This window comes from Castor canadensis, chromosome 7 (assembly GCF_047511655.1).
Source record: "Castor canadensis chromosome 7, mCasCan1.hap1v2, whole genome shotgun sequence".
Classification (NCBI taxonomy): Eukaryota; Metazoa; Chordata; class Mammalia; order Rodentia; family Castoridae; genus Castor; species Castor canadensis.
In genome coordinates this window covers 61200474-61344652 of record NC_133392.1, presented here as the reverse complement: position 1 = coordinate 61344652, position 144179 = coordinate 61200474, and the positions used below count along the sequence as shown (strand labels likewise).

The 144179-nt window shown below is 45.5% G+C and overlaps 2 protein-coding genes and 1 pseudogene across 4 annotated transcripts; 1 reads left to right on the top strand and 2 right to left on the bottom strand.

Moving 5' to 3' along the window:
- Window positions 1–30011: 30011 nt before the first annotated feature.
- On the bottom strand, window positions 30012–32093 carry LOC141424864 (small nuclear ribonucleoprotein F pseudogene; annotated as a pseudogene).
- A 35487-nt stretch (window positions 32094–67580) lies between these two features.
- Window positions 67581–72426, top strand: Pcbd1 (pterin-4 alpha-carbinolamine dehydratase 1). The gene is made up of 4 exons (XM_020161730.2): window positions 67581–67783; window positions 70175–70306; window positions 70823–70903; window positions 71892–72426. The coding sequence occupies exons 1-4, from the start codon at window positions 67589–67591 to the stop codon at window positions 71988–71990; spliced, it is 507 nt and encodes a 168-aa protein (XP_020017319.2). The 5' UTR covers window positions 67581–67588; the 3' UTR covers window positions 71991–72426.
- A 3154-nt stretch (window positions 72427–75580) lies between these two features.
- Window positions 75581–136762, bottom strand: Sgpl1 (sphingosine-1-phosphate lyase 1). Of its 3 annotated transcripts, none has more exons than XM_074079076.1 (15): window positions 136636–136762; window positions 133142–133200; window positions 106852–107017; window positions 101466–101533; window positions 98633–98780; window positions 95555–95631; window positions 94116–94244; window positions 85125–85213; window positions 83667–83772; window positions 82721–82819; window positions 81809–81958; window positions 80326–80564; window positions 79808–79954; window positions 78765–78885; window positions 75581–78284 (listed from the first exon to the last, which is right to left on the bottom strand). In XM_074079076.1, exons 2-15 carry the CDS (start codon window positions 133166–133168, stop codon window positions 78144–78146), a joined length of 1707 nt encoding a protein of 568 aa, XP_073935177.1. In that variant the 5' UTR covers window positions 133169–133200; window positions 136636–136762; the 3' UTR covers window positions 75581–78143. The 3 variants fall into 3 exon arrangements, with proteins under 3 accessions (XP_073935177.1, XP_020017740.1, XP_073935178.1); XM_020162151.2 differs by lacking the exon at window positions 136636–136762 and adding an exon at window positions 133785–133886; XM_074079077.1 differs by lacking the exon at window positions 136636–136762 and adding an exon at window positions 133682–133732.
- Window positions 136763–144179: the final 7417 nt, after the last annotated feature.

Sequence of the window (144179 nt, the reverse complement as noted above, 5' to 3'; positions counted from 1 at the left end):
ACCCTGTAGGAACCGAGGATCCTACAAGGGCATAAGAACCCCCAAATGTGTGTGGTGAGTGCCTCCTGCCTTTGGTGTCTGGTCACACAATTTTATTTTGGAGATGCTGACTGACCTTCATCCATTAATTTTCATTAGTTCCCAGCCTCATTCTGGAGACCACTGGGGACCCCAGAGAAATCTAAGGCCTATCTCTACCCTGAGTCCCTTTAAGAAGACAAAAACCACAAATGTCACAAACCCGGTGGCTGTCTTTGGGCTTGGCTTGAACTTTTGAGTTTGCATAAAGTACCCAGGAGTACACCAGTCTTATGGAGTCAGGGTGGGGCTGAGAGGGAAAACTCTCTTTCCATTTTGAGGTGGGTGGGAGGGATGTTCCTGGGAGAGATGAGAACAGAGGGGAGAGGGAGCATTCCCATGTGTTTACAAAGATGTGGATAAGCAGCCCTTGGGCAGGCCCAGAGCAATAAGTGCCTTTTCTCTAACTAAACTGCTGCCACTAGGGTCAGCTTTCCTTCTGGTAGTACCAGGGACCTGGAGAGAGATCTGCCAGTGTGTTCCAGGTCAGCAGCACATTACAAAGAAGGCATCATTGGCGTAACAGATGCTGACTGCAGGTATAGACTCTGGGGTGCTGAGTTAGCATTGCAGCATCTCCAGGTGTGCAGTGTAACCCGCTGACCAGGGAAAATATGCCAACCCAGCACTGACCTTCATGCTGTAGACTATTTCCATCCATTTCTGGAATCAAGCACATGCAGCACTATGAGTGAGTTCCAGGTATTGAAAGAACAGAGGAATCCCTGGGAGTTGGAACCAATATTATGGTGGTTGAGTTATTTACCTCTGTGTAATAAACTACCTCAACTCTTAATGAGTTTAGATGGTGTAGTTGTCATTATTCTTACATCTCACTGTACTGTGGGTCAGTGATTCAGACAAGGAGTGGTAAGAATGGCTTGTATTTGCTCTATGTTTGTGACCTTAGTTGGCATGACTCAAAGGTTGGGAGCTGGCACCTTCTCTCCATGTGACTAACTTGGGCTTCCTCACTGCATGGCAGTCTCAGCATAGCTGAAGTCCTTCCATGGTAGTCCATAGCATCAAGAAACCAAGGTGGGAGCTGCCAGTACCAGTGATACCATCATACTGGGGCCATTTTCCATTGTTATCGGAACAAATTACTATGGATTTAGCAGCTTAAAGCTGCGGTCCTTTACTACCTCATGATTCTCTAGGTCAATATAGGCGTGCATGGCTCACCTGCTCCTCTGCTCTGGGGTTCGCAAAGCCAAGTCAAGGTGCCATCCATCAGGGCTGTTTTCCTTTCTTGAGGCTCTGAGAAGAATCTGCTCCTAGGTTCACTCGTGTTGTGGGCAGAATTCATTTCTGTGCAGTTGTGGGATCGAGGTCACTGTTTTCTTACTGGCTGTACCCTGTTTTTAAAGGATGCACATTCCTTCACTTGTGGCCTGTGGCCCTGTTCCTCCATCTTGAAAGCCAATAATGAGGGTTAGATCCTGCTCACACTCTGACCCACCCTGACCTCGCCTTTTGCCCCATCTCAACACTGTCTTCCTTTTCTTCTGTGTCTCTGTGGCAGACTCTTGTGCCTCCCTCCTCTGCCCATCTTGATTTGTTTTGTTTGTGGTACTGGGAATTGAATTCAGAGCCTTGTGCTTGCTAAGCAAGTGCTCTAGCACTTAAGCCACACCCCTAATCCTTTGGTTTTTTAGTTTGTTTTTCAGATAGGGTCTTGCACTTTTGCTGGGGTGGCCTCAAACTGAAATCCTCCTATTTTCACCTCCCAAGTAGCTGGGATCACAGGCCTACACCACCATGCCTGGTTTCTCCTCTGCTTTCAAAGCTCATGTGATTGCATTGGGCCTACCAGGTAATCCAGGATAATCTCCCTATTTGAAGGAGGGTGGATTAGTGGCATTCATTCCATTTACAAAGTGCCTTCACTGCATATGTGGATTCACATTCAATTGAGTAGCTAGGGACAAGAATCTGGGAGTCACCTCCTTAGAATTCTGTCTACCATGGGCAGCTTCCTAAAAAGAGGCAGTGCGTTGGGCGCTGCACAACAGGGAGACCTGGAGGGATACAGAGAAAAGGGTAGCTCTGGTAGAAAATGCAATAGAGGGAAAGGGGTGGGGATGGATTGTCATGGTGCAGTGGAAAAGAGCTGGCTCGTTGTCTGGGAGGCTGTGGAGAGAGTGTGAGCAGGAGGCAGGGCTGAGGGCAGGATCCCAAAAAGGGTCCTTGCTGAAGATTTCAGTATTCAGAGGGGGCAATGCTTTGGCTTAGAAATAATGAACTGTGAGATTATGAGCACCCTGGGAGACCCAGGGTTTAGGGATTTGGAATGCCCGACATACCATGGGAAATACTGTCTGTACATGGATACATGAAATTTTTTCTAAGGAATTTTTATCACATGCTCCATAGAGTCCCTGATTTATAAAAGTTATAGACCATTGCTTTAATTGTTCTCATCCCAACCTCTCCACTTAGCTAACCCCCAAGTTACTAAATCCTAGAATCCTTTTGTAGTCCAAAATACTTCCCTCGACTTGGGTGTTGTGAATCTGTTGTTATCAGAATTCTGAGCCCTGTTTTCTTTTTAGGTTTCTTTCCTCCCTCTTCTGGGGCCCTAGACAGGGACAATCATTTTTGGACTCGTAATCTATGGGCCTTTCAGGTTCCCACATGAACGTGGGTCACACTATATAAAGCAGTGTATAGGGCCCTGGCACTCCTAGCACTTGCTGCAGGAAGAATTCTGGAACTCCCATGGACATGAACCACATACCAATGTGCAGGGAAAGGGGAATGGGCGAGTATAACAGGAGGTCATCCTGAGCTGTGTTCTGCATGACCACACCAGATATTGTGCTGCATTTTGGACCACCTGGAACCTCTAAAGGACCCACAAAAGTTTCACCAAAAACATCAGCCTCTGAACCTGACACCCAGGACATCAGTGACGGGAACAACGGTGCCAGGGACTTAAGACTTTTGGTTCCTTTTTCTGTAATTCTTCTGTCTCTGCTGCCCTGACCTAAGAGGATGCAGAAGCAGGAAAGCAAGGAAATAGAAGGAAAGTAAAACAGTCACTCTCCATTCATGGCCAAACCCAAGTTGGGGGAAGGGAGAAAACTTGAATTGGATGTGAGATTGAAGCTTTGGCTGAAACTGGATGGGCCTGAAAGGGAGTTCTACTTGCTAAAATGAGGCTCTTCTCACAACCAACAGTGACCAAAAACAGTGGAATCTGTCCAAGATGTTGTCCACAGGGAAAAGAGATTTGATAGGGGCCAGATTAAAGGCAGTGATTAGAAGATCTATTCATTCCCTCAGACATGATGGCTCAAGCCTATAATCCCAGCTACTTGGGAGGCAGAAATAGGGAGAATAGGGGATCAAGGCCAGCCCAGGCCAAAATGAAAAAAAGTTCAAGAGATTCCATCTCAACTAATAAAAGCTGGGCATGGTGGTAAGCACCTATCGTTCCATCTCTGAGGGAAGTGTAAGTAGGAGAACCAGTGTCTGGGCCAACCTGGGCATAAATGAGAGGCCCTATTTCAAAAGTAACTAAAGCATAAAGGGCTGGGGGCATGGGTCAAGTGGTAAAGCACCTATCTATCAAGCAGGAGGCTGTGAGTTCAAAACCCAGTACCACCAAAAAAAAAAAAAAAGAATAGTCATTCCCTATTTTAGTCATAATAATTCTCACTGGTTGCTCTAATAAGCAGCCCCATGGCTTTGCACAATTAGGTGGTAGAGTCAGGCATGGTGGCACATGCCTGCTATGCCAACACTAGAGTGGCTGAGGCAGGAGGATCTTGAGTTTGAGGCTAGTCTTAGCTACATAGCAAGACCCTGTCTCAAAAAATAACAAAAGTTTCTCATTTGTGCAAAACCTGACCTATGCCAGGCAGCCTTCTTGGATGTTTCTCCTCCATGCAGTAATTCAGGGATTCAAGTTCCTGCCGTCTTGTGGCTCCAGCATCTTGCAGGGTCAAGATCATCCTGGCATCACCCAGGCAACAGACAGGGGAAGAGGGTTTTGGGAAAACACCCAGAAGACGTATTAACTTTATTCCAGAAGTAACACATGCATCTTTTGCTTACATTCTATTGGCTGGAATGAATCATATGATCAACTTAAGACAAAGACTTGCTGAGAAACAGGAACTCCCAAGTCTGGGTGATCACTAACAGTCTTTGACATAGCAATAAATTTGCTGGTCAAGCAGTCCTCAGTCAGTAAACCCTCATTGTACTGATGCCTATGATAGACCGCCTATGAGCTAGGTGCTATGCTGGCTCCGGGGAGACCATAGCAATAGGGAGGACTAGTGCATGCCCCTGGTAGAGTTACAGCCCTGTCAGATGTTAGGCATTGGCAACTCAGCATGATGCCTACCAATATGGGAAGTACAGAGGAGCATGGGAACATGAGTGAGAAGCACTAGTTCAGATTTGGAGTGAAGGAAGGTTTCCCAGAGAAGGGCGGCAGGAGCCAATCAGGAGCAAGGTGGCAGGGGAGGGTAGCAGGAGAACAGCATTCCAGACAAGACTCTAAAAGGCCTAGAAATGAGGAAAAATGTGGTGCCCTTGGCGCAATGCACCATCCAGTTTTCCAGAGCACTCAAGAATCCTTTTTTCCATGGGACCCAGAAAGGCTGTGCTTAATTCTACTTAGTCTATCCCCACTCTTGAAGCTTGGCAGGTAAAGAAAGATGGCACATTTCACTTGTGCTGGGTGACTTTGGGCAAGTCAGTAAGCTGCTCTGGGTCTTGGCTATTTCCACTAATTAAAGCACTCAGAATGTTCTAGAAGGGCCTGTCGCTGAGTCCATGACTTTGATTAATCAGATGTGCTGTCTTTGGGGAATGCCCTTGCCTTCTTATACTAATAACACCTACACAGCAGAGCAAGACAAGCAGGACCACAGAGGGAAAGAGGAGGCCAGGCTGTGACCAGGTGGGCTGGGGGAGGCAGGGAAGCAGTCTGCTCCCCACCTTCCAGCCCCAATCCACCCCTAACAAGGCCTGTCTGTGGAGTAATTAGCTGCAATCACAGTGTGGCACATTAGGCAGACATGGCCTCAGTGCAGCAGTGGCGGCTCCCTGGACGCGGGAGCTGAGGGCTTTGAACACTGCATTATGGCAGGGAATGCGTCCTAATGTCACTTAATTACCCCAGACAGCTTCAGATGTAATGAAGCCTGAATGGGCTGGCGGGAGAGGAGGCTGATGCGTTTGTAATGATGGCACTTTGCAAGACAAAGCTTGCATGATGGGCTAAAGATGAAGAAGATGAGATGGGAGCTGGACATGTGGTGACATCCAGACAAACCTAGGAGACCTCAACCCTAGGATGACCAGATGTCTCTATGTAGCTACATGAGACAGCTAGAAATTGGGTTTGGTTCTTTATTTTCTGTCCTCTCATGCAACAGGCTATACAATTGATCAGGATTTTCCCCACTTTCCGGGACCAGGGCATAACAGGAACGGAGCATGACTGGTAGAGGACGAAGTGTTGTCTGGTGGAAGTTGAGGATGGGGCACTGTGAGGATATTCACTTCAAAGGGAGTGGAGGGTGAGGGTACTCTGGAGGATGCAGTTGACTAGATTCAGAAAAAGCCACATGGGAAGGAAGAAGAGTGCTGAGGTGTGAATATGGACCCAGAGCTGGACTCTCAAACCAGTGCTCCTGCAGTACATCTCCCTCTGGAGGCCAGAGACCCAGCAATGCAGAAGCCTAGATCCTCCAGAAGGCCTCTAAGGCAGGGAGCACGTCAGCCATGCTCACCTGAATTCTTCCAGTTTCTAGCACAGGCCCCAAGAGTACTCTGAGTGGCTAGAGCCCCTGACAGAGGGAAAGGGAGCAACTACATCTGGGGTCTGATCTGTCCTGCCTTAGTCAAATCCCAGGGGCCCACTTCAGGCCAGATTCACCACCTGGACCATGGGAATCGAAGGTCTCAGTGGCAGGAAGTTGGTGTGAAACTTCTATAGGCTTGGCACGAAGGCCAAGGACACACTTGCCCTTTTCTCCTTATTCCATAGTCCCTCTTAGGACTGTCATGTCCCCTATATACCAGGAAAGCAGGCTCTGGCATCACTAGCTGTAGTACTTCTGATGATGTCAGGAATGGCTGCCAGGGGCAGGGTTGAGTAATCATGGGGTGGTGGTGAGGAGGTATTGATTGTGTGGTGTGATGATGGAACACTTAGGTGGGACCTCATGCAAGGGGTGAGCTCAGAAGCCAAGAAGCATGCACTACTATAAAAGGCCTGTGGACACTTACCACACACAGATGATCAGACCAGGGAATAGAAGGGCCTCAGAGGACAAACTGCCCTGGGGGACATGAGCTAAGGCTCAGAAGTTGGGTGAGGTGTGCAGATGGCTCTGGCTGCAGGGCAGGAAAAAGAGAAGGCATGGACAAGAAGTGCATTCAGGTCTCTGATAGCAGGCCAGAAGTTGGGACTATACACTCTGTTCCACCATAGGTAAGGAGAGCATTGCAGTGATACATCCTGAGGTCTCTCTCTTGTCCCTCTCCTGGACCACCTAGAATCTTTGCCAGAATCTCTGCCCTCAGCTTACTGTATGACCTTAGCTAATTCACTGTTCCTCTCTGGGCCTGTATGGCTCCATTGGGACAATGAAGAAAATTGAACTAGACAGTTGTTATAATGCTTCTAACTTTGACGTTGTGTCTGTCTGTTATACAAATGGAGTTATGGAAGACACTGGCTCTCCCAGGATCCTTGTCACTGTGTCCTAGAGCCCACATGCTCTCCCCTTAAGGGCTCAGCAGTCACTGTGACCCACATTGACTTTGAGGGACATGCAGTTCACTGTCCTGCCCAATGGGCCATGTGCCAAATACCTGCCTTCTTCTCAAGAGTCATCTGTCACTGTCTTGGTGTGTCGGTGGGAAGACAGCTTCATTAGCTCCTCCAGAGCCATCTGTCCCCTGGTGTGGAGACAAATGAAGCCCTCCCACCCCATCAACCTGGGGGAGCTCAAAACCCTCAGGGAAGTTTGTAGTAGGCCACCCCGACACCTCTCCTCTCTGCCCAGTCCTTCTACCTGGGGTCATAGGCATTCTACATAGGAAGAATCTCCATAGCTCCCTCACCACCTGTCACCATGACTGATGTGCCCACCATTGGAGAGGGTCACTGAGGCACTTCTGCCTCCGTGTGTCTGCTAAGATGCACACTCCTCTGGCAGGAGGAGTGTATAAGACAGGGAACCAGGAGCCCTAGGTGACCCCGTCTCTGCTGTGTGAAATCAGGCAGCTGCTTTCCCCTGCTTAGGGGAGCTCAGTTCTCCATCTTTAAATGAAGGTGGTCATCTAGAATCTACATTATCTCCAAGTTCCATGATCTCTGATCTGAGGTTCCCCAGAGGTAACTCTGGGATTCTGATAATATGACACTATATCCTTCATGGGCAGTCTTGAAAGAGCAATCAATCAGGCTTTACTAAAAGAATTTGATGGGTCAAAATATGAGTACTTACTCTTACTCTCTTCTCCCAACATGGTCATAAGAAACTCTGGTGAGCTCCTATTCACATCCTGCAGCACAACACTGGCCCCAGGGAAGCACTTCAAAGGGATCCATAGAAGACATAGGCCTGGAGTGACGACCCTGGCCTTAGAATCTGGAAACACACAGCAAAGCCATTGCTGTTCAATGAAGGGCCCAGATGGTAGGTTCTCTCAAATATTAGGAATGGAGGGTCAGAAGAGGAAGTAGGGCAGTTGGGATAGCAAAGAGTCATGGACCAAAAAGAAGAGTATACCTGGAACTTCAGAGAAGGCTGATCTAGCTGGAATGAAGGCAGCTAAAGAACTGGGAGTGATCAGAGAGGAGCATCAGGACCTGGTTTAGGAGTTTATAACTTGATCCTACAGGCAGAGGGACTCTATTAAAAGCTTCTGGGAACAGAAAAGGTGTAGAGGGTCCTAAGAGAATATCCAATCCAAACTTTCTGAGGCCCAGAAGGAGGAAGGGACATGCTTAAAGTCATCCAGATTTTAAGAACCACCAGCAGACATGATAAACCTGTCACTGTCTACTTCAGAAGTACTTGTGTTCTATGAGAAGACATGCACACTGCCACTCCAGCCCTGGGGACAATAGATGCTTTCAGAAGTACACAGGTTGTGGACAGCTCTCAGCCATCCTACGTCTCTCTTGTAGCTACAGGGGGGTTGGAGTTGGGCTTTTAGCCCCAAAGATCGCCATGGTTCCTTCCACAGGATTCCCGCTGAGAGGAGAGTTGTAGCTGTTTTCAGCACCAGGCAAGCTGCGGACAGCTCCCAGCCACCCAGCTTCCCTGCAAGGGAGCCCTAAGAGAGGGTGAAGGAGCAGTGGGAGAGGGGCGGTGTGTTGATTTCTATTATCAGGGGGCCCAGATGTAAAATGAATGCCTGTAATATTTATCCCTGCCATCGCTAATAATAAGTGGCCTGATTTATCAAGCGAGGACAGATTCAAAGATGTCAATTAAGAAGAGAAAAAAGCCCAGCTGTACTTTATTTATCTGCTGTACTGATGCTTGGTGGAGAAAAGGACTCCAGACCTTGGTATCCTTAATGCCCCTGCCCCCACTCCACCATCCTTATGCCCCTGCCCCTACTCCCACCTGCTTTCCACATTTCTACCCTGCCTCTCCTTCCTCTGCCTCTCTCTTCCCTCATCTCCTTCCCCACATCTTTCTGTGCTTTCTTCTATCTTCCCCCTTTTGTCACTCCCTCCAGCCTTTTCTCTTTGTCCTTTCCCTCTCTTCTAGCCCACTGAATTTCCTACCTTTTGTTCTCACTCTTTGGTTTACCAAAACCCTCTCTTTGTCTCCCCCACTGCATTCCTATCTCTCTTCTCCCAGGTTCTCCTGCTCTCGACCTCTATGACCTTTGTTTTTCCAAAGTGATCTCCCAGAATTTCAGTTCATAAAGCATATTGTAGATTCAGAGTGTTAAATGGCTATGAACCATTGAAGGAAAACTGGAAAAGCCACAAACATCGAGTTTTTCACTTAAATCATAAGCTGAGCCAATCTTTGGGAGGATTTTGCTTTGTAAAAATAAGATCCTAAGGAGCAGTTTGACCAAGTCCCTGAATCTAGATTAAATTTGAAACTAACACCTGAATCTAAGCAAGAATTTCTCAATACTGCCTTTTTGATCCCAAACAAATCATGTCTGAGTCCTGGGGTCCCCAGCACAGGTCTTTCTCTTCTATGGAGGAATTCTAAACAGCACTAAGAATTCTCATCCTATATCTGGGGTCTCTCCACTCAAGAAGCCATAAAGAAATGCCCCCATGGTGGAAAGCAGATCTACAAGGGCCATTTATACTCTAGGTGCGATGCAGAAAGGGTGTGGGGCCTGTTCATTTGGTACTTTTTATGGGTCCAAGGGAACTCAGACAGGGTAACTATGTGTCAGCTGGTGTTCTCCAGCCACTGGCACCATGGGAAATTGTTGGCCTCTTCTACAAAATATATTCCACCCAGACATCCCAAGTTGGGAGATACAATCTTGCCTGTCTCTGCCCCACCAAGGTCCTGACTTTCCCTCTGTGGGCCATAGTGAAATGATTCACTATGAGATTCTGGATCTAGAGCTGCTTGTATGGACCTCCAGCCCTAGGCCCAGAACCTGTCCAGCCTCTCTGATTTCATACTGCAGAACTCCAAGACTGACCATTGAAATGGGTTTGGGGCTGCATCTTGTCTGTCCGGGATCAAGGGCTATAGTGTGTCAGTCCACTGTCAGAGAGAAGGGAAAGCCACAGGACCTCTTAGAGACTACTGGTCCTGCCAACCTAGCCAGAGCTGGCTTCCTTGGGCCCCACCGGCTGGATGTGGGTGGGTCGAGGTCATTTAGCCCCATCCTGAGATGTCCCTACCTCTATAATGAAACGAAGAAAGTTGTCCCCAACTGATTATAATGCTTCTCACATAAACACACCAACTCCTGGTTTAAAACTACCAATTCATCCTCCTCCATCTTCCTTCCACCCTCACAAACATCCTCCTGAGATCCCTGAGCAGGGGCTTTCTGGTGTCCCCCAAGGACCTGGGTTCCCCATACCCTCTCTTCTTCTGCTTGGCCTGAGCGGTCCTTGGTGTGACATAGGGCATGTATGGATTCCCCAGTGGCCAGGGTTACCAGGACCTTTGCAAGAGCCCCCATGGTACAAGAATCGAGCTGCTTGACTTCAGTCCCAGCTGTCTGCCATTGGTGGGGATCTGGATGGTAGTTTGCAGTTTTCAAAGCAGTTCTACCTTCTTGATCTTTTTTCTTTCCATCCATGATCTTATTTGATCCTCACAATGGAAATGGAAAGAAATGGAGACAAGGTGGTCTTATCTCCATATTCCAGATGAAGAATCTGGCATTCCCTTTCGAGCTGGAATTAGAAGCCAGACTCCTTGCCCAGTGATTCTCTGCTCCTTATCTTCAGAGCCTGTTTCAAGGATAGCCTATGGATCACACAGGATGACCTGAGGATGTCTGAAACTGATCTCTGAGCTCTTGGGGAGTGCCATGGTTTGAACATGCCTTCCAAAAGTTCATGTGCCGGAAACTTAATCCCCAAACTTGTACGCTGATGGTATTTGGAGATGCGGCATTTGGGAGGGAGTTCCAATTAAATGAAGTCAGGAGCGTGAGGCTCCTGTGGAGGAATTAGTAGTTTGATAAGGTGACTTGAGCTGCCATGCTTGCTTTGTCTCAGCATGTGTAACCTCTCCATGTTATGATGTAGCAAGAGGGCACTCATAGATGCTGGTGGTGCCCTGAGATTGGACTACCCAGTCTCCTGAACTGTGAGCCAAATAAACTTCTCTTTTCTATTAATTACCCAGTCTATGGCATTCTGTTAGAGCAGCAGAAAACAAACTAAGACAGAGAGACGGGTGTCATAGATAAAGTGATCGTCAAAATAAGTATCTGTGTACATACCACAAGTCATTTGCTGATGGCTCAATTCGAGCTCACACAGTCCAGAAATATTACATGAATCTGTTCTTTAACTTTCAAGGACAAAGCAAGCCACTGAAAATAACTCTGGGCTGGTAACTTGGCAGTGTTTTCTATAAGCCTATATCTTCCTCCTCTCTTTATAATGTATCACTAGAATAATAATAATAAAATTATAATGATAATAATAAACACTCATTGCGCATATAATGTATTCAAGGCACTAGGCTAAATACTTCATATGCATTATCTCATTTATAGATCACAACAATCCCACGGTATAGGTTTATTATCTCCCCTTTTTCAGAGGAGACCAAGTTCAAGAATGTTAAGGAACTTGCCCAAGGACACAGCTTATTAGTGTCAATCAGCACTTGAACCCAGATCTGAAAAGCTGGAGCTTAGGAGAAGCAAATTGTTTATGCCCTCTTGTCTTGAGGCCCAGTCCTAGGCCAAGGCCTTCAAGAAGGTTTAGATGGGCGGGGCTCCAGGGGCTCATGCCTATAATCCTAGCTACTTAGGAGACAGACATCAGGAGGATTGAGGTTCGAAGCCAGCTGGGGCAAATTGTTCGTGAGACCCTATCTTGAAAAAACCCTTCACGAAAAAGGGTTGGTGGAGTGGCTCAAGGTGTAGGCCCTGAGTTCAAAACCAAGCACTGCAAAAAAAAAAAAAAGGGTTAGATGGGGGAAATACAGCCACGGACCCCTTCATTTAGGTGGCTAGTGACGGAGGCTTCCCAGAAGCTGGCAATCAACACTTTGCCTTCCTCTCTCGCAGGTTCTTTCAGCTTGACTGCTGTAGCAGGCACCATTGGTGCTCCGCCTTTATCCCTCACCTTTACCCTTTCAGGGCACCCACCTCCAACTGTCCCAAACTTTGCAAAGAGGACTTTGCAAGCTCCTCTTGCTGACTGTGTAAGGAAGCCAGAAAAGCCAGAGCATTGGTGCTTCCTGGAAACAGCCTTCAACCAGGGACTGATGACAACCCCAGATCCCCACCCCTCCTGCTCCTTGGGTGGGCCATGGCCAAGCATATGCTGTGCCAGCCTCAGAGCCTTTCCAGCAGGGCCAGACTCTGCTCACCCACCAGCAGCAGCAGCTGCCACAGCAACCCTGCTGCTTTCCTTGAGCTTAAATATGCATCTGGGGTATGCTCTGGAGGAGCCCAAGCTAAGCCCCTCCCCACCCGATCAGTGTCCTCAGGACCTAGAGCAGGAGCGTGACCAGTAGTCTGCCATCAAATCTAGGGTGGCTGCCCGGCACCCTCCAGGTGATGTTGAATCTTTTAACTAGTGCATAGTACCCTGCATGCTCTGACCCCTGCACAGCCCCTCAGATACCACAGCTCGGGGACTCTGCCCATGCCCCCTTCACCTGGCAGACCACCCCTCACTCAGCCCCAGCCCCTCTACCTGGCAAACATCTCTCACCTTACAAGACTCAGCTCAACACCACCTCCTCAAGGGAGGAAGCTTCTGACTATCCCCGCAGGAAAAAGTACTCACTTCTGCCAGAGAGCCCCGTCAGACTTGAGTTTGTCTCTGTCTTTGCTCACAGGGGTGTGACCCATCATGGGGCTTACTGGGGACACCTCTCCCCCTAAATGGGGAACTCCTTGTGGACGAGATCAGTCTGATTCACTGACTGATTTGGGCCAGCTCCCTGAATGATGGTCTCTCTGAGATAAGAGGAGGAAGAGCAGGGAGGAGGCAGTGAGGCAGCAGCTAGTGGGCCTCACTGTGCAGGTTGTGCCAGCTTGTCGTGATCCCAGGACCTGGCCCCTCATGCTCCCATGGCTGGGCCCAGTGAGTCTAATGGGGTGCTCTGTCTTCCCTTCCCTCAGCCCTGCCTGCACTGACCAGGCAGTTAACATCTACACCAGATTCCTCTCTGCACCCACCCCACCCCCGGTGATCAATGGAGATGGCCCCATATTTTGGAAAGAGCACAAGACTACGTTTAAACCCAGCTGTATGTGGGCCCTTGAGCAAATTACTTAGCCTCTGTAAACCTCCATTTTCCCAACAGTGCAGGGGATTATATGAGTAGTTCTATCCCAGGGACATTCAAGATGGTAATCACAAAGGGCCCTGCACATCTGGAAGGTGGACGGCAATCTCCATAAACAGCAGATTCTGCAGGATCATCGGACATGTGGAAGACATCAGGTATTAGAGGGACTTTTGCCAATATGAGCTCAGCCACTCCATTTCACAGGTGGGTAAACTAAGGCCCAGAGAATAGTCATCCTCCTAAGTTCACAGAGCCTGTCGGGGCAGACCTACAAGTCTGAGCTCCCTGCTGTGCTCTTTCGATTGTACCAGTGGCTTCTTTGCAAACATTGTATTTAGATACAAGTAGTTGCAAGTCCCATCTTTTCCCACCATCCTCATGGTGGGACTTTGCTGACCTTGGCAAGCCTTCCCCACACCTGCATGCCTACACCTGCACACTCCCCTGTGCCTTATCAGCAAAGATCTCTGCTCTCCCCAGCATCTCCTTAAGGAGAGGGGATGAGAGATACGAGAGGGGTGAGGTCTGGCAAGACCACCTCCAGGGTCCATAATCCCTTCACCATCTCCCCCAAACTCTGAGCACCTAGATCCTCTGAAGAGTGTCTGTGATTGGACCAATCTGCAGAGAAGAACCTGGCTTGGCACGAAGGGCACCATCCTCCCCAGCTTCTCCTGTCCATCCGCCACAGCCCAGGGCCTCCCCCACCACTCTGAACTGTCCTATTAATAACTTGTGATACCATTAGCTTTTGCTGTCACCAGCACTGACAACTCAGAAGCCCCTGAGAGCTGTCTGCAAAGACACAATAAATGAGAACTCTTAATTAACACCTCCCTTAACTAAATAAATTAACTTTATGTAGTCGTGAAGTCAGCGATGTGACTTCCAGATGACTGAGGCAACTTGGACAGACCTGGCAGGGCCACCAGGCAGGCGAAGCTTGTTGTCTTTGCAGGACACCAGTGGGTACAAGGCTGTGGGTGTGAGTGCCCACACTGGCCCAGGGACCGAGCAGTCAAGCAGAGGTGGAGGACAGGAGGAGAAGTCAGGAGTCTTGAGGGCTAAGCCCAGCTTTGCCTCCAGTTCCTGAACCATGTTAGGCAACCTCCTTCTCCAGGCCTCTGTTTTCCTCAGCTATAAAATGGGTGCCATCTCTTGTCAAGTCTGTGTCTCAGGGCTGTGGAGAGGATTAAAAGATGCTGAACAGGAAAGGGTTTTATACACACACTAGAGTGTTTTGCACATGTGGGAAATGGTGAAGACTCCTCTCTCCAGATGTCAGACTTACCGCTGGGTAGGCAGTTTTCCTGTGCTTCTTATGACACTGTGTGGGATGAAATGGTCCCCAGCAGCTTTGAGCTTCCCCAGGAATACCTTGGGGACAAGGTGGACTCTCCACGATTATCATTCTCAGAAAGCCTCCAGAAAACACCCATGCAGCTTACAGCAAATAAGGCCTGGACAGCAGAGCCATTTCCAGTCACTTCTCAGAGGGAAAATCTGCCCTGGCCCCTGGCTGAGACCAGCCCTGACCTGGAGAGAGCTTCTGATCCAGCCCCAGCCCTGTCCCTGAACTACCTGAGTGCTTCATTCAGAGTCCAGAGTGAGCCCAACCCAGCCTAAGCCCGTGACGCTCAACTCCAATGCCAGCCACTGTGAAGAACTTGCTTTCCCGGAGGCTCATGCCACAGGCACTTTCCCCAAAAGAGAACACCCTCCTGCCTGCTATCCTGTCAACATTCTTCCCAGTTAGCACCATTCCCAAGGATCTGCACACAGAGACATTCAGCAACTCACTAAAGGCTACACAGAACAGTTGTGACCAAGCAAAGACTAAGATGGCCATCCAGGGATCCCTATCTCCATCTGACCAGGGGTAGTCTACTATCATTGCTTTTTTGTCTTCACTTTCTTGGGCTGGTGGAGCAACCCCTCCTTATGCATCCTCTCAGTCACTCAACAAACATTTACTGAGTACTCACTGAATGCTAGGTACACAGGGGTTACAGTCAAATTGGCAAAACAGACAGACACCTGTTCTCATGGAGCTCACAGGTGGGACAAAAATGAGACTTGTTCCCTGGAAACTACACTGTTTCACAGTGGCTGCCTCACTCCCTCTCCAACATGCATATATGCATGCACACACACACACACACACACACACACACACACACACACCCCACCCCAAGCTGGCAAAACAAGGACAGGGCCTGGAAGGAGCTGCAATGGGCCTAGCAAGTGGGGAGAGGCCCCAAGTGCTTGACTTTGGGTCCATTTTGCAGAAAGCCTCCCAGTGTCCAACTCTCCTGACTTCTCAGAAGCCTCCTCATCCTCTCAACCTGAAGTCATCCCAAGAATCCCAGAGCTGGGAGGCAGCAGATCTCAGCTGCAGCCCCGTTCTGCATGGACAACTCCGTGACCTTTCTGACACCTCATGGCCCTTAGTGTGTCTTTGAAACAAAGCTGCCTACCAGTGCTTGTTCCACAAAGTTGTGGCACACTTAGTTATCCCTAGGCAGGGCTCAGCTACTAGGAGTTCCTTCATCTTCCCTACCTGCCACAGAGCCAGCTTTCTAGCACCAGCGGAACAGGAACCTGGTTCCCAAAATTCCTTACTCAGCCTCTTCTTCCATCGGTCTTCCGGTTTCTGCTTGTATGCCTCAAAAGATGGAATCCTCTTCTACCCAAGGCAGACATGGCATGACAGCTCTGTATCTCCCTGGACCAGCCACATGCTGTGTAACCTGCACGCTGCCTGGCCCTGGTGACTCCCACACCTGTGGCCATTACCAAGGTCCAGGCCTAAGTCCTACCTTCTCTTGGCTTTCAATTGAGAAGGCCAAGTCAACACAGGGTGTTGGCCCCCTTCCCCACACCTGGCATTACCTGCTTGTTCCCACTCTTCATGAAGAGCTCTGCTAATGCCTGGAGGCCTCCTGTGGTCATCTCAGAGAACTGGAACATGACAGCCCTAACCAGCGTTCCTTCTCCTGCACCTCTTTTAGTTTGGAAACTGAGACTATTAACTTGAATTCATCCAAAGGAATGACTTCCTAATGACTTCCTAATGGTGGAATTATGGACACAGCAGCAGGGAGCTTGGGAATGAAAGCCTTCTTAATGCCCTCCAGTCATACCTCCAGGTCCCCAGGTGGCTCCACTCACCTTTGGGGTAAGATTTTTTTCCTACCCAAAGACAACAGATCTGGAGGGAGTCGCGCCAGCCCCCAGCAACCCTGGGCATGTTTTGGGATCTTCATCCTGCTCTTTGGCAGATTGCCAGGGTGGGGTAAGGTGGGGAAAGGGGTGGGGGACGTTGAGCAAAGAAGCTGGGACAGCTGCAGCTTTAAGAGTAACTCCTGAGCTGGAGAGCAAGGAGAGGAGGGGATCGATTTTTGGTCCTCCTGGAGGTTGGGATCCAAAATCAATCTGTCAATTACCAGGCAAGGTGTGAAGTGACTCCTGGGCTTCAGAAGTCACACTCCAGGGTCCTCTGCTTTCCTGGAGGGAGTTCTGCTACCTCTGTGGTACCCACCCCTCACCCCTCGGCCTGGATCTCGACAGCTCCTGATGCTCCAGGGCCTTTCACCTAGGCAGGGCCACAAGAGAAGCTGAACTCATTGGTAGCTGGCCCATTCCCTGGGTCCACAGAACAGCTGTGGTTTCTGGCCCATGGCAGGAACTTCCAGGGACTCTCAATGTCCTGAAGGCAGCACATTGGGGGCAGAGAGCCGTCCATCCACATTCTCTTTCTGCCCTGCCCAGTTGCCTGGGGGATGGGGCAACTGGAACAGTTTAGCTCAGAACCCCCTACCAAGTTCCTACCTCACTCTTCCGTACACCCAGGGAGGACAGTGGCTGAAGGGGATTACTGGGGGGTGGGGGGGTGAAGTTCAGAGAAGGAGGAGCTATTGCTGGAAAGCTGTGACACTGCCTGAGGAGGTACAGGAAAATGGGATTCTAGTTTGTTTTTTTCTGCCTCTCTCCTATGCTGTGTGCCATTGGACAATTCCTCCCCCTCTCTGTGCCTGTAAGTACTATCTGTACTAAGAGCATGGCACCAGATGATCTCATTCACCAAGTGAGGCAGGATAGGGAAACTCTCAGGTTCTGGACCGTAACACTGTTTAGAGTTTTTCAGATGGGCTATGTGCTTTGCCAAATCCAACATCCCAGAGGCACACCTAGGGACACACAGATCTGGTTGCTGAGTCAGGGCCAACTGCAACCAGGTCTCCAGTGGGTGAGGACTCATTTGGAGCTTTGCATGACAGCTCATGGTCTCTAGTATTCTCCCCTCCTGCTAGGCCTTGAGTTGCTCAACTTAACCCTAAGCTGCTGCATTCTAGGACCCACGACCACAGCAGTGAGGCCCTTTTGGGTACAGAGCAGGGTAGCTAGGCTCTGAGACTCCACTTCCCAAGGGCTTCACAGGCTGCTCCTCCTGAAGCAGATTAGAGGTCGCCAGCCCTCCCGAAGGACATGTGGTTAGGGGTCAAAGGGTTAAATACTTTGGGGAGTGTTCATTTCCCAAGTCTTTTTTTTTTTTTTTATGTTGTGTAGTGTCATTGTTTTTTTTTTTTTTTATTATTCATATGTGCATACAAGGCTTGGTTCATTTCTCTCCCCTGCCCCCACCCCCTCCCTTACCACCCACTCCACCCCCTCCTTCTCCCCCCCCAATACCCAGCAGAAACTATTTTGCCCTTATTTCTAATTTTGTTGTAGAGAGAGTATAAGCAATAATAGGAAGGAACAAGGGTTTTTGCTGGTTGAGATAAGGATAGCTATACAGGGCATTGACTCACATTGATTTCCTGTGCGTGGGTGTTACCTTCTAGGTTAATTCTTTTTGATCTAACCTTTTCTCTAGTACCTGTTCCCCTTTTCCTATTGGCCTCAGTTGCTTTAAGGTATCTGCTTTAGTTTCTCTGCGTTAAGGGCAACAAATGCTAGCTAGTTTTTTAGGTGTCTTACCTATCCTCACCCCTCCCTTGTGTGCTCTCACTTTTATCATGTGCTCATAGTCCAATCCCCTTGTTGTGTTTGCCCTTGATCTAATGTCCACATATGAGGGAGAACATACGATTTTTGGTTTTTTGAGCCAGGCTAACCTCACTCAGAATGATGTTCTCCAATTCCATCCATTTACCAGCGAATGATAACATTTCGTTCTTCTTCATGGCTGCATAAAATTCCATTGTGTATAGATACCACATTTTCTTAATCCATTCGTCAGTGCTGGGGCATCTTGGCTGTTTCCATAACTTGGCTATTGTGAATAGTGCCGCAATAAACAATTTCCCAAGTCTTTATTGCAAGCACCCTTTGATGTTGTAAATGGGCAAAAGCTGTCAGAAGTGGTCCAATTGGGTGCTCAGTTAATAACCGGCAGACCCCCTCTCTTATGCCCTGATGCCTTGAGCAGGGAGCTGTCAACCAAGAAGTCACTTCTTTGGTAACCAGTGGGACTGTCATCATGGAAGTCCAGCTGCTTTGAACATCATATTCCCTCTGAGAAAACCCCCCTCCAGCTGCAACGAACACTGCAACCACAGCTGCTGCTAAAGTCACAACTCCTCAAGCCACTTTGCAAGGCTACAGACCTCCTAGAACTCTAGATGGTCCTGCCCATCCTGCAACCATTGTCACTTGGGGCAGGAGGGGAAACGCCTCTCCTGTGACTCAGCTAAAGCTTGTGATTGCAGTTTATATGAGGATTGCTTGTGATTGGTGGAATTACGATCCAGACACAAGCATAGCACACTGCTCTTCTAGCTATATAAGCAGGCTGTTTTCCACACTTTTTGGGTTAGTCTGGGAGGCTTCTCTCCTGTGTAGTACCTCTGCTGGTGTTGGAACATTAGGCCCAATAAAGACTTCTCCCAGATGATGTCTTTGTCTACTTGTGGGCTTCGTCACAGGGACAGCCTGCTGGGCTGGTTGCATGAAGAGCAGATGAAAGCCTAGAGCCCCCAGCCTCAGCAGCAGCAGTAACAGAAGCAGAATGGAGGTGGCTGAAAGTTCCAGCAAGTGGCCAGGAGCAGAGATGATGGATAGCTGAGATTGCAGAAGGCAAGAGACTGCAAAGAGCTAAGGCTGCAAGCCCCAGTGACTGGAAGAGTTAAGAGTCAAGGGACCTTACAGGCAAAACTTGGGAGTTGAAACACTAGCGCCATTAAGAGCTGAGGCACCCAGTATGCAAAGCCCAGGGACTATGACACTAGCTGCAGCAAGAAGGGCTGCTGGCACTCAAACCAGAGCCATAAGCCTCTGACCTGAGCACCTATGGCTATGTCTCTGGCTTTAACAGTCTGCAGCCAAAAGCCTCTAGTTCTCAGGGCCTACAGCAGTAAACCTCTGACTTTGAAGGCCTGAGCTTGCTCAAACCTGAGCACCTAGGGCTCTGGCTTTTTATGTTTGGAGTCATAAGTCCCCAGTTTTAGGCCTAAAACTATAAGCCTCCATGTTTGTTAAACCCAGCCTATAAGCCACTGGCACCCAAGAGCTCAGGTCTGCTAACCCTAAGGGAACCGCTCTTTGCCTATTGTGATTTCCATCAGACTAGAGCAAAAGAACCCTCAACAAGATGATCCTAATTCTCCTGCTGGAGCACAGGCTGGTGGCCACACTTCCCAGCCAGATGAAGCCTAACAGGAGCCTGAAGTTCAAATGCAGCCCCTCCTCCACTACCTTTGACCCAGGACAGACTCTTTGAACAACTCCCTGAATATAAGATCTAGGGAACCTCTGACTAAGAGCCAAGAGCCAAGAAGCTTTGCCCTGAGAGGAGATAGGAAGAGGACCTTTCTCTTCCTCAGGGAGCTGGTAGCTCAGGTCTGAGCAAGCAGCATCTGACTCCTCTCCTCTGCCTCCAGTGTCTTCCTCTTCTGCTCCCCCCAACCTCCCCATCTACTGAAGGGCAGAATTATTCCAACACAGCTAACGTACACAGATAGAATAGATGCATTGATCCATGCACCCATCCACTCTGCATGCCCTCTGTCCATGATGTGAGACAAGGAACTAGGACAGACCAGAAAAGCATCCAATAGTGCCTTTGTCCCCAAGAAGCCCCAGGTCATGGAGAGAACTGCATGGAGACAGCCAACTGTTCTGAGGTAAAGAAGGGTGGATAGGCTAGAAGGCACCCAGGCACCTGCCTCTACTTTTCCCAAAGAGACATGGGTAAAGGCTACCAGACCTCCAGGGAGTGACCTAGGAAGCCCCTGCCCTACCACTCTAGTGGGGCTAAGAATGAGGACCCTTGGAGGTCATCTAAACTTAGCCTTCTCCTGTCCCCAGTACAGACAGACTGCTCAAGCTCCTAAGAATGCGTGTCCACTCTAGGTGACGAGTGGGGGTCATGGGACCCAAGTGCTCAGAAGAGGAGAATAGAGTGTGTACTGTTTGCCTACAGGAGAAGGCTTCTTGGAGAGGCCTTGAGTGAAGGAGAAGTGGCATGCCAGGTGAAGAAAAGAGTGTGTGCTAAGGTGAGGGTGTAGGATAAGCAAGTCAGAGTACAGTGCCTGAAACTGAGGGCCAGAATGGCCCAGCCAAAGGGCTGGAGTGCAGGGAGCCTGCGAGGCTTGGCAGGAGGTGGTTGCCTAAGCTGCTGTCACCACCAGCATTGCCTTAGCCAACTCCTGTCTGCCCTGCACCATATGCAGGGTCACCCCAGACCCTCTGATCTGCATCTCTTCCTAGTTCTCTAAGAGCCCAGTTGGCTGGCAGTTGATTGCTACTTTCATAATCCCCATTGCCCAGATTTCTTTCCCTCATTTTTCTTGCTAAGAGACAGCTTTTAAAAATGAGTCCCTGAGCTCAGCCCTTTTCCAGCCTCGTTAATTTTGTGCCCCACCTCATTTGTTCTGAGGACCTACTTTCCCCTCGCCACTGCTGCCTTCCTCCCACCAGCTATATTAGGGTTTCTGCTCTGTCCTCAGTAACCTTGTGTGCCACTTAAAGTTCTGCGGGTGTTTTTCTCTGCCAAGGATCTCTGGACGACAAGGAACCACAGAGGTCATCTGCTCACATCCAACTCTCTCCTCACACCCAAACCTGAGATCCCTTTTCTATCATCCCTGCCCAAGGTGATCTGGTCTCTATTGCGTTCCTCCAAGGACAGGCAGTTCACTGTCCACAGGCAACCTGCATCACTGTGTGGCAGCTGTCACTGAGACCAGAAAGGTGGAACCAGCCTGAGCCTCATGGTTCCTTCTGCGTGTTTTGTCTGAGTCAAGTCTCCCAGTCAACATCACCAGCCAGAAGGGCAGGGATCCATCATACACTTCTTGGGAATTCTTTAGAGCAAGTGTTTTTGGATACTTTGGGTGAGCAAGGCATGTTACAAAGCACTATCCTTTACTTGTTGAGACAGTGCAGTGCTTCCTGCAGCCAATGGAGGACAGTGCTAAGCTAGAAACATCTTCCCCCTTTGACCTGGAAGTTGCCTCTGGGCCCTCCACACCCCTGGAGCTAAGTCCTGCCTTCAGAAACCATCTAGAACAGGTGGACAGGCCTTCAGACACTTGTGGACAGCCAGCATTTTCCTCCACGTCTAATGTCCCCAACCCTCATCATCCTGCTCCTTTGGCTCTGCCTTAGGGGTGCCACCCACTGCCTCTCCAGGACACAGTTTGTCATTGCCCAAGGATAAGGTCCTGGGGCTCTGGTCTGTGCACAGCAGGACAGCTGTCATCCGTTAATGCAGCAGGAGCTTGCACCAGAGCCTTGTCAGCCATGATCCTACCACTGGCTTATGTGAAGTCAACAACAGTCCCCAGGCACATTTGCATAAATGCAAATTGACTCTGTTCTCTGGGCATGTCTTTGTTTAACCTAGGTGTCTCTGCCTGTGCAAATTCTTTAGGAACCAACTGGGGCTTCTCTTAGGAGGGCTGTCACCTCACAACCTGGTGATAGCCCCACGCCCAATCAGCGGAGGCTGCCTCCAGCAGTGTCATCATAAGGAGAGACCCTGGAAACATTGCTACCCCCACCCCACCCTACCACCTTGCTTGCCCATTTTGCAATTGAAGAAGCTGTGGTTCAGAGAGAAAGAGGAGTCCCAAACGGGGATCCATAAACCTCAGCACTGCAGAGAAGTGAACCAAGGCCTTTGAGTCTGATGCCAACCCACCCCTGCCCTCAGATGCAGCAGGTAGTTGCCAAGAGCCTAGAAAAATAGGCGAGGAGAGCTAGGGGCATAGGCAACTTTGAAATTCTGCTTTGAAATCCTGTCTCTCCTTCAAGATCAAGCCCCAAAGCCTCCTCTTCCAGAAAGCCTTGCACAAGGTCCCTAAGTTCATGTTACCCAGGATTCCCGCTAAGGGCATAGCTTTCTCTAGCTGCAGTGTCCTGCCCACACCTGCCAGCTGCTGACTGGGCAGGAGCAAACTCATGGCCCTGCATAGGCAGCCTAGGGTTCATCGCATTGCCTGGCACCAACGGCTCTGCTTCGCAGGGTGGTAGACTGTCAGACAGGGCTCTTAGGGTTTGCATTGAGGATACAGAGCAAGAGTGCAGAGCAAGGGCGGAGCAGACAAGTGAAGGAAGGTAGAGACCCTGAGGATGGAGGAGAGGTCAACTAGGGGCCACCAGAGAGAATCAGCTCTCTGCTCTTCTTCACCGTAAGGCTGCCTGAATGGTCCTCGGGCCTTCCTGAGTAAAACGTTCCTGGGCCGCAGGCAGATGAAGACCCTTCCTTCTGCAGGCTTCTCTGCAACACTGTCATGTCTGGTCCTACAACCCAGCACCCTGGGGTACCTGAGCTTTGCACAGGGTATCCTCATCTACTGCCCCAGGGCCTTCTGTGCAACTGTGCTGCTCTATGGGACAGATCCTAGGACAGTGGCTCACAAACAGGAGATCTGGGAGCTCAGGCAGCACAGGGACACTCACGGGGTTGCATCCTGGTTCTGGGGCCCATCGGATGGCTTGCTTTGACCCAGCATTCAGTTTCCTGTCCACAGGGGTTCCCACACACACACAAGGACACACAAGAGTCCTGGCCAGTTGTGCCCCCTATCAGAGCTGGAGCAAGGCTAAAAATGTCTCAGAGCTGGAGGGGGTGGGGTGGTTGAGTCAGAAAAAAGGCTGAGAAGCGTGGCCAGGCCAGACTCCATTACTGACAAAGGAGGAAACTGAGGCCTCGGCCGAGACCAAGAGTGGAGCGGGTTGGACAAAGCAGGCATACATTGCAGCTCCTTTTGGAGGCTTCTCATTGCTAGTACATCTTGCAGCCTCTCTGGGGAGATCTGGTTTCCTTCCTGGTTTCCATGCGACCTTGGGCCAGTCACCTTCACTCTATCTACCTCATTTCCTCCTGAATTTTAAAGAGGCCTGCAGCTCAGAGTCAGGGATGTGGACCTGTGAGATCCAAACCACCACCTGGAACCAGGCTGTGGGAGGAAGAGCAGGGCCAGGCGACCTTTCAGGACAGAACCCCCCGGTACAATCAAGCTAGTAAGTAGGAGACCAGAGCCCAGGGCAGAACCAAGCTGTGAGCCCAGGACTTCTCACTTACAGAGCAAGGGTCCTGCCTGCTGCTCCCCAAAGTCTCTGAATCCCACTGCTGCTCCCTAGTAAGCCTCTCTGGCAATTTTCCATCCTGATATATCACCTCTCTTTGTCACTCCATGGTCGTTTTGGGGGTGAGGACATGTGTGTGTGTGAAGGTGTATGCGTGAGGGTGTGAGATGTCTGAAGTGTGGCTGTATAAGGTGGGTGTGTCTGAAGATGGGTGGAGGTGTTTGAAGGTGTATGTGGTTGCACGGAATTGTGCGTGTGTGTGTGTGTGTGTGTGCACGAGCCACACGTGCACCTGTGCATGCATGTCTGTGTGTATGTTCTCCCGGTGGGACTCAGCCCCTGCACTCATCAAAGGGACCAGAACTTCAGACCTTACCATCCCAATCACCCAGCAATTGGCATGAAAGGAGGGCCGGCCTCCCTGTAGGGACATCACAGCTTGGGTGGTGGTCTGCCCAGGGTCAGTGGTAGGATCAGCGTGGAGGCCAAGTTCCCTGGATCCAAGGCTGAGTCTTGCCCCCTCCCATCTCAGTGGGCCACAGACAGCACCCAGGGAACAGCTGGGTGCTCAGTCATTGTAAATGTTGGGCCCCTCTGTCCAGCCACCCTCTGAGGACTGATGCTGGGAGGTGCAGCAGTGCCCTCAGAGGGCTTGTGAGCAGGGAGGGGCCCACCTCAGCCCAGCCCTCCTGCCAGCCCTCTCCTGCTCCACCTGGCTGAGACACAGTGAGCTGGAATGGAAGTGACAGAGAACACTGGGGGTTAGCTGAGAATGGTCTGACAGACACCTGGAACAAACAAACCACAGGAAACTGATGGAAGGTTGGCTCTCCCTCCACCCTCTGCACAGACACAGAGAAAGGGGAGATAGCACAGGAGCTGCTCCCACCCATCAGCCACCTCTGCCCTCATAGTCACCCCTATCCACAGCAGGAAAGAACCTAGTAGACTGGCTTCAGGCCAAGGAGGAGACAGGAGGGATCAATCACAAAGTGATGGTTCCCAATGGAAGCAATCTCTCCAGCCACCAGGCCACAGGCAACCATTTTACAGAAAAGGAAAGCATTCCAGAGAAGGAATGAAGGTGGGTAAAGGGCCAGTGAGAGAGCCTCGGGTTAGCCTGCCTATCATTACTGATTCCAGGCCTGTGCTCCATGTCTGCCCCCTCCCAACTAGGCAGTGTTTCTGGCAGGTGGGGCTGGGAAGGAGGGAGGCCCAGAGCATTTCTGCCAGCTTGAAGTTCATTGATGCCTAGAGCTGTGCTAGCTTGGAGTGGTGCATCCCCAAACGCTTTTATGCAGGGTCACCGACTTGTCCTGATTTGCCCAAGACTCTCCTGGCTTCAGCACTGAAAATCCCACATTCCTGAAGACCTTGTAGTCCCAGGCAAATCAGGACAAACCTAGTCTTTACCTTCCTGGCAGACCATCCCAATGACAACGTAGGGTCAGAATGGAACCAAAAGAGTGGGGAAGAGTCTTAGAGGTGACCTAGCCAACTGCCTGCCCCTCAGCTTGTTCTCCCTAGCCTCCTCTGGCATGCCCCCAGCTCCTGGGAGCTCACTGCAGCATCTGCTTCCTCCATGAGAAAAAGTTCTCACATCAGACTGGATAGTGGCCTTCCTGTGACCCCACCCTTTCCCCATCTCCCAGAGCACTCCGGCCTGCCTACTCCCTCTCCATCACTGCCCTGTGACCCTTGAAGGCTGTGATCATACCTGGAACAACTTGAGTACATCTTTTCCAGTGAGTGATGTCCATGTGCTGGTGACAGAGAGTGAACACCATGGGCCATGTCACAGCCCCACTCTCCACCCACCACTCTCCCTCACTGTCTGAATCCATCAGGCCCTGACTGCATCTTCCTCAGAAGAAGCCAAGTGGGAGGCTTTGGAGGGTAGGGCACTAGGGAGAGCATCTGAAGTAGAATGGAAGGCTTCAGGACACCACAAGTCTGGCCAAGGTAAGGGAAACAGATGACAGTGTTAGGGGGCAGAGATGGGAGCAGGGACAGTAGGGAGATGACTGTTATCATCCAGGAAAAGGCCAAAGCAGCTAGGAGCAGTCATGGCAGGAGTGACAGAGAAAGGCACAGACCCTAGACATATCAAGAAGGTAGATTCTGTAGGGGTTTTATTGGGATTACATGCAGAAAGAAGAAATGAAGGTACATGGACATGGGAGCGGGTCCCTGGTCCCAGTGCTGTTCCACACACTCTCAGCTGACATCATTTGATGCTGATCCCTCCATAGTGGGCAATAGGACCTCTTACTGTGCCTGGGCCTAGGTGACTCCACTCCTGGTGGTGGGCCTTCAGGCAAGGGGGTGGGACGCAGGGAGCACCACAGCCTATGAACTCACCAGCCAACTGACCCATGACCCTTAGAAGTTCTCGCTCCACAGAAGTGGCCGCCCACCAGAGTCACAGTGGACCTCTCTCCAGGTCCCACCCCAGAGCTGCTGAATCAGGTCCCAGGCCAGGGAAGAGCTCTATTCAGGGCTCCTTGTTTCACTCCAATGCTCAGGAAGGATTGAGAACCACTGCAGTAGACCCCGGGGAAACTGAAGTGCCCAAAAAGAAAATGGGTCACAGGTCACACTGAGTGCCTGGAGAAGAGTCAGGATGAAGGATCCAGGGTCCTCGCTCCACCCTGGAGATGCCCCTGGCCCTCAGAGGCCATGGGTATGGTAAGGTTGGCAGGAAGCCTCTGGAAGAGGGCAGAGGCTGTCTTCCTCCATGTTTCATGTGCTAGTCTGTCTGACCCCCTGTTTGAGCCCTAAGCAGAGGCAGCCCTCTTTGTCTCCTGGCGTCCAGGTCTCCTCAGCACTATAAACCTGTCTTGTAATAGCCGATGAAAGGCCTGGCTGTCAGCCACAAAACCTTCTCAGGCCTCTGCTCCAGCCACATGTGGCTCCTGGAGAAATCAAGGGATGCTAGTATTTGGCTGCTCTGTAAATCTATCGGAGATATTTTTTAATCACTTCCCAGCATTCCTCTGTAAAAGCCACTCAACTGCGTTTACAAATTATGGAATTCACTTGATGTTAGGGTCCTGGCTGACAGCCCAGGTAAATCCATCAGGGACAGGTGAACCCTCTAAGTTCGGCTCCCATCTTGCTGTGCAACCTTTGGCTACCAAGTCACAGTATTTCAGTCTCTGCCTCCCAGCTGTAAAATGGGGGTGCAGGAGGCTGGGAGGATTAATGAGGCCCAAGACCTGGCACAAGACCTAGTACAGAAGAGGCCCTAAATAAAGGAAGAAGCCTATCTAGAGCCAAGGGTTGGGAGGGGTAAGAGGAGTGCAGAACCCAAGGCCTGGGGTTCCCAGGCCCCATCTTGTATGTCCCTCCAGGGAGGACCTTTGTATCCCAGGGTCCCTCAGGTGAAGATGCTCTGGAAATAAGGCTAATAGACATGGGACTTCTCCCTCTTCCTGATCCTCCCCTTCTTCTCACACAGCAAGGTGTGGGTCATCTCTCCACATGGTGTACTTGCTCTTCCCACCTCCAAACTGTTTCAGCCCTCACAAGCTCAAGCCTTCCATGAAGTGGTCAGCTGAGGTTCCCTAGATCCCGGGTTAAGATTCTGAGGCTGCTCCTCGTTGATTCATGAAGTCTGACATTGGCCTTAGACAGTATTGGCCTTGGGGTGGTGGTGGTAAGAATGGCCTTGCACTTGGCTATCTTTAGGTTTCATTCTTCTTATTCCACGATGAGAAAGCAGATATTGCGGAAGGACATGGCGCTGAACTGAGGAGTAAGGAAAGGGTGGCCTGCTATTTCTTAAGCACCTATTGTGGGCTGCATGGCAGCTGCTGTGTCCACCCCTGCTGCTGGGTCCTCCCAGCAATTCCAGCTGCTTGGCAAGGGAGGCTCTGAGGTCAGTGGGCAGTGCTATGGACTTCCAGAATCCATTGCACCAAATCCTGGAGTTGCAAACAGCCACCCAAAAGCAGGTCCCACAGCAGCGTGGGCTGGAGGCCCAGGAAGAAGGGGAATGCCTGGCAGGAGGCCAAGGGGACATTAAGGAAGGGGATGCACGTGGTAACCCCGGTCTTACTCCCATCTGGGGCAAGAAAGACAGTACTATGCACTGAGGTTCTCAGATGCTCTTCTGGAGAGGAGAGTCACCGTCTTCCCCACTGTATCCTCCTCTCTTCCTCACAAGTGCCTTTTTATCCTGACTTACCATGTGCCCACTTATGCCAATTGAAGAGACCCTATCTTGAAAATACTCCACACAAAAAAGGGCTGGCAAAGTGGCTCAAGTGATAGAGTGTCTGCCTAGCAAGTGTAAGGCCCTGAGTTCAAACTCCAGTGCCACCAAAAAAAGAATGTGCCTCCAAAGCTCACTCTTCTGGCCTCCCTAGCCTCCTGTACCCAGCCAAGGATGAACCTGCTCTGACCACACATTAACATAAAGACACCAGACAATGTCTTCTGCTGAAAGTGGGGCTAACAAGAGAGAATGCAGCCCTCCTGGGAGGTGGAGTGAAATGAGATGGTTGGGCACAGAGTCTGACACAAATGCTCAGTTTTACTATGTGACTGTCCTGCCTAACACTGTCCTGCTAGGTTCATATTACCCAAGATGCTGAACGGGGTCTCCAGAGTCTCACCATGCCGTATCCAAGGCAAGGAGGGAGGGGCTGAGCTGCTGCTGTGAGGATTTGGGAGACTGAGGGTCCAGGGGAGGCAGGAAGATGAAGGACGGCTGAGGTTTTGTTTGCAGGCAGTATTTTCTGTGAGGCAGGTGGCTGAGGGTTGAGACCAGCCTGAGATGGGATTCCAAACATCCCACAGACCTGGTGCAGGTGACTCTGCCTCCAGCTGAGGTCTAACCTCCCACATGGTCAGCTCCTTGGTTTCTTTTGTTTTGCTTTGTTTTTTTGAGATAGGGTCTAGCTGTGTAACCCAGACTGACCTTGAACTCACAATCCTCAGCTTCCCGAGTGCTATAGATGGACACCACCTGCAGGAAGCCCAGCTGCCTTGGGTTCTTAACGCAGTCACTTTTGGGCTTTTGTCAAGTACAATATAGTGTGCACTCAGAGCAGCAGCCACGCAGGGTGAGGTCAGCCTGCAGTACGGCACAAAACAAGGTTAGTCCCAATTGAGCAGAACTCCAGTCTAGCTCCCTTGCCACCCGGTATGGGCCCAGCACACAGTAAGCTCACAATGAAGATTCTGAGGAATGAATGAGTGCGCGCATGAAGTGCTGTGACATCTCTATTCCCTCATCTGTCAGATGGAATGGTGGCTACACCTGGCAAGGCTGTCGTAAGGTTTGGAGGTGTCTACAGTACATCTAGCACCGACTATACAGGGTGCAGTGTGTGCTTGATAAGCAAGAGCTGTTATTATAAGCAAAGCCCTTTGCCCTCCCAGGATCACGAGCTAATTGCCTCTCCATAGTCAGTCCTCACCCCCAACTCCTGCGTGAACCACAGGTCAGCCCACAGCCTCCAGAACTCAATCATTGTCTAATAAAATCCCAGGCGTGCACACACACACACACACACACACACACACACACACTCATCCAAGTATTGGAAGCAGATATTATAGAAAATCAGGATGGCCTGGATTTGAAAGATGCTGCATATATTTTGGAATTCTGTTTCAGAAGATGAAGTCACCATAGGTGACACAAATCAATGTAATTGTAAGTGTGGACTGACATGGCCAGCGGGTGGTATAAAGGAGGTCACAGGCTGTAGTGCCCAAATTGTTTAACAGCAGCCCCCACCTCACCCCAGGAAGATCAAGGGAGCTGGGATGGGGCCATCTCTCACATGCCCATGCCTAGCCCACACACATGGCCTCAGGAGAAAGGAACTGAAGATCCCTTCCGGGCCAACCCGACCTGTCCTCACCAGTCCTGTGCATCTGGACCCTCTGTGTTTGAACAGAAGTAAGCCAGAGGATGTGTGTTTCCCAGGTCAGGCCGTTCTGGGTCACTAGGAGCCTGAAGTTGTCCTCCTTGGGAACTGCAGGTCTTCAAAATCCCTCCAGTGGGCCTGCCATCCCAACCTCAGCAAACATTCATTGAAGATCAGCTCTGCACCAAGCAGAGGGACCCAACAGCCATAGACCTTTCTGGAGGGAGCCTCATCCCACCCAGTCACTATGAAGTCAGCTCTGGAGGAGAGCGCTGAACTAGGAGGACCCCTCACAGGGATGTGACCTCACTGGGGCAGGGTAGTACATTGAGATTGATGGATGACTCTGGGTGACGTGGAGGTAGAGGGACACAGGAACAGCATGTGCAAAGGCCCAGAGGTGGGGAAGAGTAGGAACAAACGTGCTGGAGTGCAGAGGGTTCCCTGTGTTTTTTTTGTTTTTTGAAAAACAAACAAATCTTTATTGTCTAGAAATATACATTAAAGAAATCCTGCACAAAAGAAGCTATTTTTATTTTCCCAACATCATCTTCGCTGATGCCTCTTCCACAATTCAAGTTCAAAACCAAATCTTTATCGTCTAGAAATATATATATATATATAAAGACCCCTCACAGTGCTATTCTCTCATTTCCCCATCTTCTTCCTCTTCTTCAACACCTCTGATATAAAGGACGTTATTACACCTTTATTGTCTGGACGTTATTGTCCAGACAATGCCCCATCTATGTATTCTTCTGTGTTTGCGAGCTGCATGTTCAGATAGCCATCTACTGATACCAGGTAGCACTTAAGTTTCACCATCACTAGCTTTCCTGTTAATCCACTGAGGAAAGGTTTGGGATTGAGGGGGTCAACTCATCGCGAGTACAGGCGAATGCTGCAAACTACCTGCCGCCGACCCCGCTGCCCCCTGTGTTTTTGATTCTCATCCCAGGCCCTTGACTCCCTAGGTTCCTCACCCCGCCACTGCCCACCTACACCTTACACAGAATATCTTCATATCCACACTCCTTGCAGATCAGGTTATACACACAGTGCCCAGAGCTGCTCTTGGCCCTCTATACAGTGGGTGCAGGGGGGGTCTGAGTCCCCAGTCAGACTCACTGGGGACCATCTCCCAGCTCCATCCCCTGCCCGCCTCACATACACAGCAACCACAGTCAGAGGAACCCCCCAGCTGCGCCCACCCACCGGCAACTATGACTTCAAGCCACATTGCGCAAATGCAGTGACATCTCCAAAGCCATGCTCCCTTGCAGTATGGCTAGCAACAGAATGAACTTGGCAGGGGGCTCAGGGTGAAGGAGTCTGTCAAGGGCTAAGCCCTGCTTTAGGTTTTACTTCAAAAGAGGTAAGGTGGGAACTTAAGACCTAGAATTTAGGATCCACTTTTCCCCTTCTGGAGCCAGAGAAGGCAGGTTGTGCTGGAGTCCAAGCTCTCTGTGGCCTAACCTAAAGCCCCATTCCCGCCTCCTCCTGGGAGCCCTCCTTTCTCTCTCTATGCTATTGTTCCCATTAGAGCCTGAACTCAAGGATTCATTCATCCTCAAGGGCTGGAGACCCAGTCTGAGACCACCCTGCCCCATAGGAAGCTGACCCAGGAAACAGAGGCTACTACTTGCAGTGAGCAGTCCTGGCTCCCATCAAAAAGAAAGCCTTGCTCCTCTGACTTCAGGGAAAGAGACAGAAAAAGACATAATGTGCGTCACCACTCACTGTCTGTGCTCAAAAAGCCATCTCATTTGTCTTGCTGTGCCCAGCCCAGAACAGGGAACAACCTAGAAAGGGGCAATGAGTGTGTGTTAAATGAAGGAAGGAGACAGATCATAAAGCAGGGGTCTTTCTCACCTGCACCCCACCCACCCAGGCCACCCCAGAACCCATGACCTTAGCTGAACCTCTGCCCAGCTAGGAGCCTCACCAACCAGGTCCTCCCTACCCCTAGCTCACTCAACAGAGGGGCCCCCAGGACAGCACCATGGCCCAGTCCTCTGGGCTCCACACCACCCATGTGCAGAGAAAACAAAGCATGCACGTGGGCGTGTATGACTTATGGCTTTAATCTCCCTGATAGAAGGCCTTTAAAGATTATTTCAGGGATGAAAAAAATAATCCTGGGTAATGAATCACGGCCTTAAGAAGCTGATAAGCAGCCGGGAAGCTGGCGGGCCCTGAGTTCCTGATTTAATTAAAGTCTTACAGATACTCCCTGAAACAAAATCCATTGCAGCCATCAAGGTGATAAAAAGCCTGCAGGTCCCTTTAAACTAACTCACCTGCCTCGTGAATCTTCCTCCTCGTGAAGAGGGGTGACCAGGCCAAGTCTCCAGGACCCAGGCTGTGTTTCCCTGTATGAACTGGTTTAGTGCCTGCTAGGGCCCCCTGGGAGACAGAGGAACCTCATGGAGCCATGGAGCCAGTGGTAAGTGAGAGAGTAGAGGACACAAGGGAACAAGCTCAGACAGGGGACCAGATGCTGTTTGTCCATGGCTTGCTTGTTGTCCTTCTCTGGGACTCAGTTTCCTCACCTGGCATCCAGCAAGGGGTGAGGACAACTGGTCTCCAGGAGGTATCCAGTGCTGACCTTTTGGGTGCTAGGCTCCATGTACCTGAGGAGGGGAAGAGAAAGATGGATGGTGTCCTGTTTGGGTGAGGTCCTCTCCTCCCCACTGTGACGTTCTCAGCATCTCAGGACCTTGCCCACAGCACCAATCTCCACCCTATCCAAGGCTCCCCATTCCCTTCCTTACCCTTCCTGCTCGAACTCAGGCCCACACCACTTGCTTGCTGCCCACACCCTTGGGGACTTGGATCCACCATGCTCTCTGGGCACGATGGAAAGCCAAGTGTATCGTTCAGCCAGAGCGCACCACATAGGGCAAGCAAAAGGCAGTCTCCCAGAACAGGCAGGGGCTGTGGACTCAGCCAGCTCTGGCACCAGACTCTGCAAGGGTTCCAGAGAGAAGCCAGGCTGGGCCTGGAAGGGTGGAAACAGAGCCGGGAGAAGGTGGGGACAGTGGTTTCTGCATCTTCACAGTCTTTCCAGGTCTTAAGGAGGATGGATGTATGGACAGATGGTGGACAAGGATTCAGGGTAGGAGACCATGAGCTGGAGCTGGTTCCCCTCTCTGACAACTCCCAGCTCTGACAGCTGGGGTGGCACTCTGTGTTCTGTACAGGGATAAATTTGAATTTCAGATTAATGATGAATAACTTTTAGCATAATTATGTCCCAAATGTTGTGTTTATTTGTCACATCTGGTAGTCCTGTGCAGGGTGTCCAGTGTGACCCATGCAGGGCCCAGGGCCACCCCAGAGAGAAGTTCTGTACAGGCTATGTGGATGACAAGTTTCCCACTCACGGACACCCCTCGGGGTCCAGGGGCCCCTGGAGCTTCTGAGTGTACAGGAGCTGGTGGGAGAGAAGATTCCACCCAGAAACTGTAGGCTGGAAGGGGCAAGCTGTGAACCAGCTACCCACAGGAGAAAACCCTCCAGGCACAGTCCCAGGGCAACAGCTGGGGCCGTCAGGTGTCGGCTGCCACCTAGTGGCCCAAGTAACAATGGCAGACTGTGGCGTCCCTATCAGTGTCCAGTAAGTTTTGTACTTTTACCTCATTTGACAGAAAAGAAGAAGGGAAAAGGAAAGGGAAGCTCAAGCCCAAGGTCCCAAAAAATCTAGCCTGGGTGCAGTCTAGTCCCCGTCTCCAAGCCCTCTCTCTCCTAAGTGCCCAGTCAGGCATGTCCATCATACCTGTTTTCACTCACCAACCATCAATGGCTCCCTACTGCCAATAGAATGAAGTAACCTTTCTCTCCATTGACGCATAGAGCCCTCTACAAAACAGAATTGCATTTCCTAGACTTTCAATCTGCCTTCTTAAGTCTTGGTGCCCCTCTACCTCCACCTTCTGGAACCTTTCCCAGCCCTCCTCTCCCTTGACTTCCAAGTTACCTGCCACTGTGCCTTCTCATCTTGATGTGCCCTGTGGCTGCCCACCTCCCAGCCAAGTCTCCACCAGCCCTGAATCTGAGCTCCTAAATCTGAGCAGCCTCCCTGCTTCCAGTCCAGCGGACTTGAGTGTCTTTTTGAGCTCATCTGACTTCTTAGCTTTGAATTCCATCCATCTACCAATGACTCCAAGTGCTATCCCCTGGGTCATGTCTACTCCTGAAGTCCAGACTCACATGTCTAGCTGTCCACCGGATGTCTGCCTCCACTTGGAGTCTCATAGGCAGCTCAAACATAAAATGGTCAGAATGGGGCTCCTGAGCCTTCACCAAAGCCTATTTCTCCTGTCCCAGGGGCATTTCTTGCTGTTCAAGCCAGAAATCTTTCTCATGCACTCCACATCCGATCCTCCAGGAAAGCCTTTGACTTCAACATGAGCGGGAATTGGACCACTTCTCAGCACCACCGCCCTCTGGTCCAAGGAAGGCTACCATTCCCTTTGGTCACATCGGGGCACCTGGCACACAGGAACCCAGTACCCTGGACCAATACCCAGGTTTTCTGGCTGGCCTCCCTCCTTCAACCCTCTCCCTCAGTCTCTTCTCCACACTTTTATACACTCATTCATTCAAGAATGGGCAAGGCCTCCACTGTCACAGGATCCCCATGAGGCAGGCCGTGGCTACAGGAGGTAGAAGTTAAGCAGCCGGTGGCCTTGATGCCATTATTGTATAGGAATTGAGGTCGCAGCTGTGAAGGAGAAGCAGAGGAAGCCAGCAGAACAAGCAGCAGGTGGAGCCCATGAAGAATAAGGCCAGAAAAGGCCTCTCTTAGGAGGGAGCACCTCACTCAAGCCCTCCAAGATGACTGTTACCTGGATCGATGGCAGATTGGAGAGCTGGGGGTGGAAAGATTCAGAGCAGGAACCAACAGCTGGACGTCTGAGGTGGAGGGAAGTGGGCTGCAGGAGATGAGAGCAGGAGAGTTGAGGTTAGGGCAGCAAGTGTCAGACCCTCTGGCCTTGTGGGCTGCTGGCAGCAGTCAGGTCTGTCTTGAGAGCCACCAGGAACAGGTGCAAGGTGGTCCTTACTCTGGAAGGGAGCAGGAGGGGTGGGGAGAACTCTGCCATTCTTCAGGATGCCAGAGGCCTCCGGGCAGGCTTGTCCACTCATACCTAATTCCAGCCCAACAGGGGAATGAGGGGAGAGTGAAACCCACCGCAACCAGAACGAATAGCTCAGCTGGTGAGTTTAGCAGTGTTCTTAGGGCTCAGAGTGTCTTCCTCCATAGGGCCCCCAGTGTAGGGACCTCAGGCAGCCCAGATGATGCCAAAGGCCCTGTGCAGTGGCCTCAGTGGCAGAGCTGGTCTTTCCAGAGGCAGAGATGATTCGAAGGACCTCAGTTGTCCTGCTGGGCGGGACGGGGCCAGCCTCTCCCTCTGCTGGTGTGCACATGAGTGGTTGACCTGGGCTTTCCACAGGAGCTCCCAGGTATCAGATTCTAACAGGTCTGGGGAACTCCGAGGGTCTCCAGGCTGACCCACAGGTCCATGTGGGAAATTGGCACTGGTCTTCTCAGTAGGACCAGGACACCAATGCTGTTATCACTGCAGCTGCACCCATGGGCACACATATTTTGGAGGACTCTCCCCAGCTGGCCCCACAGATCCCCAGGAAACCAGGCCCAGGTGAGGGCGCAGCAGCTCTTGCCCTGGTTCCCCCGAGAAGGTAGAGGAGATAGTATAGGGCAGAGCAGGCACCTGGATGGGCACTTTGGGAGGTGACAGTCTAGACAGCTCTAGCATCAGAGCTAGCAGAGCGGGTTCTGTCCTGTCTCTTCCCGTCCCTGTGCCTTGGATGCCTCGTCTGACAGTTGGGTAAATGACCCTCCATCCCTGCAAGACACGGATGGGTGGGGTGACTTCAGCAGACACGGAGTTGTGCATGGCCACCAAGCCTCCTGGAGGAAACCTGGTGAGCTGAAGCCAGGCCTTCAGAGGAGGTCTCATTGTCCTTTGTCCTTTAGGAGGAGGAATCAGGGCAGGTGGAGGTCTCCTTTGTCCTTTCCAGCCTTGCTGACAAGGCAGGAGCTGGTGTGACTTCATTTGCCCCCAGGAACCTGGATGAAGGCTGGCTTCGAACCACCTGAGCACACAGAGCTCACTCCAGGAGCTCCCAGCTCTTTGTTCCCATTTGTCAGAAGGAAAACTGAGGGCCTCTTTCCTTCCATTCACTAACTAAGAGGGGGATTGGGGCCAAGCTCCGCTCCTCGTCTGTCCAGGAGAGGAGGAGGGAAGCCCCCACAGGTCCTGCCGACCAGCCTAGAACACATCCCCAGGGAAGCCCAGACCCAAAGGTTATCCCAGAGATAATCAACTCTCGCAGGCTGCCCTAGAACCTGAACTTCAACACAGAGTTCACCCTTAGTCCAGGTCAGCCCAGAGACATGGGCATCCCAGAATACTTGGGTTAAAGGGGATAACTGCTAGTTTGGGATAGCCCAGAGCCCAGAGGTCAGTTCAAAATACACAAGTTAGCCCAGGTTGGTCCATCACACATAGATACACCCAGGATTAAGTAAAACAATAGATTGGCCCAAAACAGTGGTTTCCAGGTGTTTTTAAAGCCGCAGACCCCTCTTCAGTGGAATCTCAGCAGGACCCCATGTACAAAGCAAAGGAGAGCTGCCCAGGCAGTTGTGTGCTGCAAGTGTCTGACCCCCAGCTTCCAGAAGAGGTTCTGTCTTGTAGCCTCCAGGGGCCAATGCTCCTTGCATGGCTGATTTCAGCTACCCGCCTCCCCATCTCTACCTAGGATGAGCCCAGGACCGCCAGGGTAAGCTGTCGTCTTCTGGGAACACCCCCAAGACCCCAAAGACCGCCAAGCTCTGGCACCCAGGTTTAAGACAAAGACAGAAGGCAGCCACATGTGGATGCTTGCTGGATAGCTCCAACCTTCAGAAAGCCCAGGGCCAGTTGGGAAATGCTTCCCAACCCACAGCCTGGCAAGGCAGGAGCAGTAGGAAATGAAGTCAGTGGGGAGGCCTGGCCAGAATTCTCTACATGATGACGCTGGCTCTTGGTCTTTCCACCTGTACAATGAGAGACCTGAGAGCTGTGACCTCCAGAGGCCCCTCTCTGGCCAGGGAGGTCAGCTATGCTTGCCTTTGTCATTTCCTTCTCTGCCACCGCCCCAGGCCTGGTCCTACCTATGACACAGCCTCAGATTGAGTCACCGTCCCTTACCCCTTCACACCTGTCCTCTGCCGCCTCCAACCCAGGAGCCAAGTCCTAAGGAGGTGACATAGGTGGCATCCTGCACGTGGCCAGCTATCCCTCCACGATCGATGCCTGACGGAAAAGGCTCCTCACAAGCTGCTGAGAGTGCCGGAATAGCCCACCCAGGCTTTCCTTAAACTAAATCGAGATGCAGCTTTACTTAGGATGAACAAGTTCCAGAAATGTATTGCACATGTACAACTAATGTACACGTACAGCTGGTAGCTTTAGTTAATAATGATGCATTGCAGACTGAACTTGAAAATTGCTAAAAGTCGATCTTAGATGTTTCACCACAAAATGAAATGATAATTATCTGAGATGATGGATGTGTTAATTAGCTTGATTGTGGGAATCACTTCACGATGTATACATACATCGAAACATCACATTGCAGCCAGGCACAGTGGGGCATGCCTGCAATCCCAGCACTCAAGAGACTGAGGCAGAGGACTGAGAGATTGACCCACCCTGGGCTATGTAGAAAGACCCTGTCTCCAAAAACAAACAACAACCCCCCCCACCACACACATCGTACACCATAAGTACATACAATTTGTATTTGTTAAGTACATTTCCATAAAGAAAAAAAAAGTTTACTGGTGGAGTATTTTGAACATTCAGAAAAGACTTTGCCACCATCTAGATTTTACAGCTGTTAATACTCAGCCAGGTTTTCCCCATCAGTGTATGACTGTCTCCCTCTGAGCGTGCTCACTGTCCCTCTCCTAGCTATGCTTTGATCTCCACATGGGCTGCACAGGGCAGGTGTGCCTGATGGTCCCCTGTGTGAATGGGGGTTACTGGGGGACAGGGGCAGCTTCTCAGTACATTGTATGTCATACTCTCTCGCATTTCATTGACCCTTACAACTTCCCAGCAAGATGGAAGTGAAGGAAGAGTCTTGTCCCCATTTCACAGAGGAGAAACTGAGGCTCAGAGGGTGGGGAGGTTATCAGACAGCACACATTCTGCCTGCAGGCCAGTCAGAATGAGACCCAGGGCTGTCCCCAAAACCAATGTTCCTTTGACTTGTCCTTTGTTCCCATCTCCAGCTTCATTTGCCCAGCCTCTAGAGGGGCTGCTGAAGACCACACTGTCAGCAGGTACAAACTGCTTCACTCCCCCTGCCTTCGAAATCCATCCTAGGAGTTGACTGTGGTCCACTGAGGTTCAGTGCCGTGTCAGGCACAAGGCAGATGTGACATGCAGGAGATGCATGCAGAAGCCACAACACTCTCGGCTGCTTTTATTGATCCCATGGGCCATGGACACTGATGCACACGGGGCTGTCAGTCACGCACCGTGACAGGGAGTTTGATTTAGGCCCTGATGAAGTGCAGAAGGGGGTGCCCACCCGGCAGGGACACCCCACATTCAGAGGCCCAGGGAGCCTTTAGGAAGGGTGGGGGCTCTGTGAGGGAGGGCGAGGAGTGAATGATGGAGCTAGGAAAGCATGTGCCCAATCCATGACTCAAAGCCAGAATATGTGAGAGAGAAGAAACTGCAAATCAAAAAAATATATACCACGTGATCTAGTTTTTACAATTACAGAAGATGATCTCCAGCTGTCTAATAAGGAGGTGAAAAGTTCTCAACATCGTCAGTCATTAGGGAAATGCAAATTAAAACCACAATGAGGAACCATTATACTCCACCGAAAGTGCTGAAATTGAAAATGCATGATAGCTCCAAGTATTGGCAAGAATGCAGAGCCAACAGAATTTTCCTACGCTGCTGGCAGGAGTGTCAATTCGTCCAACCACTTGGGAAACTGCTTGGCAATGTCTATTGAAGCTAAGCTTATGCCTGTGTATGATCCAGCAATTCCATCCATTGGTGTTTACCCAAGAGAAATGACTGCCAAAGGATTGTCCAAAAGTGGTCTTTGAAGCTTTATTCACAATAGCCAGAAGCTGAAAATAGCTCCAACACCCATTTCCTGTAGAATGGAAAAATAAATGAAGGCACATCTATTCAATGAAATAGTACACAACAGTGAAAAAGAACAGAGATAATGCAACCATATGGGCAGGTATCATAGATGATGCTGAAGGAAAGAAGGCAGGCGGGAATGAGTATTTTCTGGGTGGTTCCATGCATACAAAGTTCAAGGATAGTGTAATTAACTCTGAGGTTCAAGTCTGAGTAGTGGTGACCTGGCAGCTGGAAGAACATGAGGGAGATTCCTAGGCTGCTTGCATCTTGTGCTATGAGACATTTGCCCAGGTCATTCACGCATGAAAACCCACCGAGTAATACACTTGAGATTTGAGCACTTTCTATCAAGAAATGTATCTGATAAAAAGTATTTTTTAAATTCCCCAAATGATGGTGGAGAGGACAGGACAACAATTGGTGACTTTGGTGACCTTCCAGGAGAGGAAGCCTGAGCAAACCACCAAGAGACAGGTGCCAGCCTGAGACGGTGGGGCAGTGAGGGCAGAAAGAAGAGGGCTCCCCCTGAGCAGGCAGGGACCCTGGAGGCAATGAAGCAATGCACTAAGGAATCATCCAAAATGGGCAGCCCGCTATCCTATCCCAAAACTCTGAGCAGCCTTCTTTCCCCGGAGACTTTAGAGAGAACAAGCAACCCCTGCCCTGTGCTGAGGAGCTCTCTTCTAGATATGCAGGAGGCATTCTCCCTATTTCACAGATGGGTAAACTGAGGATCAGAGAGCTGAGAGAGCTGTGGCAGGATTCCGCCAGTCTGTTATCCTGCCCTGTGAGTGGTCACATCACAGCAGGGGTGGGGAAGCAGAAGCAAGCCAAAAGACGGGGCTTGAACACTGTGTCCTCCCGGGGCTGCCAGGAGTCAGTGTGCAGCAGGTCTGGGGATCCAAGGGTTGGAGGGTGGAAGCAGAAAGTCTGCACTGGACATGGAGCAGCACCATCCTTGGCCCTCACTTCCCCCACACACCAAGAATTGCTGCTCTCCCCACTTCACAGATGAGGAAGTGGAGACTTTGAGAGGTTGGCTAGGGAAGGGCAACCCCCTGGCTTTGCTGATCCAGAACCCAGCCCCCTGGGAAAGGGCTGGTGGGGGAGCACTGCCTAGTGGATGGGCCTGCACGATCAGACCTAAAAGACCCAGAGAAACAGCAGGTTAAGAGTGAGGAGGAGACAGAAAGAAGCAGAGATGCAGAGGGAGCAGTGGGGAGAGACGCGGCAGGGTTGGGGAGAGGAGTGACAAGGGGAGCACCCCAAAAAGAGGCAGGTGGCAGGAGCACTGGAGGCCAAGCAGGCGATGGGAGGAAGTGGGGAACGAGCAGATGTTTGGCAGCAGCTCTGAACTCATGAACTCGGGAGGCGAAGGCTTCTCGCACAGACTCATGGGACAGGTCTTGTCACCCTCAGCTCCCACTCACCCTCCTGCCCCTCCACCTCACTGTCTGCTTGGCCCCAGAAGAGGCCCAGCAAGCTGATTTTTCCCACCTTGGTTGAGGTGGCGAGGTGTGTAAAAGGAGGAGGGTCAGCAGGCGGCCATGCTGAACTCTTCCAGGGAGACCCCACAACACTGTGTGACCTTGGGCCTCAGCGTTCTCATCTGGGCAATGGGACTCCTGATCCTGTCAGAGCCTAACTATAGGCTCTGAGCTACCAAGGCATGTCCCAAGCACCCACCTCCCCTCTCCCACAAAGATGCCACTCTGCTGCACTCCAACCCCTCACCCAGCCTCCCACTCCCTGCAGGCAGTGTGGCCAGTTCCTCACCATCAACCTGGGGCCATCTCTTCCTCTCCAAAAGTTGGGTTAGGAGGTGGAGGCAGGAGGATCAAGAGTATGAAGCCAGCCTAGACTTAAAGAAATAGTATTAAAGATTGGGACCAAAACCTGCCCACAGCATCTCTGTCCCCAGGGTACTGCCTTGTCCCCAGATAGCCTTTCTTTTGAGCTTTGCTGAGAAGGGGCCTTTGGGACTGACTGAGGGGCTGATGCAGAGGTCAGTGGGAAGGATGCAAGGAAGAGCCATCAACGTCATCATCACCCCTCCATAACCAAGCTCTGCACTTCAGTATGACAGGAGGCAGGTCACGCGATCTCTCTGAGTTGTTCATCGCAATGGTGGGATGATATAGACCTCTGGCCTTATGGGTGAGAGAATGATGCTATCCCCCCCAGCCCGGGGCTGGCCCAAGAACACCGCCTGTGCATGAGAGGAGAGATGACCTGGGTCTGGAAGGGGCTTGAGACAGCTCCAACTTCAACCTCACTCTACTGACATCCAGAAAGGCAGGCCCAAAGAGCAGGCAGTGGATGGGCAAGAGCCACCAGAGGTGGACCAGTCGGAGCCTCTGCCTCCCAGGCCTGCACTCCCCAGTCTGGGACAGGATGGGAAGTGTGGAGGTCACCAACCAAGCCCCTGACTTTCCTGTTCCATCAGGGGATCTGGAGCTGCCAGGCAAGAGTGGGCATTGGAAGGCCCGCCACAGGCTCCAGAGCCAGGGCTCCACTACAGGGGACAGAAGAGTGGCCTAGCATTGCTGAGACAGGGCCCCTGCAGGAGAGGTGGGGCAGTCAGAAGGCCAGAGCTGCTGGACCCTCTCCCCCTGCCCACAAGGCCCCTTCTCTCTGACAGAGCGCCACCTGCAATGGCACTTCTGTAGAGTCCAAGAGGAATGGAGGGACAAAGGAGTCACAGGTCCCTAAACAGACTGCCCTGAAGTCAGCGGCTTCCCTGGGTCTTTAACACCAGCTAGCTACCATATGACTGTCCAGCCCAGCTCTGTCCGGCCTCGCACTGCAGCAGGGCTGCTGTTTACAGTGCCTGCTTAATGAAATCAATAAACCAACAGTGCAAATCTGGATGAGAGCCAGTGCTTTACGATGCACCAGACTGAGGGGAGGACGGAATTAACAGCCGTTGCAGGAGAACAGGGGCTGGGAGAAGGGATGGCCTGAAAGGAGGAAGGGACGAGGCCAGGCTAGGAGCAGTGCTGGGAGTAGGGCACAGAGGCAGGTTGCATGGCCAGGCCCCCAGGTCCCTGTCTAGACCGCATGATAACCCTGTGTTCCTGCAGCACCCCCTAGCATCCTGTTCCTTCTTTCAGGTCCTACCCCTGCCTAACATGCTGTAGGAATGACTCTGTTATCAGTCATTCACACCATAGTGAGAACTTAAAACTAGACAACACTGCAGAGATGCTTTGACCCACCTCGGTCTGGTGATGGCTTGGAAGGGCAAGTGCCCCAGGGTATCCATCAGCTGCCAAGCTGAGAACTTCTGAGTGCCAGCCTCTGTGTTGTGCCAGAGGCTTCCCATATACTCAAGGCATGGGTGAGATACCAAAGCAGTCCACTTGGTGAAAAAAAAAGACCTGTCCTGGTGCCAGGATGATTCAGGGAGGCTCCTGGAGGATCCTACAGGCCTCTTTTGGGTCTGGGCAGAGTGGGACTCCAGCAAGAGACTGAATGGTCAGCCTATGCTCTCTCTCTGCTGTCATCCTGGGAGGACCAGGTTGTCAGGAAGCCTGTCCATTAGCTGAGGCTCTGTGGCCTGGCACCAGCTCCTGACCTTCTCTGGCCTTTTTTGCTCCATCCAGATCACAAGGGGCTCAGAATCCAGAACTGTACGTGACTTTCTAGCTTGGCTGCTTTCTCCATGGGACCCATAAGAGGAGAGCCACCTGCTTGACAGGCCTGGGGTCCCTTGTGAGTCACTCCAGCCACCACAGACTTGTGAAATGGCCCCCACGTCCTGCCATGGCCCCTAAGTCCAGCCATGACCCTGAGTTCTCTCTGTTTCTTACCCACAATATGAGAATAGCGACAGGGTGGGTCCCACCTGTACAAAAGTGGACTAGTGATGCTCTCAGAACCTCAGATGTAAAGGGGCCTTTGTGGAGCCAGAGGACTGGCGAGTAGCCCGGGGCCACTGGTGCCAGGCTGGACACTGAGCCAGCACCACTTGGGTTGCAAGATACCCCTTCCCTGATGGGAAACCTCCCTCCCACCTCTGTCCCCACAAAGTCTTCCTAGCCCTCCCTTCCTCTGGGACAAGTCTCCCAACCCCAGGAAAGTGACAGCATTTTACTCTCTGTCCTCCACCTGACTAGGGTTATTGAGTCTTCATGTACCTAGTATGAAGGGACAGAGGGGCAACAGAGGGGACAGAGGGGGTGGAAAGCAATCCAGATACTCCATCTTCCACCCCATCCAGGAGAAACATCTCCAAGCAACCACAAAACTCTCCCCGGCTGAGCCTGGGTGCAGCCTTGTGGCTTCCCATCAGGTGCCCTAAGAGCCACAGGTGTGTGAACAGAAGTGAGCATGCAACATGGGGCTCCCCTACCCTTGCAGGGCTAGGAAAACCCCAGGAGGCTTCCTGAGGCAGAGGCTTCACCTAGGCCTTAAAGGAAGAATCTGGGTAGTTGAGGGTACATAGGTGTCAGGAGCAGCCTGAGTAGATATCCAGAGAGGAAGCTGGCATGACACCCTCAAGAACAGTGGGAGCCACGGCCTGAGGGTGACATGCTCAGAGTCAAGGGATGTAGGGAGTAGGGGGGGTCAACACTCAGAGGCAGGTCCATGCCCTTCTACAACTTCTGAACCCACACACAGCCTGGGAGGTCCCTGAGGGGCCTAGGATCCAGTGAGGTGGTACTGGCCGTGGTTGCCCACCTCCTAGGTGACAAGGAAATTTGCATCCTTGTTAAAGTGACACACTGTTTCTGCCAGTTGTGTGAGATGAAGGGCACACAATGGGGGTACATAAATCAGCTCAACCTTCTGGGAGATTTACGGCTATGTTGACTGTCCAGCGGTGGTGGAGGAGGCACCCTCCTTCACTGAACAGCAGGGACAAGTAAAAATGACCAAGTCAGACACCAAACTTTACCCAAGGTTTCTGGAGCCTGGGGGACAGGGGCTACAGGGACCAAGACCAGGTGGACAGTTCAACTCCTCTCTTATCCAACAGCTTCTAATAAAGGGGTTGGGTCCCCTCCTGGAAGAACTGCCAGTTACACCAACTCAAGATCCCACTCTCCTTCTACTCACACTCCCCTTCAGAGCTCATCTTAGCTTTCACCTCTATCAGGAGCCTACCAGGATTTACCTCCAAGAACCAGCTGCTTTCACAGAGGGGTAGGAGACCCATGGGTAATTCTGACCTCCTGCTAATATTCATTGGGCCTCTGGCAAGCCATTCTACTACCCAGGCCGAGGCTGCTGCTCTTGTCACAGAAGTGTGAGCCTCCCGTTCTAGGAATTCTCCTAGAAGAGAATTCTTCCTAGAAGAGTCTGGAAGCCTGGCCAGCCTAGGGCCACTGGGTCACTGGAGTCCAGCCACCTTGTCCTACTTCACTCAGGGCCTGGCCCAGATGCTAGAGGAAGGTCAAAGACCCAGAACTTCAGACAGATAGAGGTATCTTCAACTGCACTTTCCCAGTGGGCAGTGGAGGCCCAGGGAAGGCATGACAAGCCTAGCACTGCACAGCAAGTTACCTGCAGCTGAGACTCATACCTTAGTTCTTGTCTAGAGCCATGGCTCATGCAGGCGAAGGCTTTGCAAGCTGGTCTCCCCTACCCTCCACCCCCCACCACTTCCTCTCGCAGCAAGCACACCCATCCATCAGAAGACTCCAAAGAAATGACCCCACCTGCCAAGGCCTCAGTTGAGACGAGAGAGGAGGCTCTAGAGGGATGTGGGAGCCAGAGCGTGAGTCCTCCCTCTGACCTCCAAGCCTGTGGTCCACCATCCACCACAAGGAAAGCCATGTCCTGGGCTCCATGGCCTTCCTCACTGGGAGGCATGAAGTGATTCTCAGCCTCTCTAGAGCAATGAATTTGTTTGCCAGCAGTCCTTGTCTGCAGCAGACAAGGGACACAGAGAGAAGCACTCCTGCTTCCTTTTAGGATGCAGACAAAGTTCCTAAAATTCTCTGCCCCTAGGCATCTCAGGGACCTCACATGTATGCAGGTATGTACTCACACACATGCACACACACAACCACAACCAGGAATGACAGAATACAGAGTCAGCCTAGTTGAGACCTTGTCACCATTAGCCCAGGCTAGGGTTAGGGCTGTCTGAGCCTGGAAGCACTGGAGTAGGAGCCATGGAGAGGATTTATCTGCTCCAGAGAGACTCAAACATCTGCCTGCTCACCCCCCCTCCTCTTCCTCCAGCCCCACCCACCCCCCAAAGGGGTCTGGCACTGGTGTCTCACAAATGTCCATCAAGCACCAGCCAACTCCTCTTCTGCTGGTCCTGGACTCCAGGACTCCAGGGTGGCACTCAGCAGATGTGGTCTTTAACTAGGAAAATGATAGCCCGAAGGCCTCACCCAAAAGTCTCCCTGCTTGCCCTGTGGAGAGTGGCTCAGCCAGGGCCCAGTGACCCAGGGACTGTGCCTCTGGGACCTCTCTCTCTCTCTCTCCTTCATTTATGCCTCTCTAAACTGTCTATATTTCCCTCCATCTTTTTGTCTTCATTCATTTCGTCCTCATTCGGTCACTTGGTTGGCTCTCTCCCTGGTCTCTTCCTAGAACTCTGACCTTCTCTCTTGCAGTCTCCTGCTTTGCCCTTCTGTCTTTCCTTCCCTCATCTCCCTCCCCCATGGTCACCCCTTCCTCTCTCTCATGCTTCACACCCCAGCCCCCTGCCTGCAGTTTCTCACTGGGAAGCAAGTGCTGAACGGTATTTCTGTTTCTGAGCTCACAGCTAACAACAACTCTCACCCTGTCTGTCTCCACCTGCCCCCCGCCCCCCGCCCCCCACCTCCTGGCTGCTTCCCTGCATTTCCACATCTGGGTTTTAAATTTCTCTCAGGTGCGTAAACCTCGGCCAGATCTGAAGGCAGGGAGGATAGGGGAGAGCCACTGAGCCCACACCACCTGCTCCAGGCCTTTCCCTATATATCCCAGTCATCCTCAAATATCACCAAAATGGGGGTTCACACAAGGAATCAGAACCACAGAGGCCCAAGAGCTTCTCTGTTGAGGCTGTGGTTCAAACCCAGGTCTGTCTGACTCCAAGGCCCATTCACTCTTCCCTGCACTCATGAGCTCAGATTGCTGGCTGCAGGGCAGATTTGACCTCCTGGCTTTGGGGCACACATGGGCTGGTTGTGAGGCAGGCCATGTTCCTGAGGCAGATGCCACCACGGCAGGGCAGGCCACACTATGTCAAATTCCAGATAAGAAGTCAGGGCTGCGTGCTCAGAGAGCTCAGGGAAGGCTCGCTGGACTATCTACAAGCCTTTGCAGAGGCAGGTCCTGTGCTACCAGCAGGAGAAACAGACCCAATAGGAGGACAAGATGGCAAGTGAGGGCTGGGTGGACCTGGGAGAGCCAGGCGGGGGCGCAGAGCTAGAAGAGGTGGTGGAGCCAAGCATGGTAGGCCCCAGCAATGTCGGAGGAAGGGCTGGGTCTGCAGGCTTGGGAGGCAGATCCTGAACTCATTGCCCTCGGAGCTCTGGTCCTCACACGGCCCTTGGAGGCAAGTCCTCTGGCTTCGCTTGAGGTCACAGGGAATCAGTCAGGACAGGCCATGGACCTGGTCAGCCTGCTTCAGAAGTACTGTGTGGCTTTAGAAAAGATACTTAATCTCTCTGTGCTTCTTTGCAAGTTTCAGAGGTGGAGCCAGATAATCTCCAAAGGCCATCCTTGACATCCTGTCATCCAGCAAAGGACCAGGAGGCCCTAGGACTTGGAGCTCTGGCCAGCAGGAATCTCAGACAGAGCTCAGATGAGCACGTTTGCCACAAAGGCCAAGGCTTCCAATAAGATGGAACTGGGATCTGGGCTGAGCATGAGAACTCAGGCCTTCCTGTCACTGAGCCTAAGAACTTCCCAGAGGCTGAACTTGGATGCGCTGCCATCAGCAGCTGTCTTTCTCTGGGTAGCATCTTCCGCCAGACATACAGCACCGTGGGTGGTGAGGGAGACCCTTGGATTACCACAGTACTGTCCCTTCCTCGGGCTCAGTGGGTCGTTGGGGTCCTCCAAGATATTCCCATGAAGTATAAAGGGGAGAGGGAACAGAAGAATGGGGTAGCCTGCAGACCATACTGCTGTCTGACCCTGTGCAAGGATGGTGCAGGATGAGGGTAGGGAGGCTGAGCCTCACACTCAGCAAAGACCTGAGTACAGTTCAGCCAGGTGAAGGGGGACCTAAGCAGACTACCACTATGGGATTCCAGTGTGTCAAACATGGCCCCACTCTAGGAGTCCCCAGCTTTGCCACTGACCAAGCAATGTTGGCTGTGAGAGCCACAGTGGGTCTTGACAGGCTCAGCCAGGGTGGTCAGCCAGTTATGCCCCTGGGGCAGCTTCTCTCCAAAAGAGGTCTGAGTGGGTCACTCCATGACAGCCACGTGGTTTCTCATTTCTAGAGTCTAATTGTTGGCAGATCTGCCCTACACGCTTCACACTAGCACACGAAGGGATATGCGCCCCTTGTCCTCATTTTGGTCCCTCCTGTGGCACCCAGCCCCTGCTCAGCATCCTTGGCTCCCCACCTGGCCAAAAGGAAGTGCTGCTGACTGGGGCTGGGACTGCGAGGGGCAGAGCAGCACCAAGCTTCCAGAAGCCTGGCTGGCCTCATAAGCAGCCTCCTGCAGAGCCAGAAAGAACCCCAGTCCTGCCAAGCCCCACACTCACCACCATATACTGCAAGGTAGGTTCCAGGGCTCCACCCCTGCCATCACCCAGTCTCTGCTTCCTCTGTTGCATCTGCAGATGGCTCCCTGCTTAGGGGGCAGCCACCTGCGGTAGGGACAGCACTCTCATGGATACATGGATAGATACTCTGTGTCCATAAGTAATCACAGTAGAGTGAGGTTAGAGGAATTGAGATGTCTGGGGCTGGTGACAGAGGATACAGCTGAACAAAGGCCCTGAGACATTTGACTGTGTCTAACATGCCCCTTACCCATCAGCAAGAATGTCTGCTGAGGTCACTGCAGCTGCCCCAGAGTAGAATGGGCTCAGGGAGTGAGTGCCTTTGATTGGAAACACCCATGAACACTGGTAGATGCTCCCCCTGAAACATGAGGCCATGAGAGACTGCTTGGAACACCCAGGGTCCTAGCATGCTCAGGACCCTGGGTGTTCCAAGCAGTCTCTCTGGCCTCTCTTCACTCAACAGCATTTAGGAAGTGCCTGGTTAGAGCCAGGCATTGGGCCAAGCTCAGGTCTGAAAGACCAGAGGCAGCCTCAGCCCTGTACTTGTGGACGTGTTCTCAGCGAGGCTGGCCTGCCTGCCTGGACCACAGTGCTCAGACAAGGTTACCCGACTGAGCCAGGACAGGGGAGTGGGACATGGAGACTAGAGGCTGCTGTTGTAAGCTCAGAAGTGTCTTGAGTTAGGTCAGGGCAAGAAAAACGGGCCAATCAGAGAGCAACTTTGGAGAGAAGTCAGTCAGCTAGACATCGTGACAGGAGTCAGGAGGACAACTCCCAGGTCTCTGGCCTGAGCAGCAAGAAAGTCCGTCTCTTCACTTATTAACTGTACGTTATTTAACCACTCTGGGCCTCCACCTCTTCATCTCTAAGACAGTGATAACAATACAACTTGTTATTTGTTTGGAATGTTAAAGAGGTTATACCTGTAAAGTGATCAGAACAGTACCTGACACCAAATAAGCCCTCAGTATAACTAAGGCTACTATCAGCATTGTGGTTGTCATGAAGCAAAGGGATGGATGAGTGGATGGATGGATGGATCGATCAATGAGTGGATGGATAGATGGATAGATGGATAAGTAGATTGATAAATGAGTGGATAGATGGATGAATGGATGGATGGATGGTTGGATAGACAGATGGATGAGTGGATGGATGGATGACTTGATGGATGGATGAAGACAAATGACAGGGTGAGTTCAGCTTAAGACATGATGCATTTTTAGCACTTTCACAAAGCATGATGATGGTGTCTAGGACAGCTGATATTGTAGTTTCTGAAGTCCAGGAGTGCAGTCTGAGCTAGGAATTTGGAAATTCTCAGCCATAGAAAAAGAGAAACCATAGGAAAGGGGGCTAGGAAGTTGGGGGACAGCCTGGGAAGAGAAGCTAGACTGAACCCCAGTGGGCCAGTTAGGACACCTGCAGTTCCTAGTACCAAATGCCAAATAGCTTAAGAGGAAAGTATTGGTTTGTGAAGTGGAATCATCTGGATTGGGACCAGCTGGGGCCAGGAGCTCAGGTGAGGCCTTGGGACTCCTTCTATCACTTGGCTCTGCTGATCTCTTCTTTCTCAGGCAGGCCCTCCGTGCAGTGACCAAGAGGCCCAGGCAGTGCAGAGGATAGGCTGGTTCCATTCAACAAGAGGAATGACCCTGTTCCTGTCCAGCAGAAACCTAGTCTGGGCTCACATGGGCCAGGCCTGGTCACATGCACATCTCTGAAGCCAGGGTGTATCAGCCCTAACTGAACAAGAGCCGAGATGGGGGAGGGAAGGCTCAGGCCAGAGGAGGTAGAAGGCCATTCGGCAGGCACCATGTGACAGCCTGAGTCACTAGCCAATGCCAGCAGTTATTTCAAGGGGCCGGGGCAGGACACCCTCGTAAAGGCATGCCTAGCCTGGTGGGAGGAGATGCAGAAGAACTTAAGGCCACAGACATCAGTCTTCCAGAGGGAGGGAGAAGCCACCAGCATACCACAAACCAGTGGCTAATTTAGCAGAATTGTGGCAGAAATGGGCACCACTGGCCAACTGCTGCCCCTGGGGCGAGGCTGTCTGCACAAAGACAGTCCAGGAGGGGACCTTAGGAAGGCAGCAGAGAAGGGATGAGGAACAAGGACAGAGGAGCCCAGCGGCAGAGAGAGGATGAGGAGCAGGGGAGGAGAGGCAGGTGGAACAGAGGGCCTCAAGGAGCCTGGGGATTGTGGAAAGAGAAGAGACAAAGAAAAAAAAAGAGTGAAGAATCATCAAGCTGGCCTCCCTCCCCCCACAAATGCTGAAAGTTAAAAATAGGCCATGTGGGGAGAGGAAGGCAGAATGAGAGCAGTTGTCTAAAGAGGGGAGGCAGTGGAGCCGGGACCAGAGGAAAATCCCCACGGGCCTTGGTGAAGATGAAGAATGACAGCGCAGAGGCAGTCATTGCCAGGGGTGTGGGGCCATCCGGCAACCCAGCCCAAGCCCAGCAGAGTAACAATGTAACCCCCCGAAATGCACGTGTGGCTCCTGGAGCCCAGGCTCAGCCCAGGTGGGAACTGTAGCCCCTTCTCACAGATGAGGAGACAGACTCGGGGTCACACACACACCTACTGATGCTTGGTGCTGCGAGAGGACCTGGCCACAGAGAAGGTGCCCCGTGGGACTCCCCAGGTTTGGAAGTAAAGATCAACAGGCACATTCAGTGCCCTTCCTGTGCCAACACCACATGATGTCCAGAGGACGGAGGGGAAAGGGTGAGTGATGGGCAAGAAGACAGTGATCCAGGTCACATCCCATGAGACCTTGCCAGCTTCCTTCCAGGGGAAACTGAGGCCCCGAAAGGGAATCCTAGCTGCCCTAGCTGCCCAGGTGCTAGGACGGTAGCAGAAGGGAGTGCTGAGAACCAGGGGAATGTTCTGTTCCCAGCCCCACCCCGCCCCCTTCCTAGAGCTGCACTCTCTTTGCCCCATGGGCCTCCTGCCCATCTTCTGGGCCCACAGTGGAGGAGCTAATTAAAGGCTGGCTCACAGAGGCAAGCCCACATAAACAAACACAGAGGGTTATGAGCCTCAGAGCCGAGAGGAAGCCCAACTAGGAGCTGCATGGTGCTGACAAGGTGGCTCTCCCACCCAACTTCAAGGCGACATTACTTTTGTCAGCAGACAGGGCAATTATTGGATGCTCTTAATAAACTCCTGTGTTTATAGATGGTCTTTCTTCCAAGGTCTTAAAGCTCTTCTGCATTTAGCTTTTCTTTGTTGTCAGGAGGTGGATACCACATAGAGAAGTATTTATCTCCACATTTTCATGAAGCCCAGAGAGGTTAGGCCACTTATCCAGGGACACATAGCAAATCAGCCAACAGAGTTGAAATTAATATTCAGTCTTCTGGTAGTCAGGAAGGATCCACCTTCTGGCAACCTGACAATTCTCTCAGCCTCTCTCTGGCCATCTCAGGATAGACCTACCACTTAACACTTGTCCAGGGGTTCCCCCTCCCTCTAGATTTCACCAAACTTGATCAAGGCAGGACTGGTGGGACTATTTCCATTGTTTGGGCTCAGAGAAGTAAATGACTTACGGAAGGTCACACAGCAATAGGCAGGTTGAGGACCTGAATTCAGGCCTCTGGACTCTCCACCTCACACCCCATCCATCCCAAAGCAGAGCTGGGGTGGCTCTAGGAGGAGCATTGAAGAGTGTCTAGTACCTATAAGGAGAGAAAGACTTTGTGTGTGTGTGTGTGTGTAGTCCTGGGGTTTGAGCTCAGAGGCTACAGCTTGAGCCACTCCACCAGCCCTTTTTTGTGATGGGTTCTCTCGAGATAGGGTCTTGCACACTATTTGCCTAGACTGAGACTGACTTCAAACCAAGATTCTCCTAATCTCTGCCTCCTGAGTAGCTAGGATTACAGGCATGAGCCACTTGCACTATCTGGCAGAAAAACTTCTCTTGTTACACCTTCCTGCAGAGGGGAGGGGAGAGGCAAGACTGGGGCCACTCTGCTTGAGACCACACTTCAGTGGCCACCATCTGCCTCTGTTGGTCTGCAGGTGGCTCTGAAGGAGAAGAGTGAAAAGGGTAGTCCTCGAGGAAGGTCTTAGGAGAGACCCTTGGGACCAAAAGGTGTTTGTGGGTGTCTCTTCCCTCCCTGTGCTTCATACCTACACTGGGGAGTGAGGACAGGGTTGGACAAGATGGGCCCTGCAGTTCCCCTGGTACTAAGGTCCCTGGGTTCTCTAAGAGCTGGGGTCTGCCCACCTGTCGAGCCCATCAGAGCCCTCCAGACATCTGGGGTAAGGGAACCTCTCCCAGCCCCTCCTGTGTCTGAGAGGCCTCTGCACAAGAAAAGCCCAGCTGGGCCAGGTTGGGGGAAGGGCAGGGCTGGAGACATGGGGCCTGGCCCACTTGACTTCTGACTGGCAGGGACCTTAAGCAAATCCATCTTCCTTCAAAGCCAATGGACTCAGATCTTGGCCAAGGGTGCCCATGCCCAAATCCCAGTTTGTGGCGGCAGATGGGCCACCTGGGAGGCAAGAGAGGCAAGGTAAGTAATACAGCAGGTGGGCAGGGGCTGGAGGGGAAGGAGTGGTTCATTATCAAGAAAGACAAGGAAAAGGAGCTAACCCAAGTCCTCTCTAGAACTCTGTCCTGGGGACAGAGGGCTGCAGCCCCCAGTGGGAGGCCTCAGGTGGGATGGAGCCTTTGCCTTCAGCCCTCCAACTGTGAAGAGGGAAGGAACAGATTCAGCCTGGATCAAAAGTTGGAGAAGCGATGGGGGGAGGGGAGGTTAAAGCTAGCACTCTCCCCAACCATCAGGCACTGCACTTCAGAGTTTGCGAATGACTGTCACTGAGGGAGCCTCACCACCACTCCATGAACCCTGTATGACAGGCAGGAAACCCAGGCCTTCACACAAGGGAGCCTGAGCTTGGCTGTGGACTCTGACGCCTAGCCCAGGTTCCCAGCACACCTGGCTCCTGATCTGTAATGGAGCAAGCAGGGTGTCTGCATGCCTACTTCCCCCAGCTACAACCCCGTCCTTGCCACTGCTGTCCCATGGGGACTCTGGTGGGAAGACTTCTCCCCATCCAGAAGGCCTGAGCATCCTAAGCAGGCAAGACCTAGGAAGAGGGGTGCTCTACCCGGCTCACTGATGCCCAGAAGAGCTGACCCACCCAGCACATGCCCTGGTGACAGATGTGGGGTTTGGAGAAGTTATGGGAAGAAAGGAAAAAAAGGGAAAGTATAGCTTCTCCAAGGAAGTATTAAAATGTCCAACAAGGGGCTGAGTTGGCCCCTGCGTTGAGGGACCAGCTCACTTAAGTTAGATTCTGCACTCAGAATCCCTCTGGGTGATGCCCGAACCATGGTCTCTGCCTCCAAGGCAGGAGCCTAGGAGTGGGCAGCCACCTTGCTCGCTCCCCCACCCATAGAATGGGGAAGGGCCAGTCCACCCCCAGCCATGAGCTTTCTGTGAGTGGGGTCTGAAGTGGGACCAGGAGAAGAAAGGTAGAGAAGGGGAGGTGCCACAAAAGCCAAGAACAGGGAGTTAGCTGGTATCTCTGCTGTGTTCCTGGCTGCAAGTTAGGAAGAGAGCCCCTGTCACCACCACCTCCACTCTCCACTGGGTGCTGTGGAGTCTCCCAAACAGCATTGAGGAGGCCGGTGCCAACAACTTCCTCCCTGCCCCTGATGTCCCAGCAGACCCCAAGATCTGTGGAAACCACTGGCTCCTTAGCAGCCCTGCCCCGCCCTCCTCCCCATGCTGCCCCCACCCCCACCCCATGGATTTGGAGCCTGAGTTTGAATCCCAGCTCTGCACCTTTGCTCTGTGATGTCTGCTGCACTGCTCTAAGCAGTCAATTACTCTGAGCCGTTGTTTCCTCATCCATAACCAGGGAAATGATAAAGCCTCCTTCGTGAGACAGTGTGAGGATGAATTAAGATGGCTCTGCCATAGCCAAGTTCCAGTCCTTGTTGCTTTTCTTCCCACTCTCCTGAAATTCTCCCGGCAGACACCCCACATCTTTCCCTTCTTCTCCCTTTCCATCTCACGCTCCTCTGGGCTGACCTTCAAGCTTAAGAATCTGTTCCATTCTGGACATGGGGTGAAATGAAAGCTACACCGCCACTGTGTTCTGTGTTCAGGTGTGATCATGCTGGTGTGGCTATGAACTTTTTTCAGAGTCCCTAACTTCTAGAGATTCACACCAAAATATTTCTGCATGAAATAATACATGATTAGCGTCAAAATAATTCAACAGTGAGGAGGAGTGGAATAGAGCTGAACCAAGCTTCGAGACGCTCATTACTGACTGGGATGAGTCTGTGGGGCTCATCACACTGGTCTCCCCACTTCTGCATCTCCTGTAATACCAAAGGTGGTTTCAAATATGGAAGGTGGCTGAATGGCAAGATGGCAGGAAGTGATTGCCATTGATGCCAGCTGACACGCATGGGGGCTGGAGAACACTTTCCTCTACTTTGGTGCCTGTGGAAGTTTTCATAGTAAAAAGGGTTTCACATGTATGTTTTTTGGTTTGTTTGGTTTTGGTGGAAATGGGGTCTGAACTCAGGGCCATGTACTTGTTAGGCAGGCACTGTAACCCTGAGTCACGTGCCCCCTCCCCACCCCTGTTTGCTTAGGGTTTTTTTGGAATAGGATCTCACTTTTTGCCCAGGTCAGCTTGGACTATGATCCTCCTCTTTATGCTTCCCATGAAGCTGGGACAATGGGTTCATGCCACCACACACAGCCATTGGTTAAGATGGGTCTCTCAAACCTTTTGCTCAGACTGTCCTCAAACCACAATGATCTCTGCCTCCCGAGTAGCTAGGATTATAGGTGTGAGCCATTATGTGTGTTCTAAAAAAGAAATTCTGTCAGATTCTCCCTGTGGCACCTGGATGGACCCAGGTAGCTCCAGGCCCACCCCTCCTCACCTGCACTCCAGGATGCAGAACCAGTCAGCAAGCAGACACTCAGGCTGGGTCTTACCTCCTCACCTCTTGCTCTGCCCTTCCTCTAAGTACAGTCTTGGGACCCTGTCAGTGGAGAGGTCTAGTGTTGGTTCAGCTCAAGAATCACCTCCTCTGGGAAGCTGGTCCTGCTTCTCCTCTGGCCTCCCCACAGCCTGGGACACAACCTGCAAGGGTAGTTCTCACATCAGATCCCAGCATAGGCCTGAAGCTCAGAAAACACCACTGAGCGCTGAAAGGCCTCACCTCACTCAGGACTTCACCTGGGTTGTGAGTCCCAAAGAATAGGTATTGGTTCCTGAGGGCGCCCTGCCCCCTGTCGGTGAGAAGACACATTGCAGGTGTGGCTGGAAGCCAATCTGGACCCTTCAAGTCCACATCCACCACTCTCCCTCCCACCGTACACTGAACAGATCTGGGAACTAGGATCCATGGGGTGGGGACACCCATGACAGAAACATGCAGAATCTGTCACCATCCATCTCTTCCAACCCTTTCAGTCCTCTAAGACCTCATCTTAGAGGACCATGCCATACCCTCAAAGACCTGGTGGCCTTTGCCCAAGCTGCCTTCTCTTCCAGGGAGCACATCACACACACACGCACACACACACACACACACACGCAGAGAGAGAGAGTTCTCTGCCTGGCCAGTGACAGTACTTCACTGTCACCACATGGAGAGCTATTCTGTGTATCTCTCTGCTATAGCCTGGCCTCATGACCTTTGTCACAGCACTTGTCACCTGTAGTGTTGGTGTGATCATCTCCTTCCCTGGATCAGGAAGTCCCTGACAGAAGACACTGGCTCTCAGCAAGCTGTGCCTCTAGTTTCCGCCACGCTGGCCAAAGCTCCCTCCGTCTTTGGGAAGACAGGCAACGTGTTGGAAAGGAAGACGTGGCAGGTTTGCCAACCCAAGGAGGAAGCTGGGTCTCCATGTCCAGGCTGACGCTGTCTTCTGTAGTACCATAGTCACGTGTGACCACCAAGCACTTGAAATAGGGCCTTGTGACCCAGGAATACGATACTTTATTTCATTCTTTTCATTTTAATTCATATTTAAACATTGATATTCCAACAACTTGCATATGTGAGTCTCCTTTTCAACCACAATTTTATGAAATCTTAATACAGATCGAGTATGTCTGCTGAAAATTTTGTGTTCAGTTGAGATGTGCCCTAATTGCAAGGTACATACTGGATTTCAGTCTTAGTATTTTTTTTTAAAAAAAGGAACGTAACATGGTTAATTTTTATACCGATTATCTGTTAGAATAACATTTCGGATATATTGAGTTAAGTAAATGACACTAAATTAAAAGTAATTTCATATGTTGCCTTTTGCTCTTTTTAAATGTAGCTGTTAGAAAATTTTAAAGCCTCATCAGGTGTGATGGCACGCTCATATAATCTCAGTTACTCAGGCGGTGGAGGCAGGAGGTTCATGAGTTCAAGGCCAGCCCAGGCAAAGGTCACGGACCCTGTCTCAAAAAGAAAATGAAAACAAAAGGGCAGAATCATGACGCAAGTGGTCAAGTGGTAGAGCACTTGCCTAGCATGCACGAGGCCCTGGGTTCAGTCCCCCGTACTTCAAAACACCAAAATGGATCAAAACAAAAACGATGCAAAGTCCCCACATGGGTCACGCCTCCCGTGAATGACTGTTGGAAAGTGTCATGACAGAGCCAGCTTCTCTACCTCAGTACTGCTGGTGCGTGGGGTTGGATGGGGCTTTCCTGTGTGGGCTCCCCAGGAGCTGGAGAGTGTCTAGAAGGATCCACTAGATCACAGTAGCACCTCGATCCCCAGTGTGACAACCCCAACTGTCTCCAGTCATTGGCCCCCAGGGGCAACAGCCATGGCCACCCCAGTTGAGAACCATTGCTCTTCTGCTAGGTAATCATGAGGCGGGTGGGGGAGGAGAGCAGGAGCCCTGGAATGGCTGTGGGCCAAGGGAGGGGACCAGAGGAGGTCAGTGCAGGCCTGGACAGGGCTGGGCCTTCTGTTCTTGCCCACTGGCTCTGAGGCTGTCTGCCCTTGAGCAGCAGTGAAGAGGGGGATCCCTGGGAGCAGGCTGGGTTACAGAGGGAAGGGGCTCTCCCTGGGGCCCCTCATAGGAGACCGGTTGCTCAATGAGCTGCCACCTCCATGATCTTGTCACTGCTTGACATGTGCAAATAAAAAGCACTGGAGGAAGGAAAGCATGGTGGGGGGACTCTTGCTCTTGATCGTTGTACAGTGAGGAGACAGTGAATGGAAACAGACACAGGGACCAGAATTAGGATTGCATAGAAGTTCAAAGGCTCTGCCCCATGCACAGCCCCTATAGCAACCCTAACAACTGCCATCCTGGGATGGCAAGGCTCTTGCTCTTCGGGGAGGCCCATCCCACATGGAATAGGCATGGTTCAAAGTTCCTCTAGAACTAAATAGAAGCTTGTCAGCAGGACTGGAGACAAGATAACATATCAAAATCCACACTGCCTCACACCCAGGGAAGGCCAATTAGAACTGTAATAGGAAACACATCCCATGCACAATGGCCAACCCAGACTGTAAAAAACCTAAGAATAACTTAAGGAGAAGTGTCCGAGTCCTATATGAGGAACGCTATAAACTTTACAGAAGGATGTAAGGCAGGCCTGAATAAATGGAGTGATATATCACGCTCTGTGAAGGAAAGACTCGATAATATGAAGATGTCAATTCTTCCCAAATTAAATCTATAAATTCAATGCGTTCCCAATCAGATTCCTAAGGGGATTTTTATAGAACTTGACAAGCTGATTTTAAAGCTCATCTGAAAGAGTAAACCAACAAGATTAGGCCAGCACATTGTGAAGAAGAAAAATGAGGTGGAACTTGACCTACCAGATATCAAAACGAACTATAAAGCAAGAGAAATTAAAACAGGGTGGAGTTGATGGATCAAAGGAACAGAGCAAAGACTGCAGAAACCAGGCCACAGGGACTGTGGAAAGGTACATGTAACAGAATTAGCATTTCAGGTCAATTGGGGAAAAGGTGGCCTGTTCAATGCCTTAGCCAGATAGTGTGGGCGACTGCCACCCACTTGAAGAATAAACTAAAAGTGCTATTCTTGCATGGCTACTATTGTACTTCTGACACCCAAAAGTCAACTCCAGAGAAATAAATAAATCTTTTTACCAACTGTAAAATATTAGAAGGCACTAGGGTCAAATATTTGTTAATCTTGGAGTGAGGAAGTCCTTCCTCTGCAAGATACGGATCCAGAAATGTAAAGAAAAAGCCAGACAGATTTGGCTATCTAAGAATTTTAAACTTTTCTCTATGTCACTAAGCTAAAAAGCAAACAAGACTCTTTAAAACATAGATAATAAACAAAAGGCTATTATCCTACAAATCCATGAGGAAGGGACAGACTTGAAGTGGGGAGGTGACAGCAAGCAGGTTAGTGGGGGAGGGAGGAGAGCCACGACAGCAGGCAATCCTGCTGAGTGGGTGCTCATGGATTCTGCTGGGGACCCTGAGGGACTGTGTGCAATGCACCAGAACTGTCCACTGCAGAGCAGAAGTGGGGGTTTATCCCCGACAGGTCTGCTGGTGAGAGTGGGCCATTAACTGGCCGTTCCCTGCAGCCTGCCTAGAACATGTGCTGTGGAGAGAGGCAAAAAGTCAAGGTTGTAAAGTTGACCTTCAGCTGGGGGTGGAGAGGACATGGATGGCAATGCCAGCACTTGACATGAAACATCTTATTTAATCACTACGATAGTACTATGAGGAAGTTGTCATTATGATCCCCATTTTACAGATGAGGAAACTGAGGCTCCAAAAGGTAAATTATTCAAGATCCCACGACTAAACCAATGGAGGATGGACCTCAGGGCAGTCATTGCCTCCAGAGGCAGTGGGCACCTTGCCGAGGTGCTAGGTCGGGGAGGGAGTGTGCCATACTCCCTATAGCCAGCCGTGTGATCCTTATTCCTTTCCTTTCTTTTTTTCTTACTATGAGTACAGGTTCCTTTTAAAACGTAAAATTTTTTTAAAAAGCTTTTGAGAAATCTTTTGGATTGTTAGCCTTGGATCTGGCAAAAAATTAGTATTACGTAAATGGTGCAGTGTCAGGGTTGTTGCTAAATAGCACTGTTTTTGGGGGTGGGTGCACATGCAGAGCCAGCATCCCTGGGACATTCTTCAGAGAGCAGGTGTGTAGTGGTGCATATCACTTATAAGCAGAAAGTTTCTTTTCTTCCTTTCTTTTTTTGGTTTGTTGACACAAAAAAAAAAACCCGGGAAGGGAAGGGAAGGGAAAGGTAGAGAAGGGTAGGAAAAGGAAGGCCAGTTCTGGCTGGCCTCAAACTTGTGATCCTTCTGCCCCAACCTCCTGAGTGCTGGGATTATAGGTGTGTAACACTATACTTGGCTCATTTTTTCTTTAAGTGAACAAGTAGAATTTATCAGAATTTTGTTCTTTGTCAGGCCCAACCAGGAAGCATACTGTGTGTGAGGTCACAGTTTATGCCTTCAAACTCTTAATAATAAACAAAATGTTAATCTTTCAGCATGGTTATCCAAAGTCATCTTCTTAGTCTCTCTTTAGAAAATGCTAATGCAAAGCAATCAGCATATGAAAAAGCCATCAAAACACAGCCAGTATGGTAGAAATGAAAGTTGTTATAGATCTGCATCAGGTAGCTAATAAAAACATTATTTTTCTGAACTTCGTGATGTTTGTTGTAGCGCTTTTACATTTGTAGTTCATTAAAACTTCCTTTCTACTTCTAAATAACTGTCTACATTTATACTGAAAATCTTTCTTTTGTGGCTTGTGTTCTTTTTCTCCAAAACTGCAGAAGTATCAAGTCCCTACAAAAAGGAACAAGCTCTGTCCTTGTTCCTCAGAGAGGCGACTGGTGAGTCATTTTAATGGAGGGGTAGAGCGGGATGGCCAAGAGATGGGCCAATCCCACCATCACCAACCTCCAGACCCAACTAAGGGACCACACAGGTCCCTAGGAGCTAGTAGTCCCCTTAGACCAGACCCACCCCAGAGCCTCGTGCTGCTCTCCCTCCAGTCCCAGGCTGTGTAGCCAGCCTAGAGGATGATCTCTCTTTCCACCTGGCTGTCATTCAACTTCACCAGGTGTTTCCTCCCAGGGTAGCAGACTGGATTGAAGTCCTGTACATAGTTCATCAAATGCAGAATTCCAATACTCTGTTTTCCAGACCTACCTATGGCAGAATTGCACTGCCCTCCCCCTGCAAAGCTAGGCACAGCCATGTAGGCTAAAACTTGATTCAGTGCTGATCCACCACGCTCCCATCCCACTTGTACAGTGGCTATGGAAGCGCGCAAGATATAAAACTCCATCTGTCTCAGTTCTTGCATGACTGCAATGGATCGAGTGTCTCTGTCACCTGAATTGGACACATTGTAAGAGAAGGAAAGTTGATGGGTTGAGTTATGTAGACATGGGAATTATTTGTTACTACAGCGTAGCTCAGCCCATCCTAACGGAAAGAAGCACCAAAAGAGGACCTGGGATTGCTTCCGCCCAACAGGGCTCCAGAACACTTCTTAGTTCCCTTATCCATTGTCTACCCCCAGAGAACATGGCTCATGAGTCAAAGCATACACCATGGGAGAAAAAAGGACTCACAGAAAAAGTGAAATTTCCTAGTGGAAGATCACAAGGCATTTTCACTTTCAGCAGGGCCACTGCCATTTTTTTTAAATGTTCTGTCTTAGCCCTCCATACCCAACATACAATGATAGGGAGAGATGACTACAGTGAACGCTAGTGTTCCCAATGTCGAAATCCAGCTGGGCACAAACTGCTGGTTCCTGGAGGTTCTCTGCAGCTCTTGGCTCAGAAAACTGAGCAATTAGATCTGCAATCTGAATTATCTTTTTTTTCTTCTTTTTGATAAGAGATGTCCATGTTTGAAGTCTGATCCCTACCCTTGGGAGGCAGGAGGAGCAATTCATTTTGAATTGTCTCTGTCATTTTCAGTTCAAGTAGCAAGTCCTGCTATTACCAATAAAATTTTATTAAAATTTTTCTGAGGTTTTTATATCTTATTGCGGTTTATTCTATCAGAAATGTCTTCAAGCCAGGTACCACACCTGTAATCCTAGCTTCTCGGGAGACAGAGATCAGGAGGAGTGTGGTTCAAAGCCAGCCTGTGCAAATAGTTATCGAAACCCTATCTCATAAAAAAAAAAAAAAAAAAAAAAAGCCTAACGCAAAAAAAAGGCTGGTGGAGTAGCTCAAGTGGTAGAGCACCTGCCCAGCAAATGTGAGGCCCTGTGTTCAAGCCCCAGTCCCACCAAAAAAGAAAAAGAAAGAAATGTTTTCAAGAGAGGACTCTTTCTACCTAGGACTGAGGCAGGGGGTTCCAGGACAATAAATATCCTTAAGATGTTTAGCAGCCTTCCTGTCTGGCAAAGTTGGTCCAAGAGTACCATTGAGAAGATTCCTAGAGGCCCTGTAATCTTCTGGGAAGTGTCCGTGGTAGAGGTTTAAGTCTTTCTGAGGTCACAGCTAAGACTCACAGCTTCACCTTGATCTTTGACCCATGCTTGCTTTGAGATCCAGTTTGCCAGCTGGGAAGGCTGTCCTGCGCCCTCTGAACCACTCACTTTTTAGCATATCCTCTCACTTTTCAAGCTCATCATAGGCCTCGAGAAGGTTGATATGAATCCCTTAGGTGCCATTTCTCTCTTTCAGGCTACTGAGTGTTCCTGGTAGTTCTTGAGTCTTTGTTTTTCTTATAAGAATTTCCTGGGCTTTTAAAAATATATAGATTTAATGGAAATATAGATACAAAACAGCATACAATTCATAGGGGAACATACTGAAGAGTTTTCACACATCAACAGACCCACATACCAGCACATGGACCAAGGCACAGTGTCAGAAGCCCTAACTGTAGTCAGGCGGTGATAGTTATTCTGCAATGAACACCATAGATTGGTTTTCTTTTTATTGATTAATTCATTGGTTAATGTCATGGCAGGATCTTACTATACAGTCTAAGTTGGCCTCAAACTCAACAGCTTCCTGCGTTCTGGGATTACAGGACTGCACCACCACACCCAGCTAGTTTTCTTTCTTTTCCTAGTGCTAGGGATTGAAGCCAAGACCTGAAGCATGCTAGCCAAGGGCACTACGACTGAGAGTGTGCCTCTAGCTCTAGTTTTCCTTCTTAAATCAGGTTTATTTAGATAAAATTTACATATTCATTCTTTATAACAAAGGTATTCAGTCAGGTAATCACACCACAGTCAAGACATTGAATATTTTGATGACCTCAAAAAGTTCCCTGTGTCCCTCTCTACTTATCTACCTCCCACCAACCATGTCCACCCCCTGATATCACTGTAGTTTTGTGGTTTTCAGAACACATTACAAAGAAAATGATACAGCCTGTACTCTTTTTCTGACTGCTATCTTAGTATAATGCTTTTCGTTTTGTTTCATCTTTTGTTTGTTGAGACAGGGTCTTGCTATGTAGATCAGGCTGTTCTTGAACTTTCCATCCTACCACCTCCACCTCCCATTTACTGGGATTATAGACATGCACCACCACACCTGGAATGCATAAGCTTTTGAGATCCATCTTTGCTGGTGGTGGCAACAATCTGTCCCTTTATATTGCCGAGTCGTCTTTCAGTCTATGAATGTATCATGCGTGATTTGCTTCTTCATTTACCTGTTGAGGACTTTTGGATTGTTTCTGAGTAGAGCTTCCATGAACAGTGCATGGACCTATTTTGGTGGACCTATTTCCATTTCTGTTGGGTTGGGTTGCTGATACATAAGGTAAGTGGGTGTTTAGCTTCATAAGAAATTGCTACATTAAGCCTGGTGCCAGTTGCAGGCCAATGCCTGCAATCCTACTACTTGGAAGGCTGAGATGGGGAGGATCAAGGTTTGAGGCCAACTCTGGGCAAATAATTCATGAGCCCACTATCTCCAAAATAACCAGAGTAAAATGGACTGAAGGTATGGCTCAAGTGGTAGAGCACCTGCTTTGCAAGTGTGAAGCCCTGAGTTCAAACTCCAGTCCCATCAAAAGTAAGGAAGTAGGTGAATAAATAAGTAAATATATAAATAAATACATAGAACTTGCTACATTGTTTTCCAAAGTGGCTACAGTCTTGTGTCCACAATGATGTATGAGAGTTTCAGTGGTGCCATGTCATTGTGTACACAAAGAACTGGTTGTGGTGGAGGGGTACCGTGGTCTCCCTTGATATTAATATTTCCTCACTGATTCCTAGGGGTCCTCATTCCTCTCCCTTCTCAGAGTGCTCCCTGCGCTTGCTACCTTTTGCTGAGTTAATGGTGGGAAGTGAGTGGCAGACTGTGGGCAACAGAGCTTTCTCAGCCATTCAGCTCATCCTCCCCGTGTTGACCCTGTCTTGCATCTAGGCAGGTCCCGTGTGGACACTTCCAGCTCTTCCCCAGAGGCACTGGCCTCTCTTGGCATTGCATAGGATCCTGGGCCCAGAACAGCTTCCTGCACCTTTCCCAGGGCCACAGGCTGTCGCTCCTAGCAGAAATGAAGTCACAGGCCTCAGTGCCCTGGGAGTGACAGGATTTGTTGGCCTTTCCATGTTTAGGACTTCTGCTCTGGGCTTCCTCAGACAGCACATACAGAAATAAAAGTAAAAAAATTCTGACTCCTCTAAATAAGAGGTGAGGACAGGAGGGTGGGTTTGGATGCTTTTCCCCAGCAACAGCCTTCCCCTCCAGCCTGGCACCTCCCAGGGGATCTCCCTCCTTATCCTGCCCCATTCTTGGAAAAGAACCTGTCAGAGTGTGCAAATTCTCCCAGGTCTGGGACCTCTGCTAGCCAGGACCCATGGCCAGCCCACAGCTGGTTTCCAATAGTTCACTGACACTGAACGGATTTCTCCCTAGCCTCCCAGAGCTCCCTGAGCACTGCCCAGGTGAGCCAGTATGTACAACCTGCCTCCCCTTAGAGGGGCCTGACACTCTTGGAATTCAGGCTGCTTGGCTGCCCGTGACCTCAGCTCCCTGGTGAGCTCGTAAAAGGTGCTGATCTTATGGTACAGTCAACCTTTTACCTGAGGATTCAGCCAAGCGCAGATGGAAAGTATTCAGGGAAAAACTTGCATCTGTGCTCACGTGAACAGAGTTTTTTTTTTCTTGTCATTATTCTCTAAACAATACAATATAAGGTCTGGTAGAATGACTCAGGTAGTAGAGTACCTACCTGGCAAGCACAAAGCCCTGAATTCAATCCCCAGGACCACCAAAACAACCAACAATATAACTAGTTACATGGCATTTCCATTGTGTCAGGTGTTATAAGTAATCTAGAGATGATTGAAAGTGTGTGGAAGGATGTGCATAGGTTCTGTATAATATACACCATTTTATAGCCCAAGATTTTGATATCCAAGGGGTCCTGGAGCTAATCACCGTGGACACCAAGGGGTAATTACACATGCAGCCTTTTCTCATTATTAATGTGGGAGCAACGTACTTTACAGCTTTCTGTATCCTAACTGAAAGCAGAATCTTGCTGTCCTTAAATCTTTCCTTCCACCTTCTCCCACCACCCATTCCCAACCTGATACACCATGTTAAAACAGCATGGAGTGACATGAAGCTTGTTCTGATGGTGACAGCCTACTTCCTGGTGTCAAGTTTTGTTCCTGCTGTCTATGGCTGCAGATAAATCATCCTGACATTTGGTGACTTAAAACAATTATTATTATTATATAACATATAATATGTTAACAATTAGTATATAACAATTAGTATATAATAATAATTATTATTGTTAGAATTAGGGTCTCACTATGTAGCCCAGGCTGGCCTTGAACTCGAGGTCCTCCTGTTGGAATTGCAGGTGTGAGCCACCACAGCTGGAAACCAAAATTATGATTTCTCATGGTTCTGAAGGTTGACTGGTCTCCCTGGGGATCATCCATGGGGTTGCAGTCAGGTGCCTGCTGAGGATGAAGTCATCTGAAGGTTTGGCAGGTCTGACCATCCACGAAGGCTCTCTCATGTGGCTGGTCAATGATGAGCAGAGGCTCTAAGGCTGACTTTGACCTAGTCTTAGAAGTTAACGTGTGACATTTCTACCACATTCAATTGTTCACACATGGCCAACACAGGAGGGACCTCCACAGGGTGTGAATCCTGGGTGTCAAGGGTCACTGGGGCTATTTGAGACTAGCTAGCATTCCTGCCTCATACTCCATACAAAAATGAACTTCACATTTAGGTCATAACTCTAACTATGAAATCAAAGGAGTAAAGAGAGAATATTTTTGTGGCAGGAGTAAGACAGGATTTAATCAAATCTCCAAAATTACAAAATCGTAAAGCAGAAGAAAAGAAGATAAGTCTCATTACACCAAAATATAAAATATCTACCCATAAAGGTGAAGTTAGCGTACAGATAGCAGAATAGGAGGAGTACCTGCAATATCTAAAACTGATGAGTAATTAATGTCTGGATATAAACTCCCACTGAATCAACTAAAAAAAACCTATAAATTGTAGTTCTTACTACAATTAAAAAGCAGTTTACAAACTTTACGCCTCAGATGCTAACAAGCATACAAAAAGTACTCACAATCATTAGTAATCAGAAGAACACTTGGAGTAAAACGGTGAGCTTGCATGGTGTAGCTATTATCCTGACCAAAAAATAGAAAGATAAATAACCAAGTGTGAGCTGCATAAGGAAACAGGAACCCTTTCACAATGCAGGCACTGATGGACTGAGGTTGCTATGCCACACATCTGAACTATTTTGAGATACCAATCCAGGAAGGGAGTTGCTGGCTTTATAGGTTATGCAAATATCTAAGCTGAGAAACTTCCCATAAGCCAGAGCCAAGGAGCTCAGGGAAATGTTCTTTGAGGCATCATTCTGTGTGTTTTGCTGTGTGTGTGTGTGTGTGTGTAACAAAACTACCTGCTCACATGCTTGGTGATGGTGGCAATATTTTTACTAGTATATATTAATTGTACAAAGTGAGGGGTTTCATGGTGGTGGTTCCATATATGCGTATGAAGTTGGAGTTGCGTGATCATCATTGATAGAAGGATAAGCATAGTAGATTTTCATCATGGAATACCAAGCAGCAGTTAGAAAACTTAATACTACAGATTCAGGATACAGGAGGCAACATGGATAGGTCTTAATTTTCCACTAAGTGTCTATTTCATATGAAATGCAAATGATAGGTAATTCGATACCACTATGTAAGTTAAAAAATACATAGCAGGCGCCAGTGGCTCATGCATGCAATCCTAGCTACTTGGGAGGCTGAGATGGGGAGGATCATAGTTTGAGACCAACCCAGTCAAACAGTTCTCAAGGCCCCATCTCCAAAATAACCAGAGCAAAATGGACTGGAGGTGTGACTCAAGTGGTAGAGCACCTGCTTTCGAAAGCACGGAGCCCTGAGTTCAAACCCCAGTCATACACACAAAATACATATAGGTAATAGAGGAGATTGATCAAAGTATATTATATGCTTGTATGGAAAAATAACAATGAAACCCCTCATTTTATCCAATTAATGTACGCTAGTAAAAATAATTTTTTAAAACATGCATATAGATGAGCCAGGCATAATGGCTTCCATATGTAATCATAGCTATTCGGGAGGCGGAGCTCTCAAGGATAGTGGTTCCAGGCCAGCTCAGGCAAAAGTTCCTGCGATCCCATTTCTATCAATAAAAGCTGGGCATGGTGGCTCATGCCTGTCACCCTAGCTATGTGGGAAGCGTAAATGGGAGGATGGCAGTCCAGGCTCACTGGGCATAAACATGAGACCCTGTTCATAAAATAACAAGCAAAAAGGGCTGGCGGGGGAGAGGTATGTTTCCAGTGGTAGAGCGCCTGCCTGGTAAGTGCAAGGCCCTGAGTTCGAACCCTAGTGCTACCAAAAGCCAAACAAAAACACATACAGATGAAACAACAACATATTTTGCAAGAATGTGTAAGAACAAAAATGCATATTAACATATTAGAGATGCTGCTACTGGGAAAAGAAGAAAAGTGGAGTATAGAATAAAAGCTAACAGAGAAAAATGTCTGAAGTGTAGGGGACTTATATTAACTGACTCTGAGACTTACTATAGAGCTACAGTACTTGAGAAAGGGGTATTGGTGTCAAGATGGACAAACAGAACAATGGAACAGAGTGCCCAGAATTAACTCACATCTATACAGTCAATTGGTTTTTGACAAAGTGCACAGGTAATGCAGTGGAGAAAGGGGTAATTGAACATCTGTGCCCAAAAAGTGAATTCGGATCCATAACTCGAAGCATACTTAAAATATTACTCATAGTAGATCACAGACCTGAATTTAAAACGAAAAACTACAAATTAGGAGAAAAGATAGAAAGTCTTTGTGACTTTGGGTTAGGCAAAGATTTCTCAAACACCTGAGAAGTGTTCAGAGCAGCCGAGCTGCCATGACAGCCCAGCTGGAGGTTTGGTTGACAGCTCCCCACTCAAGGCAACCAGAGGCCCAGTGACTCTATCCTAGCAGCTTAAAGAAAACAAACAAACAAACAAGAACTACTGAAGGGCGCGAACACTGAAGGCCTATCACGGAATTAGCATCCTCAATCATACTCAGACAAACATCCTTAGAGAGAAATGGGTGCCTCTGATCTGTCTCTCCACCACTTGGGAAAACAGTGTAGCAGCTTCCTGTGCGTTATAAACACCATTCCATTTCTAGGTATTGATCAAAGAAAAACGAAAGCATATATCCATGCAAAGTCTCGCATCTGAATGTTCCTAACAGCTTTATTTGTAATAGTTCAAACTGGAAATAGTCCAAAAATCCATCAACAGTGAATTGCTAAACAAATTGTGGTACAGTCTATACATACAAAGCAATACTATTAAATAAATAATTCTATTTAGCCATAAAACAAGGAACAACTGATACATGTAACATGAATGAACCTCAAGATACTTACGCTGAGTGTATATTATGTGTTTTCATGAACATAAAATTCTAAGAAATGCAAACTACTCTGCATTGAATACAGTGGATCTGAGGTTGCCTAGGGAGGGGCACTAAGAGGCAGGAGCAAACTTTCAAGGGCTGATGGATATGTTCATAACCTTGACCTTGCTGACGGTTTTAGGAGGAAACATACATCAAATTGCACGCTTTAAATATGTGCAATTCATTGTGTATCAACTACACTATTTTTTTCTTCTTCTTAAAAGATCGCGTAATTTTGCGCCAGAATCTTCCGCTGGGAAGCTGCAAGGACTAATGCAGAAACCGGCTTTGGGAGCCCGCAGGGCCGCTGTGCACGGCTTAGAAAGTGCTGGAAGGGCGCCCAGCGCGGTCAGCGCGCGGTTAATCATTACCGAGGCGACCCGAGCGCGGCTCCGCCCCTGGGCGGCCACCGTGCGCCCCGCCGCGCTCGCCCTCTCCGCCGCCACCTGCTGCCCACGCCCGGACATGGTGAGCTCGGGGCGCCGTGGGCCGGGGAGACGGTGGGGGTCCCTCGTAGCTCCCTGCAGAGCCCCGCGCCGAGCTCGGAGAGCCGGGGTCTCCGGGGTCTCGGGGCAGCTGGGCCCCGAGGAGGGTCGGTGGCGGGCGGGCCAGCGAGGCGGGAGCCAGGCCTGCTGGGCGTCCGCGCCGGGGCGGGGCTCACCCGGCGGGGGTGGGCGGGGACCCGGGATGCTGGGTGTGCGCGCCCCGCCGTGCCTGCTCGCTGCCCCTTCTTGCATGCACTTCGGGGTGCAGCGTCCAGCGGGACTCAGCCCTCACTGCACCCCTGCTCTGTCCCCGGCCTCGGGCCCCGCCTTGCGCCAGTTTGGAGGTCTGTGTGTCCACAGCCCCCTCCCCCCATCCCTGTAGGGCTGTTGTGGATCAATATCATTGCTCCTCCAGGCTGAGCTGCCCCGGGGGCGGAGGAGTCTCTGTCCGTTTGGGCTGTGCCAGACGTGGCAGTTTTACCAAACAGCTGGTTTCTGGCCCCAACGCGCATTGAGTCCTCGGAAACAGTCAGGGCTAAGGGCGATTTGGCCGCTATGGCTTGGGGAGGGACGCCAAGGCCCCAAAGGTGCTTACTTGGGTAATCAGTAACCCCTGCGCACTCCAGCCAGTGGCTGACCTTGATTTACTAAGCAAACACAGAGCCCTTCCTACTCCGACCCTAGAGTTCAGAGAAGGTTGTCAGTCAGCCCCAGACTGTGTGACTTGGGAGGCTCTAGAAGACTCTTAATCACTTGTGCTTACCCATTTCTTTCAGAACCAAGAAAATAAGTGGGTTCTGATGTCTTGGTTGAGGTCTAGTTGCCTGGATAGATGGACCCAGGTATCAGCCCCAGCAAAGGGCCAGCTGAAAGAGACCTGCTGTTGGGCGATGGCCAAGGCAGATCTCTGCTGCCTTCTCTGAAGCCATGCACAGTTAGGGTAGAAGAGGGACCAAGCCCCTTCGTGCAGGGTGCAGGAAAGAGAGGAGAGGGAAAGACAGCTTACAACAGCACCATGTGCTTCTGCCATCCCCAGGGCTTAGCCCCAGTGCTTTGCCCATTACACGCTTCCTTGCCCAGGAAGTGCTTTTAAAATGCAGGTGACCCATGCCATTCACTAACATGTCCACTGGTATCTCCTGATCTGAGAGATAGAGGTTCTTGTCTCTTAACCCATGAAACCAAAAGGCATGAGTACCATGGGGCCACCTGGCTGATAAATAGCAAAACTGGGATTTGAACCAGTCCTTCTGTGGGCTGCTTGCAAAAGCTAAATTCACCTCCCTCACACTTCCTCCCCAGATCCAGGTGATGTGTTTTCAGTTTGGTATTCTGTCTGCCTGTGTGTGTGTGGGGGGGGGCGGTTCTGTTTTAGAAGCCTAGGTCCTGGGGTCCCTTAAGCTCCTAGAAGTCCCTAGAGGATAGAACTGACCCTTGCTTCCTTGTTTTCTCCATGGGTCCTCTCATGGCCTGACCTGTAACACTTTGCTCTGCCTTGCAAGCACTTTGCACAATATGTAAATAGGATGGGCACTGGGTACCCAGTTTGCCTTTGGACAACTTACCTCCTCTTTGGGACTGAGCCATGTGGCCCAGGCTTCCCAAGCTGGAAGCTTCCAGAAGACAGAAAATCTGAGAATCTAGGCCTGGCAGCATGAGGGGTGATCAAGACCCTGTGGGAGGTTGTGTTTATGGTTGTCAACTGCAAGGTAGCTAAGAACCGCCAGGAAATGCTTTGTAAATGCTGGTTTCTTCACCCAGCCCCTGGGGCTGTGGATGCACAGACCATACTTTGAGAACCTGCCCATGCTCTCACTGACTGGGGAACGGTGGACAGGTCATGTCCTCTCTCTGGGCCCCAGGTTTCCTCTTTAATATACCTGAAAGCTACAATCGTGGGGGTGAACAGCACAAAGAAGATCATAAGAAAAGGCCCACTCTTCCAGAAAGGCTATGTTGGGGTTTGTTGGATTTGGCCCAGATTTTGCTTTCACTCACTCATTAACATCATAGATCTTATTTGAGGGGTGAGGAGTCTCTGAGGCTCATGAGGGTAGAGGGGAAGGAACAGTGTTTTTCTGACCCAGTGATTGGCATTGCACGTCCTTTGGGATTTTGTTTTTCTGAGGGGAGTATAAAACCCAGTATCTGACCGCCTACCAGTGAACAAGCCCAGATCCCACCTCCTGGGCAGGGTGCTACCCTTGAGATCTCCCTACTTGTCAGTGGTCCATCTGTTGCTTAAAAATCCATTGCCCTTTGATGGATCATGTCCGAAGCAACCAGTGGAGGTTGGCTAAATTCCACCCAAAGGTCTGGTGCTCTTTTTTGACCTATGAAAAGAAATGCCCTTGGACCTCTTTTCTCCCTCTAGGCTGGCAAAGCGCACAGGCTAAGTGCTGAGGAGCGGGACCAATTGCTGCCAAACCTGAGGGCTGTGGGGTGGAATGAGTTGGAAGGCCGAGATGCCATCTTCAAGCAGTTCCATTTCAAAGATTTCAACAGGGTATGCTGGTGGGTGGGGAGTGGCTTGCTAAGCTTATTCATCCTTCAGGTCCTGTTAGCCAAGACTACACTGAGTTTATTTGGGTTCTGTGCCCTGAGGAAGTCCATTTCCCCGAATCACTTGGAAGGTGCCATCCTAGGGCACTACAGAGTAGAAAGATGGGCCTTAGACCTTCCCTACCTGGAACTTTCAGGAACAGTCCTCATAGGAGATAGTTCAGGTAGCACATGGTACAGCTGAAGACATTTTAATAGACAGCCAAAAGACTGGCCAAGACTAACTCTTGTGCTGTGTGCTATTGTTAGGGATCCTAGTGACATGACCTTCTTCCTGCTGCAGAGACAGCCTCTAACTCAAGCCTCAGAACTCAGGGCAGGACGTCACAGGGAAACAATTGGAAATCCAGGGTCTCCATGTAGGAAGCTAGACCATCCTCCTGCATCTAGTTGGCCATAAAAAGGTGCCCAGGAGTCTTCCTCTCAGAATACTAACCTGGGTCTCACTTCACCGAAATAGGCTTTTGGCTTCATGACAAGAGTGGCGCTGCAGGCTGAGAAGTTGGACCACCATCCCGAATGGTTTAACGTGTACAACAAAGTGAGTGAGGTTGTGTGCTGCTTCTGTGCTCTGCCTCCTGATTCTGAAAACTTCAACTCATTCTGAAGGCTCTCCCTTGAACTGGATTATGGGCCCTCTCCACTCACAGGTTGACTCTCCACTCATTCCAAACTCATCTCTTTCCTAGAACCAACATAAACACCCCTGGAAAATGGTCAGTCTCACTGCAAACTAAAACACTCTGAGACGCATATCGTCTCAGAATGGGAATGGGGCCTGCGCATTCATTGTTAATAGCTTTAAATGGCTTTACTCTTTCTGGAGATATGGAAGAATGCGAACGTAATAAACTTGAGCTCAGAATACCCATGCAAAGCAAACAGATCAGATGGTCTGCTTAATGAATTTAACAGTCATTAAATGGCCAAGCGCTCTGCTGGGCACTGTTTATAAAAAACATTAAGTGGGAGGAGGCCTATCTGTAACTAGATAGTGTTTAGGAGTCTGTGATGAGTTTTGATTTGCCTTTAGCTTTTAGGTTGCTCTTGACATCTGAATGTTTTAACTTTCATCCTGAAACTTAAGTCACTATTTTTGGGAAATATCAAAGGGAGATGTAGACGACAGTTTTGCATTGTTACAGACCCATCAGGGAATCAGTCCCCAAGGGGTGGTAATGATCGGCTTTCTCTAGGATAGATGACAGTGACTGCCCACTACCCCCGGAGGGATGGTACTGACTGGCTGGTAGCCTCAGGATAGACCAGTGTCAAGCATCTCCAGAACAGACCAGTGACTGGCTACTATTCCCAGGAGGAATGGTAGTGACCTGCTGCTATCTCGCAGGGAAATAGTAGTGACTGTTACCATCCCCAGGAATAAACTCAGGACTAGCTACTCTTACCAGGAAGGATTATAGTGACCAGCTGTTATTCCACAGCTCCTGGTGGGGCTGAGCCCAACTGTATCCTGTTGTTAAATAAAGTTAGTGGGGTCAGCCAGCCCTAAACTTCTGGTTTTGTTCCAGGTCCACATCACCCTGAGCACCCATGAGTGTGCGGGCCTTTCGGAACGAGACATAAACCTGGCCAGCTTCATTGAACAAGTAGCAGTGTCCATGACATAAACCCTGTCCCCCTTGCATGCCTCAAGGGAAGGGTGTGACTGAATCAAGGAGTCCTTGGTCCCCGATGCTTGCTGCAGTCAGAATTTGCCACATTGACCCTGCTGCCCATTTAGGGGTGAGTTCTTGCTATGGAAAGATACCAGCATAACTGCCAACACTAGGAACTGACGCCTCTTCCTGTGCCATTCTCTTCATTCTTGGGGCTATTATGTTACACTAATTTGAATAAGCTCTCCTTTTTCTTATATATTCCCAGCAACAGCAGTGATGGTCCTTCTAGGCTGTCTTGCTTCCTTTCTAATTCATTTCCCAAGCAGCTGTGAATAAAGGGTGAAATGAAGTCCTATCTTAGAACTCATGATCCTAAAGCAAGCCCCATCCTGTGTGATGGAAATGGGTATGCTTTCACGCTTTCAATAAAACTATGGTATCACTAGTTTCTGGCTCTAGAACCTTCTTTTCCACAGGTCAATACAAATTGGAGTCAGTTAGCCATTCGTTTCAATTTTAGGTTTTTGTTTTTGTGGTCTGGGGGATCAAACCCGGGGTCTTGCACATGGTAGGCAAGTGCTCTACCACTGAGCTTCACCCCAGTCAATAGGCATTTCTATAGAAGCATTTACTCTGTGTAAAGGTACAAGGGAAGGGGAACACCCTACCTTAGGTTCATTATCATGTAGGGGAGTCAAAGAGGAAAATACACTGACTGTTACTAGACAGGATGAACAAAGTTAATGCCAGATGGCAGAATAAGAAATGAGCTAAGGGAAATACAAAAAAGTGGCAATAAGGGTGAATCAGTTTTGTCTCAGAGACTCAGGATTTCTGAGAGGCAGAGATAGCTAAGGGGCAACATAAACACAGGTAAAGGTATGCTGGGCACAGGGACCTCATGTAGAAAGAATAAAGTGTCTTGGGCCGTATTTTCTTCTTTCTGCTGTGATGGCTAATTTTATTAAAATGGTTGGGCAATGGGTGCCTAGACATCTGTTCAAACATTCTGGGTATATCAGCAAGGGTGTTTTTGAGGGTGTTCTAGATGAACATTTGAATCTATACCTAATAAAGCAAACTGCTTTCCCTATTGTGAGTGGGCCTCACTTAGTCTGTTGAAGCCCTGTATAGAGCAAAAGGGCTGACCCTCCTGAAATAGGAGAGAATGCCTCCTGTCTGGCTTGTGCTGGGACTTTGATCTTTTCCTGTTTTGGACTCAAACTGGAACACCACACTTCATGGGTTCCAGGCCTGTAGGCCTCCAGACTAGAATGATACCATCTGCTCTCCTGGGGCTGCAGCTTGCCAGCTGTCAGCCTCCTTAGTCACAGGTGCTCATTCCTTATCAGAAGTCCTCTTCTATCTATCACACCACCTTGAATGCTCTCAATTTCTTCTGATCTCAGAAGTTAAGCAGGGTTGGGCCCAATCAGTACTCAGACAGAAGTTCCCGTCCTTCTCTGTGCATACTGGATGTTTCCTTGGAGAACCCTGACTGATTCACTGGCCTATGGCATCAGAGGGGAGATTTCCAGTCCTGGTGGCATCTGTGTTTTCAGAATCTTAGTGGAAGTCTCAGGGCTTACCTGCTGTTACTCTACACAGAGAGGACACGGGCACAATCTAGGAGTTGGCAGGGTATTTACCATCTGAGCAATCAGGCTCTGAGTCAGGAACTTGATGACAGAATACATCCAGGATATGCCAGGCTAGGGAGAAGGGGTGTTTCTACACGTGCATACCACACAAACACATCCCCCATACCATGAGGCAAGACAGTGCGGGCCTCTTACAGTGGTCCTCACCGATGACCCTAACCTGGAGCTCTGCCTGAGCACCATGCTGACTGGCAAATGCCAGGCTCACCCAGAGCAGGCATCTAGCAGTGAATATCATAATCCAGTCAGCCTGGGTATGTTGGTTCCCTAAGGGGGTATAAGAGGCAGAGGTTGGTGTTGAAGAACATTGTTACGAGGGTTATTAGCAGGACCCCTCCTAGCCTATATGCTAGTAAAGATAGTAAGTACCTACACTGACAGCCATCTCTCCACAAAGCTTGACATCAAGACCAATGAGATTTGGATAGTGGTCTTACCTGTTGAACTTCTGACTTAAGGTTTCTAAGTGTGCTCTGAACTGATAACTGAGGATTAGGGGCAGATGACACCAGATTTGGAGGCATCCTTCTGCTTGTTACCATGAATCAAGGGTTAAAAAAATGCCAACAATGGGCAGCATCCCATTTGTGTGAGGCACATTTACAAAAGAAACAGGCAGAGTGTGGTGGTGTAAAACTGCAATCCCAGCACTAAGCAGGCAGAGGCAGGAGGATCTTGAATTCGAGGCCAGAATGGACTACATACATAGCAGGACCCTGTCTCAAAAACAACAAAAAGACACAGGCAACAAGTTTCAGAAGTAGCTTTATTCTAAAATTAATCCAAATAATTAAAATTTATAAGGGAAGACTTTGCAGAGATTGTGACAAGGACAAAAGCGCAAGTGAAAGTAGGCCACCGAAACTCTGTATCAAGAGAAGGCTTTCCAAGCCTTACCTTGCCCACTCAGGCTATAAGTAGTAGATATCAGATTGAGCCTCAGGCACTGCTTCTGTCGTAGCTGTGTCCAGCTGAAGCTGCTCAGTGCTTCCAGTTACCCACAAAGGAGGTAAAAAGGCGTGTGGCTGTTTACCAGCTATCAGCATCCCAGTTGCTACAATGAGATTGGCCAGATATCCTAATGCTAGCACACCCTGGGCTCTTTCTTGGGGTTTACAGGTGGCTCAGAGAAGCAGACCATTTGGTGAGAACTACAACAAAGACAGCATTCCTTGCCTTTATTCTGCCAAAGTTGGAATGTGCTTAAGGTTAGAATGAAAAGCTGGGTTACCTAAACGACAAGCCTTCAGATCCTGACCAACCCCTTCAGGAAGACTTCTCTTTCTTATCAGAATGGAACAAGATGCCCAGTGGTTGTGTGTGTGTGAAGATCATCCAAGGAACTACTATCAGCCCACAAATCAAATGCCAGACTTGAAGTCAGTATCCTTTGGTTAGACAGAGTCATGATGCTCAGCTGATGGGCAACCACCCAAATGGCCTAATCCCTCAGTAAGATGCAAACAAAAGTGGATGCTGAAGATAGAAGAAAGCATAGACAGGGCCCAGCGATAGGGAAGTAAGGCCCTGAATTCCAGACCCTCCCCAAATAGGTCTTTCACTCTTTTTTTTTTCCTAAAGTGCCAGAACAAACAAAATGTCTTACAATAAGTTTCTTTTTTTAAACAGCTTTATCAAGTTCTAACTGATAAGCAAAGAACTGCATGGATTTTTTAAAAAATTATTTTATTATTCATATGTGCATACAAGGCTTAGGTCATTTCTCCCCCTCACTATTTCTGCTGTAGAGAGATACTTACCTATTCAAGTGTGGAAATGAGCTGGATTGCTGCTATTAGCCACAGTGTCAGGGTCACAAAAAATTTCACCACCAGGGGGCAACCTCCTACCAGCAGCCCATTTAACCCAGCCACTTCTATATTTGTGATTTCCTGTTGTGTGCCCAAGTAAACAAATAAATGGAACCATTCACAGTGATTATGGTTTGGGACATTTAATTATGTAATTGCATTTTAAGAGATTATTGCTGAAATTATGAAGGGGGCATGGAGATAGGGAAGGGGAGGTTAGAGAAGACAAAAAGATTTAAAAGAGCAAGTACCATTTTCCAAGTATAAAACTGGTAATATTAAAAAGTGACATGGCAGTATATTCACAGGATTACTACTTTTCTTTTTGCAGAGTTGGGGACAGAACCCAGGGCCTTCGCATGCTAAGCAAGCACTCTACCACTGAGCTTCATCCCCAGCCAGAACTACTTACTTCTAAAGCAGAAGCAGTTTTTGAGAAAGACAGTGTGACATCTGCTAGCAACATGACACCATAAAGACATCCTATCCACTTCTGCCATGACTTAGGCATTATGTACACACACACAAATACACACAAAGGAAAAGTCTACAAGGGCTAGGTCAAACTAAGGCTCAAAACCATAAATTAAAGTGGCTACAGTAGGTCCCTTTGAAAAACACCATCACCCCCCGCCCCAGGCACCAATGCTGACACAGCACAGAGGAAGTGAGTGGCTCAGGGTCTGGTCCTGGGGAGACAGTAGGGCATATGCTTCTCCATGTTAGTAGCTGGCATGCCATAGTAGTGCCTACTAGGTAGCTGTGGGTCCCTGGGTCTCCTCCAACATGATGCACTGGAGACCCAAGACAACTGCTGTACAGCTACTCTTTCAAGGAGGTGCTCTCCTTGAAGGAAGCATGTGAGCTACAGTTCCCAGCCTCTCCCTGACACACACATGCACCAACACCAACTACTCTTGAACACCACAATGTCCTGCAAGGCAAAAAGGAGGTAAGCAGACACAAAGATACACACACACCACACCAGCCCTGCAATGACATGGCCAGCTAGTCACAGTTCCTGGGTGAAAAGTACAGTGCTAAGTGACAGATATGACAAAGAGCTTGATGAAAAGCCTGGTGTCTGGCTCCTCCAGCCCACATTCCCAATGAGGGTGCCTAGAAGACAGCATCTGGGAGAAGCCGAGTATTCAACGGGAGTCCCTGAGAAGGGGAAGGAAACAGTAAAGTTCCTCTTGACTTGTCCTAGGTTCTTACTTATCCAAACAGAAACCTCAAAGACTGGCCCATTTTCCTTGAGCCTGGGTCAGGAATAGCCACTGCTGTGGAGAAAGGCACACAGTATGATGTCATTAGAACAGGACAATGGCTCAACCTAGATCAGGGTCCCCAAAAGGAAGAAGAGAGTAGGGAGTAGATGCAGGGTTTGGTCCTATCCCTGCATCACCCTGAGCAACTGGTCTTATGAAGGAATTCCAGGCCCTGGGACAGTGAGGCCCTCATATGGCTGCCTGCCACCATACTTTCCTATTCCAAAATGCTTATTCCATCCTATACTGCTCCCTTTTAGCCAGGGCTGAAAAACATCTAGTACCTGAGGCTAACTTGCCATAGTACCTTTGGAAGCTGAATAAAGGCAGAAGAGGCAGGAAGAACACTAATGGAGGGAGAGGAAATGTTCCCTGCACTGTCCTCACACTTTCCTAGGGGAAGTCAAGGCAACTTATGGTGGTACTCTGAGCTTTTCCTTCAAGCAAAATATATACTCATTACATATACAGCTTAAGGCCATGGAGGAAGGGAGGACCACCACCAACTTTGGTGATATACATTTGAATCTGGGTGCTCACCTATATTGCTATTCAGCAAAGCACAGAAAAGGGTCTGGCTTCTGCTCCTCACTACCCAGGAGAAGGCCCAGGTGTGCTCTGGGTACTACCACTTCAGGGAGGAAGCACCATTACCAGAAAGCCCTTGATTCTCTAGAAACCATGTTCTCTTCCTATTCCACAGAAACAAGAAAAAAGCAATGGGAACATCATTGCAAAGATGGTCACAACCAAGGTCTAATGGGGCCTTTAACAACAGAAGAGAACACTGGAGCACTCCAGATCTTGCCACAGGAGACTGAGTGATGTATTCAACTGCTCTAGGCCTGCATAATAGAGAATAAAACACAGCTAACCTATGTCCTGGGAAAGTAAAACAGGTTGCAATGAAAGTGGACCTAAGGGACAACACATCGACTCAAGCAGAGGGCTGAAAAACCCTCCTGCTTAGGACTCACTTGACATCCACCTGGGGAAAGAAACAATTGTTATATAAATGCCTCCCACCGGCAGCTGAAGTATCTGCCTGAGGTAGCAAAGACCCTCTTTTGCTATCTCATAGCTTCCCTAAGGAATCAAGACAGGTCAGAACCACCACACAATGATTAACTGAAGGTGAAAGCTAGAGAAGTTAGAGAAGGAAATGGTTAAAAAAAATTCCTAAGGTAACATTTATAACAAGGGCAGTTTCATCATACAATGGAATCCTTTGGGATTTTCAAATGAAAAAACCTCAAAATGTAACAAAAGAAGGAACAAGAATCCTGAGGCTGAAGCTGTCTTATGGTCTATCTTGTGCCCTATGGAGCAAGACCAGATGTCAAAGTTGTGTGTGGCCTGTTTCACACTCGGAGAACCTTCTGAAGGCCAGAAGCCCTTGGGACTGGAAAGGGTCCAAACTCAGCGAGGTTTTGGAGAACCATTCATCTGGCTGCCCTGAGTTACAGTGTCCGTATTGTACAAGCTATCCAAGAAGACTGAGGATAGTTCTGCAACCAGTTTCCTGTCAACTGTTGCCTGGGCCATACCATAGATGGCACCCTACAAACAAAACCAAGGATGCATTATTAGTGATGACGGGTACAGGATCAAGGACAAGCTGTGGTTATGACCCCTTCTTCCCTGAGGCCTCGCTTGGCATGTGCACCTCCCTGCCATTCCCAGCCCAGGCAAAGAACATTTTTCCAGCTTGCCTGGAACTATTCTATGGGATTTGCTGTAAAAAAAAATCCAGAGAAAACATGCTTATTGCCTTTTCTATCTCAAAATTTTCTTTCAAATGGACCCAACTACCCCCTGCTTTTGTAAGCAGTTTCTGATTTACAAAGTACATCTCATTTGAGATGCCTAACAATCCTGGGAAAAGGAGAAGAGAGATCAGCAGCAATAGTTAACTCATATGCAGAGAGTTTAGGGTAAGGAGCAGAGGTGGGAACAAACTCCAAACTGTCTGATTCTTTCAAACACTCCCACATCAACCTCTAAATTTCCAAGGGAAAAAAAGTCTTCAGGTGTTCTTACCATTCCCGTGGTTTTCGCTTTAGGATTCTTCATGATTTGGGTGACGGATTCCCGAATATCCTTTAGGAACTGGATTGCTACACGCTTCCGGGTATGTACTAATGTGATGCAGAAATGTATACTGTGGGAGGAAAAAAAAGAGACCTTGAAAAAAGAAAATGTTCTGAAACAAAGAAGCCCCCAATATAAGAGCTTACTGATTGCCTCTTTCCATTATTTCTATTGTTCCCAGTCCTGGGAATTAGGGCTCTTGAACACTTGGGTTGTTGACATACAGTGTATCAGGGCTTCTCAGCATGATCAAGACTGTCCTAAAAGAATGAACACAGCTGTTGTTCCGTCCCACCCTCCCCGCATCAATCATAACTCCTTTAACCAGGTGACCACAAATGGGATGCTTTTATTTTAGAGGACAAGCCCTCATGGGGAGACGACCATACAGCCATCTAGGACTCCAGGGCCATGAAAACACTCTACATCACTCTGGAAGGAGGACAGGGCATAGAAGACTGTGAAGAAGAAAGAGGAGCATCAGATGGGGCTGTCCTGTGAAAGGGTAAGCTGTTCATGAAGGACATGGAGCAGATCCATTTAGCTGGTGCAGAAGATTTAAAGGCATCATGGAATATGAGGTTAGAAAAGCATCCTGTAGAAGAATACAGTTGCAAGCCTGAATGATCAGAGACCCTGTAGCGTGTTCAGTGCTAAATACTGCCCAGATAACAGGTATCTTGTATGAACAACTGGATGGCTGTGTACAAGGATCACAGCATGGAGGTTAGAAAAAGAATAGAGGGAACTTCTCAACCAACCACTTATCTCAGGAGGCTGGCACCCAATTCTACCACTGTCTAAAGCTAAGGATCTTGTTTCTTATGTCTAATAATTCCAGGTGGCAAGACAGAAATCCTGTAACATAATACAGTTGCTACTAAAATGCTAGGGCATAGCAGCTGAACTCTGTACATCAGGTCACCTCACTACCCAAGCCCTTTAGAGGTCAGAGAGTGAAGGGAAAAGGACAGAGGCTTCTTCAAGCATACCTGGGGGGGAACTGTAACTGGTTCAAGTTCCACCCTTTAGCAGTCATCAAGTTAGACAGTCGGTAGATGTCAAAGTCACGGGAGCCCAGAGCAATGACTGACAATTGAGGATCTCCAAAAACAAAGATGCCTTTGATATTTTCCAGTCTGAAAACAAACAAAAAGGAAATTCAGCCACACGTATTTCTCTGATCATCACTTTTTTAATCATGAGTATTACTTATAACACAATCTGACCTTCTGAGGTTCTAGTCTGCTCATCCTCTACACTAAAGAGGGCTAGGTTGAAGTCAGTTGTTCTTATAGATATCAGTGTCAGACAGAACATTATCCCCCTCCCAGCCATAGCAGAGGACAGCTTCTCCCACCAGCACCAACTCCTGGCATGCTGACCTAATTCCTGGTCTCTCAAGAGATGGTAAATGGGCTAGGGCTATGGTGTGCAGTCAGACAGCTGCCTTGAGCTGACTAGCAGAAAAAGCAAGTGACAAGGGAGAATCCCCGCCTTCCACACATACTCAGACTTGAGGAAGCGAGCAGTCTTGATGATCTGTTTGGTAGCTTCAACATATCCGTTCTCACCAAAGTACATTAAGGAGGCCCAACAGGCTGCAACAATGCCACCAGGTCGTGAGCCTGCAATGGTTGGGGAAGCGTAGATGCCACCTTGCCAGTCTGTGCCAATGAAGAACTGGTAGCTCCTGTACTTCTTGTCACTGTACAACAACACTGATGAGCCTTTGGGGGCATAGCCATACTGAAGAGAGAGGCAGATGGGTGAGAGTGTGACTCTACCTGGCAGGCCCTGTCACCATCCTATTATGCACAGAAACACGGGTTTCTCTGTGATGCTTCCCACTCATTTAAGGGTCAAACATAGAGTGCTGACAGAAGGAATTTGAGAGACAGAGTTTAGATTCTGTCAAGGGTAAGGAATCTAAGGCCCAGGGAAGAACAGTCTGTTCAGTTAATGGGATCCTCCCTGTCTCACTCAGTATATAGCTTTCCTTATTTAAAATCTTTCTCTGAGATGGTATATCAGGACAGAAACAATAGTAGATTTCTACTGGAAGCCAGGAAAGGATAGAATCCAAGTCACTTGGAGCAATGATAATCACAATCTGATTAGCTTCCCATCTATTTTGCTTAATATTATACTTCCTTTTAAGAACAGGAAGGTGCTTAGTATCTAAAATCTACTTAATCTAGCTTGAAAACACTGTATAATTTGCTTCCTCATAGGAAATGTGGTCTTTTAGTTAACTCTTACTGAGCTATCATGGAACTAATTTCACTCTCATACCTACAAAGAGATAGACTGTTATGAGAAAAGGGCATCGGAGCTTTTGGGTGGTAAGGCAAAACAGACTGAAAGTTATAGCAGGTCATTTTGAGCTTGAAAAACTAGTCTTTACTATGCTATAGTTTAAAACAAGCCTGAAGATGCAATCAAAACAAGGCATACATTCCAAGACTAGTAATACTTCTTCCATATCTGGATGTATTTTCAAGAGTAGCCAACTGATCTGGACTTTATCTTGGTCTACACCAAAGGTGATGGACACAGGCATTTCAAATCTTAGAAGCCAACCTAAACACATGGCTCTCCTTTTCCCAAAGGACTCTTCCACACTGTATCACTTAGGCTCAAGGGTGCCAGTGACACAGGAGCTACAGCACCAACAAGCACCATTCCAGGGCTTCCAGCATCAACCCTCACCTCCTCCACCTCTATAACCCTCAAGGCTTTGGGGATCTTTATCACAAAGGTCCTGGTTATGTACAGCCAAGTTGACTCTTAGCCAATCTGAGGCAAAGGTAAGAGTCTTCAGTATTGCTTGTTGCCACCAGTATATCCTGTTACCTAAATAACTGACTAGATGAAAGCAAAGAACAGATTTAATTTTATACTGTGGGGAAGAAGTTAATGCTTTGGATAATTAACTTCGTGAATAACAGTCAAAATAGCCAACTGTAGTACTTCATTTCCTCCTAGCTCACCTTATGGGTATCAGCTGAAATACTGGTCACACCTTTCACCCGGAAATCAAATGGTTTCTCCAGTGGGTATCCTGCTTTCTCCATAAAGACGATGAGGAAGCCCCCCAGACAAGCATCTACATGAAGAGGTATTTTGTATTTGACAGCCAACTAGTTCCAAAAAAACACAAAAAAACAAAAAGAAAATAAAAGAATATAAAACAATAAACTTTTGCAGACCATGGGTGCAAAAGTGGACTATACACACAAGGCTATTCTCTACCAGGTCTCCCATGTGTTAAAAACTGACAATTTTTGACATTCCTAATAAAAGTTTCAATTGTATTTAGCCTTTAAAAGAATCCATCTGAAATGTAATATCTACTTCATATTTAAATATGCACAGCTTCAAGGTCCCTATACCAGAAGCAGAAAAATGAGTAGAGTTCTGACTTAAGCAGTTTCGAGAAGGGAAGGGAGGGGAAGTAAAGTTCTGCTTTAGTCACTGCACAATGGGAAGTGTAGAATGCCAGCTGCTAGTGGGCATTCTCCCAAATGCTTATTACTTCCCGATCAGAATCTAAAAGTCAATTATTACTTTAGAATTCTCAGTTTAAAGGCAGGCCTGGGCTATGAACTAGCCCTCCCCCAAAGCAGATGCCAATGACTTTCAGACTTCACAGCTGCAGGACTTACCCTAAACTGACAAGAACTATTCATCACTGCTACAGTCACATCTAAAATCAAAAAGGCTTCTAAGGGCTGAAGGTATGGCTCAAGTGGCAGAACACCTGCCTAATAAGCATAAGACCTAAGTTCAAACCCTCAAACAACAGCAATAAAAGCAAATCACTTCTGTGTGCCAAGTTAAGTCATTAGATTCTATTTTAAAATTTCAATCTGAATGCCACAGTATCCCGATTCTCTTATCACCTTGGCCACTTCAGGGACAGGATCTATCACTCCATGAGGAAACTGTGGGGTAGAACAGACGAGCATGGCGGTGTTCCTAGAGATGGCTCTTCTCATCGCCTGGGGATTTGAAGTTTAAGGGAAAATGAGAATTCATGTCACAGTTGCTCTTCTTTTCTACTGCAATAACATTGTGGGTTACTGGCTCAGAGTTCAGATCCCCTAGCACTTCATCTGTCACTACAAGAGGAGAGGACTGCCTCCAGTCATGGGGAAGGACTGACGGGTGCACATAGGTCCACATGGGGAAACTGCCTGAGAGCACAAAATAAGTACAATGCAACCACTGTGGGAGTGCAAACAATACTGAGTTAAGAGGCAAAGAGAGCCAAATGTGAGTTCCAGCCCCATGACCTACTAGCAATGAAACCCTGCTTAGTAAGGACTTAATTTCACAGTCTGCTTCCTCATCTGTGAATTGCAATAATATAACAGCTTCAACAAATGTGGTTCTTAGCTGGTAGAGTGGCTCATGTGGTAGATGGCCTGCCTAGCAAGCGTGAGGCCCTGAGTTTAAACCCCAATACCACACACAAAAAAAAACCAAAAAACAAAAAAATGTAGTTCTGATAGTATTCTAAAACTATAAAATTCCTCTACACAAATGTGAGGCATAAAAACAATTACTATTATGACAGTGAGTCTTGAAGCAAGTTCATTCATTTTATAAATAGAGAAAAGAAGGCACTGTTGTTGAAAGCAAAACCCAGGTCTTTAAGTCACAAGTTAGGGGCCAGATCACCTGCCTCTTAGAACTCATGAATCTGTGAAGCGGTAGTTAGAATATAAGGGAAGTGCAGTCCACTGGCTCTGCCAGTGATGGCTTTTGCTACTCTGGCTGCTATATCCTTGCATGGGAGCCCATCTGTGTGTGACTGGAGAATTAGTCAACTAGCAGAGGACTCACCCGCACGTCCACCTCCATCATCTTGTTCAGTGCAACACGCACAATCTTCATTCCAAAATAGCTGGCGGCTTTGTCAAATGCAGCATGGGCACTTTGGGGAGCCACACTAGATAATGGGGAAGAGAATAATAAAACACAGACCAAAACAGAAGTGAAGAGAGAGCACAACACTGGTCTAAATCACCAGGAGTAAACTTCTGATTATTTTTCCTCAAACTATTATAAATATTTATATTGTTTTCTAAGCGTAAATGAAAAAAGACCAATTGATTTTCTGTAGAAACCTTCTCCTACTATTTAGGAAATTACTTTAGCAATACGAAAGAGAACTCAGAAGTAATTCCATGTGGAGGGATCCAAAGCATGAATGAAGAGTGATGGAGAAAGTCAGAGGACAGAAGGTTCAGATCAGAGTGTGTAATGCAGTTTTCTAAGGGCTGGCTATCCAAAGGTACGTCAGTGAGAAGCAAGCTTCCTGGCACAACACATGTTCCAGCAGACCCTAGGACTGCCTGGCAGGAATGTGAAAGCAGCAGTCAAGCAGCAGTCAGGTCAGTGGGTTCCTCCAGCTCTGAAAGACCAAACACTTATGAGAAACTGAAATCCCCATTTCTCCTACACCTTTGAAGTAGTATTTCAAATAGTGTTGAAAGAGGAAATGGACTCATAGGTGGGTATTAGCTTTCAGACTTCACTCAGTTACTCCACTCTTACAATTACTCTGTTCCCTTTAAAGGGAGAAAAACTTCTATTATGAGTAAGTACAAAGCACCAAAGATCACATGTGAAGAAAATGGCAGGCTGATATATTCTTTTAAGGTAAGCATGAGTCATACACTAAGGCCATATGCAACAAAAACTCCTTAGTCACTGACACTTGCAGAAAAAACATTAACCTAAAAGTTGTAGTATAAGCACACTGCATAGGAGACAGTCTAGAAAAAAAAAAAAAGTAGCCAAACACCAAAATTATGTCCATAGGTGGCAGCATGAATAAATCTCAAAAAGATTTCTTAAATTTTTCATCACAGAAACAGCTCTCAGAATGAAATTTTCCTAATGAGCAACTGAGGTACCCTAAAATATTTAAGAAATTTTCACTGAACTAAATTAAGTAGACAGTTTTCCTTAGGTGAGAGATAACATAAAAAAAAAAATCAAAGAATTCAAAGACACAGCTCTAAGTCTGTCACCTCCTGTAAGAGGACCTCATGCTTACTGTGGTAAACATCATGTGCAAACTTGGTGGGTTGGGAATGGTCTGTAGTAGTAACTGGTTTATCTATTTAGAATTTTGCTAGGTGCGAAAGGATAAGGGCAGAGGGGCCAGGGCAGAGGAAGGGAGAGTGGAGTTGCTGAAGGAAGAAAAGCAATAGGGAAACAGATTATCAGGCTCCATTTCATACAGTAGTACTCAAGTATACAATTTCAGAGGGGGAAACAGCCATACACACGCACATTTCCGGAGTTTTGATCCCCTTTTCTAAGGCCAGGTCTCGATAAGCTTTGCAGGCCATCAAGATGCTTTCTGTCCCCCCAGAGGTCACCTGTAATAAAGAAGAGATACTATCTGTAGGGGGTAGGTACAGACAGATTTGAACACGTACAGCTTACCTTGACCTTGACAGTTTTTTTGTTTGTTTTGCTTTTTGTTAGGACTGGGGCTTGAACTCAGGGCTTCATCCTTGTAAAGCAGGTGCTCTAAAATGTACCTCAGTACATTTTATTCTGGTTATTTTGGATATGGATGGGGGTCTCACAAACTATATTGCCTGGGCTGGCCTAGAACCTTGATCCTCCTGCTCTCAGCCTCCCAAGTAACTAGGATTATAGGCATGAGTCACTGGCACCTGGCTGAGCTTAACAATGTTTGATGAAGAAACAGATAAACACTTGGAGATTACGCTACAGACACTGCTGTATGTTACAGAAGGAAAAGTTGGCTTTGTTGCTAAGCCCAATTTTGGTTCAGAAGAATGAAAACTACTATACAGGAATGAATGCCTACACACACATATACTTGTACACACACACACTTACTCAGATCCAACCTATTCACAATCCACTTACATTTCTATATTAATTCATCCATTTTCAGACAGACTAGGGCATTTTATGCCATTCAAAAAAGTATCAGGATTATTATTTTTCTACCAGTGCTAGGGATCAAACCCAGGGCCTTGTGCATGCTAGGCACAAGCTCTGCCACTGCGGATTACTGATTTAATTTAAATTTCAATGCCTGAGCTGGGAATGGTGACGCATGCCTACAGTCCCATCTACTTGGGAGGCAGAAACAGGAGGATCACTTGAGCCTCCGAAGAATTTAAATCCAGCCTGGGCAACATAAGTAAGAACCCCATCTCAAAAAATTTTTTTTAATTTATTTTTATTTATTCATTTATTTTATTGTTTATTCATTTATTCATATGTGAATATACTGTTTGGGCCATCTCTCCCCCTGTCCCCTGCGCCCTCCCCTAAATTTAAATAAATGTTGAAAAATATGAAATTGTGGCAGGGCGCCATTGGCTCACACTTGTAATTCTAGTTAGAGATCAGGAGGATGATGGTTCAAGGCCAGCCTGGGCAAAAAGAGTGAATCCTATCTCAAAAAAATACTCCACACACAAAAAGGGCTGGGGGAGTGGCTCAAGTGGTACAGCGCCTGTCTAGTGAGTGTGAGCCCTTGAGTTCAAACCCAGTACCACCAAAAAAAAAAGGAAAAAAAAAATCAAATGTGAAATTGTGAAGTTATAATTCTGACAAACTGTACAATACATGAAAAGACACCCTCTCAGACTTTCCAAAGTGAACTTGTGGTTTTGACTAAAAGACAAAAAAACCCCAGAAGTTTCTACTTAGAAATTTGTTGCCTTACTTATCTGACACCAAAAGAAAAATCCTAATGTTTTAAATGAAGTAAAAGTTTCCCTAAAGGTAGGCCTAGCCCCTGTAGCAGACAAATTTCTCTGGAGTTCAAACAAAAAGGTGCGGAGGTGTTTTGATTTATCCTGTTTTTCTCATCGGATGACACTCTCACAGGTAGAGACCGCTCTGCTAGTGACAATATTCCTAGCACTCAGCCTAGCAACTGACAGCTAAAACACTCTCAACTAACACTTCCCTTTTTTTTGAGGCAATGCCTTGCTATATGCAGCTCCAGGCTGGCCTCAAACTCAAGATCCTTCTGCAAGATCCTCCTGCTTCAGTTTCCAGAGTGTTATAAGGTTACAGGCATCCCTTACTATGCCTGGCAAGCAACACTTTTTTTTTTTTTTTAAGGCCAGCTAGGAACTCAGGCTGGCCTTGAACTTTTAATCCCCCTGCCTCAGCCTTGCCAATTCAGGGATTATAGATGTGAACCACCAGGCCCAGTTTAATCAACACTTCTTGAAGCCTGACTTGACTCTCAGCAAACTGTGACCAAGACAGACATGTCAGCCACCTTGCTATAATACCTGAGAGTGAATTCCAAAACAAACAAATGGCTGTAGCACTGGGCTTGTAGGACATCTTAAATTCACCATTTCTGAAGATTCACACAAACCTTAGGGTTTTATTTTCCAAGGTAAAGAAAACTGAGTCCCTAAGCAACTTATTCAATGTCATAAATTAGCACTAGTTCTTAAGTAAAACTGTCTGTGTTTTGGTATTTGGTGTAGCTTAATGTAAGATGGAATAAGAAATGGTGATTACTAAACTTTCCTAACATACACATATAGGACAAAAATACCATTGGATACAGAATCCCAATGGTCAGGAGTTATATGGAAGATTAGCTCAGAAAAGTTAACTCATTTTAAACTCAGGCAGCCTTCAGCAAACATGTGACCATCATCCACAAAGTAACACATGGAATGCTGGCATGGGACCCTTATTTGTAGGTCTCTGCATTTCTATGTTACTGAAGACAAAGTGCTTACAACTGTGATCAGCTCTACAAATCAGCAGTATGTCCTGCGATCTAGCATAAAACTTCTGAGTGTCACAAGAGGAGTTGTCTTTGCAAGACGGAAAGTTGGGGAAGTACCAGCAAAATCTCTAACACATCAATCTCTTACCTAGTCAGGTAATGACCCAAGCAAAACTATTCCAAATTCCTAGTCACTTATGTCATGTGTCCTATCTTTAGGCCAGTAACTAATCAAATCAACATAATTACTTTTGTTGTGCAAGTACCAGTGTATTTTTTACTATAAAAGCAGGAATACCTAAATTCTACTAATTTTTCTGATCTCCAAATTCTGTGTTTAAAAATGCTGTCACTACCTAGGGATAGTGGTTCACACCTGTAATCCCAGCTACTCAGGGCACAGAAATCAGAAAGATAAAAGTTCAAGGCCAACCCAGGGAAAAAGTTAGTGAGGCTACATCTTAACAAATAAGACAAGTGGGATGGTAAGTGCCTATGTTCACAGCTATGTGGGAGGTAGAGGTAGGAGGACTGCAATCCAAGGCCGGCCCTAGTCAAAAGCAAAAGTGGTACAACACTTGTGTAGCAAGCACAAGGCATTGAGTTCAACCCCAGTACTGCCCCCCTCCCCAAAATAATGCTGCCACTCTTATATAATTCTCTCCAACCCCATACCCAAAGAAAAAAAGAAATTTAATTGTTAAGTAAGAAAATGGAGACCTCAGTTAAGTATTTATTACACAATTCAACTTCTTTCAACACATATAAAAACACTCACTCTTAACATATGTATTTCAGAAAACAAAAATTTTCTTTCAGATGCTGTTGGACCTGATGCATCTGTGTAAGCCAAGAATGTTCCACATGGCAACTAATTTCTTTTATTATATGAAATCGTCTCTCATCCACTGTAACTGGGGCAAACGAAGTTAGCAAAAGAAAGACAGTTTGTGGTTGAAGAACAAAGAATGAAAAGAGTATAGGAACCTTAGCTAGGGACAGTCTAAAGACTGGCCAATCATTTGACCTAGTCTTGTTTCCTACCTCTCAACTCAACTCTTCACCAAAAGCAGCTCAAAAAAGAGATATAAACAGAGAGAGACAGAAATAGACATAAAGACTAAGGGGGGAGAGAGAGAGACAAGGAGAGTTATCTTACAAAAGTCTGAATATTAGATGAGATTGAAAGTCAGGCTCTATCCTTCTCCTGATCCCTGCCAAAGCCATTAAAGAAGGTCATAATGAGGCTGGAAGTGTGCTTCAAGTGACGGAGTACTTGCCTAGCAAGCACAAGGTGCTGAGTTCAAACCCCAGCACTGCCCCCTCCCAAACCCCAAAAAGATTAAAATGATAGGGGCATGGTTTAGCTACAGCAATACGAAAAGGCTGGAATTCTGGATTAAGATGGAACACTGAAACTACTCAAGTGTCTAAAAGAATGAAGGGGGGAAAGGTGAAAATCTATAATAAAAACCAAGTAAGGAAAGAGATAATCTAATGCAATAATAAACTTCAGATACTGGCAATCAAAATGACATCACATGAGAAAGAGAGAGACACAGGCAGAGAGACAGACAGACAGAAAACGCAACAGAAGCAGAGGTATAGCAAAACACAGTTTCTAATCAGTCCTGGAAATTGTACTGGAAGTCAGGAAAATCCTAGAATTCTCATGAACACCTCCCAGATTTTCAGAGAAGCATGTGGAGGGGTTTTCCTTACCTTCATCTTATTCTGATCAGTGAGTGGTAGACATGACTACTACTAGGGAGAAATGAGCAACATGGGGAGAGAGAACATCAGGCCTGACTTTATTTAGAGTGAAGACTTCAGGGGTACAAGGTGTATTGAAGCAATAATTAAAGCTCAAAGCATTTATTATTCTCTTTTAACTGGATAGAGAACTTTTAATAGAATCTCAGAAGAACAGACCCAGAAATTCTAACAGAACAAAGATTTAGCTGAGCTATCTCCAACCAAATGGTGGCAGAAGTCACTCATTGTATGTCAGAATAAACAGACCATCTGAAAAAGACACCTCAGGATGAGCAATTATGTAAATATGTGAAAGGAGCATGGAGTCTGCAGCATGCAAAATAAAAGGCCAGCTGAAGAACAGAAGGCATGTCCTTATAACTGTTCCTCGCTCCAGGAAAGAGCCCCAAGATTCAAGAAAATAAGAGTTCAAAGACTGGACAATGAAGCAACAAAATGAGACCGCAGACCTACAAAAACAAAGTAGAAAATGGAACCAATACAAAGCTAATAAATATGCTAGAAACAGCAAGAAACTGAAAAAACACCACTGAGAGTAAAAATCTTGACTTACAGGGGAAAAAAAGTCTGAAGTACATTTAGTAAACCTAGATTTAAAAACAAAACAAAAAGCAGAGACTAAAAGGTCAATGTCAGTGCCACTCCCCATTTAGAATGCTATATTCCTCTAGCCAGAAATAAGAAAAAAAATTCAGAGAATGACTGTGATGGCTAGAAACCCATGAAATCACACCAGTATCTAAGTAACTTAGAAAAGATATGGGTAACAAGAAGATCCAGGGCTTCAAATATATAGAGACCTGTTGTGTGGGGGGGAAAATGATGGAACTTTTAGTTCCAGCAATATTGATTAATACCCTAAAGCAATCCCTCTAAATGAAATAACTAAAAAGCTTGACAAAACATTAAACAAAATTGTTATATCCATCACAAGCTAAAATAAATAAATATACTAAACCCCAAACAAAGCAAAATTTAGAATCCTGCAACATAAAGTGGCCGTCAAGGCCAGCTCTTTGCCTGAGGGGGCGCTAACCTAGAGACACATGAGGTCCAGTGAGGGCCTGCCCAAAGTCACAGTCTACCAGGAGACAGAAAACACACACTCTTATGTCCCCTGTCAGACATAAGACACCCCTTGTCAGGTGGTGGTGGCACATACCTGTAACCCTAGCTACTTGGGAGGTTGAGATCAGGAGCATCATAGTTCGAGGCCAACCTGGTCAAACAGTTCATGAGAACCCCATCTCTAAAATAACCAGAACAGAATAGACTGGAGGTGTGGCTCAAGTGGCAGAGTGCCTGCTTTGAAGCATGAAGCCCTAGTTTAAACTCCAGTCCCAAAAAAGGATAAAAAAAAAAAAAAAGGAAAGAAAGAAACCCCAATGTAGAAGAAGCTTGCTTTTCTCAACTTGACACTCAGGCGAAAAAAGACTCTAAAAAATGTACCAAAAAAAAAAGATAATCTTTATGTGAGTTTGTGGTCTGAATTCACAGTTTTCTCTATGGTACAAAATGGTGAGCTGAGAATTAGACTTAAACTGGTTTCAATGTGGTGGCAATCTTCAGTAACTTCCCAGCAACTGACAAAAGTAATTTAAAATGTGCTTGGAAGAACTTAACTTTAATCTAGGCCCACAGAATCACTGGAAGTTAAGTTCTCAGGCAAACGAGTGGCCCAGGTGACAAAGAAAAAAACCCTTAATTTAAAAATCACAAATATAGGACTGGAGGTATGGTTCAAATGGTAGAGTACCTGCTTTGAAAGCATGAAGCTCTGAGTTCAAACCCCAATCTCAACAATAACAATTTAAAATATAAATCTAACTGGGCACTGGTGGCTTATGCCTATAATCCTAGCTACTCAGGAGGCAAAGATCAGGAGGACTGCAGTTCAAAACCAGCCCAGGCAAATACTTCCATGAGACCCTATTTCAAAAAACCCTTCACAAAAATAGGGCTGGTGGGATGGTTCAAGGTGAAGGCTCTGAGTTCAAGTCCCAGCACCGCCAAAAAAAGAAAAATCACAAATATAATGAAATAAGATTCCCTGAGTGAAAAATAGCAGAATCAGATAGGTAAGGCTCACAAACATTGGAATTACCAGAAAAAGAATATAAAGATGTGCAATGTAAATAAACAAAACATAAACCAAAGAAAGGGACTGTAACAAACCAAGCAGATTAAAAAATAAAAACAAAGCAAAACCAGAAAAAATCCAAACAATTCTCAAGAGTGAAAAGTACAGTACATGAAATTTAAAAGACCAGTGGAAGAACTAAAGTAGATCAGACACAGCTGAAGAGAGAATTAATGATACTATCATCCAGCTCCAACAGTTCTTCAACTACGAAGCAATCTCTCAGCTATCCATATCTGTCCTAGCCACTGTTCCTATGAAGAGTATCAGTGGTTCTAACAGTTATACATTTACAGGCTGTCCATTTTCTGTGGCTGCTCTCAAATACCAAATAATATGTATTGGCCCTTATCATTCCATCCTAAGGTTAAGAGACATCTCTTAGCCTTTCTTTTGTATATTCTTTATGTCTCTGGATTGCATTCTGGTCAGATTTTCTATATCTGTCTTGTATCATAAATACAACTTTTGGAAACCATGTAAATATTTTATAGAGTTTTAACTGAACCAGGGCTCCTTGAAGAAATGGCTGATTCTAGCTCTAGAGTAAGACAAACTTGGAGTATTTTGTCAAAAAGAAAGGGAGCTTTCAAAGGCTACTTGGATATTTGGGTTATGAAAAAGGACAAGACAAAATGAAGACACCCCTACTGGCCAAAGATGGAGTAATCTGAGCATCAAGTTGAATAACAATTACACGCAGGACATGCAGTATCTGTAATTCATCTACCTTACTGTTGATAGACATGTGAATTATTTCCAGTTTTTAGTTATCATGAATAATGCTGCTATAAGTATTTATGTATACATATCCTAATACATACATGCTCTAATTTTTCTAGAGTATATTCTGAGTAATAGATTTTCTAGGTCATATGGTATGTTTCTTCAAATTTACCAGATAAGGCCAAACTGTTTTGTGGCTATTTAACCTGTGGTCTCTTAAAAATTCATGAAAGTCAAGCATGGTGGCTCATGCTTGTAATTCTAGCAACTTGGGAGGCAGAGATAAGAAAGATGGTGGTTAAAGGCCAGCCCACCAAAAAGTTTGGGAGACCCAACCTTAACCAACAAAAAGCTGGGTGTAACATTAAAATCCCCACGCCATTCTTTGCAGAAATAGAAAAATCAATCCTAAAATTCATATGGAAGCATAAAAGACCCTGAATAGCAAAAGTAATCCTGAGCAAAAAGAGCAAGGGTGGAGGTATCACAGTATCAGACTTCAAATTATACTACAGAGCCATAGTGACAAAAACAGCATGATACTGACACAAAAACAGATATGAAGACCAATGGAACAGAATAGAAGACACAGAAATAAAACAATGCAACTACAGCTATCTGATCTTTAACAAAGGAGCCAAAAATATACGGGAAAAAAGAGCATTTTTCAACAAATGATGCTATAAAGACTGGCTATCTATATGCAGAAGACAGAAACTAGACCCCTCTCGCCCTATACAAAAATCAACTACAAATGGATCAAAGATCTTAATGTAAGACCTGAAATGCTGAAACTACTACACTTAAAATAGGGAGAACTCTGGAAGATATAGTTATAAGTAACTATTTCTGAATAGGAATAACTGCCCAGGAAATAAGAACAAGAACTGACAAATGGAATTTCATCAAATTCAAAAGTTTCTGTACATCAAAAGAAACAGCAGGGTGCTGGTGGCTCATACCTATAATCCTAGCTACTTAGGAGGTTGAGATCAGGAGGATCATGGTTGAGGCCAGGCCAGGTGAATTGTTTTTGAGATCCCATCTTCAAAAATGACCAGAGCAAAATGGACTGGAGGCATGGCTCAAGTGGCAGAACACCTGTTTTTCAAGTGTGAAGCCCTGAGTTCAAACCCTATTATCATGCCAAAAAGAAGAAAAAAAAAGTTCTTGTCTTCTGATGGGCCCATCCATGAACAAATGTACACTCTTATTTTATAATGATTATAAAATATATGACACGATTAGCACCTCTAGGTTACCATTACATACTGAGTGAAGCCTATTCTACAAAGCTGAAACTTCAAACCTAAACAGAAGTTAATCCGTCACAGGTTAGGAAAACAATTATCTACTTGGAAGATGGGAAATAAGAAACTAAATGTTAAATATAATGATAACCCCTTTTCTTTATTCCTAATACCAACTAAATGAGATTCAGTTTATAGCAAAATGATAAACTTCTGGCTTAGGCAGAATGAAAAGTGTATCAAAAAGACCGCTAGATGATTCAACAGAATTTTAAGTACATAAATGAGGGTAGGTAGGTGTGTGAGTGTGTAGATGAGGAAAGAGGGAGGAAGAAACAAAAAGAATGGAAAGATATGACAAAATAGTGTATTTGGTGACTGTAGGGTGTTGTTTACAGTATTCTAACATCTTTATGTAGCTTAAATGCTTTTTAAAATACAAAGGTGAAAAGAAAAAATATCTAGAAAAATACTAAAATATTGATACTCTGGATTATAAAATTACAAGTAACATTTTTAAACTTAATCTAGATCTTTCTGCAATGTAGAAATGCATTACTTGTAATAAAATATTTTTAATAAACTTTTCTAGTTCAAGGTAAAAGAAAGTAATACTATTTATGTCACTTGCATATACTTACACATCCACAAGATTCTGGTCCCCCACTGAACAAGGAACAAGTTATCCTCACAATTTCTGCTTCTATCTTACGTAGTCCTGGGAAGATATCTGGATGCAGAGGGTTACTCCATGCAAAATCTCCATAAGCCTGAAAAGAAATGCAAGAAGGTGTTAGATAAGACTATTATATCACACAGGATAAAGAATTATGCACTAAAAAAAACTTTTAAGACATTAGGATCAATGCTAGGAACTGGAAAAAAGGTAACACATGTCCCCCAATTTAAAGATCAAGTTATAGTGGAGGAAGCAATATGCAAATAAATGATTTTATAATGTAGTAAGGAGACTATGACACCAACAGACCCAGTTTGAAGTCATAGTTTGCCTATCACTTTTAGGTGTATAGGTTAAATAACCTCTCAGAGGCTCAGTTTCCTTATATGCAAAGGGGGCTAAGTCATGGTACCTACCTTACAGGGTTCTAGTAATAATTAAGCATACTGTGTTTGAAACACTGAGAGAGTGCAGGTATTGTTAAGTACAATACCAGATGTAAGTGCATAGTGCTAAGGGTCCCTAAGAGGGAACAGCTAAAACTCTGAGTGATCTAGAGGTATTTGCTGAATGGAACCTTGAAAGATGAATAGGAATTGATACCTGGAACAGGAGAAAGAAAGGAAGGAAGGAACCAACAAGATAAAGCATGTGCATTTAGTAAAGAAAAATGGTAGTGATACATGTTTACATGGAAAGGTAACAGGGGTAGTTAAAGTAATAGATGGTAGCTGGCTCATGAAGGGACTTGTATTCTACCACATGTGAACTTGGGCTCCACCTATAGATAATGGGGAGCTACTGAAAGACTTAAGCATAGCCAAAACTGGTAATATTGAGTAAGGTTTATGCAGTTTCATAATTACAGACACAAAGGCCTTAGGGATCATCAGAACAACCCAATTTTATATGATGAAGCTGGGTCTCAAAAATAATTTGGTGAAAAATGGAAGAAGCTAAAGACCATTCTAAAATCAGCAAACGATGAGAATAATCTTAACACGTAAGTGAGACTACTGCACATCTCAAGTTGTGTGATTTAAGTAAATTATGACTGAGTGTCCTGACTCTTGACTCTCCTTAACAAACAAAATCTGTTTTTATCATTCAAAACCTCAAATGTCAGGACTTTCTTCCCTAGGAGTCTGCCTTCTTCACAGGACCTTATAAAGTCAGAAAACAGATAACATTTTACTTTTTTACTGACTAAAGATGTCTTGGATAGTATTATGCATATTCTCATATATCTGGGTGAAGAGACACTTTCTAATCCTCTCTCATTTCAATCAGCTTTTTTTGAGTAAATATATATATATATGTTTAATTACGAAAGGAAGGAGGAAAAATGAGGTCAAGTAAACTGGCACAGCACCCGTGTACCCCTCAAGCACTGGCATTCACCTGCACAAGCAGCTCCGTGAGCTTTTGCTCCCCACTGTACACTGCTCCAGAGGCTCTCCCTTCTTGCCAGAAGACATCTGCAGAGAAAGTCAAGGTCACTCGGTCAACAAGCAGGAGCCTCCAGGAAGACAGTAGGTTCTAATAAAGAGGAGACAGGAAGAAACCCCTCTAGGCTCAGAAGAAAGAAAGCTGAGTAAAAACTCAATGTCATTCTTATATTAAATTGACAAAAAAAGAATTTCAATAAAGGTATTTTTACTAAAGGTATTTGCTGCAGTAGTGCAAAATAACGATAAAAGATCAATTAGTAATAATATCATGAAAAGATATTAAGAGCATCATAGTGTAATAAAGATAGTCCAATAATATCATCCTCATCCTCAGCAGAAAAACTGTCTTTTGCCTACACTTATTTTCTGCTGTCTGTATGGCTTCAGAGTGACCTTCTCTGTAGTAGCTCCCTCCTTTCTTTTCCCCATCCAGTCACTGGAAGCTGTAAGCAGAGCTGGCAGAAAAGAGCAAGACAGAAGTGTGAATTTTCAATACACAGCCCTCAAAGCTGGAGCCAGGGCACAACCCATGATGAGGATGAGCCATGAGCACCCTAGTCTCAGGAGCCCTTCCCTTCCAGCAAGCCTGGAACCCACCTGCTTCGAGTAGTGTATGTCAGAGCACTCAAATCAGAAACAGTCAACCCTGATAGAAGGTAGAGAAGGGTTCCTGACCAAATACAGAGTCAGACTTCCCATATCCGGTCCTTGCTTCCCCAGAGACATTCTACACTGTACCAACAAACCAATTGAGGTGGTGTCTCAGGTCCTTTGGCTACAACATGGCTTCGACTTACTGAAAGTGAGCAGTGAGAAAGCAATTACAGAAACACACTAATTGAACATTGCTCTTAGCCATGGATTCTACAAAGCATTGATCATCAACTCTCACAGTCATCTGCAGTGCTCTCTCTGGTTTAACTTTCATCCTTTTCTTAGAGGACACTGCTATATACCATGCACATCTTTAGACCTGCAGTCACTCTTTTTTTTTTTTCTTTTTCAGTACTAGGGCTTGAATTCTGGGCCTTTACCTTGAGCCACTCCCCAACCGTGTGTGTGTGTGTGTGTGTGTGTGTGTGTGTGTGTGTGTGTGTGTGTGTGTGTGTGTGTGTGTGTGTGTGTGTGTGTGTGTGTGTGTGGTGTGTGGTGTGTGTGTGTGTGTGGTGTGTGTGGTGTGTGTGTGTGTGTGTGTGTGTGTGTGTGTGGTGTGTGTGTGTGTGTGTGTGGTGTGTGTGGTGTGTGTGTGGTGTGTGTGTGTGTGTGTGTGTGTGTGTAGGGTTTTCCAAGATAGGGTCTCACAAACTATTTGCCTGGGCCGACTTTGAACCTCAATCCTTCTAATCTCTGCCTCCTGAGTAGCTAGGATTACAGGCGTAAGCCACTGGCACCTGGCTACCCAATTTCAAGAACAGAAGATGTGCTTTTCTCTTTTGCTCTTCTACTGTGCTAGAAAGCACAAGGGACCATGATTTAAAAATCAAACAAAGAAACTAGACGGTAACAACCAGCCCTTATAATTATGGAAATCTTTAATGTATAGGTCTTAGGGTGCTGACCCCTAGTCTAGATCATCAATCCTGGACTAGATCTAACTCTGTACCATCCAGTGACAAGAATTCAATACGTGCCAATTAGAAAATTTTAAAGCTATTTATCAAAAGGCAACATGGATCCTAGAATAGAAAAACAGACATTAGAAGAAAAACAGATTAAAAAGAATCTGTAGTTTAGTTACTAGTACTGTACCAATGTTAGTATTTTAGTTTTGACAAATGTATCAAAGATGTTAATGTCGGGAGAACCTGGGTGAGGGGCATACATGAAATCTTTGTATCATCTTTGATACTGTCCTATAAATCTAAAATTATGTAGGGCTGGCAGCATGACTCAAATGGTAGAGCACCAGCTTAGCAAGTATAAGACCCTGAGTTCAAACCCCAGTATTGAAAAAAAAAAAAACAAAAAACTTAACCTGTAATAAACATGCACGCATCTGTGTTAGTAACAGCAGTACTAACAGTCGCATTTATTAATCACTACTATATGCCAGATACTACAAAACATTTCCATGTATGATTTCATTTAATCTCCATAATCATTCTTTCAGGCAAGTAGAGATCATAAAAATAGAGAAACTTGGGCATACAGAAGGTAAATAAAATCTCTCCCAAGATAATAATTTAAATGCCAAAACCAGAATGCAAATCTAGGCTGATTCCATGGGTTATGCTCTTAAACATTAAGCTATTTAGTTTATTTATCCTTCCCTATGTGCTCGCAAGTATATACACACACACAAAACACTACTAACACTGAGATATACAGTAGATATACATATCTGTATTTCTACAGGTATGGATAGACATTTATTGACCTACCTAAATATACATGATGTGTTCATTCTACCCCCCTCCCCTTTTTTTTTTTTTGGTGGGACAGGGGTTTGAACTCAGGGCTTCATGCTTGCAAAGCAGGCGCTCTACTGCTTGAGCCACACCTGCAGGCCATTTTGCTCTGGTTATTTTGGAGATGGTGGTCTCACAAAGTATTTGCCCAGGCTGGCCTAGGCAAACCTTGATCCTCCTAATCTCAGCCACATGGCTTGGGATGGCAGGTATGCCTGTACCCAGCTATTGGTTGAGATGGGGGTCTCTTGAACTTTTTTGCCTAGGCTGGCCTTGAACCGTGATCGTCCCAATCTTAGCCTACCAAGTAGGTAGGATTACAAGTGTGAGCCACTGATACCCAGCTTAAAAATAATTTTTAAAATATGAGATTCAGCCTTTGAAAAAGGGAGCAGGCCCTCCTGAACATACATAAGTACCAGGGGTTATTATTATAGTCCATTTTACTCTTGTTATTTTGGAGATAGGGTCTCACAAACTATTTGTCCATGCTGACCTTGAATCTCAGTCCTCCTGATCTCAACCTCCCAAGTAGCTAGGATTACAGTAGCAAGCCACCTGTGCCCAGCTAGGAACCATGACAAGGAAGGAAAACAGCAAGCCTGCACTGAGCATCTTACCCATACAGCTGTACTCCTTCAGTTTCTCTAGAACTGCAGATGAGCTCAGACCCTGGGAGGGCAGAGTTTTCACATACTCTTTGTCCACTTTCAGGAATGACATGCTCTTGTTGATATCCTCCTTGGCCTTGTTCAACTTTTCTTGGATCTCCAAAGGTAAAAAAGACAATGTTAACAAGATGAAAAAGTACAGTAAAGAGAACAGAAAACAGCTATGACAACTGCTCAACAACAGGCATTACTAAACAACAGATAATGAACTAGGAGGGTATTTTTTCTTAAACAGTTGGAATATTTTGAAGGTACAATAGTTTGTTAGAAGTTTGAAAAGCCAACCATCTCTAAAGGTCAGATACACTCTATTTCCCCATACCCTTTCCATGTTAACATCACACTGCTTTTTTGCATTTGCTGATATCAACACTAATATGAATGCAACATTTGACCCTTGTTCCTACCTTGGCAGCAGCTACAGTGTGTGAAAGAGACAGAGCCAATGAAACCAGCCAAAGTACAGTAAAAGGGATCCAGCTCATTGTGCAAGCAATGAACAACTTCAAAGGACATGCACAGAACATGATAGGAATGTGGTGGTCCCACACAACTCCGTATGTACAAGCACAGACATTAGGGAAGTGCCAGAATGACCATATTACATCTCCTTAAGCTGTTCTCAGCAACTTGTACTATATGACCCTGAAATGCTAGGAGGAACTAAGGTGCTCTATCAACTATGGTTATTTCCTTTCCATCCTCCTAGCCACAGCTTCTGAACCATTTTCTTTCATTCACTAATTGACTGATTCAACAAACACTTGCTGAAGAACTACTGTGAGCCAGGGATACATGGTGAACAAAAGAAACTTCAACAGTGGAATATATAGTGGGGGAAAAAAAAAGAAACCTTCTGATTTCATGAAGCTTATTTTTAGCAGGAGAGACAGCAAATAAATCAGGTAATGAAAAGTGCTGGGGGAAAAACAGTACAGAGGCAGAATTGCAGGGGCTGGATTTATGATGAGACTCATGGGTCACAAGTATGGGGAAAGAGGCTACATGTCACAAGTGTGCATGTTATAATGCCGTGGCTTCAACGATATATTTGGTAAAGTTTGATGTTCAAGATCTCACTCCAAACTATGCAGATTTTCTGAGTCCTAGATATGATGATTAGAATACGAGAGGATCTTCTTACACATGGTCCTCAGTGAACCACTCCTTTAAATTACACCATCCTTGGTAGGTAGCAGAGGTTACACTGCTGAGCAGTGCTGAGGCATGCTATGGACATGGAGATGTTTTTAGTCATAAATAAAAAATTACGCTGCACTTGTGGCAACCATGCACAAGGAACAAACTATGAAAACTGAGCTTTCATGCGTAGATTAGGTTATTATAACAAAAGAAAACAGGTCAAAAAATCACAATGAGAAGTGTATTAAAAAGCCCAGCAGTTACTTTCTCATCCCAATTGTGGTATGTAATAACATTACCCAATTTTAATTTATTCATGGTATTTATTTCAAAATGAAATTCTTAGGTATTTGTTTACTTGTTTTCTGTCTTTTCTACTAAACTATCAGTTCCACAAGAGAAACAAGAAAGGACTTGATGTCATTCACCACTGTATCTCTAGCACCCAGAAAAGTACCTCACACTGAGCAAGTGCTCAAAAACAAGTAGTGAGTAACTGAGTAACTAAGGTGTGTGCATGTAAACACATGCACACTATAAGGAACAAATATCCTTTTGTCTTTAAGCCCCAGAATCTGCTTCTGAAAAATGGAGTATAATTAGACAATCTCTAAGGATTTATCTCAAAAATCTTGAAACTAAAGGAGAAAAGTGTGAAGGATAAGATCAGGATCAGGAAAAATGCAGGGAACGCTAAGGGGGAGAGCCTACTGTTCTTTGTGATAGTTTATCCTCCATAGTATCTCCTCTTCCCTTACACAAGGAAACCAAAAGCCATAAGTAAAAGAAAACTTTAAGGCAAATAAGGTTGAAAGGTAGGGCAGGGCACTGGGGACCATGAGGACACTAAGGACTCATTTACCTTCCTTAGCGCTTGCATGGCGCCTGCTCTGCTTATCGTCACCTGTGATAAAAAGCCCTGGGGAGGACACAGAGGGGGATATCTTATCCTAGTATGATATCTTATCCCAGTATGAGTGAGGGGAAGAGGACATGCTAAACCAACAGGTGCAAAGAGCAATAGAGGAGCTCTTTATCGCCTTAACTTTCTATACCTGGATCAGCAAGCAGTAGCCAAGGGCCAAAGCAGCCTACCTGTTTTTATAAATAAAGTTTCCTGGAGCACAGCGAGGCTCACTCCTTACCCAGTCCTCCTCTTGCTGTGACAGACACAGTATGGCCTACAGAGCCCAGAATGTTTCCAATCTAGTCCTTTACAAAAAGTTTAACCCTTAGGTAAATATCTAAATTCATCCCAGCCATCTATTTTTCTGACACCCAGCAACACTTCAGTTAGGTTTTCTAATTTCAAATTCTTTCTTAACAGACTTCTCATCTCTCCTTTGGCCAAATGTATTAGAAAAGAGTTTAGCAAGGTTTCTCACCTTGGCCCTTTTGACATCTTGAGCCAGATAAACCTCTGCTGTAGGAATCTCTTATGCATTATAGGGTAATTCACAGTATCCCTGGCCTCAACCTACTAGATACTAGTAGCACTCCACAGATATTGTGATAACCAAAACAGTCTCCAAACATTGTCAAATGGCCCCTGGATGCGGGGGACAAAAAGTCACCCCTTCACCTTGAGAACATTCGGTTTAGTAAACAGAAGGAGGGAACCTATGCAAATTCCACCTACCTTGCGACCAATAAATGGCATCTTCCTGATAAGCCTAAAACATTTCTTCTTAAGCCTTGACCACAAACCTGCAAGAAACAAATGGTTCTATTAGTCACATGAACTTCCAGGATGTGACCTGCTGGTCAGTAAGTAAGTGATTACTTAGTTTGTCTCTCACCACCTCACTTCCCTTCATATTGCAAAGGTAATTTCTTTCATTTTTTAGAAAAACCTTTAAAGGGGTAAAGGGGGCTGGGAGTAAGGCCCTGAGTTCAAACTCTAGTACTGCAAAAAAAAAAAAAAAAAGAGAGAGAGAGAAAAACCTTTCAAATTTATTTTTTGAATAAGTAATGTTTATCTAATCCAAAATTTATAACAATAAACACAAAGTAAAAATTTTCCTCTAATTTACCTCCCAGACCTCTTTATACCCACAGGGAAACACTTCTAGTGTAGTCTTCCAGAGTTTCTTTATACATATATAAGCAACAGTAAATATATTCTTAATTGTCTCTCCTTTTTACACAAGAGATGGTACAGTCCAGCACTGTACTACACTTTGTTTTTCCACTTCTACTGAGGACTATCATCTTAAAGATCAGTGCTTCCTTCTGGGGATATGGCTCAGTGGTAGAGCACTTGCCTAGCATGCTCAAGGCCCTGGTTTTGATCTCAAGCACTACAAAAACAAAAACTAAACAAAGGAACAAACACAAAAATCAGTGCTTCCTCATTCATTTTTATAGCTGAAGACTTCCATCATATGTATATATCATAATCTATTTTAACCTGCCCCTTACTGATAGATGTATAGGTTGTTTCTAATATTTACTATTACAAGCCATGCAAACTACATAACCTTGTAACACACACCATGCTGCATCCATACAAATATATCTTCAGACTAAATTCCCAGTGGCAGAATTGTTGGGTCAAATGATTCACGCATTCCAGAGTTCTTCACATTCTCAAAGCTTCCAATCCAATGTCTAACATTTCTCTTCCTTCCCACAAAACAAATGGCCAGCTCCTGTTTGTATTTTTTCTTTTCTTTTTTTTCTCCCCAGGATCTATGCTCAAGTCTCCCATCCACTACAGATCATGGCAAATTTTCTGAACCTAAAAAACTTGAAAATCATGAACACTAGAGTCCATTCTGTCAGAAACTTCAAAGAACAAAGAATTCTGATCCTGTCTATGACAATCTTAATACAGTATCTAAATAGAATGATTATCTCTTTTAAGGCATTCATATTGAACATATGTCAACTGACTGACAGCAAATTTTGAGGTCAGTCTAGAAGGTTTTATACACCATCCAAGAGTGACATAAGCAACTGAGGATCAGAGCATTAAAGCTTGCTCAAGGCACAGATTAGATCAGTGATAGAGCAGGATTTAACTGAACTCCACTTTTTCAGCCCAGGACTCCCAGGATACTATCCTGTTTCGTTGCACAGAAGCAATTTTCTATTACACAAATGAGTCCATAAGACCCTAGAGACTCAGTTTTTATGTAAGGCATGAACTGAACATGAACCTTTACTGCTTTCCTAGGAGGCCTGGTCATTCTAACTTCCCTCTCCAACCCCTCACCATCATCTCTAATTTATTGCATGATGCCTTGCAGCTTTACTAATAGGCTGCACTGTCTTTCTACCTCAACCTATCATCAAGACTTTGTAAATGTGGGTCAGAACCAACCAACTAAGATACACACTAAATATTAAGACAAAGGGATCAGAACTACTTATTTGTGTCTTCTTCTCTGTATTTCCTTCTAGTATTTCCTTTTAGTCCTGTTCTACATTCTGTAACAATGGCTATAAAGTAACTGTATCCTTTTCTCATTTACTGCATTTCTACATTATTAAAAATTCTTCCAAAACATATTTTTACACGTTATCACGTAAGTATAAGCCGGTAACTGGTGGCTCACCCCTATGATCCTAGCTACTTGGAAGGCAGAGATCAGGAGGATCATAGTTCGAGGCATCGCAAAAATACCCAACATAAAACAGAGCTGGCAGAATGGCTCAAGTGGTAAGATGCCTGCCTAGCAAGCATGAAGGTCTGAGTTCAAACCCCAATAGTGCCCCAAAATAATAACAATGTTGGATATTAAAGCTGCTTTTTATTCAACTATTTCTGACTATGTTAAAGTTGTAAGGAATCAGAATTGCTCTCTTATTGAATGGATGAAGTAATTAATGAAGTCAAAAGCAATCTAAGTATCAACAAATTGGGCAATCTGTCCAAAAGTGTAGTAATATGACTAGGTGGTGGCTGAGAAAGAAATGGGACAAGCAAAAAAGAACAAATACAAGATCAACAATGGAGAAAAGGTAATATGACCTAAAGAGATAATCTCAAGAGTAAAAGTCCCAGAGGTCCAGAAAGAAAAGCAGTAAGAATTTTTAAATAATTTTTTATTAGGATATATTTGTTATACATGGGAGGGATTCATAGTGACAATTCCAATTAGGTTTATATTGTACATTAGTTACATCACCCCCATTATCTCTCTCCCTCCACTCCCTCCCCACCCCACTTAAAGCAAATGCAAGAGGTTTCTTTGTTCTATTTCATATAGGTATATGAAGTCCATCCACCATAAACCCTCACCTTAATCTCCTTCATTCACCCTCCTCCCTCCCACTGGTACCCCCCCGCAACCCACACACACACACTGTACCCATTTATAGTCCTGCCTTTCAATATTTTTTAGTGGTGGTTACCAGGTATGGTGATGGGATGAGATTTGGGAAGATGTTGGTCAAATGATACAAAATTCCTCTTAGGGGCCGAAAGTGTGAGTCAGGTAGTAAAGTGCCTGCCTAGCAAGCACAGAGCCCTGAGTTCAAACTCCCATACCAAAAAAAAAAAAAATCCAATTAGACATGAGGAATAACCTCATGAGATCTATTGTACAACATGGTGAATATAGGAAATAACAATATATTATATACTTGAAAACTACAAAGAGTATGGATTAAGGGTTCTCATCACATAAAAGTATGCAAGGTAATGAACATGTTATTTAGATTTAACCACTTCACTTTGTATACATTATGAAAAACTCATGTGGTATATATATACTTTTTACTTGTCAATTAAAAAAAAGAATTTTCAAGCTAAAATAGGAATTGCCAATGTTAGAACAATGCATAGCTCTTCACAGTTTGCAAATTCCTTTCACAGAACTGATGCTCCTATAACCCATGACTGGTTAAGGCAGGTATGACTATGCCTGTTTGACTGTGAGGAAACGGGCTAAGAGTACTTAAAGGTGCTGCTGAAGGTACCCTGCAAGACATGGTACCTCCTGGCAACACAGAAGGTTGATTTCTGTTGATGCACTATGGACAACCCCACAGCCAAAACCAACACCAAAGTATAAAGGAGTAAGCTATGAGCTGATAATCGCAAAGCAGAACTAAGGAAGAGATAGTGCTTCAGAGTGCTGCTACCCCTGCCCCAGCTCTTGCTGCTTCTAGTTATTACCTCCCTGAGTCTTTTCTTTGTTCCAGAATTACCCTCTTCCCCCCACCCTTAGAAGGTTTAGTCAGAGTTTAAAGATCAGCCAAATTTAACCCTAGTCCAGAGTCCTATGGTGCAATATATTAAACATAACTCGACTGTTCAGCAATACATAGCATACATGGCAATTCCATCAAAATTATCCTAATCCTCAGAGGAAAGACATTCTTATCTGTGTCTGAAATTCAGTACAGAAGTTGCAAAATAAAAACTGTTGTGTGTGTATCTGTATGTCTGTGGTAAGCTGAAGGAAACTGCCGGTAAGCTGAAGGAAACTGCCAGTAATCAGTTACTTTTGACCTCTAAAAACTACATTCATGGTTCAATCTGATTTAGATTAGACACAGATACAGGCACATAACTAGTGGTATCCTTTGGTAGCAAGATTTTAATTTTGTTCCTATTAGTTATCCATATCACCTAAATTTCCTACAGTGACTATGTACTGCTTTTGTAATACGAATATATATTATTAAAAATAAAACTAAAATGACTTAGAGTTCAGCCCACAAAGACTTAGATGGCGTACCTCATTAATATACTAAAAGTTTCTTATGGAATGTTCAGGGCTAGCAGGTGAGTATACGTATATAATCACTGTAACAGGGCTGGTGGAGGGGCTCACATAGTACAGCGCCTGGCTTGCAAGCATGAGGCCCTGAGTTCAAACAGTAAAAAGAAAGAAAAGTATACCTTGCAGGGTAATAGGCTCCTTCCTCACTTACTCAGATGCTCCCTGGGAAAGGAGTGTGCATGAATAGGCAACACAGGCTACAGCCACATTCAAGCCATTGAGCAGATGCAGCAGAAAAAGTACAGTTAAAAGAGTGTAAGGCTTGAGTTCAAACCCAGTGCTATTACAAATAAAAGAGCCCCTTGGCAGATATTATCAGGGATGCAAAACATTTTAGAAACTTCAAACAAATGAGAAATGACTAGATTCTCTTTAATGCTATTGATTTCTCATATCAAGAAAGTTAGCACCAAAATAAGCCTGGGGAAAGAGCGCAGGCCAGGGCGGACAGAATTCCATCAAATCAGCTACTATTTGGATTTAGGTGGGGTGCTCGCTTTAGCAGCACATGTACTAAAACTGGATCGGGGTGCTCAAACAAAACTTTCCAAGTACAGCCTGTGGGGGGAAATAATTCACAAGGTCACATACACCCAGGTTTCTAGGTGAGAAGGAGATGGGTGGGCAGGAGAGAGCCTTGCATCTTAGGAAGGTTGGAGACTTATAAGCAGATTGTTAAGATATGCTTCATCTTTTGCATTCCGTAAGAATGGCCTCCTCTTCCCAGGGTGATCGGCTTCCCTGACTCACTACTACTATTCCCTAACATCAGAAGTTTGACTCCAAGAGGACAGGAACAGTATAACACTTATGCAGACACCCCCAGAGCCTAGTGCAGTACCTGGCACCTACCAGGCACTCAAACAGCAGCCATATGAGTGCTGCTCCAAATTCACTTAATCATTATTAAAAATGATAAGCCAAAATGAAAGCAATAAATTTCTGCTCTGGAAACTCCAAATGACACAATTATGTTCTAAAGAAAAACTGGTACTAAAGAAGGCTTAAGCCACCCTCTGAGACACCTGTGGATTCTGACAATGACTAATTTCTGAGGAGTTTTTATGAAAGCTGCAAATGCAAAATAAAAAAAATAAATAAATAAAAGCAACATACACAGCAGCAGTTACTCAAGAGCCCAACCAGAAGACAAGGAACCACTTTCCATTTAAACAGATTTTAAAAATCAGAAGCAAACCAAAAGGCAAGAAATGAGTCTAAACCATCAGCCATGAGCTCCAAGCTTAATGACATTCCACTGTACCTGTACAGAAGGAGCAGTATACTTACTCTCTGGCTGGAAGATAAACTCATACAACCAGACTATGAGCAGGGTCCACACGACACTCCATGCAATTAGTTGCCAGGGCTCATATTTAGTGCAATGCCCATTTACATAATTCTTGGCTTTTGTGGAGTATGCTTCCAAAATCTCGAAGTAAGGCTCAAAGGCCTTCTAGAAATCCAAGAGAAAAACAGAAACATTACATTCAGGAAAAAAAGGAAGTCTGTTTTTAGTTTGCTTTTCAACTCTCAATTTTCAAAGACAAGGCCATTCATGATCTGGCCCCACCTTAGCAATAATCTTATCATGTCCTGCAGCCCTCAAAGCCTCTGTACCAGTCTTTCCCGTATAACACGGCCACTTATGAGCCGTGTGGACTTTGACACAATTTTTAACCTGCTTATTTTGTAAAAGAAGAGGGCTAAGCTTGATCATATTAGCCTTAAAGCTTTTATATGACTGCTTAACTTGGATTATTTCTTTCAATATGAATGTCATTTCCCTACTTTTCTTGAATCTTCCCATTCTTAACCCAGCAGTCAGGGGACTAGATCTGTACTGACCCGACAATGAATACTTTAGGTTTTGCAAATGAAATATTCTGTTACATCTACTTACCTCAGCTGATGTGTTGTCATAGTGTGTAAATGAATATGGCAGTGTTCCTACACAACTTAACTAAGCACACTGATTATCTAAATTTCATTTAATTTTCCCTTGTCACAAAATACTCTTTTTTTTTTAATCAACAATTTAACATAAAAATCATTCTTAGTTCATGAACCATATGAAAAGAAGCAGAGGCCACATTTACTACATAGGCTCTGCTTTGCCAATCCCAACTCTACCTATTTGACTATAATACTCCTAAAGACAGTGACACTATTTTACTGTCATTATATCCCTCACAATACCTGATACCAACAGGTACCCTTACCAGAATATCTCATTCATGAAAATTCATCTCTCCTTTTAAATTCTCAAGAATTCACTTGTGGTAAGTTCTAAATCAAGCATATCACAATCTGCCCTGTAGTCTACTCATCTATTCTTATCTTCCTGACTACATGGTCAGGCCCTTGCAGACAGACCAGTTCTTACTCATATTTACCACCCTCATAGTGCTCTGCAAAACTAACTTCATCAGATAGCTTGTTCTTCATTCACTTATTCAGCATGTTTAAAGCACTAAGCTGAGGATGCACTCAGGTAAATATCACAGTTCCTTGTTCTTGCTGAGTGTGTCTGCATATACATACACAAGCACATGCATATACGAACGACTAATCAGAAGTCTTCAGGGGAAAAGCTGTAGGAGGAGGCCAGTGCATACTAACAGAACACTGAGGAAGGCCCATCTAATCAACCTGAAGGTGTAATGATAATGGGAGGGGATAAAATTTAAACTAGTTGAAAGGGTAAAAGAAATTCTCTAAGCAGAAAAGTTTAAAGAACAAAAGTCACATCAGGACAAGAGAACAGCAACTACAAATGTATAAAACGAGACTGGAAATGTCAGCAAAGTTCCATTTACTAAGAGTGAAGCTACATAGGGCAGGGACCATTTTTGTCTTATCCAGTGTCATATAGCAGTGCCTGGCACACAATCTGTACTGAACACAAACCCAAACAGTGGCTAACAGTGCCCAAGTAAATGAAGGAACACGTCAGAGAACTGAGGCTAGATGGGAGTCCCTAGGTTCATATTAAAAATGGGTTTGGTAAAGTTGGGGGCATGGCTCAAACATAGTCTAGCTAGCATGAGGCCGTAAGTTCAAATCCTAGTACCATCAAAAAAATCTTTAGGGTCTGGGGATGTAGCTCAGTGGGAGAATGCTTTCCTACAAGCACAAGGCCCTGGGTTCTATCCCTAGCAATGAACAAATTATCAATTGATTAATTAGTTAATTAACTAAAAACAGGCTCACAAAAAATAATGAAGAGAAGTAAAATTGGTAGAAACTTTTTGTAAAAAGCAATTTATTAATGTTTTAGATGTATATTCACTTTGACCAAGAAATTCCACTTTTTATCATCTATCTACTGGCACACGTATGCATGCAAAAAGACAAGTTCAAGGACATTTATTTCAATTTTCTTTATAATAGCAAAAGAAAAATATAAAACAACATCAATGTCCATTCACTGGGAAATGATTAAATTACAATACAAATCATATTTTATATACCCAAACTAAGAATCATTAAAGACATTTTAGTGGAAAAATTTCCATAACACAGAATTGAGCAAAAGGAAGCAAAGTTCACAACAATAAAACAAAAGTCATAGATTGTTAAGCATCAGAGTAAATTTTTATTTAAGATTTTAAAAGTCCAGAAAGAAATAAACTGCATTTGCTATGAACTAGCATGACACTGGGGATTTTAAACAGTAGTATGAGGCTGAGGATATAGCTCAGTGGTAAAGCACTTGCCTACAATGTGCAATGCCCTGGGTTCAATCCTCAGCACCACCACCACAAATTTAAAAAGTAACATGGATTTGAAAGATATTTCTGGAGGCAGAGCAAACAGGATTTGGTGATTTATTAGATATGGACAGTAATATAGATAATTCCCAACTTTCAAGTTCAAGTTTGGGAAACTGATTAAGAGGTGCCACCTTAAGCTGCAGAGACAGAAGATATTTTGAAGAAAAGATGATGATACTGGTTTGAGTTATGTTCCTATTGGGTACCTACCCACACTGTTGTAGTAAGAGTGTGAAAGCTTAGAAGGAAAATGAGTACTTAAATGTTCTTGCACCTGCCATGGACTGAATGCTTACCTGTCCCCCAAAACTCCTATGCTGAAACCCTATCCCCCAAGTTAATAGCATGAGGAGGTGACAGGTAGTCTTTGGAAAGTGATTACATCATGAAGATGGAGTCTTCATGAATAGAAAGCTAATTTATCTTTCCACCATGTTAATATCAAGTAAGGAAACACTTTCTATGTACCCCTTGTATGAACTCACTTCTATAAGCGCCACTTTCTAGGCAGTGGGCCTCATCAGAAAATCTTTTATTGCCTTGATCTTGGGCTTCTCAACCTCTAGCAGCATTAGAAATAAATTTTTGTTGTATATAAGCCACTCCATTTATGGCATTTTGTTATAGCAGCTCAAATTGGACTAAAACAATACCCTTAGTAATTACATTACAATTAACATTAGGCAAGTATTGGGTTCCCTTGAGAACTGTCCATGAAAACAGCTTATCTGTAACACCCCTGCAACCACCTAAAGTTCTTGGTGGCCATTCCCTAGGGTCCTCTGTTGCTATCAACAACTTCATTTCTGCAAAGTGGCACTGAAAACCTAAGAAAGACCAGGAGTCTGCTATCATCCAACGTACGCTATGATTTCTATGAGATAAAAACTCATATAATATTACAGCAGTGATTACACCATACACTTAAGTAGTGTGCATAAATGAAAAGATGGAAGAATAATCACTCAGATCAGCTTTTCTCTTTCAGGTGTTAATTTCTAATGAACACAGAAATAGAGGTTAACAATGTCAAAAGATGACTGTAGACATCATCAACTCTTTATAGCACTGAATGAAAAATAATATAACTACTATTAAGGTGATAGCAAAGAACCAGTAAGTGCAAACTAAGTTTTTAAAAGCCTTAAGATTAAGATATGAACACATTTTTCACTAACCTCTAAAATTAAATTTGGCAAAAATCTATTTTCTTGGAAATTGGTTTGAATTTTAAGAAGATAATGGGAGTCCTGGAATTAAAAGGGAACACTTTAAAAGGAAATGTACCTCTAAATTCTGTAACTCCAGAGACAAAATGATACTGTAATCGTGTGGGTGTTGACAAGCTTTCTGAGTAGGCAACTAGTTATCACAGAAATTACATCTCCTGGCATCATTCTTAAGTTCTTCTAGGTTACTACAAACAACCCAGTCCCTAATGAAGAAGCACCTCACCATACTGCCAGCTCACTGCATTATTGGGTCTATGGAGGTGATGTAGCCTACCTCCTTGGAAAAAAGGATGAGGCACTTCTTTAGGCCTTGAAAACAGCACAAACCCCAGGTTGGGCCCTGATGCAATTCTCAGCCCCTGGGAAGCACAGAATTCAGAAGCTGAAGGGTACCTTAGAGAACAAGTACAACACTCTCACTTTATAAGCAGAGGCCCCAAAGGGAAAAGGTGTGCCTAAGCTCAAACAGATAGGCTTGTGACAGACTGCAGCCCAGGAATCCAAGCCTTCTGACTAGGTGTTGAGTTCTCTTTCAATTTCAGTGCTTGATTCTCAATGTCCTTGAGCAGAGGATCTCCTAGCACATTACAATCCAGTGACACCCGAAGAGTTTTTGTTTTAAACTTACGTTCTTGGCAGAATCTACCTTAGATATATGATACCATTCACAAAAAGCTAAAATTGTATAGCTAGCTCATGACTACAGATAAGTATCTAGACAGAGGTGGCACAGGAGCTTAATATAATCACTATATCCCACAACAGTAATTTTGCTATTGATTTTTACACAGTGGAAAGTAAGCTAAGGTTATATGGTCAAAATAAAGTGCCTTGGGCTTCAATAATTTGTACCTCTCAAACTGCCTATCTGCCCTAATGCAGACTGCTGGCCACAACAGAGACCTGGGGCAGAGTAAATCTGTTACTTACCCAGGAAACATTTAAAAACAGCTATGTGCAGTGCCTCATACTTATAATCCCAGCTACTTGGGAGGCAGATATCTGGAAGGTGGAGGTTTGATGCCAACCTGGCCGAAAGTTAGCAAGACCTCATCTCAACTGATAGCTGGGTGTGTGCCTGTCACCTCAGCTAGCGGGAAGGCATCAGTAAGATTGCTTGCAAAGGCCAGCCCTGAGCAAAAAAGTGAGGACTTATCTGAAAAATAACTTAAAACAAAAAGGGCTGGGCTAGATGCATGGCTAAAGTTGTAGAGTGCCTGTCTAGCAAGCACAAGACCCTACTGAGTTCAAACTGCCAAAAAAAAAAAAAAGCATTGTTTTTATCACTGCCCAGTTTTCTAAAGCCAACTATCAGTGGTATAAATCCAAAGACCCACAAGTTCAAAACTGACAATCCTTATAGTCCCTTCATCTAGTTTACCACAAGAGCCAAATGAGGGCCCCAGCTTCACTATTCTCCAGACCAAGATAGACAACACTGCTGAATGATTTGAACAGTGTCCTATAAAGGCCCAGGACTTCTGGGGTATGGACAGATATCAAATGACTTCCTCCGACATAAAGTTTCATTCTACTCTTGGCTACAGACTTTTACATTCATTTTGCTTATCTGCTGCCAACAGAAAGACTGAAAGAAATTAGTTCAAACAGTACTTTGGAAAAGTTGTCTTCAAAAATCATAAAATGTTACTGTTTGAAGGAGCCTTAGAGACCACTTATAATTCCAGTCAATGATGAAGAAACTGAGGCTCAAAGTTTAATACCAAAATGTGCCTCTCTTAGCTCAAACTCACCTTAAAATCTACTTCTACTGGGGTTTGAACACAGGGCTTTGTGCATGCTAGGCAGGTACTGTATACTTCCAGCCCTAGAGTCTAACTTCTTTTCTTTTTATTGTTTTATTACTCATATGTGCATACAATGCTTGGGTCATTTCTCCCCCGTCCCCACCCCCTCCCTTACCCCCCCCTTACCCCCCCCTCAATACCCGGAAGAAACTATTTTGCCCTTATCTCTAATTTTGTTGAAGAGAGAGTATAAGCAATAATAGGAAGGAACAAGGGTTTTTGCTAGTTGAGATAAGGATAGCTATACAGGGAGCTGACTCACATTAATTGCCTGTGCGTGTGTGTTACCTTCTCAATTAATTCTTTTTGATCTAATCTTTTCTCTAGTTCCTGGTCCCCTTCTCCTATTGGCCTCAGTTGCTTTTAAGGTATCTGCTTTAGTTTCTCTGCGTTGAGGGCAACAAAGGCTAGCTAATTTTTTAGGTGTCTTACCTATCCTCACCCCTCCCTTGTATGCTCTCGCTTTTATCATGTGCTCAAAGTCCAATCCCCTTGTTGTGTTTGTCCTTGATCTAATGTCCGCATATGAGGGAGAACATATGATTTTTGGTCTTTTGGGCCAGGCTAACCTCACTCAGAATGATGTTCTCCAATTCCATCCATTTACCAGCAAATGATAACATTTCGTTCTTCTTCATGGCTGCATTAAATTCCATTGTGTATAGATACCACATTTTCTTGATCCATTCACTAGTAGTGGGACATCTTGGCTGTTTCCATAACTTGGCTATTGTGAATAGTGCCGCAATAAACATGGGTGTGCAGGTGCCTCTGGAGTAACCTGTGTCACAGTCTTTTGGGTATATCCCCAAGAGTGGTATGGCTGGATCAAATGGTAGATCAATGTTTAGCTTTTTAAGTAGCCTCCAAATTTTTTTCCAGAGCAGTTGTACTAGTTTACATTACCACCAACAGTATAAGAGGGTTCCTTTTTCCCCGCATCCTCGCCAACACCTGTTGGTGGTGGTGTTGCTAATGATGACTATTCTAACAGGGTGAGGTGGATTCTTAATGTGGTTTTAATTTACATTTCCTTTATTGCTAGAGATGGTGAGCATTTTTTCATGTGTTTTTTGGCCATTTGAATTTCTTCTTTTGAGAAAGTTCTGTTTAGTTCACTTGCCCATTTCTTTATTGGTTCATTAGTTTTGGGAGAATTTAGTTTTTTAAGTTCCCTATATATTCTGGTTATCAGTCCTTTGTCTGATGTGTAGCTGGCAAATATTTTCTCCCACTCGGTGGGTGTTCTCTTCAGTTTAAAGACCATTTCTTTTGATGAACAGAAGCTTTTTAGTTTTATGAAATCCCATCTATCTGTGCTATCTCTTAGTTGCTGTGCTGCTGGGGTTCCGTTGAGAAAGTTCTTACCTATACCTACTAACTCCAGAGTATTTCCTACTCTTTCCTGTATCAACTTTAGAGTTTGTGGTCTGATATTAAGATCCTTGATCCATTTTGAGTTAATATTGGTATAAGGTGATATACATGGATCTAGTTTCAATTTTTTGCAGACTGCTAACCAGTTTTCCCAGCAGTTTTTGTTGAAGAGGCTGCTATTTCTCCATCGTGTATTTTTAGTGCCTTTGTCAAAGACAAGTTGGTTATAGTTGTGTGGCTTCATATCCGGGTCCTCTATTCTGTTCCACTGGTCTTCCTGTCTGTTTTTGTACCTGTACTATGCTGTTTTTATTGTTATTGCTTTGTAATATAGTTTGAAGTCAGGTATCGTGATACCTCCAGCATTGTTCTTTTGACTGAGCATTACCTTGGCTATTCGTGGCCTCTTGTGTTTCCATATAAATTTAACAGTAGATTTTTTAATGTCTTTAATGAGTGTCATTGGAATTTTGATGGGAATTGCATTAAACATATAGATTACTTTTGGGAGTATAGACATTTTTACTGTTGATTCTACCAATCCATGAGCATGGGAGAGCTCTCCACTTTCTATTGTCTTCCTCAATCTCTTTCTTCAGAAGTTTATAGTTTTCCTTGTAGAGGTCGTTCACATCTTTTGTTAGGTTTACACCTAGGTATTTGATTTTTTTGGAGGCTATTGTAAATGGAATTGTTTTCATACATTCTTTTTCAGTTTGTTCATTATTAGTGTATAGAAATGCTAATGATTTTTCTATGTTGATTTTATATCCTGCTACCTTGCTGTAGCTATTATGATGTCTAGAAGCTTCTGAGAAGAGTTTTTTGGGTCTTTAAAGTATAGGATCATGCCGTGTGCAAATAGGGATATTTTGACAGTTTCTTTACCTATTTGTATTCCTTTTATTCCTTCTTCTTGCCTAATTGCTCTGGCTAGGAATTCCAGTACTATGTTGAATAGGAGTGGAGATAGTGGGCATCCTTGTCTGGTTCCTGATTTTAGAGGGAATGGTTTCAGTTTTTCTCCATTAAGTATAATGCTGGCTGTAGGTTTGTCATATATAGCTTTTATAATGTTGAGGTACTTTCCTTCTATTCCTAGTTTTCTTAGAGCTTTTATCATGAAATGGTGTTGGCAGGTTACTCCAGAGGCACCTGCACACCCATGTTTATTGCAGCACTATTCACAATAGCCAAGTTATGGAAACAGCCAAGATGCCCCACCACTGACGAATGGATTAAGAAATGTGGTATCTATACACAATGGAATTTTATGCAGCCATGAAGAAGAATGAAATGTTATCATTCGCTGGTAAATGGATGGAATTGGAGAACATCATTCTGAGTGAGGTTAGCCTGGCCCAAAAGACCAAAAATCATATGTTCTCCCTCATATGCGGACATTAGATCAAGGACAAACACAACAAGGGGATTGGATTTTGAGCACATGATAAAAGCGAGAGCACACAAGGGAGGGGTGAGGATAGGTAAGACACCTAAAAAATTAGCTAGCTATTTGTTGCCCTTAACGCAGAGAAACTAAAGAGGATACCTTAAAAGCAACTGAGGCCAATAGGAAAAGGGGACCAGGAACTAGAGAAAAGGTTAGATCAAAAAGAATTAACCTAGAAGGTAACACACACGCACAGGAAATCAATGTGAGTCAACTCCCTGTATTGCTATCCTTATCTCAACCAGGAACACTTGTTTCTTCCTATTATTGCCTATACTCTCTCTTCAACAAAATTAGAGATAAGGGTAAAATAGTTTATGCTGGGTATTGAGGGGGTAAAGGGGAGAGGGAGGGGGCAGAGTGGGTGGTAAGGGAGGGGGTGGGGGCAGGGGGGAGAAATGACCCAAGCCTTGTATGCACATATGAATAATAAAACAATAAAAAAAATGAAATGGTGTTGGATCTTATCAAAGGCTTTTTCTGCATCTATTGAGATGATCAAGTGTTTTTTTTCTTTGCTTCTGTTAATGTTGTTTATTACATTTATTGATTTTCATATGTTGACCCACCCCTGCATTCCTGGGATGAACCTACTTGGTCGTGCTGAATGATCTTTTTGATGTGTTGTTGAATTCGGTTTGCCATTATTTTGTTGAGGATTTTTGCATCAATGTTCATTAAGGAGATTGGCCTATAGTTCTCCTTTGTGGAGGTGTCTTTGCCTGGTTTTGGGATAAGTGTAATACTGGCTTCATAAAATGTGTTAGGCAGTTTTCCTTCCCTTTCTATTTCGTGGAACAGTTTAAGGAGGGTTGATACCAGTTCTTCTTTAAAGGTCTGATAGAATTCAGCAGAGAATCCATCATGTCCTGGACTTTTCTTTTTTGGGAGACTCTTGATTGCTGCTTCAATTTCATTTTGTGTTATAGATCTATTCAGGTGATTGATTAATTTCCTCTTGGTTCTGTTTTGGATGATCATATGTATCTAGAAATCTGTCCATTTCTTTAACATTTTCAAATTTATTTGAATATAGGTTCTCGAAGTAGTCTCTGATGATTTCCTGGACTTCCATGGTGTTTGTTGTTATCTCCCCTTTTGCATTCCTGATTCTACTAATTTGGGTTTTTTCTCTCCTCATTTTAGTCAGGTTTGCCAGGGGTCTATTGATCTTGTTTATTTTTTCAAAGAACCAATTTTTTGTTTCATTAATTCTTTGGTTTTTTTGGTTTCTATTTTGTTGATTTCATCTCTTATTTTTATTATTTCTCTCCTTTTATTTGTTTTGGGATTTGCTTGTTCTTGTTTTTCTAGAAGTTTGAGATGTATCATTAGATCATTGATTTGGGATCTTTCAGTCTTTTTAATAATACGCACTCATGGCTATAAACTTTCCTCTCGGGACTGCCTTTGCTGTGTCCCATAGGTTCCGGTAGGTTGTGTTTTCATTTTCATTGACTTCCAGAAACTTTTTAATTTCCTCTTTTATTTCATCAATGACCCATTGTTCATTAAGTAATGAGTTATTCAGTTTCCAGCTGTTTGCATGTTTTTTGTCTTTACTTTTGTTGTTGAGTTCTAGTTTTATTGCATTGTGATCAGATAGCATGCACGGTATAATTTCTATTTTCTTATATTTGCTGAGGCTTGCTTTGTGCCCTAGGATATGATTTATTTTGGAGAAGTTTCCATGGGCTGCTGAGAAGAATGTATATTGTGCAGAAGTTGGATGAAATGTTCTGAGGACATCAAGTAAGTCCACTTGATCTATTGTATATTTTAGATCTTGGATTTCTTTATTGATTTTTTGTTTGGATGACCTATCTATTAATGATAATGGGGTGTTAAAGTCTCCCACAACCACTGTGTTGGAGTTAATATATGCTTTCAGGTCTTTCAGGGTATGTTTGAGGAAATTGGGTGCATTGACATTGGGTGCATATCGGTTGATAATTATTATTTCCGTTTGGTCTATTTCCCCTTTTATTAGTATGGAATGTCCTTCTTTATCTCATTTGATCAATGTAGGTTTGAAGTCTACTTTGTCAGAGATAAGTATTGCTACTCCTGCCTGTAGTTGTTTTAGTTGTTTGAAGGTTTGTTTGTGTATACCTAAGTTGAGGTTACTTTCTACTGTCTTGCTTTTTCTTTTCCTGTAGTTTGGTGCTGCCTGCCCTTTCTTGGTTATATTGGGTTTCACTTTCTGTGTGCAGAATCCCTTGAAGAATCTTTTGTAGTAGTGTAGTAGTAGTGGCTTTGTGGTCACATATTGTTTTAGTTTCTGCTTATCATGGAAGACTCTTATTGCTCCATCTATTTTGAATGATAGTTTTGCTGGGTAGAGTTTCATGGGGTTGAAGTTATTTTCATTCAGTGCCCAGAAGATCTCACCCCATGCTCTTCTTGCTTTTAATGTTTCTGTTGAGAAGTCTGCTGTGATTTTGATGGGTTTACCTTTGTATGTTACTTGTTTTTTCTCTCTTACAGCCTTCAATATTCTTTCCCTAGTTTCTGAACTTGTTGTTTTAATGATAATATGTCGTGGGGTAGTTCTATTTTGATCTGGTCTGCTTGGTGTCCTGGAGGCCTCTTGCATCTGTATGGGAATATCTTTCTCTAGATTTGGGAAATTTTCTGTTATTATTTTGTTGAATATATTACGCATTCCCTTTGCTTGCACCTCTTCTCCTTCTTCGATGCCCATGATTCTCAAGTTTGGTCTTTTGGTGGAGTCGGTGAGTTCTTGCATTTTCTTTTCACAGGTCTTGAGTTGTTTAATTAATAGTTCTTCGGTTTTTCCTTTAATTACCATTTCATCTTCGAGTTCTGAGATTCTGTCTTCTGTTTGTTCTATTCTGCTGGATTGGCCTCCGTTTTGTTTTGCCAATTCGGTTTTGTTCTTTTTTCTGAGGTTTTCCATATCCTGGGTCATTTCCTCTTTAATGTTGTCTATTTTTCTCCTAAGTTCATTTCTCTCTTTATTAATCATGTTCTCTGTTTCACTTTGGTGTTTATACAGTGTTTCTATGGTTTTGTTTATTTCTTCTTTTGCTTTTTCAAATTCTCTCTTTTTGTTGTGTTGGAATTTCTTGAGTGTCTCCTGTACATTTTGGTTGACCCTATCCAGTATCATCTGTATAAAATTCTCATTGAGTACCTGTAGTATGTCTTCTTTTAAATTATTCTTGTGGGGTTCATTGGGTTCTTTGGCATAGTTTATCTTCATTTTGTTGGAGTCTGGATCTGAGTATCTGTTTTCTTCATTTCCCTCTGGTTCCTGCACTAATTTTTTGCTATGGGGAAACTGGTTTCCCTGTTTTTTCTATCTTCCTGTCATTGCCCTTGGTGTTGTTATTGTCCCTATACTGTGTGCAATTAAGTATTTTCTGGCTTATAATAATAGCACTAGTGATATTTAGAATGGAAGGGTGAGGGGATGGAAAGCAAAGAAGTTAAAGGAAAAGGGAAAAACAAATAATCAAGGAGAAAAAAAAACAAAACAAAGAAACAAACAAAAAAGTTTCAAACATATAAACAGGGAGAGACAGTGTACTAATCATCTGTAAGCTCGTCCGTGTCTTCCCAAGCTGTCTGGGCGCAGGAGCCCGGGGGCCCTCCTGGTTTCTCCGTTTAACATGAAGTGGAGATTCTCTGTGCAGGCTGGAGGTGTGGAGTGGGTCAAAGTTTTGCCTCTTCTTGGTGGCTTTGCCTGCAAGATGTGTCTCCAGCATCTCTCCAAGATTTCACTATAGGAGGCACGCTTTCTGCTTCCTCCCTCTAGCCGCCATCTTGGAATGCTCCGAGTCTAACTTCTTGTTCAACACTTCCCGTTAAACAAAGGGAGCATATCACCCATGGGCATGTTTCAGAATACCCCAACTAGAGGTTCATTAAAATGCAGAATGGAATCCAGAAGTGTGTGTTTAGAAAAACCTCCCCTGGTAATTCTGACAGACATACCTGTCCCTTTGTTTTTAAAAGAATTACCCAACAACTGATTTAGTGTTACTGAGGCTCAATCACCAAACTCAGTGGCTTACCTAGGTCTCAGAGAGGAGGAAAAAAGATATCCACCAAGCTTTCTTGGGATGCATTAAATTCAGGGTCCAATTACCTCAATCTATCAATTATTCCTAATATTTATTCTTTGGCCAGTCACTAATGAAAAAACCTGCACCCTGCAATCCTTCAAAGAAAGAATTTGTTTTCTTCCTTTTACTTCCTTCACCTCTAACACAACTGCAGATTCAACCCCCAACAGCTTCTGAGCTTTAAAGCAGGAATGGGCTGTTAAGGAAAAGAAAAGCCTGCTTTTCCCAGCTCACCTACTACCTTAAGAGTCTTCAGATCAAAACTAAGAAGCAAGACTCTGGTTTTAGGGAGTAAGGTTAAAATACAGAAGAGACCCAAGTAGTCACTCTATTTATCCTTACTCTATTTTTGCCCTAAAAACACAAAAACCAAAGCTAATGGAATCTGATTCTCTTTCATATTACATTCTGCAATAACTTCAATGTACAAAGTAAACAGGTAGGAAAACACTATTGTCTTTCAGCCTCAAATGGCATTAGAGTTTATCAACAAAAACAGACCACAAGCCCAAGGGGAAAAACTCCCTAGGGTCATTAAAGAGGGAGAATTGAGCAACAAAACCAAAACAGCCATTCCAAGCAACTAGCAGTGACTGTGATACACATGTTTGAAGCAACAGAATCATCATTTCTCAGGAGAACAAAAGCAAATCATATACTTCCCCTACATCCCACTGTGTGAGTCAGTCAAGACACCCAGTATCTCAGTTTATCTCAAAAGGCTAAACAGTCAACATGGACTTTGTCAAGGTCAGATGTGCATACTTAGTACTATTCCACAACCACTTCCAAGATTAACTGTTCTGCACTGGCACAGGAATATTTGGGTAAAGCACCTTTCTCCATCACTGAGATAGGAAACTACCCTGGTCACAGAAAGGAAATAGAACTCAATATTCCCAAGCCATCAGGAATTCACTCATGGAAAATCAAAGCCTCTACATCCATAAGAGCTAATGAGCCAAACATTGCTAAATGTTTTATTTATTTACTTTTAATCAGGACAAGGCATCAAGTAAAGATAAATATTTATTCCTTTAAAGAGTTCTAAGTACTTCTCTTCTGAAATACAAGGTTCCTCAACTAGTAGAAAAGAGTATCATGCATGAAACTAAGTTCAATCAGCAGAACTACTGAGAGCTATGACTTAAGAAGTAATCACAGGGTTGGTGCACCAGTGGCTCAGGCTTGTAATCCTAGCTACTAGAGATTCAGAGATTGGGAAAAACTGGGGGCGTGGAGGGCTGTGAGAGTCCCATCTCAACCACTGGCTAGGCACAGTAGTGAGCACCTGTTATTCAGCTAGGCAGGGAAGTACAAATAGGAGGACTGCAGTCCAGGGCAGCCTGAGTAATAAAATGAGACCCTATCTTAAAAACAACCAACATAAAAAGGGCCATGGAGTGAGTGGTGGAGTGCCTGCTTAGCAAGTGCAAGACCCTGAGTTCCACCCCAGTATGGCCAAATTTAACTATTTAACTATTAACAAATTTAACTATTTGTAGAAATTCCTTCCCTACAATGGTCATGCTGCTATCAAAGATTAGAAATACTGACTACGAGTATAAACAAACTAAGTTACTAAGCCTACTTCTCTGGAGATTTCTGATGTGGAAACCTGTTCAAAAGAATAAAACAGGGACCAATCCTTGGTCTCTGATTGACCTTTAACTTACATCAGCACCCTTTGGAAAATCTGCCTTTCAAATCCAGTTAACAAGGAGCTACTTTAAAAGACTCAGTAAACAGTGAGGGAATTTAATTTAAAATTAGCATTTGGAAAAATTTCTGGTAAAAGTGAGGGGGAAATGTGTGTCTCCAATGGAAAACTAACATATCTAGGACACCCCTCTGGGTTACCTGATTCCAAACCTAAGGAAACTCTTTACAGCTTTCAAAGTTGTAGATAATTAATGGCAACACAAACAAATTTTCATCTGTAAACAAGACAATTCTGCCAGGTCCCGTAAAAGTGCAGCTGACTTCCTTCCCCAGTATGGAAGAAACTAGTTTTGCCTTCAATATTCCTGATCTATAAATGTGTCTGTTTTTTGGACTTCTCTTTTGAACCATTTATGATACCTGCCTGATTTCATTATGAGTAAAATGAAATCTTTTTTTTTTTTTTTGTGGTACTGGGGTAAATAAAATCCTCAATATGTATTCATTTTATATCTGTATATGAGTTGTGATTTCACTTTATTAAAATTATTTTTTAACAAAAACTACAAGAAATCTTTACAGTACCCAAATTTCCCACAACATTAAAATCTTGGAAGTAATTACAAAGAGTTCAGAACATCCTGAAGGCCAGTCAATGGGGTCCATATTCCCCAGTGAACAACCCTTGCTCCAAAATGAATCAAAGAAGTAGCCTTAATATTTAAAAGGGTCCTATTAATGTAAAGTAAACCCAAACCCCTATGTCTCCTGTAAGTGAAAACAAAATGGTAACACCTTTTGGATTAGCTATATCCATTACTTAAAATTCTCTAAGAAAAGCCCTCAAACTACAATGACAAACAGTGGCATTTTGATCCACACAAAAGTAGGGATGAACCGTGAAAACACTAATCATAAGTAAAAAAAAAAACCAATCATGAAAGACCACATATTACATGATATTATGTAAACACTTTAATGAAAATCTTAAACAGGCAAGTCTATACACAGATAGAACTAAGGAACTGGGGGAAACAGCGAAGTGTTCTGAAAAATGTTCCAAAAATGATTGTGGTGATCTGGATACAGTGATGCTTCCTTATAATTGCAGCACTTAGGGAGACTGAGGCAAAAGAATCAAGAGTTTAGAACAGGGAAAAGAAAAGAATACTTAGGAGTGAAAAGAATCAGAGTGGTTACAGAGTTATGTTACATACATACATACAGACACAGAGATAGCACAATGAAACATACCAAGCACTGTTTGAAAAAGGCAAGGAGGGTTGAGGGTATGGCTCAAGTGGCAAAGCATCTGCCTAGCAAGTGTAAGGCCCTAAGTTAGGGACAGGGAGGGGAGAGAAGGAAAGAAGGAAGAGAGCGAGGGAGAGAGGGAAGGAGGGAGGGGATATAGGAATATAAGAGAGGGGGTGAACGTGTTCAAAGTATACTGTACACATTTAAGGAATTATCACAATGAAACCCCTTTGTACTGTTAATATATGCTAACTAAAAAAATTTTTAATAATAAAAACCATTTCATAGTTTAAAAAAAAAAAATGAAAAAGAGTTTGAGGCCAGCCTGGGCTACATAGCAAGTTTCAGTCATCCTGGGCCATAGAGAGACCCTGTTTCAAAAAAAAACAAAACAAAAAACAAAAAAAAGATTGTGGTGATGTCTGTACAACCCTGTGAATATACAAAACATCTGCTCAGTTGTACATTTAAAGAAGCATCATGACCCAGCAATTTGATTTGTGTTTACCAAATGTGCTCTTAGCCAAGACTAACCACCTAAGATTCTTTGGATTATTGAGTTTTAAAAAGACCTCCTGCAAAAGTTTGCAAAGAAATGGGCCAATGACAGCAGAAAGTGCAATTCCAGAAATAAAGAGTAAAATTCTAGACTCCAAATAAAAGCAACCATAAGTATCCAGGCAACTTAAAATTTTATATAACAATTATATATAAGTAGACAAAAAAGTCATGATCTAAAACTATGTTTTTATAAGTTTTAAACAGAATTTTTAATTGCTCAAATAATGAAACTTTGTAAAAACAGTTTTTCTTTGGGAATTCCTGAATACATGCTAAACACCACCCCAGGACATGTGAGAAAGATACTGACCTCTGAGTCCTCCCTCCCAGGACTCTCGAAGAGGCAAGCTGAGTATTCTGCACAAAGGCAGCTGTGTGATCCTAGAAAGTCACCACTGGTCATCAAAAGCTTTGATTCAAACTTTAGCTCTCACCTAGAAACTGTGTGACTACTGGCACACTACGCAACCTCTATGCAACTGGATTTTGCTCATATGCAAGACTAGAAAGTTCCCAAGGAAAAAAACAATGCTACCCTCAACTCATAGGATTGTTACGACTGCTAAGTGAGGTAAGAAAATGACTGCAGATATTAAGCACTTACTGAATAGTTGATGAACCTGAAATATGGTGATAAACATTTCCCTTGCTTCTTCACAAGCAGCAGGGGAAAGCAACCTTTGTAGAGTTCAAGCAAAGTCACAAAGAAGCTGGGAAAGGCATTATGTAGCTTGATTCCACACCTGTATTATATTTTCTTGCAGATGGTAGTAATAAAATAATCTTAGTAATGAGCTGCCCCTCAGTTTGGAAAGAAATACATTAAGTCAACTCATTTTCAACCATCTACTAAATCAACCAGAAGGCTACAAGGGCCCTCTCACCTACCAACAAAATAGAACTGAAACCTGTACGTTTTCAGCATCCAAATAGACTGATGTTGACTGCTATGGTCATAATCCTATGAAAGCATTTGAAATGCCTTCAGAAAGGGCTGTGTTCCACCCTGACCATAAAAAAGCTGGACAAGGAGCAGGTCCACCAAGGCATATCTGCCCTAGATTCTCTTCTATTAGAGTCTGAAAATATATTTTCTATTTACCTCAAATGTCTCAAAGACTAGGTGGCATTAAGAGTGGAACTCAGGCAGGAGACGTGACTCAAGTGGTAGAGTGCCTGCCTACCAAGCCCAAAGCCCTGAGTTCAAGCCAAATACCACGGGAAAAAAAAAAAAAGAGAGATTAATCTATTGTTTTAGACCCTTATGCCAAAATGCAGTTCAGAACAGTGACTGTAAATCCTTCAGAAATACTCCAGAGAACATGGTCTCTCTAATACTGAGTGTAAAGTATAAATATACCACAAGGGCCACTTAGATTCTAAAGTGTTCTAAAGAATTAGCTACTACAAATGGTGTTTTACAACACTTAACTTTATCCCTTAAGAAGGCCCTTTTAATATACACTAAGAATCAAGGTTGCCTTGTTCCCATCAAATGTGTATTAATAGTTATAGACTAGACAAGAATACAGAAGGATCTCCTCTCTAGGAAAATTATAGAAAAAGAAGGGCATTTCACATTTACAAAGTGTCTATACTACTTCAGGAAAAAAATTCTCAGTACTCTCTTCATTGTTTAGTGTGCAGGTGATAGAAATGTAATATTTGTTGCCCAAACCCAAAAGTTATATATTGAGAAAACCCTGCCATACTTGAGAGACTTGAGGCCAACCTAGTATACGCAAGAGCCTGCCTCAAACAAATAAATAAGTAAAAATTTTAAGGAAAGAAAACCCTATACAAGTATAAATTGGTACAACCTGTTGACACAGGTTGGAAAACTGTTTGGCACTACACATTGAAAAACACCAAGTCTATTATGTTTTATGTTTACTAAACACAAGTTCAAGAATGTAACAGTGAGGTTCTATTAACACACTAGAAACATAAATGTTCATTAACTATAGAAGTAAATTAATTACAATGTATCTATACATTACTACATAGCAATAAAAAAATATTGCTATGAAAGAAAGGGCTGGATCTCACAGACAAAACACCTAGCAAAATGGCCATTCACAAAAGGCCATTTAAAGTTTAAAGTTTCCATTTAAAGTTTGAAAATGAGCAAAACCAATACATGGTGAGAAGAATGATTACCTTTGGGAGGTATTAACTTGGAAGAGATATGGGGAGCCTGCTGGAGTGTAGTAAGATTTTTGTATCTTGATCTAGGTAGTGACTATAGCACATCCAAGTGGGCGCCCACCCCCCCCACGTTTTTAATCTTTTTCAACAAGAAGAAAAGCCCTACTTTTTTTTTTTAATTCAAAAGTGATTTATTCATTTCATGGACACGTAACTGAGAGTATGTTGGAAGATTGGGCTAGGAGGGTTGTTCTGCAGTTTCTACCCATACAACAGGTGATTCATTTATTCATCAAACATTTACAGTTTGGGACTAGAGATGTGGCTCAAGTGGTAAAGCTTGGCTAGCACAAAGCTCCAAGTTCAAACTGCAATCCCACCAAAAAAACATTTACAGTTTGTCTATTTCATGACAAAAGCTACCACGGTGACATATTAAGTAAAAAAGCATTAATAAATAAAAAGCTCAACTTATTAGGCTAATTTTAACTTTTTTTTCCTTTTTTGGGCAGTCTGACATAAAAATTTTAAATCTGAGAGCATATACACACTAAATTCTACTACAACTACAAAGAGAGACAGACAAGTAATTGTTAAGGCACGTCTTAAAAGAGGCACCCACAAACCAGGAAACCCAAAACACTAAATGTAAAACATTCTATTTTTTAACCTGGGTAGTACATATATGATTGTTTAATTATCCTTTAAAAGGTAGGCATGTGTCTGATATACTCTTCTGATATATAATAACTTTCAAACAAAAGCATTTGTAATTCAAAAGGAAGGCAAGCCCTTCTTTTTCCCTTTCCTCTTCATGCTAAATGAAATGTGAATCTGACAGGGGAGACTGGAAGCAGCTTCCCTGGACCAGGGATATACAACTGATGGTGGAACAACATGACAGAAGGAACCTGGAACAGTTTTTGGCCATGGGAATGGATGTTATCAGTCAAGAACTCCCTGCTCCAGATTTCTCTTACTTTAAAGAAATATGTTTCTGACTTTTAAAACTCACCTTAGCATTTTCTGTTATATACAGTCAAACCTAACTCTAATTGATAAGTGACTTGGACAAATGAAAACTTTCTAACAATGAACACCATCTAACAGTAGGAAGAGCTCCCTGAGAAGGTATTCAGACTGACTCCTGATGGGAGGGATTGCTATGTGGCAAGAAAGTTGGACTTCAGGCTTCTGAAGGCCCTCCAAGAGGGCAATTAAGATTCTCAGGGTACGACTGGGACAAAGCAACCCTGGGCTTGCCAGAGCCATGGCAACACTTTCTTTGCCTGTCAATCTATCCTTCTTCTGTTATGACTAGTGGGAACATTCCTTTTCTGTAACAATGCCATCCTATCCATTTTCAAGACTCTGCTCAAGCACTAACTTCTCACTTGTATCTTTTAAAACAATTCTACTCTAAACTCCAGCATGCTAGGCATTCTTCCTTTTTCCTCCAGATCCTCCATCCAGCCTTCTTCAATTCTGCTAGGTGCCTCACGAGGCCGCCCTCTATGAATTAAATTAAACAGGCTCCCTATGCTCTGGTTTCCTATGCACCAGTAGGAAATCAGAGGGTGGGAAAACAGTTCGATTCCCTTCCTGCTAGGCCACTCCTCCAGGGGGCTACAATCCTACAAGCAACCCCCTCCTTCAACTAAACTCTCAAAGGTTCCAGAAACTCAAAAGGTTCCCTCTCTCTCAGGCCCAAGAGTGATAAAGGCTCTCTGGCTGCTAGCCTAGGGATGTTCCACCATCCCATCAGCTTTCCTCAAGCCTTGGTGGTGAACAGGCCTTTGATCCCCTTAATCACACTGCTGGAGTGTGCCAGAAGGTAACTGATACACAACTTTTAGTTTCCCCTATCCCTTCTTCCCAAATGGCTCCTATCTCTCCTCACCCCATAGTAATTGGGTTCTGTATGTTTATACAAAGATACTTCTTCACTTCAAATCAATTCCCCATGGAGAATTCTTAACCTCAGGCTGACTCTCAATTCTGCCACCTATGTGTACAAACTGTATGTAGTATTAGATTGGGCAAAGCCTAATTAAGAACACAAATTTCAGAAGCCTAATTAAAAATTCCTGACACATAGATGGCAAAGCTAAGCCCCTTTCCTTTGGAGTTGATAACACCCCTTTCTTTTCACTAAAGACTGGAAAAATCATTAGAGTTCCATTTCATTTATAAGAGTGGAATAGTATCAACTACAGTACTCAATCCACAACTCAAATATGAACAAAAATTTAAACGTCCTATCTACCAGTCCCAATGAATTTTCCCTTTCTCCTAGTTAGTACTACAAAATAAAAGATAGTTTCAAATAACAGAAATGAGCTTTTTAATACCAACCTTTCAGTTTATTCCTTAAATTCCACTTGAGATTTAGAAAGAAAGCATCCCTGAAAAAGGCCAAATATAAAGCTCAAACACCAGGAAAGATTTTCATTTTGAACCAAAAAACCAAAATTAAGTGAGGCTTGCTGTTTTCAAATCAAGAAAAGAGTACTGCAGAAATGTTGGAAGGAAAGCATCTCTTAAAAACTTTTGTCTACTGTAAGCTGGGCACTTGTGGCTCACGCCTGTAATCCTAGCTACTCAGGAGACAGAGATCAGAAGGATCACAGTTTGAAGCCAGCCCCGGCAAACAGTTTGTGAGACCCTATCTCAAAAATATCCAACAGCAAAAGGGCTGGCAGAGTGGCTCAAGTGGTAGTACCTGCCCAGCAAGCTGCAGAAGATCATGCTGTACACTCTCCAGTATATATTGCAAAGTAGCAGGGCATGATCAGTGGGCAAAATGACCCTAAGAAACACTGTAAGTAAGATGGCCATTAAACTCTAAGGTCCCATTCCCCACCCACAGGAAAGCACAGACTTCACAGATACTCATTTATCTGTGTAAGGACCTCAGACCAGGGTTTCTCAACCTCAGCACTCCTGATGTTCTAAACCAGATCATTCTTGGTCATGCGAAACTATGCACATTATAGGATGTTTGCTTGCATCTCTGACCTCTACCCAATAAATGCCAGTAGCACTCCTCAGGTGTGCCAACCAAACATGTCTCTAGAGATTGTTAAAAGTACCTGGGGAGAAAAACTATGCCTAGTTGAGAACTGCCCTAGATAAACAATTACCACTCAAACCCCACCCAAGCCCCATACACTAACCTTATTCCACCTATGAATACTAGCTAACATATTCATCGTCTTTGGATAGGAAAAGAGAAAAGCCATCTAAGGAGTAAACGTAGGTTTATTAAGTACCTTTTCCTTAAAAACTACAAGTATGTGGGCTAAAAAATATATGAAGAAGTGTTCAACACTCTTAGCCATAAAGGAAATGCAAATCAAAATGACACTGAGATTCCATCTCACCCTAGTCAGAATGGCAATCATCAAGAAAACAACAGGGCCAGGGTGTGGCTCTAATGGTAAACCTGTGCAAGGACTGAGTTCAAACCCCAGTATCACCAAAAGAAAACAAATAACAAAATGCTGGTGAGGGTATGAGGAAAAAAGAACCTTTATAAATGTCAGTGAGACTGTAATTCCATAGTGTAATCACTATGGAAATCAGTATGGAGTTTCATCAAAAAGCTAAAAATAGATCTACCTTAATGCCTCTGCTATACCACCATTGGGAATATATCCAAAAGTGGAAATAAGCACTATTAACAATACCAAGTTGTGGAATTAACCTGGGTACCCAATAACCAATGAATGGACAAAGAAAATGTGATATATGTGTGTGTGTGTGTGTGTGTGTGTGTGTGTGTGTGTGTGTGTGTAGACAAATGTGTGTGTATATATATATATATATATACATATATATATATATACATATATATATATATATATATATACACACACATGGGGTGAGAGTGTGTAATGAAATTCAGATACGGTTTGAAGGGTTAAAGGGGAAAGGAGGGGGAGTTAAAGAAATATAAAAGAAGGGTGAACTAGTACACTGTATGTGCCTATGTATGGAATTATCCCAATGAGCCCCTTGTACTATTAATGTATGCTAATAAAAAAAAACCTACAAGTATTTGGTAACTTGTAAAGTGATACCACCCGTGGCACTGAGAAGAATATGGATGAAAAGAATGGCTGCCAAAGTAGACAGGCCACCACAAAACTGCCTGACTTGAATTCCCTCCAAAAGCATCCTAACTCGCCCAGTAGTGAATGCACTCACTCATTTTAATTCTCCCTGAGACACAGACATTTCCATCTGAGCAAATGGAAAAAGGTAGGGAAACCATCCTAGTCAAGCAAGGACAAAACTGAGAGCAAGAACACTCTAAGGGCTGACAGCCCAAGCCCCTTGGACTGGACTCAAGCTTGGTTATGTCTGGACTCCTAGTAAGTGGTTTTCAGCCCTATCAGGCCCAATGCCTTTTTGTTTTGTTTTTGTGGTAGTACTGGGATTTGAAATCAGGGCCTCAAGCTTGCCAGGCAGACACTCTACCACCGGAGCCACTCCACCAGCCCTGTTTTGTGTTGAGTATTTTTGAGACAGGGTCTCATGAACTTTTTGCCTGCGCTGGCCTTCAACGGAGATCTTCCTGATCTCTGTACCCAAGTAGCTAGGATTATATGCATGAGCCAGCACCCAGCTCCAATGCCTTCTTTTTATAATAAATGTTTTATAATACCCTTCAAAGATTGTTAACACTGTATCTAGACACAAATTTTAAAGTTTCAATATAATACCCTAACTGAAATGCAAAGGAAAACCAACAAGCTTTTAAAACAAAAAATATATTTTCAGACCACACTATACTAAAAGACAAGAATCTTCTTCCCAATCGCCTCATGTTTCCAGAGAACCCCCAGAAGGGAGAACAGTTCCACCCCTTCTGTTCTACATAAACCCTCTCCAATCAGTCACAATGGCCAACAACCTCCATCCCATACCAGGAATATGGCCGAGAGGCAGTGTTACACAGTAGGCGAGAGGGCAGGATCTGAAGTCAGACCACCGGAGGTGAGATGGTTCCACCACTTAACTGCTGTGGTACTAGCCATAAAGTCTAGTTTTCATCTATTAGAAGAGGGTATTTTTCAAGAGTTTTGGTTGTTTTTTTTTTCAAAAATTAAATGAGCACATAGAATATCTATTTCTGCACCTAATATGTCAGATACACTCGATAAATGTTAGCTCTAGGGATTATAGTATTCCTCAATCTACTTTGTATTATTTCCTACCTTTTGCTCATCGTATTGTTAGCAGAAAGGATGAGTGACAGGATATTCCTTTATCAGAAACATTCCAAAAAAAAAAAAAAAGCCAGGTGCAGTGGCTCACTCCTATAATACTAGCTATTCCAAAAGCAGACATAAGGAGGATCTCAGTTTGAGGCCAGTCTGAGGAAAAATTTCGTAAGACTCCATTCAACCAATAAAAGCACAGTGGGCATGGCAGCACAAACCTGTCATTCCAGCTACATGAGAAGTGTATAATAGAAGGATTGTGGTCCAGGATGGCCTACACACAAATGTGAGACCCTATTCTGAAAAATAACTAAAGTTAAAGGACTGAGGGCTCAAGTGGCAGAATGCTTAACAAGTGCAATGGCCCGAGTTCAAACCTCAGTCCTACCAAAAAAATATCCAATATAAGAATATTGAAAATACTCAATATAAAAAGCTGTATCATATGACTTTTAAAAATTTTTTTGAAACATGTACATCCCAAGAGTATCTGTTTCCTTAAGTGAACATAAGTCCTATATTTTCTTCAAAGACATTTATGACTTTAGATTTTATTATTAATTTTTTTTTCCTTTAAAAGAGACAATCTCACTGAGTTGCCCAGGCTGGCCCCAAACTCCTGAACTGAATTGATTGTCTTGCCTCAACCTCCTGAGTTGTTGGAGCTACAGGTTCACGCCACTGCAAATGGCTTTATTATTAAATCTTGAAAAATTAAAATTGCTTTTAATTCTGTGTCTCTGTAAGACACTTCCATGTGCTGAGGATATTTTTTTTTTTCACTTACATCCTTTCTTCCCAGTTGGAGGGTCAATTTGTTTTACCCATCATAAAAAGTAGTTAGAGATCCTTGAACTCAGATTATACTGGATGGTTTAGTGTCTCATCAATAACCCAGCCTTGGTCATGGGCTCTTTACCATTTAGCCCCATATGACAGAAGGGATGACAGCTCTTCCAGTGAGAGTACTTCATGAAACCTGTAGGTTGTCTTCAGAAAATGATGACTGTTGAGGGCACCTCATAGTTAAGTGAAATAATTCCTTAGAGCAACAAGCAAAGCAACACCCCTAGGCATTCTAGGTAAGTGATCTACCACTGAGCTATATCCTCAGCCTACCCCTAGGCATTCTAGATTATCAGGTGAGTAAGTGAAAAGTATGGCAACAATAGAGAACTATTTCAAAATAAAACTGTTTCCAAGGTTAATATTCTGAATAAATGCAATCACTGCTCAAACTTAAAGTAAGTTTATGGACCCCAAAGAAATAAGGACAACTTCAAGAATGGAAGCTACAACATAACAATCTATAGAAGGAAAACCAGAAATTGTTAATTGTTAGAAGTCATTCTACATTAATCCTCCAAGATGCTAACAGCAGTTATCTATGGATTATGGAATTACTGCAGGAAGAGAGTTGGGGGATGAACAGGATGGGAGAACTTCTTTCCTTTTGCTTAGTTATAGTTTTTAACAGAATGCTCTTGCAATTTAAAAAAAGCTTAAATCACATAAGGCTATTTATTATCCACTGAAATTCATGAAATTCAGGTAAAGAATCTATTTTGGGTGAACTTTTCATCAGGCTCTGAGTATAAACCAAGTATTCCTGTCTCTCACACACAACCTAAAATTATCTGTGCTCCCCTCCTCAAACCAGAAGAGATCATAACTTAGTTTCCCTCTTCTTTACTACCCTCCTGCAGACCTTACAGGTGCTGCCACTACAAGTCAACGATGGGTAAAAGAAAACCTCCATACTAGCTTTTACTAATTTCTCAGTGACAACAAAGAACGCTCTTCCATAGTGAGATAAGGAGAAATTGTTTTTAATCACTAATATTACACAAGGAAATATCAACTTCAGGGAAGAGAATTATTAAACAAAAACTAAACTCACATATTTTCTGCATTGCTATTTGAAAGCTATATGCTCCCCTCAATTTTTATACTTAAAGAGTTTATAAGGAATCATAAGTATCCCAACAATAAAATGTCATTTTGGCCAGGCACCAGTGGTTCATACCTATAATCCTAGCTATTCAGGAGGCAGAATGAATAGGATTGGAGGTTGGAAGCCAGTCCTGGGCATAGAGTTCAGGAGCCCTATCTGGAAAAAAATCCATCAAAAAAAGGACTGGCAGAATGGCTCAAGCAGTAAGAGCACCTGCTTAGCAAGTGTGAGGCCCTGAGTTCAAACTCCAGTGCCAGCAAAAATAAATAAATAAAATGTCATTTTGGTAAATGTGCATTTTGCGATACTATTCTCCTGCTCTCTGAAAAAAGAAAGAAAGAAAGCAAGCAATACTATTCTCCCCCTCTCTGAAAAAAGAAAGAAAGCAAGCAAGCACATGAAAATGTCCAGAGGTGAGAAAGCAAACTCCACCAAAGCAGGCAACAAAAGAACTTAAATTCAGACTAGTCTGGGCATTTCTTAAGCACTTCCTATATTCAGAATATCACAAAAGATCTTTATTCATCTCTAAACAAATAAGATATAGTACCTGCCTTCCAGACAACTATAACTCTAGTCTAGGAGACAAACACTTATATAAAAAACTAATATACAACAGACCTTGACAAAAGGTAACAAGAGAAGTTTTGATACTGCTCCAGTAGTTTGAGAAGGAAGAGATTAAAGTCACCTGCAATAATTTTGAAAAAGAAGACTGGAGGTGTGGCTCAAGCAATAGAGTGCCTGCTTTGCAAGAGCAAAGCCCTAAGTTCAAACCCCAGTACCACCAAAATAATAAGTTATTATTCTGAAAAAGATTCTTCAGTAATTTTTTAGTTCTACATATACTGTATTTATATTTAACTCAGTCATTTATTCGTCCCGAACATTAACCCCAAATAAAAGGTGGCAGAAATACTCAGCTAACAAAAGCAAGCATCAGAAGTGAAACTGCCACCCTCGGATCCTTTGGACTAAAAATAAAACTTAAAGGACAAAGGCCCTCCAAGGAAGAGGATGGCTGGGAAGGGCTCACCAACGTCAGAAGGTCCGTAGTAGGCATCTTCCTCTTCTGAGGATCTGCCGGTGCAATGTCTGTAAAGGGAAACAACTGTTTACTTCTAAAGCTTGGAAGTGACTCCACGGTCCGCCTCGATTCTCCAGAGCAGCCCAGCCTGGGCTCGCTCCCTCTTTGGAAGACTCAGATTTCACTCCCAGACAGCGCACTCCGCCCCATACCCGAAAATCGGAATCCTGCTGCTACTTGTTTCCCTCCCACGGCAGACGAAAGGAACCCAGACTCGCATCAAGCCTGAAGGACACGCCCCGAGCCGGGGTCCCCGAGCCCGCCAGGCGCCCTGGCCCGGCCGGGGGGTCGGACGCGCGGGTAGCCGGGACCCAGGGCCCGCCTCCACCCGGCTCGCTGCAACACAGCCGCCGCGCTCGGGCCCGAAGGACCGGCAAGCCCAGCGGCCGCGGGCGTGGGGCTCCAGACCCACTCGGTCCACTCTGGCCTCCCCGGCGCGGGCAGCGCCACGACCCCTCCGCCTGAGCCCACCAGGCCTCAGCCGCCTGCCTTATCAGCCGGGCCCTCCCCACGGCCACCCCTCCATCTCCTCAGGCCGGAGCCAGCTGGCCCGCTCCGCCCCGCGGGCGCTCCCGGTCTCCAGCCGCCTCACCTCCCGCGTCCTTTCTCAGCGTGCGAATGACCAGGGGGCCGCAGCGTCCGCGCTCCGCCTGCCTCCGCCGCCGAGATTAGAGGCGGGGCCAGCGGCGACCCCGCCCCTCCCGGAAATGGTCCCGCGGCGCCGGCGCGCCTCCCCGAGCCCGGGCGTGCGCGGCCCCGTCTCTGCCGGGTACGCGCGTGTCCCAACGCGCCGCGGGGCCAACCCCACCCCCTGCTCCGGCCCACGGGGCGCGCGCGCCGCCTGGTGGCGGGACGAGAGTTCTCTGGCCGTCCCGGGAAGGTCTCAAGCTGTCTCCCTGATGGCGACCCACTCCTCTTTCAGGCTGCCATTTTATAAAGCAAAGTTGCAGGACACAAGTTGGTCACTCTGAGCTCCCGAGAGGGTCGACCTACAGACCACTGATCCCAAACAACCAACAGACCTGGATGTTTAGAGAAGTGCTTTGAGATTTTAATGGGTGACCAAAGAATTGGCCACTAGTCAATTTCCCGGGTCAGAGACTTGAGTTCTTCACCCAAGTCTATAGTTCCCGAAGAAAAGCGACATGGAAAAGTTGTTTAATGGAAATACCATCTCCAACCTTTTCTCCTTTCCTTTCCCAAATGAAAAATAGAGGGCACAGATGAGTGATAACCTTTGGGCCAAAAATGCTACCTATCTTATTTTCAGGAGAAATCCTGGGACTCACCTACTACTCCAGCGAAAGGACCCACCAGGGTCACCAGAGTCACCCTTCATTTCCAGGTAAAAAAACTTAAGTCTCAAATAGGTTTTCCATGAATTGTCCATGTTGTCATGACAATACTTTAGTGGGAACAGAAAGCAGTATAGTTGTATTGGTGACTTCCATATAGTATGTTTTTTGGACAGGTTTTTAAAATAACACCTAGATGGAATCTTGAGACATTCTAAACAGAAATGTCACCAATGAGGGTACCCAATTCCACCCCCTTGCAGCCCCTTGCACTCAGATTAAGCATCATCACCACTACCACTGTTATGTTCATCTGGGGCTTTTAGGAAGAAGTTCCTTGATAACACAGCTGCCCTCCTCTGCACACTGTGTCGCGCTTCTCAGTTTCCCAGCCAGTATGAGTTAAGGCCTTGAAGAAGGCAGGCATGTTATCGCTGGCCTTCCTTGCCCTTACCCCATCATAAGTTCCAGACTCCCTGCCTTGGGCACTAATGCCCCATACTCCTGCCCCCTTGCTGCTGTTCCCAGCAACCATGCAATCTGTGTTGTGGGGTCAGAAAGTGTTCCTCTTACCAATGCGTACTCATCAAATTACATCCAGAATGCCTTCCCCACTGCCCATCCATACCCATTTTATTTTATCTTCAGATCATAGGAATTGTTCCCCCCCCCCATCACTTTAGCAGCCACCTCTTATTCTTTAATCTAGAATCCAGGCACTGAGACTGAAGGACAGGTCATGTTTGATTCCTGCCTATCCCTGAAACAGGGCAAGCAGACTAATTCTTCCCAGAAGCAAGAACCAATCAACCATATTGACTGATCCTTATTTTGCCAAGAACTATACTAGGCAGTTTTATGTACAAGGTTCTATTTGTGTCCTGGCTTATCCAGATCACACAACTGTCATCACTCCACATCTAGTAAACAAGGGCAGCAAGGCCAGAGAGGTAATGATCCTCCAGAGACACAAAGCAAGGCGGGGTGGAATTCACACAGGAACCCAGGACTCAGGCTCTGTAGGGAAGACTGCAAGTGTGTTCGTCAATTATTAGAAACAAAGAATGTTAGAGCTGGAGGGGCTTCAGCTATTTGTCAGATCAACCTTAGAGAGTACACACAAAGACACTGGGGTCCAGAGAGACATGGAGATGCAACTCCTGGCAGTCCCTAGCAGAGTCAGATTACAACACAGGTCTGGGCTTGGGATCCCAGTCCCTGAGGTGTGATTGTGTGATTGTATGTGTTTTGTGTGTGTGTGTGTGTGTGTGTGTATGTGAGAGAGAGAGAGAGAGAGAAACACTTGAGATCCCTGCTCCCCTAGCACACTGTTTTTCTGTCTGCAGAATAATATTAGGAGGACTTTGCTGACTGGTGGGACTGCCTGGTGGCTCAATAAACAAAGTGTGGTTTCAAGAGAAGCTTTGGCATCATCTGTGCACTTGTGAGAGATGCAGATTTTGAAGTCTTCCAGACCTCCTAAATAGGGATCTACATTTCAGCAAGATCCCCAGGTGATGTACCGTGCACAATAAAATTTAAGAAGTACTTCCCTGGACCCCCTGTTTACAGGGAAAGTACAATGTTCTTATAATGTGTTTGGTTAGTATAATTTAAGGAGGTTAATGAAGCAAATGTGTGTGTGTATGCTGTGTGCGTATCTATAATATATGTGTATGGTGTGTGGGGTGTGTGTGTGTGTGTGTGTGTGTGTGTGTGTGTAAACTAATGCCCCTCCTCCCCCCAGCTGTCCTTTGATATCAATGGTGCCTTCCAAGATAACAGAAGATTGGGACGGTTTGGAAGTGGCTACAGAGAACCAGTGAGGAGCTGAAATCCCTGCTGATGCACAGAACTGAGAGTGAGGTAGAGGAAGATACTGTGGAGTTGTTCCCTAAGTGGTTTCTTTAATTTAGGATAGAAGGATCTCACTGCAGTGCCTGCATCTATCAGTTATTAAAAACACTCATGCCAGCAAATCTGGCTCCAATTAAAATGGCAGCCATCCACAGCCAAGTTAGTGACGTCTTCTCCTTCATACATAGGGCACACGCTCCCCACTCTAAAAATTAGGAACTCCATCCTCCATCCCTCCACTCCTATTCCTATCACTTCTTGCTCAGCTAGAGACCTTCTTTGGCAGCTCACCTCAGGACAGGACTGTGGGCAGGTCTGAGGTTTCTAGTCTGTGCCCCTGCTGGAAAGGACTGGTCCACAAGAGCATCCCCTGCAGGAAACCAATGAGCAGTTCACAGAATGCCCAAGCAAAGGCAGGAAACCAGCAGTAGTCTGGATGAATCATCAAGCAAGGAAGAAACTAAAGGCTGGCCAATCAGATTGAGCATCCCCAGCAGGAAGCAAATGCCCAGACATTGCCACACAGCTAGTCGCAGCAAGGGGCCCTGAATCACTGCACTCTAATGGCTTGAATGAACTCCTTGGACTTCCCAGGTACCAGTTCCCAAAGTCATTGTGTCCAAGCCCTCAGAGAAACAAGACTTAGTTCCCAAGGAAGCCCCACCCTTCCCAGAGATGCCCACCTTGGGCTGTACAAACACTCCAGCAAACATCAAAAACAGAGCCACTTTATCGGAACCCAAATGAATACAAACTTCCTTCAACAGACGGAAACCAGCAAGGACCCATGCTGATAGAACAGCTTTGAAGATGAGCTCTACTCAGAGATCATTGTGAAAACTTCAGCATGTTCTCATCCAGATTTTAGCAGTACTGGAGTTTGAACTCAGGTCCTCATGCTTGCCGGGCAGGCATTTTACCATTTGGCCATGCCCCCAGCTCATCCAGATTTTAAAACTTTGTGTGTTTAAAATTTGTTCGTTCCAATTATTAAAATCATTTGAACATAAAAAAAAATCACTCTGATTAAACTTCATGTTACAACCTGCAGGACAGCTCAAACAGCTTGGGTTTTACCCTAGATTTCCTTCACTGTCTTGCCATCCAGCTTCTTGCTTCATCAACATGCAAGTTCTTTTCCTTCCCTGCCAGACAGTCACACAGACACAAGGGGCAGGTGCTGTGTCAGTGGTTCACGATTCTTTGCAATCAAAGGGGCAGCACAGTCATTTAAACTCAGCTAACCTCTTTGCATCTCAGGAAGTTAAACAGTAAAAGGCAACGCTTGTGCAGTGTACAGTATGTATTGACCTCACACTGATTCGCCCACTTGCTTCTTCTGTTCCATTGTTTTCTTTTGAAGGAAATGGATTTTTCTCTTGTTTTTGTCTTCTTCAATTTCAACCTATTGGATTTCTTCCTCAGCTATATCAGGTTTGTGAGGCTTGGCTGAAGGGGAAGCGGAGGGAGGCACATTTTAGCTGTCTGAGCTGGGCTTCCTTGGTTATAAAATGAAGGTCAATAACATGTCCCTTAGGACTACTGTGACAACTGTACCCACACACATGCATGGCCCTTAGGACTACTGTGACAACTGTACCCACACACATGCATGGCCTGCCCTGCAGTAGGCATTCAAGAATTGTGAGTCTAACCGCTCCCCCCACACCCAGGGTGTGTTCAAACGAGGTCCCAGTCGGAGCTCTGTGATGAGTTAAGCCCAGTCCAGCTTGCTGCCTTAGCATGGCCTCCATCATCAGGACCTGATCCTAATGCCTTGATTGATCCCAGGCCTTTGCAAGGCTTGTCTGAGAGCCACCAAGCCACTATTTGACTGCAGGTTTTGTTGTAGATAAGTAAGATCCCAAACCCATGACATCCATCACCCCTGTTTTCTAAAACCCCCTTTTACTGTCCTGAAATCAGATTGTTCCAAACTATAGAGAAAATGCCGTTCCCTGAACATTCAATAATTTGTCTATAAAACTGACAGTTGACAGATTGATGAGAGAAATCATACAAATTTATTGAGTGCCTATGCACAGAAGTCCCACAAAATATGAGACTTGCAGAAGGACCAATGTTTGAAGTCTGTGTAGCACCCTGAACTACAGAAACAAATAGGAATTGGAGCTTCTGGGGATGGAGGGACCAATGTATGACAGAAGAAGGGAGGGAATGTATGGTGAATGGAGGTTGTCTTGTTCTGCAGATAAAAACTCTCTCAGATAATAAAAGTTGACTGGAGCAGCACTCTAAAGAATGGGTGACATTCCTTAGAATGTGACAGTCTGTGATGTCACCTTCAGTCTCTTCTGGGACACAATTAATCTTCCCTGTTTGATGACATTGCTAGGGGTGGGGGATAAAAATTGAGTTTCTCCTTGGAGTATCTGTCTTTAGGTAGATAAGGGACCTTAAGAGAAAGTCCCTTTCTAGCCTTCAGAAGAGAAAGAGGGGCAAGCATTCAGCATGCCAAAGCAATAAGGACTGAATGAGAATGAACAGACAACTATACAAAATAAGCATGAATGGGAGAGGCTTAGTTAGCTGAAGACCAAGGTGGAAGTCTTAGTGACTCAATTACTCTGTGAGCAGTTTTGCCATGGAGTAATTTTCCAAAACTATGGATTAAGAGTTGATGAGCCAGGTGCTAGTGGCTCACGCCTGTAATCATATCTACTCAGGAGGCAGAGATCAGGAGGATTGAGGTTCGAAGCCAGCCCTGGGGAAATAGTTTGTGAGACTCTATCTCAAAAAAACCCATCACAAAAAAAGTTCTGATGGAGTGGCTCAAGGTGTAGGCCCTGAGTTCAAACCCCAGTACCACAAAAAAAAAAAAAAAAAAAGAGTTGACAAAGTTCCCATCACAAAGAAGAACAACTTACATGCAACTTCCAACATGATAGCTGTACCCCTGGAAAGGTGTATGATAAAACAACTATGGCTGGGTACCAGTGGCTTACTCCTATAATCCTAGCTACTTGGGAGGCTGAGAATGGGAGGATTGCAGTTTGAGGCCAGTCAGGGGAAATAGTTCTTGAGACTCCCATCTCCAAAATAACAAGAGCAAAATGGACTAGAGCTCAAGCAGTGGAGTGCCTGCTTTGCAAACATGAAGCCCTGAATTCAAATCCCAGTCCCACCCAAATAAGTAAAACAACCATAGCTAGCGAAAATTGACACCCAAGGTCCTGAGTTCAAGCCTCAGTTATCACCACAAAAGGAAAACAGGAGGGAAAAAAGACTACTTCTTGTACAGAAAGTGAAGCTGAGATTTGGGCTCACCTACCTGGCCGTATGAAAGATGAGCAGGTCTTGGGACAATTCTTTATTGTGAAGTGCAGAACCCCATCTCCGAATGACAGAACAACCACTCCCATCATTGCAACCACCAAAAGCCTTTTAATTTCCAGGAGCCAAACTACCCCACTGAGAACTGCTACTGGGGATGGCAGGGATAACATCTACAGCTTCTTCATGTTTATCAAGCCAGAAAGACCCAAAGCATCCTCTAGACTGGTGCTTGTTATCTTGAATATCAGAATCTCCAAGGAGCTTTGTAAAATACCCATGTTGAAGCTGTCCTGCAGGCCAAATGAGGGAGTAGAGCCCAGACATCTGTATACTGTCCAATCCTAGATATGAGCTGCCAAACTCTATCCACTTCATCCATTTCTATGCCCTGGTCTTGCTGCTAACAGACTGAGCCTAGAACTCCTGGAATTCTAGCCCCAGAAGCCCAGACTCAGAAAATGTGGTGAAACGTATAGTTTCTTTATGTTGGCTTTGACACTTATGAGCTCTGTGGCTTTGGATGCACTATTTACCCTCTCTGGGCTTCAATTTCCTTATCTCATATTTGGGTAGAGAGAAAACTGCTGTCCACCTCCATCAGTCTAGCTAGCATTTTCCACTTCCCAGAAGCCTGACTTGCAACTTCGCCTCTGTCTCCAGGTTCCCAGGAAGGGCCGTCTGTTTTGTGGTTATTTGGTTGGAGAAGTGTTTGTCTGGTTTTGCTGTGAAGATAAGCAGTGTTGTCAGAACGCCCAGGGAGGCCAGGCCCACTCTCTGCTTTGTTGACACAGATGGGGCCTAATGAAGAGGCCTAGGGAAAACTAAACCCTGGGTAAACAGAGGACCAATGGGGTAATTACAAATCTGGGCTCACAGTTTCTCCTTTCTTTACCCTGTAGAACCGGTTTCCAGGTTGACTCAAAGGGGCTGGGCTCAGGAGAGCTGGGAGGTGCACCTATATCCCCAGCACAGAGGTCAGGGGACTCAGGGGGCTGAGGCCATGGAAAGCCTTTCATGTCTTTAAAAACGGAAAAGAATTTTGTCAAGTAGGTTTTTGAAAATCCAAGAGTTATTCTTGCTGAGAGGGGTTGACCTAGAGAAAGGGATCAAGGACAGCCTGAGCCGAGAGCATAGGACAGCAGGAGTTAGCCAGGCAGAGCAGAGCAGCGAAAGGTTCCAGCTCAGCCAACTGCACATTCTCCCAGTGAGTGAAGGGCAGGGGACAGAAGGCCACTGTGCCAGAGACAAGGGGGAGGGATGGAGGGGTGTGCAGGGCAGGTGTGGCAAATGCACAGGTCTTCTGGGCCCAAGCAGATCACATGTCCTGCCATGTGGGGATATAGGTAGGTGTTGGGCTTGCTCACTGGCTCATTCAACACTGGGTTGCAATATCTAGGGTGTGGCATGTGGTCCCAAGCAAAACAAAAATTCCTGCCCCCATGCAGCGACATCCTAGTGGGAGGAGACAAAGAAGCATAAAAAATAAATGAACTATCTGGCAAGTTAGAGGGTGCTAGAACTATGGAAAAAAGTGAAACTGAGCACAGGGAATAGAGAGGATGGGGCTTGGGGCAGATGGTCATGGCGCTGCAGTTTTAAATAGAATGACAGAGGAAGTCCAACTTCTTGATTTTCTTTTCTTTTTTTTTTTTTTGCTGTTTTGAGACAGGGTCTCACTATGTAGTCCAGGCTGGCCTTAAATCCTCCCACCTCAACATTGGCTTTACAGGCACGTATCATCATACCTTGCACTTTAATTTTCCATAAGTTCTATTTTATTTATTTTTTTGGAGATGCTGGGGATCAAATTTGGGGCCTTGCACGTGTTAGCTACACCCCCAGCCCCTTTCTCAACTTTAAAGTAGCAATGTCCTGAGAGAGTGCTATAGTCAGGGATTAGTCTCATCGTCATTCTGTTAAACAATGGGAGATAGAACTCAGATAGAGGGCTTGTCACTGCCCCATAAATGCAACCTTTGAGTATTACCAGCAATGTCTATTCAGCTTCCTTTTTTCCATGTACCCCAGCTGTTCAGAGGTCTTGTTTTCCTTTGCTGTTGTGGTTTGCTTTGCTTTGTTTTATTTGATTTGAAACAGGGTCTCATTATATAGCCCAGGCTGGTCTGGAACTCACTATGTAGCCCAGATTGGTCTCAAATTTACCACCTCTTGCCTCAGTGACCTGACATGAACCACCACACCTGAGCTTGAACTTCCATTTTCTTGTGGCAGATACAGAGAGATTTCCTGCAGCCCTTTGCCCAAACTCTGTTGGGAAGACAGGGCTGGTGCTTCCAAGGGAAACAATGTCCACCCTAGAGGGAAAATGATACACAGCACTGCCACCCACAAGCACCCTTCTCAGCTCCTCTGAGCACTGGGGGCAGATATAAAGCGTAGGCTACTCTTCATTCTTAGTTAGTAATAGGAAACAGCAAGCCAGCACAATTTGTGGACAAAAGGGCATAGACTTTTGTGGGACTTTGTTGTTTTCTTGTAGCAATCTATAGTTTATCATATGACCATGATGTAACTGCCTGAATCACGTTGATTTGTTGAAACTACCAATTCCTCCTCAAGACAGAGGAAGAAAAAAAAAAAAAAACTTTAGTTATATGATAATTGTCAGGATATGTAAAGGCTCATAGAAGGGAGTATGACAAAGGAACTTCCAGAACTGTGTACAACTCATTCAGTTGTTTTGAAGTGATTTTGTTGTTCTGTTTTTTGTATGTGTGGATTATTTTTTGCAGTACTGGGATTAAACCCAAGGCCTTATGCATGTTAGGCAAGCACTACCACTCAGCTACATCCCCAACTCTGAAGGTCTGTGGTATGCCACATGTGCATGTCACCAGATGAGGGACAAAGAATAAGGGGGTTCCTTCAGCTTCCCAGTTTCCACACAAAGTCACAGGAACTTGAGATCCACACATGAAAAGAATTTCAAGGTGTCTCACAATAAGGAGAGTCCCACAAGGTGGAAGTTTTTTGGCAAGGGTTTATTTTAGTGTAACAGGATAAAAGTAGAGAGAACAAAAAAAAAGGGGGGGGGGGAGAAACATTTCCTGCTCCCCAGGCAGGAAACTGTGGAGTAAAGACCCAAAATGGTGGCTCTTACCTGTGACTATCCTTTCTGAGCTGCAAGAATACATGAGGTCTACAGTCTACCAGCCTCTAATCATTAGACTGTGGTTCTAGTTCTAGACTAAGATAGGTGCTGTTTATTAGTCTAAAACATGGTTGTGTGATCTAGACCTAGTCAAAGCACAGGGACAACAGGTGAGTTTCAACAAGTATTTCTGACCATCAGACTCCCACGGGGGTCCTCTAGCCAAGTGTTGGGAGTGGAGAGTTACCTACCTATTTCAGGTTGAAGGAAACTGTATCTAGGGAGCAATGGCTTTAACTTTTTGCTGTAGAATTGGGGCACCTCTCCCTTAACCATTAGGTACTGACTTGGTGGTTTCCCATAAAATGGAATTGGTTGCAGCAGTAAGCAATAGGATAGTTGTTCATGCCAATTCTATGTCAACCTAAGTGTCACGGGTTGAATATGTGCCCAGCAACTCATGTGTTGAGCTCCTAACCCCCACTTCCTCAGAATGAGACCTTATTAAGAAATTGAGGAAGGCTAGAAGTACAAAAAGTTTGGGACTCATATTTAGGTGCCCAAGGATAGCCCAGACTACCTGCACCTGGCCGGAACTGCCCGTGCCCCTCACTGCGACCATGCTTGCTCTCCAGCTGCCATGCCTTGGCTCTGGTGGTGGCAGTGGTAGGAGCGGGCTACAGGTTCCATATGCTCCTGCATCCTGATCCATCTGCAGCCTTCTCCATCTTCCTCCTCTGATCCATTCCCTTGCCTGCCCACCTGCCGTTCCTGTTTGCCCTGAGCACCCCATCCCAACTCTCACTGTCCTTGTCCTCATGGCCCATAGGGATCATAGAAATGCTCACCCTGAGGTCACATTCCCTTGTCCCGGGGCTAAAGAGGACTTATCTCCCTACCTTAGATTCTAAGGTAGAGAATTTAGATTCTAAATTCCATTCCAAGGTAACAAAATATATGATGTAATTAATATGGCTTTAATTTAAAAGGTTATCTAAATCATTTCCTAAAATCAAAATTTAGTAAACTAACTTAAAACCAGCATCTAATTCTATCTTAAAGATACTCTGCTGTCAGTAATATTTAGTAAAAACTAGCTTATAGGAGAGATTTTATGTTTCATTAGGACAACTGTAAAATTTACTAAACTTTATTTAAATGCTATATAAAAATTTACAGAGTTAAAGTTATATTTTTAATACAAAGTGACTGACATTCAGTCAATAGAAAACAGTCTACTTGGGGGAGCCAGCTCTGTCTTCATAAGTTTGTAAGACTCCTAGAGCTTTGATTTTTGCATACCTACATCTGGGCAACTGTGATGTTAGTTGTTGTTGTCTTTAAATGTTAAATGTGCTGAAATTCTCTGAGTATGTTTTCTAAATTAAAAACAGTGTCATGTAATTAAGGATTGAACATTGGTCGC

Bases quoted from the DNA above. Each gene is read 5' to 3' on its own strand.
- Pcbd1 (XM_020161730.2), top strand. From the start codon at position 67,589: ATGCAGAAACCGGCTTTGGGAGCCCGCAGGGCCGCTGTGCACGGCTTA. The intron at 67,784-70,174 runs GTGAGCTCGGGG...TTCTCCCTCTAG, and splicing joins GCTGCCCACGCCCGGACATG to GCTGGCAAAGCGCACAGGCT. The intron at 70,307-70,822 runs GTATGCTGGTGG...TCACCGAAATAG, and splicing joins ATTTCAAAGATTTCAACAGG to GCTTTTGGCTTCATGACAAG.
- Sgpl1 (XM_074079076.1), bottom strand. From the start codon at position 133,168: ATGCCTACTACGGACCTTCTGACGTTG. The intron at 98,781-101,465 runs GTAGGTGGAATT...TTACCTTTGGAG, and splicing joins TGCCATTTATTGGTCGCAAG to ATCCAAGAAAAGTTGAACAA. The intron at 80,565-81,808 runs GTGAGCTAGGAG...CTCTCTCTTCAG, and splicing joins TTTCAGCTGATACCCATAAG to TATGGCTATGCCCCCAAAGG.